The sequence below is a fragment of the Coregonus clupeaformis genome, chromosome 30 (genome assembly GCF_020615455.1).
Source record: "Coregonus clupeaformis isolate EN_2021a chromosome 30, ASM2061545v1, whole genome shotgun sequence".
Classification (NCBI taxonomy): domain Eukaryota; kingdom Metazoa; phylum Chordata; class Actinopteri; order Salmoniformes; family Salmonidae; genus Coregonus; species Coregonus clupeaformis.
Window position 1 is genome coordinate 5,759,730 of NC_059221.1, and position 144,179 is coordinate 5,903,908.

At 42.9% G+C, this 144,179-nt stretch overlaps 3 protein-coding genes across 5 annotated transcripts; 1 reads left to right on the forward strand and 2 right to left on the reverse strand.

The window, feature by feature from the left end:
• Nucleotides 1–36,071: 36,071 nt before the first annotated feature.
• On the reverse strand, nt 36,072–97,320 carry LOC121545951 (phosphatase and actin regulator 3-like). 2 transcript variants are annotated; one of them, XM_041856894.2, is made up of 12 exons: nt 97,021–97,320; nt 58,291–58,455; nt 56,432–56,596; nt 55,351–55,581; nt 53,769–53,988; nt 52,925–53,166; nt 52,416–52,569; nt 38,608–38,663; nt 37,872–37,933; nt 37,400–37,540; nt 36,956–37,032; nt 36,072–36,550 (listed from the first exon to the last, which is right to left on the reverse strand). In XM_041856894.2, the coding sequence occupies exons 1-12, from the start codon at nt 97,130–97,132 to the stop codon at nt 36,535–36,537; spliced, it is 1,641 nt and encodes a 546-aa protein (XP_041712828.1). In that variant the 5' UTR covers nt 97,133–97,320; the 3' UTR covers nt 36,072–36,534. The 2 variants fall into 2 exon arrangements, with proteins under 2 accessions (XP_041712828.1, XP_041712827.1); XM_041856893.2 differs by having other exon boundaries at nt 52,907–53,166.
• An 8,481-nt stretch (nt 97,321–105,801) lies between these two features.
• pigt (phosphatidylinositol glycan anchor biosynthesis, class T) lies at nt 105,802–132,983 on the forward strand. Of its 2 annotated transcripts, XM_041856897.2 has the most exons (13): nt 105,802–106,378; nt 106,987–107,164; nt 112,417–112,544; nt 113,167–113,267; nt 113,501–113,587; nt 117,048–117,135; nt 118,433–118,530; nt 118,803–118,962; nt 123,229–123,429; nt 130,776–130,941; nt 131,252–131,335; nt 131,655–131,946; nt 132,066–132,983. In XM_041856897.2, exons 1-12 carry the CDS (start codon nt 105,826–105,828, stop codon nt 131,902–131,904), a joined length of 2,094 nt encoding a protein of 697 aa, XP_041712831.2. In that variant the 5' UTR covers nt 105,802–105,825; the 3' UTR covers nt 131,905–131,946; nt 132,066–132,983. The 2 variants fall into 2 exon arrangements, with proteins under 2 accessions (XP_041712831.2, XP_041712830.2); XM_041856896.2 differs by having other exon boundaries at nt 131,655–132,983.
• Nucleotides 132,984–136,199: 3,216 nt separating this feature from the next.
• On the reverse strand, nt 136,200–138,062 carry LOC121546773 (whey acidic protein). The gene is made up of 4 exons (XM_041858012.2): nt 137,840–138,062; nt 137,271–137,417; nt 136,841–136,978; nt 136,200–136,522 (listed from the first exon to the last, which is right to left on the reverse strand). Exons 1-4 carry the CDS (start codon nt 137,940–137,942, stop codon nt 136,386–136,388), a joined length of 525 nt encoding a protein of 174 aa, XP_041713946.1. The 5' UTR covers nt 137,943–138,062; the 3' UTR covers nt 136,200–136,385.
• Nucleotides 138,063–144,179: the final 6,117 nt, after the last annotated feature.

The window sequence follows — 144,179 nt, forward strand, 5'->3', positions numbered from 1 at the left end:
GGACCTGGATGAATTGACTTAATAGAAGGAACCATGAATTCTGCTCTCTATCAGAGAATTCTACAGGATAATTATGTGAGCTGAAGCTGAAATGCAGCTAGGTCATGCAGCAAGACAATGATCCAAAACATACAATAAAGTCTACATGAAAATAGTTAAAAAGCAACAAATTTGAAGTTTAGGAATGGCCTGGTCAAAGTCCAGACCTAATCCCAGTTCATGCTTGAAAACCAACAAATGTTGCTGAGTTAAAGCAGTTCTGCCTGCAAGAGTGGGCCAGAATTCCTCCACAGCGATGTGAGAGACTGATCAACAACTACAGGTAGCATTTGGTTGCAATCATTGCAGCTAAAGGTGGCACAACCAGTTATTGAGTGTAAGTGGGCAATTACTTTTTCACACAGGCGAATTGGGTGTTGCATAATTTAGTTAATTAAATAAATAAAATAAGTATACATTTTTTTTGTTATTTGTAAACTCAGGTTCCCTTTATCAAAAATTTGGTTTTAGTTGAAGATCTGATAACATTCAGTATCAAAAACATGCACAAATAGAGAAAATCAGAAAGGGAGCATGTTAACATATAGACTAATATGTTATAAATTGTGTTCTTACACTGGTACAGTTATGCCCTATGAGAGATGTACAACTGCGCATGTGCGAAAATAAAGAAAGGGCATTTTCCCGCGTTCTGGTTGAAACACCAACGATGAACATGTGTGTTTATTCCTCCGTTAAGTAAGCCGGTATTCCTGTCCTGAAGATGACAGCACCAACAGGTTATGGGCCCAGGAGGGAATATGGAAGCCGATGGAATAGATTATGTTTCGACGGAGATGAAAAAAACTAAGAGTTATGGGAGACGAAGTTTTTGGGACACTTGCGTTTGCTAGGGCTAAAGGCCACCATATTGAGCGTGGATGAAGATGAAGAAGACGGAGAGATAAATGAAGAAGCCTACGCCGAATTGATACAGGTTTGGATGATAAAAGTCTTTCCCTGATAATGAGAGAAGCAGCAGATGATGGGAGAAAAGCGTTGAAGATATTGAGGGAATATTATGCAGGTAAAGGGAAGCCACGTGATGATTAGCCTCTACACTGAGCTAACTTCTCTTCAGAAAGCCAGTGACGAAAGTGTTACGGATTATATCATTCGTGCTGAGACGGCTATTACAGCACTGAGGAATGCTGAAGAGACTTTAAGTGACGGGCTGTTGATTGCAATGATTCTGAAAGGTTTGCCCGAATCATTTAAGCCGTTTGCCATCCACATAACGCAGAGTGACGAGCCGACAACTTATGGCAAGTTCAAAACCAAGTTGAGGAGCTATGAAAGCACCGAGAAGTTTAGCGCCATTTCCACTGACGACAACGTGATGAAGGCAAGTAACATTACAGTTAGCTGGCCAAGAGGAAGAGATAAAGGGACCGAGATAACCTGCTTCAACTGTGGCCAGAAAGGGCACAAGGCCCGGGAATGTACTGTTACTGGAGAGCACAGAGAACGGAGACAGTGGTGTAGTTTTGCAAGCGCTCCACTCATACTGACGCAAATTGCAGACGAAAAAGAAGAGACAATGTGAAACAAGCAACAGATGCTGAAGGCCACACATTTGCATTCAAAATAAGTGACTGTCAGGTTCGTGGACTGAAACATAAAGGGCTGATGGTTGATACGGGAGCAACGTCACATATAGTCACAGACATCGGGAAGTTTAAGGAGTTTGACGAGACTTTCAAACTGGAAAAACATTCCGTGGAGCTGGCTGACGGAACAAGAACGAATGGTGTCGCGGAGAGGAGAGGAGAGGTGCAGCGGAGGTTTACCTGAGAGACAACACGGGTCGTCGGGTGAAAACAACGCTGACGAAGGCGCTGTACGTGCCGTCGTTTCCACAGGACATTTTCTCTGTTAAAGCAGCGACAGCCAACGGAGCTTCAGTCAACTTCAGACAGGGGGTGTAACAAGCTCATCCACAAGAACGGTACCACTTTTGACATCGAGGAGTATGATAGACTTTACTATCTTAACACTGTAAGTGATGAAAATGATGATGGATGTCATGGGTGCTATGATATTCACACATGGCACAAAATTCTTGGCCACTGTAATTTTGAGGATGTGTCAAAGTTAGAAAATGTGACAGAGGGAATGAAAATCACAGGTAAGATTGACAAATCTACCCTCAACTGTGAAATCTGCACACAGGGAAAATTTGTTCAGAGCAGAAACAGAGAGCCTGATGAAAAGGCAAAAGCAGCTCTTGAGCTTGTGCACACTGATTTGGCTGGCCCTATTGAGCCAGAGGCGAAAGATGGGTTCAGATATACTCTAGCATTTACGGATGATTATTCAGGGGCAGTTTTTGTGTATTTCCTAAAAGCAAAAAGTGATACTGTAAAAGCTACTGAGAAGTTTATTGCTGATGTGGCCCCTTAAGGAAAAATAAAGTGTGTCAGGTCAGATAATGGCACAGAGTACACAGCCAAAGAGTTCCAGTCACTGCTCAGTAAGAATGCCATAAGACATGAAACTTCAGCCCCTTACTCACCCCATCAAAATGGGACCGCTGAGAGAAATTGGAGAACACTGTTTGAAATGGCAAGATGCATGCTACTTGAGAGCAACCTACCAAAGAAATTGTGGACATATGCTGTAATGACTGCTGCAGTAATTCGCAATTGGTGTTACAATAAGCGTGTAGGACAGACTCCACACTACATGTTTACTGGGAGAAAGCCTGATCTTTCAAAGATGAAAGAATTTGGATCTGTTTGCTATGCATACAGACAGAACAAGAAAAAGTTGGACTCAAGATGTGAAAAGGGTATTTTTGTCGGGTATGATAAAAATAGTCCAGCATACCTAGTCTACTACCCAGACACTGGAAAAGTTCTTAAAAAGAGATTAGTCAAGTTCGTTACAAAAGGTGTAGTCGAACGCCAAACTCAGACAGATTTGGAAATGAGTGATGATCTTCATGGGGAGAGATTTCAATCCCCCATGCCAAAAGCCAAGATGGCAGCTCAAAATTCGAAGAGACACAAGATGTGCAAATCGAGACTTCAGATAGTCAGAGTCCACGCTATCCAGACAGAGAGAGGAAGAAGCCCCAGTACTTAAAAGACTATGAGTGTAAAGTGAAGTGTGATGACCAGATACCACCTAGTGTTGACTACTGCTACAGAGTAATGTGCAATGCACCACAAACCTTCAAAGAAGCAATGATTTCACCAAAATCAGAGATTTGGGCTACTGCTATGAAGGAGGAGATGGATTCCCTTAGGGAAAATGATACATTCACATTGACCACACTGCCAGAGGGTAAAAATGCAGTGGGGGGGCAGGTGGGTCTATGCGGTCAAAAACAATTCAGATGAGACTGAGACATACAAGGCAAGATATGTTGCAAAGGGATATAGTCAAGTGGCAGGAATAGACTATAAGGAGACTTTTTCTCCAACTGCAAATATGACATCAGTATGTTGTTTGATGCAGCTAGCAGCTCAGTATGACTTAGAGTTACATCAGATGGATGTCAGAACAGCATATCTACATGCTCCTATTGACTGTGAAGTGTACATGGAGCAACCAGAGGGTTTTGAAGTCAGGTCAGATACAGGTGAGCAACTAGTCTGCAAACTGAACAAGTCACTGTACGGCCTGAAACAGTCAGGAAGGAACTGGAACAAAATGTTGCATGATCACCTTAGTGAAAATGGTTTTACACAGAACTCAGCTGATCACTGTGTTTACAACTAAACCTGTAACGAAGTTCAAAAATGAAAAATTATTGGGTTATATGTTTGGAATGTAAACTGACATTTGTGAGATGTATAACTGTAAGCTAAATGTGTTGATAGTTAGGTTGAATACGACTTGTACAGTATAAGAGCAAGTGGGGGTGTTAACATATAGACTAATATGTTATAAATTGTGTTCTTACACTGGTACAGTTATGCCCTATGAGAGATGTACAACTGCGCATGTGCGAAAATAAAGAAAGGGCATTTTCCCGCGTTCTGGTTGAAACACCAACGATGAACATGTGTGTTTATTCCTCCGTTAAGTAAGCCGGTATTCCTGTCCTGAAGATGATAGCACCAACAGAGCAAGTACTTTTTCATGGCACTGTACACCTTCAGGGTGGAGAATGAACGACCCTGCTCGAAAAGCCCCTGTAAGAACATTAAAATGTCCACCAGAGAGCTCTGAAAAGGAACAATTCCTTTATTTTGGCACCAAAGCTCAAACGCCCACCACTTATATCCATACTACCCTCTTGTGGAGGGTGCCCTTGCAGAATGTATAGTAGCAATAATGTTCAGAAGTAAACCCCTTGCCATCAGATTGGACCTTTCAGGGGCCAAGCCCACAGATTCCAAATCTCTGGCCACGGGTGCAGGACCGGCCCATGCGCCTGGAACAACAGATCCCTGCACAACGGGAGTTGCCACGGATACCTACCTAAAAGGCGAATGATCTCCGCGATTCAAGGTCGTTTGCTCCAACGGGGAGCCATCCTGAAGCACCCTCTCCAGTGTGGGCTGAATCAGGCCCGCCTAATGGAGGGTCTGAGACCACCGGTGCACGAGAGCATCCATTCCCAACTGAGCACTAAGGTCCCTTATCAAGAAAAACAGCTGACAATGCGCGTTTTCTCGCGATGAGTAAAACTCTACGTCAGCCCTGCTGAACATTTCCCATATCTGGGAGACCACCCAGGGGTGCAGCCTCCACCCCCACCGGATAGCAGATCCTCACCCGTGTTGAGGCGCCCGGGGAGATACGTCGCCTGAACATGGGAAACCAGCAGGCAGGTGTGTAACACCAGCCGATCGTGCAATATCCTGAGCCCCAGACACCGCATAGGTGCCAAACCCGCCTCCACAACTTTGGTGAAAGTGCGAGGTGAGGGAAAGCCCGAAAGGGATGACCAGAAACTCGTAGGCTACAGCCTCGAAATGGAACCTCCTAAACTTTCTGTGAGGGGGATATTTGGCCACATGAATGTACGCCACCTTTATCATTGTTTATCATTTTAATCAGCTCACATTCATGACTATTCACATGTACATATCCATTTTACATGCTATGGGACCCCCAAAAGGTCCCAGGAAAACAGTGAATTTCTCATTTGGGTCTCAGGCTGAGAAAGTTTAAGAACCCCTGCTGTAAACACGTCTTGCTTTCACAATATAACCTTTGCTAAACAATACCCCTGGTAGGTTACTGCGGCCTCTGCAACCTCACTCTACCTGTGATATCAAAGTCATTTTTTATAAGGTGCAAAAATGAAAGAAACGATTTGGTATAATTTTTATTGTGGAAGATTCAATAAGTGTGCTTCAAACTGTTTACTTGTAATGACTTGTAGCTATCATCTCTATCTGTGCATGAGAGTGCATCTGACTCATACTCATACCGTAAAGTGTTGTGTATTCGAGCACCCACATTCAGGAGGAGACTGAAGCGTGGATGTCTTGACTACTTTTTGCTTGACCACAGTGTGTGCTATACATTATCGTGGCGCCGCCACCTCCTGCTGCTAACGTTACTATCCACGCAGGCACTGCATCCCGCTACCTCAATTATTTGGGAAATCTATCAATTTAAATGTTTTTAAATAGATCAGTTCCCAGTTGTAAGGACCATCCCACCCGTGAATAATATATATAAATGATAATACAGCCGCGATGGAACAGATGTTGTTTACAAACGCATCAGACGTTTTTTGGGTTACATGGTTCACTTCCGCTCCTCCTCACAAAGCCGTTAAAAAGGTGTATAGGGATTTGGGGAAAGTTACTGGGATTTTGCAACCCTACCCCAGTGTTTGCTGAAGTGTTTGCAACCATAAGCAGTACATCTCTGTGAACTTAACTGTATCACTTACATTTTCGGCTGATATCACTGAGTATCATCACATTTTTTACATGAATGATGTTCTGTCTATAGAAAACTAACGGTTTCCAGTCAACGAGACTGACTTTGGGTGACAGTCCCTGCTGTTATGCTTTTTATTGCATAAATATTTAGCAGATTATTTAGTATGAAAGGCCTCACTTCCAAGCAATATTAAAGTACAGAACCTCAAATCATGTTAGCTATACTTATACCACAGAGTTTCTAAACCCAGAGGCACAACATTGCGAAACTTTCGGGAACGCTTGCGAAACAGACCAAGCAGACCAGGCCAGGGTTTGAAAAGTCAATGAGAGAAGTTTAAAATTATTCCTTTGTTGTTAATTATCTTGAAATCTAAAGGCACAACCTAGATTCGAGCCAATGTCTTAAGTAATTGAACATGTTAATACTCCAGCCTCGTGAAAGTAACAAACTGACACGTTTTCATTTTTGTCAAAAACTACTTTTTATCGAAGGAGTGCATTTGATTTGACAGCCTGCAAATGCTCAGTTCGGCGCGAGACGACCATTAGACCTCATGACGTGTTTCTACGCATGAGCTTAGCTAGACAACGTTGCCATGACATTGCCTACAAGTCTTTGCTTATAAGATTCCCCCTTGGCTGTATGGAGGATCAAACCTGCCATTATGATAAATAAATGAATGAATAAATAAATGCATACATAAATGCATACATAAATAGATAAATAAATAAATCCAGGCAAAAAATAAATGAGCAAAGCATATAAATGTATCTATTAGTTTATTTATTTCTGTATTTCTTTCTCCTATTGTGATAATGAGGGGGTGTCAATCAAACGTCTGTTGGTGGGATCTAACAGACCTTTCGTTGATCAATTTGCCTGGCTCTGATTGTACAAAAACTACAGACACTTGAGAGATTTACAACCGGTAGATAGCTACTGTAGCCCAGTTCTTATGGCAAGTAGCTAGTAAGGCTGCAATCAGGCGAGCAGTAGCCAGAGACTCGGAAGTGCTGGCTAACGCTGCTGTAAACGCTGCCTCTCCAGATTACCTGCTTTTCCGTGTGGAGGCATGCATCAAAAACGTGGGTCAGCTAGCTGCTACAATGGACCCAGAGGTGGACCCGTTAGTTCTCAACAATTTGGAGGAAGTTGCCCAACGACTTCACCAGAGTTCATGTGATAACAGAGATGGAGCAGAGGTTGGATGTCCCTCGCATCTAGTTCTCAGCAGCATGATTGAGGCTTACTTATTATCAGGTTTAACTGCTGTGGAAATAGCAAGGTTGTTTGGGTTTGGCGAGAGGACTATTCGTCGAAGGATGGCGCAGAATGGAATACGGTAGTCCTAGCTATTTACCTTGAATAATGTTTTCCATCCAAGCACAAAACCTAGATGTTAGACATTATTTGATAAGTCGATCATCCTTGGGAAATTATACATCTGTCTTCTAGCCATATGCGTATGAGATTGGCCATGCAGTGCTACTTATGACTGCTACTCAGTCTCACTCAGTCAGTGCTTTTAAGTGAAATTACTCTCTGGACCTTCCCTCACTGTAACTCAGCATCCACACCTCCTCACAATCCGCACTCACTCATCTTGATAGTCTAGATAGTCTAGATACTCTACCTAATGTTTTAAACCAAGCCTACTTTTTGTTCTTTCAGAGTTTCAGAGCATTTTTCACACATAGTTTTGAGCTATAGCTCGAATCAGAGTTCGACTATTTGTTACATTGTATTGTTTTCATTTGGTCCGGTTGGTTTCACATTGCCAAATGTCAAACAAACTAAAATTCCTAAACAAAACCACGTGAGTAGTTTATCTAGGATTTCTTCTGTCAAAAATGTTATGGGGTGTATGTCAGGCATAATAAAATATGTGGAATTTCCATGTGTTTTCTTCATCCACGTGGTTTCACCCATGGATGTTAACATCCGTTTGTATGGGACTGATTTGGGGGGATGTCAATTAGGGAGGGGTGTGTTCTCCTGTGGCTGTGGGCTTTAGTTTTGTTAATGAAGAATCTATGTCAAATCTGTGATTAAGGGCTTATTTCTATAGAAGGGTATGTGTACTTACAAGAAGATTATGTTAGACATATTAACATATATAACATTGAAATTATTATTAGACCAGATTTTGTAAGATCATTGAAGATCTCTTGCACATATGAACATAATTAGATGCACTGATGCTGCAGACAAATGTCTGATGTGCAATGACATACATCCTCAAAAGTACAATCTATTCACATTGTGGTCAGTGAAGATTATGTTAGCAATTTAGTCCTGCCTGTGATCAATTAACAGGTATTAATCCTACATGATTCCCTGTTACCAGCATGTGAATAGATAACTTTATCCCACAAATATCTAGCTTTGATTTGATGTCTTATTCATTTGATGACTTATTGATCTAATTGCCTATTATTTATTGAACCTTTTGAATGATTAATTATCTTTTGAACTTGGCCACCCCAACACAAGGAAACAAATACACCGTCAGCCCATACCGCCACTGCCAGCCCAGACCCCACCCCTTCCCCTCCCCTCCCCAACACAAGGCCTGACATGGGAGTCGTGATTTTTTATCACAGATGTCAAATCTATGATTAGGGGCTGATTTCTATAGAAGAGTATGTGTACTTACAGGAATATTATGTTACACATATTAACATACAGTGCATTCGGAAAGTATTCAGACCCCTTCCACATTTTGTTACGTTACGGCCTTACTCTAAAATCGATTAAATTACATTTTTGCCTCATCAATCTACTCACAACACCACATAATGACAAAGTGAAAACAGGTTTTTAGAATGTTTGCAAATTTATAAAAAGTAAGAAAACTGAAATACCTTAACATTAGTATTCAGACCCTTTTCTATGAGATTCTAAATGGAGCTCAGGTGCATATTGTTTCCATTGATCATCCTTCAGATGTTTCTACAACTTGATAGGAGTCCACCTGTGGAAAATGCAATTAATTGGACAACGATTTGGAAAGTACATACCTGTCTATATAATGTTCCACAGAGCAAAGACCAAGCCTTGAGGTCGAAGGAATTGTCCGTAGAGCTCTGAGACAGGATTGTGTTGAGGCACAGATCTGGGGAAGGGTACAACAAAATTCTGCAGCATTGAAGTTCCCCAAGAACACAGTGGCCTCCATCATTCTTAAATGGAAGAAGATTGGAACCACCAAGACTCTTCCTAGAGCTGGCCGCCCGGCCAAACTGAGCAATCAGGGAGAAGGGACTTGGTCAGGGAGGTGACCAAGAACCCGATGTTCACTCTGACAGAGCATCAGAGTTGGTTCTTCAGAACAAGTAATAATAGTTATGATTTAGTCAAACCAACTGCCATATTTATCTTAACTCATTGAGCAGGTTGAAGCTTGAAGAAGGATGCGCTTGCACATCCAGTACATGTGTGAGATGGGGTGCATTAAACACGTTAGTCTATGAGGAGCTCTCTGTCTTAAGATAGTTTAAGCCATGATGTTGCTGCCCCTGTATGTCCTTGTGACTGTGTGTGCTTTCATGACTGTGTCGTGACGTGACTTACATTAATTTGATGACTGTTATTTATCGAATCAACTAACGATGTTTAATTGTCACTCGATTAAATTAATCATGTAACAATTAACTCATTAGGAATTTGGGGCACCATGGAATAAGTTGTTTAACGAGTTATCATCTCCCGAATTAAACTCTTAGAAGATATATATGTTATATATCGATAACAGTCACTTATTAAATAATGACCTCTTATCAGTCTCATTCTGAATGTCGCATAATCCTTGAACCTGCAAGAATCCTAACCTTATCGATGAATCAGCAATACACAAATTGGCTTAATTATTTATATACTAACTAATTAAATAATGTGTGCTGCTCCCAGCCTGTTTTATATGTTGTGTGTGTTGTGGGGCTGGGTACTGTGACAGCAAAAATGACCAATAAATATTTTATTGTGTAGTATACAAGTACATGTCAAGCTCTCTCTGCTACAGATTGTGGGCATAAAATCTCTCTTACTCTCCTCAATATCTCACCCCTCCCCTTCCCCTCCTCCTCCCCCTGTCACTGTGTGTAGGTCTCAGAAGCTGGAGCAGGTCAAGGGCCTTCTGCTGAGTGAGATCAACAACTTGGAGGAGGACGACACCACTCTGAAGAACATGTAGAAGGAACTGACCATAGGGTTACTTACATTACATTGACATTGTAGTAATTTAGCACAGGGGTTCTCAAACTGTTTGGGTCTGGACACTTATTTTGTGATAGCAAATTCAGCAGGGACCCCCTCATAATCAGAACACAACTCGAGAGCGATAAAAATTGTCTACAAGGAGTTTTACTATGACGTCTACAGTGCATGGCTGGATGAACCAAGTCTCGGGCCCAGGAAAATCATATTTAAAAGACCCGCCTCTTGGCATCGGAGAGAACATTTGGTCATTTTCAAGCTAATTTCATGCAATTCTACACATTGTGTCATGGGGCAGAGATTATTTTTATGTTGCAGCTTTAAAACTAATATCCTGCAATTCTACACATTTTGCCATGAAGCAGAGAGAAAATTTTAAAGCTTAAATTACAGCGCATTTATGTAAAAATAAAATGTACAATTGGGGGAGTACTTTTAATACCAATATCAAATCAAATCAAATCAAATTGTATATGCCACATGCGCCGAATACAACAGGTGTAGACATTACAGTGAAATGCTTACTTACAAGCCCTTAACCAACAATGCAATTTTTAAATATATATATATTTTAAAGTGTTAGGTAAAAACAATAAAAGCAAACAACTAAAGAGCAGCAGTAAAATAAAATAACAGTAGGGAGGCTATATATAGGGGGGTACCGGTGCAGAGTCAATGTGTGGGGGCACCGGCTAGTCGAGGTAATTGAGGTAATATGTACATGTAGGTAGAGTTAAAGTGACTATGCATAAATAATAGACAGAGTAGCAGCAGCGTAAAAGAGGGGGGTGGGGGTCGGGGGGGCAGTGCAAATAGTCCGGGTAGCAATGATTAGCTGTTCAGGAGTTTTATGGCTTGGGGGTAGAAGCTGTTGAGAAGCCTTTTGGACCTAGACTTGGCGCTCCGGTACCGCTTGCCGTGCGGTAGCAGAGAGAACAGTCTAGGGTGGCTGGAGTCTGACAATTTTGAGGGCCTTCCTCTGACACCGCCTGGTATAGAGGTCCTGGATGGAAGGAAAGTTGGCCCCAGTGGGCCGTACGCACTACCCTCTGTAGTGCCTTTAGTCCCAAGATCCTTAGCTTAGTGCTGAGCTTTGAGGGCACTACGGTGTTGAACGCTGAACTGTAGTCAATGAACAGCATTCTCACGTAGGTGTTCCTCTTGTCCAGGTGGGAAAGGGCAGTGTGGAGTGCAATAGAGATTGCATCATCTGTGGATCTGTTGGGGCGGTATGCAAATTGGAGTGGGTCTAGGGTTTCTGGGATAATGGTGTTGATGTGAGCCATGACCAGCCTTTCAAAACACTTCATGGCTACAGACGTGAGTGCTACGGGTCGGTAGTCATTTAGGCAGGTTATCTTAGTGTCCTTGGGCACAGGGACTATGGTGGTTTGCTTGAAACATGTTGGTATTACAGACTCAGTCAGGGACATGTTGAAAATGTCAGTGAAGACACTTGCCAGTTGGTCAGCACATGCTCGGAGTACATGTCCTGGTAATCCGTCGGCTACGGAGCGCATGATCACATTGTCATCCGGAACTGCTGGTGCTCTCATGCATCAGTGTTGCTTGCCTCGAAGCGAGCATTGAAGTGATTTAGCTCGTCTGGTAGGCTTGTGTCACTGGGCAACTTGCGGCTGTGCTTCCTTTTGTAGTCTGTAATAGTTTTCAAGCCCCGTCTCATCCGACGAGTGTCAGAGCCGGTGTAGTAAGATTCAATCTTAGTCCGGTATTGACTCTTTGCCTGTTTGATGGTTCGTCGGAGGGCATAGCGGGATTTCTTATAAGCGTCCGGGTTAAAGTCCCGCTCCTTGAAAGCGGCAGCTCTACCCTTTAGCTCAGTGCGGATGTTGCCTGTAATCCATGGCTTCTGGTTGGGGTACGTACGGTCACTGTGGGGACGACGTCATCAATGCACTTATTGATGAATACTTGGCCAAAAGTTGTTTAATCTGTTAGTAATATTCATAAAAAGAAATGAAATGTAAATATATATACAGTACCAGTCAAACGTTTGGACACACCTACTTATTCCATGGTTTTTCTTTTTCATTTGTACTATTTTCTACATTGTAAAATAATAGTGAAGACATCAAAACTATGAAATAACACCTATGGAATCATGTAGTAACCAAAAAAGTGTTAAACAAATCAAAATATATTTTATATTTGAGATTCTTCAAATAGCCACTCTTTGGCTTGATGACAGCTTTGCACACTCTTGGCATTCTCACAACCAGCTTCAAATCAAATCAAATCAAATTTTATTGGTCACATGCGCCGAATACAACAAGTGCAGACATTACAGTGAAATGCTTACTTACAGCCCTTAACCAACAGTGCGTTTATTTTAAACAAAAAAAGTAAGAATAAAACAACAACAAAAAAAAAAAAAGTGTTGAGAAAAACAAAGAGCAGAAGTAAAATAAAGTGACAGTAGGGGAGGCTATATATACAGGGGGTAACGGTGCAGAGTCAATGTCGGGGGCACCCGCTAGTTGAGGTAGTTGAGGTAATATGTACATGTGGGTAGAGTTAAAGTGACTATGCATAAATACTTAACAGAGTAGCAGCAGCGTAAAAGGATGGGGTGGGGGGGGCAGTGCAAATAGTCCGGGTAGCCATGATTAGCTGTTCAGGAGTCTTATGGCTTGTGGGTAGAAGCTGTTGAGAAGTCTTTTGGACCTAGACTTGGCACTCCGGTACCGCTTGCCGTGCGGTAGCAGAGAGAACAGTCTATGACTAGGGTGGCTGGAGTCTTTGACAATTTTGAGGGCCTTCCTCTGACACCGCCTGGTATAGAGGTCTTGGATGGCAGGGAGCTTTGCCCCAGTGATGTACTGGGCCGTACGCACTACCCTCTGTAGTGCCTTGCGGTCAGAGGCCAAGCAGTTGCCATACCAGGCGGTGATGCAACCAGTCAGGATGCTCTCGATGGTGCAGCTGTAGAATTTTTTGAGGATCTGAGGACCCATGCCAAATCTTTTTAGTCTCCTGAGGGGAATAGGCTTTGTCGTGCCCTCTTCACGACTGTCTTGGTGTGCTTGGACCATGATAGTTCGTTGGTGATGTGGACACCAAGGAACTTGAAGCTCTCAACCTGTTCCACTACAGCCCGTCGATGAGAATGGGGGCATGCTCAGTCCTCTTTTTTTCCTGTAGTCCACAATCATCTCCTTTGTCTTGGTCACGTTGAGGGAGAGGTTGTTGTCCTGGCACCACACGGCCAGATCTCTGACCTCCTCCCTATAGGCTGTCTCATCGTTGTCGGTGATCAGGCCTACCACTGTTGTGTCAGTCGGCAAACTTAATGATGGTGTTGGAGTCGTGCCTGGCCATGCAGTCATGGGTGAACAGAGAGTACAGGAGGGGGACTGAGCACGCACCCCTGAGGGGCCCCCGTGTTGAGGATCAGTGTGGCAGATGTGTTGTTACCTACCCTTACCACCTGGGGGCGGCCCGTCAGGAAGTCCAGGATCCAGTTGCAGAGGGAGGTGTTTAGTCCCAGGATCCTTAGCTTAGTGATGAGCTTAGAGGGCACTATGGTGTTGAATGCTGAGCTGTAGTCAATGAATAGCATTCTCACGTAGGTGTTCCTCTTGTCCAGGTGGGAAAGGGCAGTGTGGAGTGCGATAGAGATTGCATCATCTGTGGATCTGTTGGGGCGGTATGCAAATTGGAGTGGGTCTAGGGTTTCTGGGATTATGCTGTTGATGTGAGCCATGACCAGTCTTTCAAAGCACTTCATGGCTACAGACGTCAGTGCCACGGGTCGGTAGTCATTTAGCTTCATGAGGTAGTCACCTGGAATGCATTTCAATTAACAGGTGTGCCTTCTTAAAAGTTAATTTGTGGAATTTCTTTCCTACTTAATGCATTTGAGCCAATCAGTTGTGTTGTGACAAGATGGGGGGGGGTATACAGAAGATAGCCCTATTTGGTAAAATACCAAGTCCATATTATGGCAAGAACAGCTCAAATAAGTAATGAGAAACGACAGTCCATCATTCCTTTAAGTCATGGACAGTCAATACGGACAATTTCAAGAACTTTGAACGTTTCTTCAAGTGCAGTCGCAAAAACCATCAAGCACTATGATGAAACTGGCTCTCATGAGGACCGCCACATGAATGGAAGACCCAGAGTTACCTCTGCTGCAGAGGATAAGTTCATTAGTGTTACCAGCCTCAGAAATTGCAGCCCAAATAAATGCTTCAAAGAGTTCAAGTAACAGACACATCTCAACATCAACTGTTCAGAGGAGACTGTGTGAATCAGGCCTTCATGGTCAAATTGCTGCAACGAAACCACTACTAAAGGACACCAATAAGAAGATGAGACCTGCTTGGGCAAAGAACCACAAGCAATGGACATTAGACCGGTGTAAATTTGTCCTTTGGTCTGGAGTCCAAATTGGAGATTTTTGGTTCCAACCGCCGTGTCTTTGTGACGCGGTGTGGGTGAACGGATGATCTCTGCATGTGTATTTCCCACCGTAAAGCATGGAGGAGGAGGTGTTATGGTGTGGGGGTGCTTTGCTGGTGACACTGTCTGTGATATATTTAGAATTCAAGGCACACTTAACCAGCATGGCTACCACAGAATTCTGCAGCGATACGCCATCCCATCTGGTTTGGGCTTAGTGGGACTATCATTTGTTTTCCAACAGGACAATGACCCAACACACCTCCAGGCTTGTGTGTTTGACCAAGAAGGAGAGTGATGGAGTGCTGCATCAGATGACCTGGCCTCCACAATCCCTCGACCTCAACCCAATTGAGATGGTTTGGGATGTGTCGGACTGCAGATTGAAGGAAAAGCAGCCAACAAGTGCTCAGCATATGTGGGAACTCCTTCAAAACTGTTGGAAAAGCATTCCAGGTGAAGCTGGTTGAGAGAATGCCAAGAGTGTGCAAATACATTTTGATTTGTTTAACACTTTCTTGGTTACTAAATGATTCCATATGTGTTATTCCATAGTTTTGATGTCTTCACTATTATTCTACAATGTAGAAAATAGTACAAAGAAAGATAAACCCTTGAATGAGTAGGTGTGTTCAAACTTTTGACTGGTACTGTATGTCCGGTTCTTTACCTGGATCTCCACTGATCTAACACGACTGTCGGTCCCAGGCATGGTCTTGGTGATATGGCCCATCTGCCAGGAGGCTCGAGGCAGTTGACGGTCCACTATCATTACTACTTGGCCAATGTCCAGGCTGGCCGTTTCTCTCCGCCATTTCCCTCTGTGCTGTAGGCTTGGTAGGTAATCCCGACTATATCGGGCCGAGAAATGGTTAGCCAAGATCTTGCTGTGCCGCCACCAGCTTCTGCCAATGAGGTTGGTATCAGCATACTAGGCTTAAGGAAGTGAGGCGCCTCGGCACCCCTTCAAGAGCAGATTCGGTGTGACCGGATCTGGGTCAGCGATATCCCAAGGGTTTGGAGTTCAGTATCCTTTCCACCTCTATCAGGATGGTCCGCAGTGATAGTTTGGTCACCCATGATGACTCGTAATGCCGTCTTCACCGATTTGATCTCTCGCTCCCATGTTCCTTCAAAATGAGGAGCTCCTGGAGGGATGAATTTGAAGGAGATTTGTTGGTCCATCGGTTGATACTGGAGGGTTGGTTCCATTGCTTGGAAGGCTTCCTCCAACCTGGCTTCTCCTGCCTTGAAGTTTGTGCCTCTGTCAGCTAGGATCTCGTAGGGTTTCCCCCGTCATGAGATAAACCGCCATAGGGCCATGAGGAAGGTTTCAGCATCCAGTAGGTCCAGGTGGACACATCTAGTTGTCAAGCACTTGAACAGAATGCCCCAGCGCTTCTCCACTAGACGACCTAGCTTGATCATAAAAGGCCCAAAGCAATCTACTCCTGTTGACCAGAAGGGGAGTTTGAGGAGGCGCAAGCGAGCAGGGGGTAAATCTGCCATTTTGATCACCGTTGCTCCGGCCCGCCATCTCTGACATTCCATGTAGGCGTATTGGTGCTTGCGAATGGCTCCTCGTCCTCCAAGTATCCAATACTTCTGCCTCATCTTCCCATAGACTCTCTCTGGCCCTGGGTGGAGAAGCTTCTCATCATAATTATTGATGAGGAGACTGGTGAGAGGGTGTCTGGAGTCGAGGATAATTGGATTGATAGCATCGGGATCCAAGACTTCTGCTTGATGCAGCCTCCCTCCGACTCTGATCATTCCGAGTATCTGGTCGTACTCTGGGGAAAGAGAAGATGGCTGTCCTTAGCCACTTCCTTACCGGCTTTTAGCTCCTCAGGGAAGCTGACTGCTTGTGCATGCTGTAGGAGGAGTGTCTCTGCAGTGAGAGAGGTGGGTATGGAAGCCACTCCATCTGAGGTCTGGTTGGTGGCGGCAATCAGATCCTGCAGTGTTTGGGATTGTCCTGTGTCAGGGAGAGCTGTTGTTGGCTCCGTAGAGATGTTGTAGCATTGGGCGGACTTCCTCAACTCATGAGCTTCAGTTGGTTGCAGAGGGGCTGCAGGCATGGGGGCTGTCGGCCACTTGTTCTCCGGTTGGGACAAGAATGGTGGTCCCAAGCTCCAGCAATGGGGTTGAGCCAGTTCCTGGAGAGTTTTACCACGAATGATTTCATCAGCAGGATTGTGCCATAGTTCACTGCTACTTGGCCTGGCTTGTGGCAGGAGGTTCTGGACAACCTCTGCTGTGTTGCTGGTTCACTGTCAGATCTCGATTTCTCCTTTGTACAGGAGATTCCGGACTTTGTCGAGGAGTGCTTTCGCTTCAGCAGTTGATGGAAGGCTCTGTAAGCAGTCATCCACATAGAAAGCAATGTCCACTGAATCCCAGACTTCTGGGTCACTGTCTGGGTGCTCCCGGGCGTGTCTCTGCAGAGCGTAAATGGCACAGCAAGGACTGCATGTGGTGCCAAATGGGAGTACTTGCCATTCATAGATTGTGGGCTCTGCGTCTCGTTCCATACAGTATCTCGCCATATGAACCGGAGCATTGCGGTGTCGGAAGGCAGCAGACGAATCTGATGAAACATGGCTTTGATGTCTCCACTGATGGCTGTGGAGTGCTGCCGGAGCCGGAGAAGGACACTGAGCAAGGAAGGACCTAAGATTGGTCCGGGGAGCAGACAGTCATTCAGGCTTTGACCAGCGGCTTGGAATGAACAGTTGAAGACAAGTCGATACTTCCCACTGTGTTGCTGGATAACATGGTGAGGGAGATACCAGGATTCGCTGAGTGGGTTTCCCTCTTCATGAGCTGTCACTTTGATGACATATCCTGCCTTCACAAGGTTAGAAATCTCCCGGTTGTGAACTTCAGCAAACTCAGGGTTCTTCACCAGTCGCCGCTACGTCCCACGTAGTGGGAATACAGCTTGTGTTGTGATTGACCAAGAAGGATGGTTGGGCACCCGTAGCAGTGGGGTTGCATACCTCTGAACGCCATCCATTTCAGTGGTGGTGGTGTGCTTTTCCAGGAGGTCATGTTTTGAGCCAGTGACCTCTTTTAGCTTCCGGTTGGGGAAGGTGTCCATCTTCCAGAGCATCTCCACATTGGTGGCTGGACAGGGAGATGGAGCTGGACTACTTCTGGTGAAGAGGACTTGGGTGGAGAGAAGTAGATGGGTTGGACCCTAAACAGCCCAACCCAGGGATGTATGGACAGCGACAGGCCCTCCTTCTGGTCCAGCTCGTATAGGCTCAGTCGGGGTGACAAGGTGTGGGTAGTTTGACCCGATCAGGATGAGTGGCGCAACCCTGGCCATGTTGGGAAGAGGCAGTCCTCTGAGATGAGGATATTGCTTCTGTAGAACACTCACCTGGCAGGAGTGCTCTGCGAGATTCAGGCCATCTGCCGTGAAGGCATTTGTGATGTTGTAGGCCACGTCCCTCTGTCCTGAAGGTGAAACGCAGAAGGTCACGACAGAGCCCTTCACTTGGATAACATCATGTCGCAACGTTCTGAGGTTAAGGATCTCGGGGGTCCCCTTCAGGTTAAGCTACCGGGTGGCAGCTGGGAGAATGATTATTTGTTCAGACCCATCATCTATAACTGCGAATGTATCAATGCCCCTCCCTTCGACTTGCAGAGTGACCTTTACCACCTTCAACGTACCCTTGGAGACCGGTTAGGCTGGTCGAGGTAGAGCTCCTTTGCGGCTCCTACCATGAGCATATTCTGCTCCTTCTGTGTTTGGGGAATTACATCATGCAACACTGTGAGATGAAATTTCCTTACAGCTGTTGCAGGGTTTTCTCAATGTGCAGGTCTCTGCTTTATGGCTACATGCACAGTTGTAGCATCGCTCACCTGAAGATATCCAGGCCTTCAGTTGGGGTCGAGTGAGCTTTTGTACCTTGGGACATGAGCCCAGGAAGTGCCCCTTACTATTCAATAGGGGAAGTAGGGCTGGAATTTGCTCTTGAGAGAAGCCTTCTTCCCAGGTTCCTCCCTTCCGGGTTCCTCCCCGGTTTCACTATTTAAGTACATGGTAGTGGGATTCAGTCCTTTTATGACCCTCCTTGCGTTCAAACTCCTTCCTTACCCAAGAGGCTGTGGCTCAGATTGAGGCCTGGTGAGCGATGCTCTTCCCTTCGCCTTCACCTGCAACCATGCTACCAGGTCTTTGAGGGCATAGGTGCATCTCAAGCCCTCTTTCAGGATGCCTTTGTTCAAACAATGTTCGATGAAACTGTCTGAGGTAGGCTGGAAGCTTGCCAAGGAGCCAGTCCACGTGGGAGCCACATTTCAGCTCGTTCCCGTCTTCTCCTTCAACGGATTGGAGCATTGAGGTCAGGGATTGGACAGCAAGGGAGAACTCTTGGAAGGCAGCATGGTCTCCTGTTTTGATTGGAGGCACGTTCAGGATGTTGTTCAGTTCATTCTGGACTAGCTGGCGTGGCTCACCATATCTCGCTTTCAGGGCCTGGAGAGCAGCAGTGTACAGTCGTAGTCAAAAGTTTTGAGAATGACACAAATACTAATTTTCACAAAGTCTGCTGCCTCAGTTTTGATGATGGCAATTTGCATATACTCCAGAATGTCATGAAGAGTGATCAGATTAATTGCAATTAATTGCAAAGTCCCTCTTTGCCATGACAATGAACTTAATCCCCCAAAAACATTTCCACTGCATTTCAGCCCTGCCACAAAAGGACCAGCTGACATAATGTCAGTGATTCTCTCATTAACACAGGTGAGAGTGTTGACGATGACAAGGATGGAGATCACTCTGTCATGCTGATTGAGTTAGAATAACAGACTGGAAGTTTTAAAAGGAGGGTGGTGCTTGAAATCATTGTTCTTTCTCTGTTAACCATGGTTACCTGCAAGGAAACACGTGCCATCATCATTGCTTTGCACAAAAAGGGCTTCACAGGCAAGGATATTGCTGCTAGTAAGATTGCACCTAAATCAACCATTTATCGGATCATCAAGAACTTCAAGGAGAGAGGTTCAATTGTTGTGAAGAAGGCGTCAGGGCGCCCAAGAAAGTCCAGCAAGTGTCAGGACCGTCTCCTAAAGTTGATTCAGCTGCGGGATCGGGGCACCACCAGTGCAGAGCTTGCTCAGGAATGGCAGCAGGCAGGTGTGAGTGCATCTGCACGCAGTGAGGCAAAGACTTTTGGAGGATGGCCTGGTATCAAGAAGGGCAGCAAAGAAGCCACTTCTCTCCAGGAAAAACATCAGGGACAGACTGATATTCTGCAAAAGGTACAGGGATTGGACTGCTGAGGACTGGGGTAAAGTCATTTTCTCTGATGAATCCCCTTTCCGATTGTTTGGGGCATCCGGAAAACACCTTGTCCAGAGAAGACAAGGTGAGCGCTACCATCAGTCCTGTGTCATGCCAACAGTAAAGCATCCTGAGACCATTCATGTGTGGGGTTGCTTCTCAGCCAAGGGAGTGGGCTCACTCACAATCTTGCCTAAGAACACAGCCATGAATAAAGAATGGTACCAACACATCCTCCGAGAGCAACTTCTCCCAACCATCCAAGAACAGTTTGGTGACGACCAATGCCTTTTCCAGCATGATGGAGCACCTTGCCATAAGGCAAAAGTGATAACTAAGTGGCTCGGGGAACAAAACATCGACATTTTGGGTCCATGGCCAGGAAACTCCCCAGACCTTAATCCCATTGAGAACTTGTGGTCGATCCTCAAGAGGCGGGTGGACAAACAAAACCCCACAAATTCTGACAAACTCCAAGCATTAATTATGCATGAATGGGCTGCCATCAATCAGGATGTGGCCCAGAAGTTAATTGACAGCATGCCAGGGCGGATTGCAGAGGTCTTGAAAAAGAAGGGTCAACACTGCAAATATTGACTCTTTGCATAAAATGAATGTAATTGTCAATAAAAGCCTTTGACACTTATGGAATGCTTGTAATTATACTTCAGTATACCATAGTAACATCTGATAAAAATATCTCATAACACTGAAGCAGCAAACTTTGTGAAGACCAATACTTGTGTCATTCTCAAAACTTTTGACCACGACTGTATGGTGTTGCGGAGTGCATATAGGATTTGGCCAGCATGTATGCACTGGGGAACCGCAAGTGATCCATCAGTACTTGATGTTTGTAGCATTGATGACTGTGAATACCCAGTAGGCTGTCCAATGCCATTTCCAAGAGGATGAAATCACTCTTCTTTCCGCTCTCAAAGTATGGCAGTTTGGGTCTGGGAATTCCATAGGCTGAAGCTACAAGCAGTTCCATGATGTTGGCTCCCTCTTCTGGTTGCGTGAAGGATAAAACTGGCACTGCTGATTTGCTCACTGTGGCCTCGTTGGGCTTATCCCCTACTTTCCCAGACCCTCCATTGGTGTCAGCCTGAAATGAGTGAGAGCTCTCCCACCTGATGGTTGATGACTGGCCTGGCCCAGGCCCTGCACGAAAGGAATGATTTGCTGTTGTTGGTAATTGGTGGAAATGTTAAGGAGAGGTGCTTTGGCTAGATGGGGGGGAATGCTAACTTGCATCGCTGGCATAGAGGGTGTTGGCGGAGCGGCATGTCCCCCGTGGTCCGTGCTGGCTGTTGACCTCGGCGCCTCCGAGGACTCTTTGCCATGCTGTACCAGAGGAGCAGATTGGGAAAGAGAGGCAGACAGGTGTCACGATCGTCTAATGAGGGAGACCAAGGCGCAGCGTTGCGAGCGAACATATTTACTTTAATAGTTAAAGCACAACACTCAAAATACAAAACAATAAACAACGAATGCGTGACGTCTATGGTACAACACGAAACCACACGAACAAAATCCCACAACCCGAAAGAAAAACCGACAGATTAAATATGGCTCCCAATCAGAGACAAACAGCCGACAGCTGACACTCGTTTGCCTCTGATTGGGAGTCACACCGGCAAACATAGAACATTGACAACCTAGAACACCCACCAAAGAAACAGAAAACATAGAATGAACACACCCTGGCTCAACATATTGAGTCCCCAAGCCAGGGTGTGACAGTACCCCCCCCTAAAGGCGCGGACTGCGACCGCGCCTAAATACGAGCAAAAACAGGGGAGGGCTGGGTGGGCATTCCTCGGCGGCGGCTCCGGCTCCGGGCTAGATCCCCACTTCCTCTCCAACCCCCCAAAGTACCCCTGGTCCTGTCTAGCCCCGCTGGCCGGAGCCGGACTGACGACACGCGCCCCTGGCCTGGTGCGTGGAACAGGAACGGACCGGACCGGGCTGACGATACACACCCCTGGCTTGGTGCGTGGAGCAGGAATGGACCGGAATGGGCTGGCGACGCGCACCACAGACTTGGTGCGGAGAGCAGGAACGAGCCAGACAGGGCTGACGACTCGCATCCCTGGCTTGGTGCGAGTAGCAGGAACGGGCTGGACCAGGCTGACGACTCGTACCCCTGGCTTGGTGCGAGTAGCAGTAACGGGTTGGACCAGGCTGGCGACTCGCACCCCTGGCTTGGTGCGAGTGGCAGGAACAGGCTGGACCAGGCTGGCGACTCGCACCCCTGGTTTGGTGCGAGTGGCAGGAACAGGCCGGGTCGGGCTGGCGACGCACACCGTAGGCTTTGTGCGTGGAGCAGGGACAGGCCGGGCTGGGCTGGCGACGCACACCGTAGGCTTTGTGCGTGGAGCAGGAACAGGCCGGGCTGGGCTGGCGACGCACACCGTAGGCTTTATGCGAGAAGCTTGGATGGGCCGGACTGGGCTGGCGACGCGCACCACAGACTCGGCGCGGAGCGCAGGAACGGGCCGGGCTGGGCTGTCGACGCACACTGTAGGTTTGGTGCGGGGAGCAGGAATAGACCGGACCGTACTGGGGACACATACCACTGGCTCTACACCGGGATCTGGAACGGGCCGGACCGGACTGGCAACACACGCCAGTACCTCTCGCCGTGCCTCTACACCTTCCATCCCCTCTTCTACCAGTGACCCCCGTAACCTGGCGGCCTCCTCTGCAACCCCGCTGGACCGCTCCATAGCGGCCTCCTGCTGCCCCGACGTCGTGAGCCCCCCCCTAAAAAATTTCTGGGGGTCTCTCCTCCCCGTGGACCAGGCCTCCAACATTCTCGCCCACCTCTCGCTCCTCTGTCTCCAACCCTCTTCACTCAGCTCCTCAATGGGCTTGACCCAGTCGAAGCTGCCACGGAGATCTATTAGCGATGGCTCCTGGACACGCTGCTTGGTCTGGTCTTGGTGGGATTTTCTGTCATGATCGTCTAATGAGGGAGACCAAGGCGCAGCGTTGCGAGCGAACATATTTACTTTAATAGTTAAAGCACAACACTCAAAATACAAAACAATAAACAACGAATGCGTGACGTCTATGGTACAACACGAAACCACACGAACAAAATCCCACAACCCGAAAGAAAAACCGACAGATTAAATATGGCTCCCAATCAGAGACAAACAGCCGACAGCTGACACTCGTTTGCCTCTGATTGGGAGTCACACCGGCAAACATAGAAAATTGACAACCTAGAACACCCACCAAAGAAACAGAAAACATAGAATGAACACACCCTGGCTCAACATATTGAGTCCCCGAGCCAGGGTGTGACAACAGGTCAGGTCCATGTGGAGTGGTGGTCAGGTCAACTCCCTGTCGTTCCTCTCCAGGAAGGATGAAACTATCCATGCCACCTCCAATTACCTTCTTGCTTGACGTCGCTGCCGCTGCTGTGCCATGACTTTGGCAATTCATTCCCGTTCCTGTAGAGCTCTACGGGCCTGCACGTCCAATAGGTGACATCGTTCATCAGCCTGTCGTTCCTCCTCAATCTGACGCTCAATTTCCTCCAACGCTAGTAGTTTCATCCTCTCTCGTAGGACAGCAGTCTGTGAATCACTGAGGGCTAGTGAATGGCGGCTGCCACGGCCACTTCCAAAGGGGTATCCATTGGTCGAACTCTCACTCCGTCTAGAGTCACTCTGTCCAGAGTGCCTCGACAATTTCCCATGACTTGAGGGGTGAGCGGAGCCCGCCTTGGAGAGCTGGTCGACCTGTGCTGTGGGAGTTACCTCTTTCATGGGTTCTTCCAGTAGACCACCCTCCTGTTCCAAAGCAGTTTCCGGTCCTTGGCTCGGACAGGATGGTTGATGGCTGATACGTACAGTTGATCCATCACTGCTTTGAGCCTTAGTGGGCTTGCCCTTTGGTGGGGGAAACTCCACTACATAATCCTTAAGATAACCAGGTGGTTGTCTGCTTGTTTGTTGTCTGGTTCTCCTGGTGCTGCTGGTGGTTGAGGATGAAGCCTTCTTCTGTGCTTTAGGCCTAACTCCTTTTATTCTTTCCAGGACTTTTCCCTCATCTTTAGCCTCAGCTGCTATTTCCTCATCTCTCCTTCCTTCCAGTGGAAATTCTTCCTTCTCCTCCTCCATTTCCTTTTCAACTGTCTTTGGTTCAGTCAACATCTGCCTCGAAGGACCATTGAAAGATTATTGGAATCTGTGTGTGTAGCCGGACAGGTAGGATGACTGACAATAGTGAAGGTGAACAGGAAACAGAATAACATGTATCAAATCAAATTCGTAATCACAAAAGTCTAATCATAACAACAATCGTTCTCATTATTAACATAATTAAGTAATTCAGCAATTCAGTTCAATATGAATTCAATATGAAGCATGATTGAGTCATTTAGGATCACAACTGTTCATCATAATCATGATAATGCAAATAAATCGATCAGTTATCAATTATTCAATCTATAATCTCAATCAGTTTTATCTCAGGATTATCAATTTAGCAAATAATAATTACGTTTCATATTTCCAGTTTTGTCTTCATATGTACATGTCATTTTGTTACATTTTAACCACATATAAATGGCATAGTTGTCCTGTGATGATCTGTAGGGCCGTGATCATTCTCCATTGATATAACACATTAGGTTTGAGGCGTGCGCTCCAAGCCGCACTCCGCAGTATTTACTATAAACAATAACTGATGGCCTGCTCTTCTGAGCACAACAGATAGTTCAGATGAAAGATAACCGATTCGGTGGATTTACGTTGATTCGTGGACGCACACAATGTCTGGATTAGACAGAGTTGGGGGAAAGAAAGCAGCGAGGTCGGGCGGTGGCGATTTCCTCCTTTTAATGAGTTGAGATCTGTCAGACATTTCCAGCTGACCTAATTAAAGCGCTCTGGCCCAGCTGCGCAAGTGGCCATGAATTAAAGGGCGATTCCACCAACTCCATTGGCCTTTTCCGCAAAAGGTCTTGGGCTGTTTTCATTGGTTCAGGCTAGGCACCTTAGTTCCAGAAGGGAAATCTTAACGCTACAGCATACGATGACATTCTAGACGATTCTGTGCTTCCAACTTTGTGGCAACAGTTTGGGGAAGGCCCTTTCCTGTTTCAGGCCCTTTCCTGTTTCAAGTCCCCGCAGCAATGTTCCAACATCTAGTGGAAAGCCTTCCCAGAAAAGTGTAGGCTGTTATAACATGACCAACTCCATATTAATGCCCATGATTTTGGAATGAGATGTTTGATCATCAGGTGTCTACATACTTTTGGTCATGTAGTGTATATAGATTGAGATATGGTCGCGGACCCCCTACAGTACCTCCGCAGACCCTGTGAACCCCACTTTGAGAACCCCTGCATTAGCAGACCCTCTCAACTGGTCGTATGTATGCACTGTAAACAATGACCAGGGCCCATATAATATGTATCTGCATTCCTTTTAAAAGGGTAAACCAACCTAGCCCAACAGATTCAACATAGTTGAACTCAAACATAAACTCTATTTAATAGTAAGATACCTCCCTGACAATGCAATATTCCAAATAACAAAACACTTTCAGGTTTGGTTTGTCTATGGGAAGTCCTCCCGGGCTTTAGTTGACTGTATGTTGATTGAATCACCGTTATCAATTCGCCTCTCTCTCCTTAGACATACTGGAGGAAGTAGTCTCGGGTTTTCACGCTCATACCAGCAGAAAGAGACCAGAAGGTGAGAGAGACTGTGTGCCTGTGCGTGTGTGTTTGTGCATTTTTCTGCCATATTCGGGGAGTGTGAAAAATCCCAGGTGGGAAAATGTTGTTCCACCCGCTCAAACGGTCACACTGCAAAGATTGCAATTTAGCCTCTAGTCATCCACGGCTCCATTTCAAAAGGACCACATAACACATTGCCCAATTTATAACTTGGAGGAAATTAACTGTGACCAAAAATATATGTATATATATCTGTTGTCAACTGATAGTTATTTGTTTCTTCAGGATGTGGTCATAGCATGCCTATTCACATGACTGTTTAGAACAAAAGGACAGTATCTCAAACTGTTCTCAAACTGGGGTCTAAGTTCTTAGAAAGTGTGCTTATTAAATCTATCAGTGTTGGGGTCTATTTGAATTGAGGTCAGTCAAATTGGAATTGAGTAATCCCCCCAAAAATAACATATTTTTAATGACTTATCATTCAACTGTAAAGGTGAAGCTATTATATTGATATATTTCTAATCAACCAAGTCTTGCAACCCTAGGCCTATATGTATTGTTTATCAGCCATGACAAAAATGTCATAACACATGGCCTCTTATGTATTATTGCTTGAATCCTGGGCTGAATTTCAACAATAGCTGTTGATGACTTCCCAAATGCTACAGTTGAAGTCAGAAGTTTACATACATTTAGGTTGGAGTCATTAAAACTTGTTTTTCAACCACTCCACACATTTCTTGTTAACAAACTATAGTTTTGGCAAGTCGGTTAGGTCATCTACTTTGTGCATGACACAAGTAATTTTTCCAACAATTGTTTACAGACAGATTATTTAACTTATAATTCACTGTATCACAATTCCAGTGGGTCAGAAGTTTACATACACTAAGTTGACTGTGCCTTTAAACAGCTTGGAAAATTCCACAAAATGATGTCATGGCTTTAGAAGCTTCTGATAGGCTAATTGACATAATTTGAGTCAATTGGAGGTGTACCTATGGATGCATTTCAAAGCCTACCTTCGAACTCAGTGCCTGTTTGCTTGACATCATGGGAAAATCAAAAGAAATCAGCCAAGACCTCAGAAAAACAATGGTAGACCTCCACAAGTCTGGTTCATCCTTGGGAGCAATTTCCAAGCACCTGAAGGTACCACGTTCATCTGTACAAACAATAGTACGTAAGTATAAACACCATGGGACCACGCAGCCGTCATACCGCTCAGGAAGGAGACGCGTTCTGTCTCCTAGAGATGAACGTACTTTGGTGCAAAAAGTGCAAATCAATCCCAGAACAACAGCAAAGGACCTTGTGAAGATGCTGGAGGAAACAGGTACAAAAGTATCTATATTCACAGTAAAACGAGTCCTATATCGACATAACCTGAAAGGCCGCTCAGCAAGGAAGAAGCCACTGCTCCAAAACCGCCATAAAAAAGCCAGACTACGGTTTGCAACTGCACATGGGGACAAAGATCGTACTTTTTGGAGAAATGTCCTCTGGTCTTATGAAACAAAAATAGAACTGTTTGGCCATAATGACCATCGTTATGTTTGGAGGAAAAAGGGGCTTCTTGCAAGACGAAGAACACCATCCCAACTGTGAAGCACGGGGTGGAAGCATCATGCTGTGGGGGTGCTTTGCTGCAGGAGGGACTGGTGCACTTCACAAAATAGATGGCATCATTAGGAAGGAAAATTCTGTGGATATATTGAAGCAACATCTCAAGGCATCAGTCAGGAAGTTAAAGCTTATCACGGTTTCGGCCGAGACTGCTCCTCCTCCTGGTTCGGGCAGGCTTCGGCTTTCGCCGTCCCCGGAGTACTAGCTGCCACCGTTGAATGTTTCGTGGTGTGATTGCTTTGGTCTGTCTTGTACACCTGTGTCTGTTTGTGTTCTGATTACGTGTCCTATAAGTTCCCTGTTTTGTATAGGTTAGATTGTGTGTTGTTGTCTGCCTGTATTTCGGAGCTGCGTGTTGACGCTCTGTTTGTTTGTTTAGTGTTTATGCATGGTTTACGTATTCACTCGCCTCTGTTTGTTTTCGAGGCCGTGTATTGTATTTTTGCACTTTTGACTAGTAAGTCTGTTGGACGAAGCCTCTGTGTCCTGCGCCTGACTCCTCCACCACATCCACATCGGTTCATCTGACAAAGCTTGGTCGCAAATGGGTCTTCCAAATGGACAATGACCCCAAGCATACTTCCAAAGTTGTGGCAAAATGCCTTAAGGACAACAAAGTAAAGGTATTGGAGTGGCCATCACAAAGCACTGACCTCAATCCTATAGAACATTTGTGGGCAGAACTGAAAAAGCGTGTGCGAGCAAGGAGGCCTACAAACCTGACTCAGTTACACCAGCTCTGTCAGGAGGAATGTGCCAAAATTCACCCAACTTATTGTGGGAAGCTTGTGGAAGGCTACCTGAAACGTTAGACCCAAGTTATACAATTTAAAGGCAATGCTACCAAATACTAATTGAGTGTATGTAAACTTCTGACCCACTGGGAATGTGATGAAATAAATAAAAGCTGAAATAAATAATTATCTCTACTATTATTCTGACATTTCACATTCTTAAAATAAAGTGGTGATCGTAACTGACCTAAAACAGGGAATTTTTACTAGGATTAAATGTCAGGAATTGTGAAAAACTGAGTTTAAACGTATTTGGCTAAGGTGTATGTAAACTTCCGACTTCAACTGTATATACTGTAGGCCTAAATAGCATCATTGATGATATATGATTGATATGGTTAATTTAAAAAAACTGCTGTTGATATCTTCCCAAATGCTGGAATGACTTCGATAGCGACAGTGTAGATTTTTGAACACTCCTTCTCACGATAGCGCATTGGTAATAGTCAGTGACAAAGGTTAAAGCCGTGGATGGGAGACCGAAGGGATAGCTGTAGATAGATCAACTCTCCAGTAGGAGGTGCTGCCCAGCCTATTGTTTTTTTTGTTATAGTGGATATTACATTTGAAGATCTGATGTTGTTTTAAAGGTACCAGTTCAACATATTTTACACAAGGTTTGTCTATGTTGAAAATGTGTTACCATGATGACATAATCCTGTGGTTGAAATTCTACCCTCAAAACAACAGTTGATTACTTTTTTCAAATCCAATACATTTTCCACGTAGATTCCACAACAGAATACATTAACAAATTACATTGAAACAACATTGATTTAACCAGTTTGTGCCCAGTGGGAACCTACAAAAACTACAGTACATGTCACCTTGTAATTTGACCTATGTGCATTCCTTATTTGTCTCGCAGGCTTACGCGTTACAATGAATAAAGCTTCTTTTTTTTCTACTTTTTTGTTGAAGACTGCTCATCTGAGCTCAGTTTTAAGCAATAGGATAGCAATCCCATGTTGTGCAGTATGGCATTGTGCTTATCGTCATTTTCTCTTGTCTACTCCGTGTGGCACTGTGAAGAGTTCAAACCTTTTATAAAGCGTTTTGTCACTCGCTGTTTTCAGATGTGCTTGATGAGGAAAGACATGTTCAGGACAGACTCTTCAAGGAGATTGTGAGTGGAAATGACAGTCGTGACTAGGTTAGAGACAAAAAACAATTTTCTCTTTCCACTCACGCGGCATTAAAGAGGTCCTTCTTTTGCAAGCCATACTCAAAGTGCTGACTATACAAGCTCAGACTGAGACTGCAAACCCTGAGGTGTTGCGAGTGTATTTGAGCGCTATGTTTTGTGTGTCTCTCCCTTTAGCAAGACGAGGACATACTGAGTGTGAGGAGAGGACTGCAGGCTCTTTTCCTGCCAGAGGGATCGAGGTTCTAAACCCAAATCAAGTACCTCTGCACATTTATAAGATATGTTTGTGTTCCATTAAGTTTGCTTGTCATTCTACGTTAATTGCGATCAATGAAATATATTGAGCATAACTTAAAGAAATATACATGCATTATTTAAAAAGTAGCAAATGTTAATTTATATGATATGAATATCAGTGGCGGCTGGCCGATAGAGGGCGCTAGGGCGCCGCCCCCTTAAATAAAATTATTTAAAAAAATAAAATAAAAAATAAATAAAAATAATAATAATAATAATAAAAACATCAGTATGTCAATATTTGTGTGTTTGAAATATGGAATGCACACAGTAATATGTGTAAGATATGATAGAAAATCATATTCGCAACCTTTCCTCTGCCTGTCAAACGCCTCGTCAGCTCTGGGCGATACAGAAAGTGCCCCGAGGAGGCGGGTCTACGTAGCAGTTAAGCCAATTGCTAATTTAAGATATGAATGTATGACATAAAATGTAGCTAATCAGCGATTTTAATTCGAATCCAAGGAGGGCGATTATTTTATCGCCCCAAGCTCGCCCCTGATAAAATAAGGACCGGGCTCCAGTGGCGCCATTTTTACTAGACGACAATGGCGAGCGCAAAGCGTTACTCCTCCAAGACCCAACCCTAACTCGGTGAAATCTCTCCTCCAAGATCCGTTTGAGAGGAGAACTTTGTCAGAGAAAGTTCGGGTGAAAGAGCTGGGCCCAGATCAACCTGACCTCTCAATCAGACAGCAGGCTAGCGAGAAAGGGAAGCAGTATATGCGCGGCTTCTCCCGTAGCTGGTACACCAGGAAGGCTTGGCTAGCTGGGTGCACTGATGCTAATGCTTTATTTTGCTTTCCGTGCTTGCTTTTTTAAAACGACGGGGTCAGATTCAGCATGGACAGGTACCGGAGTGAGGGATATGAAGCACCTGTCAGAGAAGGTAAAGAAACATGAGAACACCAGGGCACACATGGACAACTCTGTAAAGCTAGCTGTATTAGGAAGGGTGAACATTGCTACGCAGCTGGATGACGGCCACAGGATTGCGGTGAGGAAACACAATGAGGAGGTGGATAAAAACAGGCACATTCTATCCAAAATTATCGATTGTGTGAAGTTCTGTGGGGCTTTTGAGTTGGCCTTGCGTGGCACGAGGAGACTGACTCTCGGACAACCCCGGCATTTTCCGGGGCTTAGTGGATTTTGTTGCCTCCCTCGACAGTGTGCTGGAGGAGCACCTGAAGACAGCTACCGTTTTTAAGGGCACGTCAAAGACGATACAGAACGAGCTGTTGGACTGTATGCTGTCAGTGCTTAAGGATTACATCCTGGAGGAAGTAAAGAGTGCTGATTTTATCGCCATTCAAGCTGACGAGACGACTGACGTTTCCACCCACTGCCAGTTGGTGCCTGTGATACGCTACATCGATGCTAAAAGTAACGTCCCAAGAGCGTTTTTCGAGTTCATTTTGATCGAGAACGCAACCGCCGACACCATCGCTACAGCGCTGCTGGAGAGGCTCAGCACCATACTCTCACATGGACAAAAGGCCAAACTTATTGCCCAGGCTTACGACGGAGCAAGTGTGATGAGGGGAGCCACCGGCGGAGTGCAGCGTAAAATAGTGGATGTGTACGAAAATGCGCACTACGTCCACTGCTATGCACATCAGCTGAACCTCATCATGCAGCAGGCTACTTCACGCATCCCCAGGATCGGCACTTTCTTTTCCGACCTTGCAGGATTTTCTGCTTTCTTCTCCAGGTCTCCCCAAGCGAACCACCGTGCTTGACGAAGTGGTTGCGCATAGACTCCCAGAGCCTCTACAACACGGTGGAACTTCCACAGTCGCGCTGTAAACACTGTGTACGAGTACAGGGATGACCTCCTAACGTGTTTCCAGACCATCAGGGACTCTGGGAACTTTGATGCCCCGACTGTCAGAGAGGCGGGGGGGGCTTTGTGAGGATGCTCGAAGACGAGGCTTTCTGTTTTTCCTGGCACTGTTCCACAAGATCATGCCAAATGTGGACATGCTTTTCAGCCAGCTGCAGAAGAGGAACATCGACCCTGTCTTCATTAAAGCACTTGTCCAGAGGTTCACAGACAGCATGCTAACAATCAGGTAAATAACTATATTTACTATTGGCTGATAAAGATGTTGTTAGAAAGATGAATAGTTCACTTACAACAGTTTAAAAGCCTAAATGTGTCTGGTCATCAAAGTGAGTGATTATCATAGAGCCGTCACAATTATATTTGTTTTAGTATTTTTAAAAGGAAAGAGAAGACACAATCAGACATTGATAATAATGCAGGAAAGTACTACACAGTTTGTAATAATTATTCAGGTGTCCACCAGGTCAATTTCTAGAAGAGGCCTAGTTGTTATTGAAGATTAACTTTATTGCTAAGTGCACAGCAGAACAAAATGATGTTGCATCCCTCTCACAAATGTAATAGAAAAAGGCTTTAAAACGTAATAACATCAGTTAATTATGTACATCACAGGTTAAAAGCAGTTACTAGACATAGTTTGTGTGTATATACACACTATCTGTCTGTCTGTCTGTCTGTCTATATATATATATATATATATATATATATATATATATATAAGTCACTGGTTGTGTGTTGAGGGGGAATTACAGTGAGTTAAGAAGTCTGATTGCAAGTTATCAAATTAAACTTTATTTTTTGGACCCAGGGCCTCAATTCCCTCTTTGTGTGGGGACAGCGCATCTGACGAGCAGCAACAGCCCATCAAGCGACGGAGGATGCTGGGACCAGGAGAACAACAGAGGTTGGCTATAGAGGTAAGTTGTGATGTAATTGTCAGTGTTTCCCCCTATAACTTTTTTTCAGGCCTGGTAGTATGTAGCCAAAACCCTGAACAATCAGCACCTTGGTAATCATATACTTGAGTTGGACATAGGCATGTGTCAGTCAGGATCACTTGCATCAAAATAGCTTAATTGCAAATTAAAGCTGATGATGTATCTTTTACAGGTATGTGATACCATCCTGAGTCATGCCAAAGAGAGGTTCTCCTTCACCCAGCACCTCATCAGCGCAACACTATTGCACGGAGAGTTGTTCCCACAACACAGTGTGAAGTTCCCCGATACAGCGCTTGAAACAACCGTGGAGGCGTACCCCATGTTGAACAAGGCCAAGCTCAAAACCGAACTGTCCCTCATCTATGAGAACAGTGAGTTCAAGGCTTGTAGTGGTGCAGTGCCCCTGTACCAGTTCTTCATGGAGAACAACCTTCAGAGCACTTTCACAGAGACTGCCAGCCTCCTCAAGATCCTCATCACCACACCCATGACAACTGCTGAGTCAGAAAGGTGCTTCTCTACACTGAAAAGGATCAAGACCTTCCTGAGAAACAGCATGACACAGGATCGCCTGAACGCTCTGGCCATGCTCTCCATGGAGAAGAAACTTGTCAGGGACATTCCTGACTTTAATCAAAGGGTCATTGAGAGGTTTGCCACTCAGAAGGACAGACGGGCAAAATTCCTGTACAAATAAGATGACAGACACACACACACAGAGCAGCTCTGGCCGCATGTTTCTTTGTATATAGTTGACCTTAGCATAAAAAAATCCAGTTATATATGGTACTCTAGAAAGTCTTAATAGTGTCTTTGCTAATATTACTGTATATATGTTGTTTTGTATCAATTAATTGTTGCAGTTCTGGAGCACATTAACAATTAGTCACATTTAGTATGATCATAAAATACTGTATGCTATTCTTCCAGTCAAAGGTTTGAGTTCATCCACTTGATATCCATTTCTATATTATACATCCTTTTATACAGTGTAAGATTTCCTATAAACTTTATAATAATTTCATGTTATTGTCCACTTTCCACTCTGTTCTGACAGCATGCCTGTTGCGTTGCCTGTTTACTACCAATGGTGAAAAGTTCACTTTAAATGCAAATGAAAGGCTTGGGTTTGTGTAATATGTTTTTGTGTAAGAATGCCTCAACTTTTTAATATTGGCATTAAATAATTACTGAATGTTTCACTGAGCACTGCTGTCCTGCAGTTTGTGTTAAAATATATCGCGATGGTTACAGGAAAAAAAAAGTATGGCACAGCCCCACCGAGAATATTTTTCACCAGCCGCCACTGATGAATATATAATTGTTATATTTATGAATTAATTTATGTAAACTCAGCAAAAAAATAAACGTCCTCTCACTGTCAACTGCATTTATTTTCAGCAAACTTAACACGTGTAAATATTTGTATGAACATAACAAGATTCAACAACTGAGACATAAACTGAACAAGTTCCACAGACATGTGACTTAACAGAAATTGAATAATGTGTCCCTGAACAAAGGGGGGGTCAAAATCAAAAGTAACAGTCAGTATCTGGTGTGGCCACCAGCTGCATTAAGTACTGCAGTGCATCTCCTCCTCATGGACTGCACAAGATTTGCCAGTTCTTGCTGTGAGATGTTACCCCACTCTTCCACCAAGGCACCTGCAAGTTCCCGGACATTTCTGGGGGGAATGGCCCTAGCCCTTACCCTCCGATCCAACAGGTCCCAGACGTGCTCAATGGAATTGAGATCCGGGCTCTTCGCTGGCCATGGCAGAACACTGACATTCCTGTCTTGCAGGAAATCACACACAGAACGAGCAGTATGGCTGGTGGCATTGTCAAGCTGGAGGGTCATGTCAGGATGAGCCTGCAGGAAGGGTACCACATGAGGGAGGAGGATGTCTTCCCTGTAACGCACAGCGTTGAGATTGCCTGCAATGACAACAAGCTCAGTCCGATGAACGCGAATCCGACCATCACTCCTGGTGAGACAAAACCACGACTCGTCAGTGAAGGGCACTTTTTGCCATTCCTGTCTGGTCCAGCGACGGTGGGTTTGTGCCCATAGGCAACATTGTTGCCAGTGATGTCTGGTGAGGACCAGCCTTATAACAGGCCTACAAGCCCTCAGTCCAGCGTCTCTGAGCAGTTTGCGGACAGTCTGAGCACTGATGGAGGGATTGTGCGTTCCTAGTGTAACTCGGGCAGTTGTTGTTGCCATCCTGTACCTGTCCCGCAGGTGTGATGTTCGGATGTACCGATCCTGTGCAGGTGTTGTTACACGTGGTCTGCCACTGCGAGGACGATCAGCTGTCCGTCCTGTCTCCCTGTAGCGCTGTCTTAGGCATCTCACAGTATGAACATTGCAATTTATTGCCCTGGCCACATCTGCAGTCCTCATGCCTCCTTGCAGCATGCCTAAGGCACGTTCACGCAGATGAGCAGGGACCCTGGGCATTTTTCTTTTGGTGTTTTTCAGAGACAGTAGAAAGGCCTCTTTAGTGTCCTAAGTTTTCATAACTGTGACCTTAATTTCCTACCGTCTGTAAGTGTCTTGTTCATTGAACAAGCATGGGAAAGTGTTTAAACCCTTTACAATGAAGATCTGTTAAGTTATTTGGATTTTTACTAATTATCTTTGAAAGACAGGGTCCTGAAAAAGGGACGTTTCTTTTTTTGCTGAGTTGATTATTGCAGTGATGTTTGACACTGTTAATAGCTTTTTATGGTTTTAACCGTCTCTCACTACGAGTAGTATTTTCAAAATAAATAATGCATTTCTATGAAAATTGTTCGAATGGCATGTCTGCTGTTAAGGTTGCCTGAAGTTTATTTCACTTTTTAAATGTTTTATAAAGTGAATTCAGATAAACTAAACTACCTTACTTGGCAGGGAAATATGAAAGTAGTACTTCAACTTATTCACGTTATTCCAATGGACAAATATCCATTTGAGTATCAGTTTGAATGTCCTTTGCTGAGTAACTGTTATGCTTTATTTAATCTCAAATTGCCAGACTCATGAATCTCACATTCACTCTGCTTACCACTGTACCTGACTACTTTCTGAGCAACACAAAGGGGAAGGCTGGATTGAGGCTTTACTTTTACATATAGAGCTCGCCAGCTTGTAGTCCTAAAAAACTGAAATTAGTTTGCATTTTCTACCTCCAGTTAGTTGGCCATTCCTATGGGAGAAATTAATGGGGAAAGAATGGGGTTTTGGGATATACGCCGAGATTAAGGTCTGAGGTTAATACAGGCTTAGGATATCTTAGACGTTTTGTTCTATGAGATAATACAGTATCAGTCAGTTAACATTACTTTTATGAATTATGAAGCCTTTATGAGCTTGTTTTGATTACATAAACGCTTAAAAGTTCACAAAAAGTTATGTTAGCTGATGAAGATTATCTCATAGAAAAAAACGTATAAGATCTCCTAAACCTGTGTTTACCACAGACCTTATTTTCGGCGTTTATCCAAAAACCAAAAAAAACATTAATGTCCTCATAGGCTTTGGCCAACGAGCCATGGCGGCGTTAGCCTCTGTTAGTGCCTAAAAAAGACGCCATTACTTTTGCTCTCTGTTCAGCTGCCTAGCAATCCTTTTATTAATACTTGCTTTATTAAAAATATGCTGATTACCAAAAATAAGAGGAGGCAAAACAATTTTTTAAAGACCTTGTATTTTGAAGTCAAGTAGTGCTTATAAAGGTTTTCTATTTTCAGAAAAGACATTGACAGTCCGGTTCAGATTGACATATATACAGTTGGTATGAAATTTACCCCTGACCGACCACACAGTCGTCATCGTCGTCCCCCTCGCCATCCCCCCTCGCCATCCCCAATTCTCCCCCCATGTGACACGTTATTTTAAAAAATGTAAAAGGTGAAGCTGGTCACATGCACAACGTCATCTTCCCTGTACGGATTTGCCACCTTCTCAAAGAAGACTGTTAAAAAAACACACGCACACAGACCGAAGTAAATTGTTCTTCCCTCGGCTCCATCTTAACCGATGGGCAGACAGACCGACGGAGTCCCAGGTTCCGTCTTTAGTCTTCTGCCTCCAGGCAGCTCCCACAGTGGGAAGACAGCCTCTGGGATTCACTGCCACACGCCCAAACATCACCATCCGTCCACCCCTCCTATCGATGAAGGCCAGGGGCGTGCTGGAGGAATCGAGGACACCCTGCAGATAAAGGACCGGGCTCTGGAAGAATGGCTTACGTGCTCCGGCAGTTTTCTAACCGCCGCCGACGCAGCAACCGAAAATTCTAGGCTCAGCATTATTTCTTCACAGAAGTATCTCCCCTTCGTATTCATGGCCTGTGGAACCTACAGAAGGAAAGGGAGGGGGAAGAGTGAGGGGGAGGAAGAATCATGAGCGCAGAAGGTGCCTTTGTAATCACTCCAGTTATGATTACAGCTATTCATCAATCTTGTGAGGCTATTTTTAGCACGGCTATGTGTACTGGGGGAAGGGGGCTGCTGTCTCCCTAGGTCATTGGTACAAATCGACTGGAGGACATTCGTTTACCACACACACTTAATTGGGGACAGACAGCATTTGTCATTTCTCTTGTCAATATCAGGCCGCGGGGAAGGTTAGCAAGGACTCCCCTCCTTCTCATTTTACGCATCTATCTTTAGCTCTGTGGACCTTTTCTAGACATGTAAGGGGAGCTAAAAATAGAGTGAACCGCAGCCGAGAATAGAAGCAAACACACAACACACACTGACCTCGTAAGGTGCTTGCTTGAGGCGTGCACCTCCATCTCAGTGCTTTTGAACTCGTTCAGCTCTTTTCGGATAGCCGCCTGCAGAGGAAGAAAACGAGGGTTAGACTAGAGAGCATCCTTAAGCGGAGGCGGACCACGCACGCATCAACCCACGGTCTGCGAAACTCAGCACAGAAAGACGACAATGACAAGGTCTTGTGAGAGAAAAAGCTGAAGCTAGCTAGAAAACAGTGAGACATTCTGGCTCTATGGAGATGGCAGCCAGGGCAATAAATAGGCAATGTAACCCACATCACAAAATGCTCAAAAAATGGTATGTGCCAGTCACTTTGCAATTTGAGTGGGGAATCATGAATTTTGTGTGGAATGTGAAATATAAGAGATGCAGTCGAAGGATCCTTGTTTTTGACACGGTTGACATTCTCACACACACACACACACACACCTTGTCGGCTGCCGAAAGCCTGGTCCAGGGCTTGTCTGCTCTCCTGTCATAATCCTGAGCTTTGGCCACCTCAACATAGTCGCTGAAACGGATGAGAATCTTTCGGTCCCGTAGTTCGTCGACTGTGGGCCGCTGATTGAGCTGAAATACACAACGGACTGAATTTAGCTGAAATTCCTGTATTCATCTGTGGTTTTTGCATCATAATGCTTCTCTCATAAAAGTAACGATTTTGCCATAGTAGCCTTATACAAGGTGTCTTATTATGTTCTTATCCAGAGCACATCCCAAAAGAACGATACAACTAGTGTACAGCATGAAATAAAGTACAAAAACAGAACAAGTACTTCAGTCAGGAGAAATGGGATGTCTGCATAGTGTACTTTACGGTTAGTGTATTATTACATTGATAATAACAATAAAATAATAATAATACTTAGTAACTAAGTACTGTAATAATAGTGTAATATACCTTTCTGTTGAGCCGCTGTTTGATTTCCCTCCTCTCCTCTTGTTCTGTCTGGTCATTTCTCTCTTTAAACCAAGGAGAATAATACAATTAGTGATAGGACTACAACAAAGACACTGATAAGAACACTTGAGAGGTTGGCAAACACATTCCCCAATAATGATGTCATCATGTCACTTGTTTTCAACTGGTTTTCATCAGTTTTCCCCCTAATCCACATGTCAGTGATGTCACTGTTTGACCCTAAACCTTATCTACTGGTGAATGATTATGAAATCAATACCAGTGTCCCACTGAGTTTGACTGTAGAGACACAGATTAGGCTTCAGATATTACAAATCAAGTCTAATCCATGGGGATATATATGTATATTTGAACATTTTAAACATAATTCTTTACACAAGTGTAAATCTTGTCAGATCCAAATTCCCATTGAATCTCAAAATTAAAATGCTTATGTAAGAGAAACACAAGGCTGTAGCCTGCCCAAAATAATATGTGCTGTTGCTCAGTTTTCTAAACGAATTTCTCAACATCAAGTCTCAAGGTATGTTGGAAGACAATGTGCTCCTTTCCCTCTCCTGAATTTTGAACGAGTGAATGTGTGTATCATAATACATTTATGTATTGTCTACCTTGGTAGATTCATTTAGGACCTGCGCATGAATTTCACATTACTCAATGAAAAGAAACATAAAAAGGGCAGAAATTAAAATAAAAAGGCAGTTTTACAACTCACGTTTTAGGATATTCCGGCTTTCCAACTCCTCAACGTTCGGCCTCTGGCTGAGTCTCCTGCGAAAAAATACCAGAACCACGTTCTGAACCATTTTCGATTCAAGCTTGGTCAACATCAAATAAGTAGACTTTTAAACCAAGTTCGCCTATCAATTCTCCTCAATGTAGTGGTTCTATTGGGGAACCCCCTGTTTTTCCATCTCGCGTCTAAACCTCGACTATGATGCTTTACTAGAGGCGCTCCCCACATGTGGACTACACACAGGCGCGATTTTTTTTGTATTTCCCGTTTTACCGCTGTTGAGACCTCTGTCTGTCTTATCTTATTAACTCAAATCTTATAATAAAAGAGAGACGAAGAACAAACACTAGGTCTACAGTCGTCTGCTGTTGCATGTGCAGATGCTCGCTTCACTGTCATCCCTTGCAGTCTACCCTACACACACAGAAGGCAGCACCCTTTTTGAACTAAGTCGTGATGCGCTACTCAGGCGAGCCTCCCTCCTTTCCCGACTGCATGTATAATTTGTTGTCGAGAGGAGGTGCATACGAGATTCCCACTCAAGTTATCCCCGATCACTCAGACAACCAAATGTCTCAGTTTCACAATGTTGCTTCTATTGTTCAAATTTTATTTTTTCAAATGTTAAAATAGGTTACAATTAGCCTTCATTTACTATCTTGACTTACCTATCAAAATGTATGTACTCCTGATATGGGTAGCTAGCTACAACACATATATATCTCAAACTGATTATAAAACTGTGTATACTTTTTTTCTTAAAATATAATAAAAATGATTGGATACTAATAAGCAACTCAAAATAATGACTAATTCATGTTTGCTTATACCTCACCATCAAAGCTTCAAACAGTCCACAAAAACCAAATGCCCATGACTTTGGAGTCACCTGTGCATGTGAGCATTTCAAAGACTTTGATATCAATAATAGATAGGGCTCAGCCCCACACTGCATGCAGCAAACCCACCGCTCAAAAGATAAAGGTAACGAGACAGCATGCCTCGCCCCCGACCAACTTCAAACCTCAATTCCAGAGCTCTGAGCGAGGACCAAAGTCAGGTCACACACCTTGAAGTAACACGCGCTGAACTCGCCACTGACCTGCCACAGCTGGGTATTGTGGAAGCCCATTGCCCTCCCACACTGCTGCTCTTTCCCTCTGAAGAGGTGATCACAGTGCTGAAGCCCTAACAGTTATAGGCAACGTATATCAATACCAAATGCATACAATGAAATGCAAATACAGAACAATCATGCTTGTATTCAAGACAATGTATTTAATAGTATCATTACAAGATGACTAAATGTAATCAATTTGATTACATTTAGTAATCCTTGTACTGTTTGACTTAGGGTCTGATCATAAGAGATGGATGATGACATTGAACAGCATAAAAAAGTACAATGGCATCAATTGCTGAGAACAGAGACTTATAATACTTTTTTTTGGCAGACGCCTTTCAGGACACTCAAAGACAATGGTGGTACGGTAACTTGCAGATGCTTAATTTCAGCCCCTCCCAAATTTAAGGAGAGACCGGCCAATGCTGAAAAGAGTGAAATCAATCCCTAATCCTAACCCAGGGCTGGATTCAATCCGTAGTGCTGAAGTTCGGCGTTACAGGGTGATTGAAATATAAAGGCGATGTTCCCGCTTTAGCAGAGACTGCATTCGCGGTAAACGCTGCATATGTCGGCTCAATCTGAAATTTCAGCGATACAGATTGAACCAGTCTTTGTAAATTAAAAGCACCATCTGTAAGTTAAACAGCCTAACCTTGCCATTTTGTTTGATAAGCTGAGGGGTGAAGCTGGGGAACCACTCAAATACATAGGAGTCCATGAGATAAACATGACAGTTAACATATTTTGAAACTATACACTGTTGACTGAAATGACAACAAAAACAAGAAACAGAGTTGAGAGTTTGGCTTATGATATTTTAGACAACATTTATACATTTATAAGAATCATTGTCATCACAGACTTGCTACTAGCAATACTGTTGAATAATTCATTAACTTGTTATTTGTCTGGTCAATAAATTTTCCAAGGAACATTAATAATAGGCCAGGTTATTTGAGTATATATCGCTATTTTCAGAGATGCACAAATTACAGCATTTATTTTTCCTGAATGAATCGTGAATAATGATGCCTGAGAAAGTTAAGACACACACATACCATACTCCCCACCAAATGCTAACCTCCCCTGTTATTGTAATGGTGAGAAGTTAGCATGTCTTGGGGGTATGATATTTGTGTGTCTGTAACTTTCTCACTCATCACTATTCACGATTCATTATGGATTATCCCTAATCATGGTAGAATCCACATTCAGCTAGAAGTGTTTAGAAACATATTGTATACTTATTTAAAATAAAAAATGACTCCAAAATGACACTACATTATTTACCATTAATTTCCATTTGGCACAAAATAATCTTAAAACCAACCAAAACAAACAGCAAATGCATCCAATAAATGTGTAGAGTCACAAGCTCGATGTGTGCTATGAATATGGGACCAAATACTTAACTTTTTACTACTTGAATACACATATAAGTGAATCTGTCCCAATACTTTTGGTCCCCTAAAATGGGGGGACTATGTGCAAAAATTGCTGTAATTTCTAAACGGTTCACCCAATATGGATGAAAATACACTCAAATTAAAGCAGACAGTCTGCACTTTAACCTCATAGTCATTGTATAATTTCAAATCCAAAGTGCTGGAGTACAGAGCCAAAACAACAACAAAATTGTCACTGTCCCAATACTTTTGGAGCTCACTGTATATCCTGTATATCTGCCACTCCAGTGCGAGTGAGTGAGAAAGGCATTCCAACAGATGTGGTGGCATTACATTTTCAACAAATGAAATGGAGAGTCACTCTCAAAGCCCCAATGGATACTATACCACCATGACATTGACCTGGCTGCTGGGTGGCTTAGTGACAGTTTCTCGTGGAAATCTTTAAGACAATGGATTCTTCCCGGCGAATCCTTACTACAGTACACCTCAGCAACCCTCCAGTGGGGATTGTGTTATGGTGTAAGCTTAATAATAGCTGTGTGCAGAACATTGGCTATTCTTGGCTAAAAATAATATCTTAATTTAGGGGATTTGGAAACGGAAAGTCTAGAGAATAAGGGTTCATTAGATGTTTCCTACCCTATACATTTCATATTGACCCAAGGACAGCTGTCTAAAATACAGTACAGTTCAGAACATCTGATTTTCTTGAACATTCTGTAGAACATGAGATGATAATGCAGCGTATTGCAGGTGTATAGGTACCCACTGTCCTGAAATGGCTATTCAGCCGACAATAGGCCTTTTAAAGACGTTTCCCAAACATTCGCAGAGACATGGTAAAAGCATGTCGGCTCAAAAGTAAATTACCTTAAAAAGTCTGTTATAGTGTGATGCTTTATAACACCCCTTGGATTGCATCCTGGCCTATACCCAGCTAGCACATTTGGTTCATTGGAAGTTCTGGGAACGTAGATTTTTGGTTACCATTGGTACTGGGAACGAAGCAATATGTTTCCTAACCAGTAAAACTGACGTTTTTTTAAAAACGTTCTGAGAATGGGAATGAATTTTGTCTGTTCCGGGAACGTACAGGTTGCAGGGAAGTTCTGAGAACATTTTACTATGGTTCCCTGAAAGTTTTCCTGGGAGGTTGAATTAACTTTCGGAGAACGGAATGTGGTGAGTGATTTTGAAGGAGTCAGGCGCAGGAGAGTAAATCACAGAATAAAAGGTTTATTTCCGAAAACACAGCGGTACGCAGCAATGCGTCAAACACTCCAGTGAGGAAATCAGGCACACTGGAAACAACAAGGCACACGGGTGAAATATCCCGGCGATACAAAATACAAAGAGCTCTACCGAGCTAATCTAACCTTCACAATAAACAATCACACACAAAGACAAGCGGGCAGAGGGAACACTTATACAGGTACTGATGAGGGGATATGTACCAGGTGTGTGTAATAGACAAGACAAAACAAATGGAATGATGAGATGAGGAGCGGCAGTGGCTAGAAGGCCGGTGACGACGAACGCCGAAGCCTACCCAAACAAGGAGAGGAGTCAGCTTCGGAGGAAGTCTCACACGGAAATTATAGGTCATTTGAAGGTAATTAAATAACGTTCTGAGAACATGTTTCAATAAGACTTAACACTGCTAGCTTAGTTTGGGTTAACTGTTTTGAATGCCAAGCACAGATAGGACACATGGAAATGTATTTGCTTAGGCATTAATCATGCAAACAAATTAATTGTTTTATTGTGGCATGGCATCAGTGAGATTCGAAACTATGATTTTCTGTTCTCTAGCCATGTAATTAGTCCACTGCGTCACCAGGATGGAGCTAGTTTGACATGTTTTTTAAACTCAAACAAAGTTGTTAATTTTAAGCTATTCAAACAGACCCCATTTCAAAGGAAACAAGCACTCATTAAGATCAGGTGTGGCCAATTAGTGGGTGGCGGCCAACACACCTGAACACACTTAACAAGATAGAGGATAGAGAGAGTTTTGTTGACGCTGAGAACAGAATGTATATGTTTTTAAATAAAAAATCTAGAATGTTCTCTGAACGTTACTAAAGTTTTCTTGTGTTTTTTATGGAACATTTTCTTAATGTTCTCGGAACAATTTGAGAACATTACTTTCAATAGAACCATGAGGAAACCTGTGGGAAACGTTATGCTGAAGTACTAAACTTTGCACAGAAGAACATATGTTTCTTAACATTCTCTGAACTATTCGAGAACATTCCCAACCTCAAACCAGTTGGAGAGTGTTCCTAGAACATTTCCAAAGTGTAAATGAAATGTAACCACTTTTAGGAAACGTTCTGTTAAAGTAATGAAATACCAAGAAAATAATTAGTTCCTTAAATGTGCTGAGAATGTTCCAAAGCCAAGCAACTATCCTGCACCATTCCCAGAAAGTTGTGGGAAAGTTGTATGCAAAATAACCATAGGACAACCACGCTCTCACCAAGCTCTAAGAAACATGGTTCTCAGCATGTTATGTGCTAGCTGGGTATTTACTCAAATTGCCTAATACTAGGATAAATATGTAAAGCATTGCTAGCGCCTGGAGAGAAAAAAATAGACAACCTTGAGTGGGCGGTTGCAGTAGGCATTAGCTTCCTTTTCTCCTTCAGCCACAAATTGGCAGCCAAAAGAAGGTAGCCAGAATGCAGTGAGCAGTCACAATAAACCAGCTCTCCACAAAACACATCTCTTGCTGGCCCGGAGTCTTGTCGAGCAGGTAACGCTCTCGCCTCCGAAACCATACACTTCCCCTGCAGCGGGGATACCGGTTCTATCGAGGCATGAGCTCTACGCATTTCTGCTCCCCCTACTCTGTCTCCCATCTTCTGCTCCTGTCATTAAAAAAAAGATATACAAATATGAATGAGTTCGGAATTCCGCTCTCCTTTAAAATGGAAAAAACCCATCTCCTGCATTCTGGCCTACTGTAACTGTATCGCCCTCCCCCCACCATTTCTCCTCACATAACTCCTCAATAACACACATTTGCGGAGGAGTGGTGAGGCGGAGAGAGAGGAGTGCACCGGGATGTATTATTCAATAGTCTCCGAGCTAAGAATAGCACCGTGGAAGAGCCACCGCAGCAGAAGTGGCGGGCAGAGAGCAGAGCGCTATAGATAGAAAGGGCATCTCGCACCGTGACAATGGACAGGCAAGGTGTCATTATCCCAGTGATAAGCTAGGACAGCATCTTTTTTTCTGCTCCCACCGCAACATGGCTGGCGGTTTCTCCGATCTGGAGAGAGACTCAGAAAATGACGATTAAATCTAAGCTAGGAGCCATCTTGGGAGATCTGAACCAGGAGTGATGGACTGTTTTGTCATTCAGTAAGGGTACCCTGGGGAAATAGGCTTTACTCCTCCATTAATAGGCTTTACTCCGCCATCTTCAGGGCCAAATATAGTTGGGCTTTCCCCTCTCTGAAAAAGTGCAGTGTTAACAAAATATGGAGCATGCACGGCAAACTGGCATATATACAGGGCATTAGAAAGGTATTCAGAACCCTTCCCTTTTTCCACATTTTGTTAAGTTACAGACATTCTAAAATTGATTAAATATTTTTTTCCCCTCATCAATCTACACACAATATCCCATAATGACAAAGCAAAAACAGTTTTTTTGCAAATATAAAAAACAAACAAAACAGAAATACCTTATTTACATAATTATTCAGATCCTTTGCTATGAGACTCGAAATTGAGCTCAGGTGCATCCTGTTTCCATTGATCATCCTTGAGATGTTTCTACAACTTGATTGGAGTCCACCTGTGGTAAATTCAATTGATTGGATATGATTTGGAAAGGCACACACCTGTCTATATAAGGTCCCACAGTTGACAGTGCATGTCAGAGCAAAAACCAAGCCATGAGGTCGAAGCAATTGTCCGTAGAGCTCCGAGACAGGATTGTGTTGAGGTACAGATCTGGGGAAGGCCTCCATCATTCTTAAATGGAAGAAGTTTGGAACCACCAAGACTCTTCCTAGAGCTGGCCGCCCGGCCAAACTGAGCAATTGGGGGAGAAGGGCCTTGGTCAGGGAGGTGACCAAAAACCTGATGGCCACTCTGACAGAGCTCCAGAGTTCATCTCTGCAGCACTCCCCCAATCAGGCCTTTATGGTAGAGTGGCCAGACGGAAGCCACTCCTCAGTAAAAGGCACATGACAGTCCGCTTGGAGTTTGCCAAAAGGCACCTAATGGACTCTCAGACAATGAGAAACAAGATTCTCTGGTCTGTTGAAACCAAGCTTGAACTCTTTGGCCTGAATGCCAAGCGTCACGTCTGGAGGAAACCTGACACCATCCCTACGGTGAAGCATGGTGGTGGCAGCATCATGCTGTGGGGATGTTTTTCAGCAGCAGGGACTGGGAGACTAGTCAGGATCGAGGGAAAGATGAACGGAGCAAAGTACAGAGAGATCCTTTAAGAAAGCCTGCTCCAGAGCGTTCAGGACCTCAGACTGTGGCAAAGGTTCACCTTCCAACAGGACAACGACCCTAAGCACACAGCCAAGACAACGCAGGAGTGGCTTCGGGACAAGTCTCTGAATATCCTTTAGTGGCCCAGCCAGAGCCCGGACTTGAACCTGATCGAACATCTTTGGAAAGACCTGAAAATAGCTGTGCAGCGACGCTCCTCATCCAACCTGACAGAGCTTGAGAGGATCTGCAGAGAAGAATGGGAGAAACTCCCCAAATACAGATGTGCCAAACTTGTAGCGTCATACCCAAGAAGACTTGAGGCTGTAATCGCTGCAAAAGGTGCTTCAACAAAGTATTGAGTAAAGGGTCTGAATACTTACGTAAATGTGATATTTCAGTTTTTTATTTCTAATACATTTGCAAACATTTTGAAGGTTGATGAGGGGAAAAAACAATTTAATCCATTTTAGAATAAGGCTGTAACGTGACAAAATGTGGAAAAGGTAAAGGGGTCTGAATACTTTGCGAATACACTGTACGTACTAGTGGCACCACGTAAAGAAGGACTAAGCAGCTCATGACCTCAACAAAATGTCTACACTGGTGTGGGACTCTGAACTTTTACCATTTACAGTGGACCTTTTCATATGTGGTCTCTGTTTTGTCTGGAGGTAACCGTGGCTAGAGGATGGGAGCACAAATTGCAGTATAGTAGGATAATCCCAAACCGATCCCTACCTGCACCTTCCCCTTACCTTTAATGGTCTGGATAGGTAGGAGCAATGTAGTGGTGGAGCTTTCACCACATTGCTTCCACCATACAGATCTGCAAACCTCACAGGGGACCACTGGGGAAGATATAGCAAACTATTTGGGACCGGCTACTTGGGTTGTGCCTTATGCTCCTGTAAATTATCTTCCACAGTGCTCCCCCAGGACCTTTAAGTCTTGGTCCTGGAGGCCCACTGTGTGTGCAGGTTTTAGTTTCAACCAAACAATCCCATCATAACCAGGCTTAATTCAACGGTCAAAACTAAGACATTTAGGGGGAGAAATGTTCAGTGGTCCCCCTGAATTATGTTCAGCAGTTCATCTCAATCGCAAATGGCAGTGCACGTGACCATTGAGCAGTGAGCAAAATAACTATAATATTTCAAATAGACAGGAAGGCATATTATTCAAAGGCAGTTCCAAATACAACTTGCAATTGCATTGTGTGCATCGAATACATCCATTTAAATGAGCAATTATAACGTTTTATGGTAGTTTTTGCACAGATCGGTGGTCTTTTGTTTGACCAGCCTACAATGGCGCTCTCAATGTGACCTTCTCTCCAGACAGCTCCACATCTCACTCCCATGCTTGAGGAACCCCCTGTCTTGCCACTGCCTGGAGTCTGACTGTTAAATCGCTTTCTTGAAGATGTGTAGCACTCGACTGAGTTATGTAACATGATAGTGTACCCCTAGCTTCACAAATTGGTGATAAGAAACACAGCAGTTATAGTACTTAAATGCCTTCCTATTCTGTCCTTCTACCGAACTGCTAATAAGAAACCATACAGTACGAGAACATTCTCTAAATGCTTTTGTTTAGTGAAGCACGATGTTCTATTAATATTCTCGAAGTCTTGTGTCCACATCCATAGTGTCCCGCAGGCCTGTAGTGTTACTGGAAGTTCGAATTCTAATAACTCCCTGGGAGGGAACATCTTCTAATCTAATATGCAAAAAAAAATGTGTGTGTATGGGTGGTCCCGGGGATCGAACCCACTACCTTGGCGTTACAAGCGCCGTGCTCTACCAGCTGAGCTACAGAGTGGGTGGCACATAGAGTAAAGAAAAACAGTACACAAACAAAAAGGAGGCAATAGAAAACAGGAAATTAAGGATTCCTGATTTCTTATCTCTCCAGTAACATTCTTGAAATCAAAAATAATTTTTGCTCTTGAGAAGGAATCTGGGTATTTTACCACCATAGTGTACCACGTTCTAAGCGTATAACTCAGGTCCACAAATGAACAACATTTCGAGTTTGCAGGATCTTACTCCAATTGGTGATGAAACCACTCAGAGCAATTACTCATCTCTCTCCCTCAACTAGGGATTGGTTTGGTCAAGACCTTGATTAGTTCAATCAGCTGGTTTAGTACCGGGCCGCTGTAAAATCCCTCCAACACAATACAGCGACTGATCCAGGATCAGGATTGGCCGAGTCCAAGCATCGATTCCAAAGAATGTACAAAACAATGCCAGATTAACCGACGGACGCAAATCAAGGATATAATCCTCCGAGATCAGATTGTCTTTCTCACCTCCGCTCTAAACCCCCCACTGTTCAACATTACATAACCACTACCATTAAGCTTACAGTTTCATCCCCTCCTATCACTCACTGTTCACTGTTCAGACTCTCCTCTCATGGACATTCATAGGTGAAAAATCTATCGATGTGCCCTTGAGCAAGGCACCTAACCCTATTCAAATCAAATACTATTGGTCGCATACACATATTTAGCAGATGTTATTGCGGGTGTAGCGATATGTTTGTGTTCCTAGCTCCAACAGTGCAGTAATATCTAACAAGACACACAAATCTAAAAGTACAAGAATGGAATTAAGAAATACATAATATTAGGACGAGCAATGTTGGAGTCCGGAGTATAAATACAATCTATACAGTACCAGTCAAAAGTTTGGACACACCTACTCATTCAAGGGTTTTTCTTTATTTTTACTATGTTCTACATTGTAGAGTAATAGTGAAGACATCAAAACTATGAAATAACATATATGGAATCATGTAGTAAAGAAAAAAGTATTTTATATTTGAGATTCTTCAAAGTAGCCACCCTTTGCCTTGATGACAGCTTTGCACACTCTTGGCATTCTCTCAAACAGATTCATGAGGTAGTCACCTGGAATGCATTTCAATTAACAGGTGTGCCTTGTTAAAAGTTAATTTGTGGAATTTATTTTCTTCTTAATGTGTTTGAGCCAATCAGTTGTGTTGTGACAAGGTAGGGTGGGGTATACATAAGATAGCCCTATTTGGTAAAACACCAAGTCCATATTATGGCAAGAACAGCTCAAATAAGCAAAGAGAAACAGTCTATCATTACTTTAAGACATGAAGGTCAGTCTATACGGAACATTTCAAGAACTTCGAAAGTTTCTTCAAGTGCAGTCGCAAAAACCATCAAGCGCAATGATGAAACTGGCTCTCATGAGGACCGCGACAGGAATGGAAGACCCAGTTAACTCTGCTGCAGAGGATAAGTTCATTAGAGTTACCAGCCACAGAAATTGCAGCCCAAATAAATGCTTCACAAAGTTCAAGTAACAGACACATCTCAACATCAACTGTTCAGAGGGGACTGTGTGAATCAGGCCTTCATGGTTGAATTGCTGCAAAGAAACCACTACTAAAGGACACCAATAATAAGAAGAGACCTGCTTGACGCATTATCAAGTGCTACTCAAATTGTGAATGAGAGACTGACGAAGTGTGTACAGCCTGCGCAAAAAAACTAAGCAGAGCTCATGCCCTTCAAGCAACTTTTTTCAAATCATCATTAGAGTTGCATCATGCAGCCTTACAATGTATTAAAAATCAAAACATATAGCCCAACGTTTGTAGAACAACTAAAGTTACATTAATAACTCTAAATGAATCATATAGGAGTACCTATTTCTTTGTTAAATGCTCAACACAGAATAGCCGCATGTGCGCGCTACCTCAAATCGTTTGGAGAAAATATCCTTTCTATTTTATTCAGCTTTGTTCAATTGTATTCTTCATACTATAAATAATATAAAATAATGCCATGGAATTCTAAGCAAATCGTGTCTGCTAAATTAACTAGTGTAGCCCACAGCCATCTGGCATAGCCAGATCAGGACCTAACATAAGGATAACTCAGAGTATGCTATTCTGTTCTTCTGAAATAGACTACATTTTCTTCCTATCATGCTTCTTTAGACCTGTCTAAAATAAATAATGGGTTTATTGTGAAGGTGTAGGCTATATTACATGGATTTATTAGACTTTTTAAAATGTACAGTGGGGGAAAAAAGTATTTGATCCCCTGCTGATTTTGTACGTTTGCCCACTGACAAAGAAATGATCAGTCTATTATTTTAATGGTAGGTTTACTTGAACAGTGAGAGACAGAAAAAACGAAATCCAGAAAAACGCATGTAAAAAATGTTTTTTAATTGATTTGCATTTGAATGAGGGAAATAAGTATTTGACCCTCTCTCAATCAGAAAGATTTCTGGCTCCCAGGTGTCTTTTATACAAGTAACGAGCTGAGATTAGGAGCACTCCCTTTAAGAGTGCGCTCCTAATCTCAGCTTGTTACCTGTATAAAAAACACCTGTCCACAGAAGCAATCAATCAATCAGATTCCAAACTCTCCACCATGGCCAAGACCAAAGAGCTCTCCAAGGATGTCAGGGACAAGATTGTAGACCTACACAAGGCTGGAATGGGCTACAAGACCACTACCAAGCAGCTTGGTGAGAAGGTGACAACAGTTGGTGCGATTATTCGCAAATGGAAGAAACACAAAAGACCTGTTAATCTCCCTTGGCCTGGGGCTCCATGCAAGATCTCACCTTGTGGAGTTGCAATGATCATTAGAACGGTGAGGAATCAGCCCAGAACTACACAGGAGGATCTTGTCAATGATCTCAAGGCAGCTGGGACCATAATCACCAAGAAAACAATTGGTAACACACTACGCCGTGAAGGACAGGTCCCCCTGCTCAAGAAAGCACATATATAGGGCCGTCTGAAGTTTGCCAATGAACATCTGAATGATTCAGAGGAGAACTGGCCTCAAAACCTTAAAGATCTGCAAAGAGGAGTGGAACAAAATCCCTCCTGAGATGTGTGCAAACCTGGTGGCCAACTACAAGAAACGTCTGACCTCTGTGATTGCCAACAAGGGTTTTTCCACCAAGTACTAAGTCATGTTTTGCAGAGGGGTCAAATACTTATTTCTCTCATTAAAATGCAAATCAATTTATAACATTTTTGACATGCGTTTTTCTGGATTTTTTTGTTGTTATTCTTTCTCTCACTGTTCAAATAAACCTACCATTACAATTATAGACTGATCAGGTCTTTGTCAGTGGGCAAACGTACAAAATCAGCAGGGGATCAAATACTTTTTTCCCTCACTGTAGATGTTCGAAAGGTCAGCATTAGTGGCTTGTAGGATATGTGTGGAAGCCAGGAGATGCTAAATGTGTTTATGTTAATTAACGGTCAACTACCGTGAGACCAACAGTTATTTGCGTGACAATCACCGGCTGACGAAATTTCGTGACCGCCACAGCCCTTTGCAGCAGTCTCTAAGGTGCATGGTAGAATAACCGGGTGGTAGATGGCTAGTGACAGTGACTAAGTTCAGGGCAGGGTACTGGGTGGAGGCTGGCTAGTGATGGCTATTTAACAGTCTGATGTCCTTGAGATAGAAGTTGCTTTTCAGTCTCTCGGTCCCAGCTTTGATGCACCTGTATTGACCTCGCCTTCTAGATGATAGCGGGGTGAACAGGCAGTGGCTCGGGTGGTTGATGTCCTTGATGATCTTTTTGGCCTTCCTGTGACATTGGGTGCTGTAGATGTCTGGGCCGGCAGCCTTGCGACAGTTAACACGCTTAAATGTCTTACTCACGTCGGCCACGGAGAACGAGAGCACACAGTCCTCGGGAGCGGCACACATCGGTGGCACTGTGTTATCCTCAAAGCGGGCGAAGAAGGTGTTTAGCTTATCCGGGAGCAAGACATCGGTTTCTGCGACGTGGCTGGTTTTCCCTTTGTAATCCGTGATTGTCTGGAGTCCCTGCCACATATGTCTCGTGTCTGAGCCGCTGAATTGCGACTCCACTTTGTCTCTGTACTGACATTTTGCCTGTTTGATTGCCTTGCGGAGGGCATAACTGGACATTTTGCCTGTTTGATTGCCTTGCGGAGGGCATAACTGGACTGTTTGTATTCGACCATATTCCCAGTCACCTTGCCGTGGTTAAATGCGGTGGTTTGCGCTTTAAGTTTTGCACGAATACTACCATCTATTCACGGTTTTTGGTTTGGGAAGGTTTTAATCGTCACAGTGGGAACATCATCCCCTATACACTTCCTTATGAAGTCGGTCACCGTGTCAGTGTATACGTCAATGTTTTTCTCAGAGGCAACCCGGAACATGTCCCAGTCTGTGTAGGTCGCTTAGGATAAGAGTGTCTGCTAAATGACTCAAATGTAAATGTATTTACTGTATTTATATTGACATTCATAGGCAATCAATATCAATGGTGTAGTCTTATGTCCCGAAAGAGCCTTCAGGTTAATTTCTTCCTTCCAGACCTGGGTTCAAGTGCTATTTTAAATCATTTCAAATACTTTATTTGTGCTTACTAGTAGAATAGTTCCAGAACTGCAAACCCTTCCCATCTGGCAGGTATTTGAAAGATTTCAAATAGTATTTGAACCCAGCTATGCTTCCATACATTCTAGGGTATGAAAGATGTTGAAAAGGAAGAGGTGTCATTGCAGTAGGCCAACAGGATGTGATCTAGATGGGCTTTTTCTCAATTGGCCTTTTCGCCATTCCTTGCTCCTTGCTTCCTTCCCAACCATATTGGAGAAGAAGCTCCAAGGTCCCTTCCCTTGCACCTTCTTCTCCAATGCCTTTTGAGAAAAAGGGGTGACGAGACGATGCAAGGTATTATGTAAAGATTAAATGAGAAAGGAGTGGGTGAGGAGTGAAGATGACTACTTACTTGGCGAGTTTCATCTCGATCTGCTGGCGTATATCCTGACGCTCCTGTTCGGTCCGTGCCGGGAAGATATTCCGGTCTTCCAGCTCCTCCTTGCTGGGTCGATTCCGAAGCTTCACTGTCAACAGCTCCTTCCTTAGCCTGCTCGGTAGTGTACCTGCACACACACACACAAAGGACTTCAGCGATCACGTCGAAGGACAGAAACCTAACCTAAAATGTTCACATGCAAGTAAAACCTTCTTGTAAATCACGTGGACATCTCAAGTTTAGGAGAGTCCATAATGCCCCCCAAAAACAAAACAAGTTTTTTAAATGTGTCGTCTTAAAACTGCCCTGTCTGCCATTTGTGTCTGTCTGTTTTTCCCCCAAAGTTTAGCCCAAATGAAAGTCTATTCTTGAGTTGTTATATATCGCTTGGGAATTTGTTTAACAAGGGGGATATCATTAATCTATGTTGTTCGTTTGGTGGATTTCATTGTATGCAATCTTTCCTTTAAGAAAGGACACACCGGAGATGACAGAGTCGTTCCAGTCGTCCTGATCGTGGGGGAGGCCCGAGCTGTCGGAGAAGCACTGGTCCAGCCGCACGTTCTCCTTGTTCTCCTCTGCCTCCTTCTTCCTCTCTGCTTGGTGGAGCCAGTCGACAATGCCGCCACCCACCGCCGACTGATTCTCCGAGCTTGAGGAGCGAGAGATCCGCCCGTCAGAGCGCCGCCATGGGGGCGAACCCGGCTCAGCAGGCCCATGCACACTGAGGGGACACGGGAGGGAAGAGAGAGCATGGGGGTTAACAGGACAGGAGGGGGTTAATGGATGGGTGAGCAAGGCAGTGCAGGTTAGTATGGGAGGTAGCATTGGGTCAATTTGAAAGGGAACATAGAGGTAGGCGTTAACATGGATGGGTGAGCATGTGGTGAAGATACCATAGTGAAAATGCAACATGGCGGATATAAGCTGATCGACTGTAACATCACTGAAAGGGATCATGTTGAGGTTAGATGTGGGGTTGAACATTAAATAACACTTTACTCAACACCAGTAGGTATTGTAAGACATGAGAATGTCTGGCCGCATGTGTGACCGTGTTTATAATGTCTTATCATCGTCTCATAATGAGCCTGACTAAATACCAGCCATTTTGAGTCAGTGGAACTGTTGATACAGAGAGACCTAACATATTATAATACGATTTATTGTAAGACATTATAAAGGCTCATATATGCTTATAACATGTTATAAAGCATTCTACCCACAGGCCTTAAGTGTTAGCAAACATTAGAGACAACATGAACTCCTGATCACATCATTGGTGAGATTATATGGCTGTTTGCAGTGAATGGGTGTGCTGCTCACCTTTCCTGTCGGTTCGCCTTAGAGGCAAAGGCTCGTTGCAGTTCCTCCATGATACAGCTAGGGGGCATTGGAGGATGCATAATATTGGTGAGGTGAGGAGACCCTGCGGGGTTGGAGAGGGGCCCTCGCAGGGCCACCATGGGGACCAGGCTCTCGGGAGCCCTGGGAGGCTCCTTAGGCAGGAAAGAGTTGGCCAAGTGTGAGGACACAGGGGATGGGTCTGAGAGGCAGAGAAAGACAAAGGTCAGGTATCTACTTTACTTTGTTTTTGTTTATGCATACATGTGTATAGATGACCATACGCACAATATAGTAACTGATAACAATGATGTATAGATGATGTAATGTATTACAGTTGACTCCAAATGAAATATTGTACTTTGTTTGCCTATGACAGCATAGTGTCTCAAAACTATTTGAGTGGTCGACAATGGGTACGTTTACATGCACAGGAATAATTCGATATGGCAGTAGGCAGATTTTGCAATAGTCATGTAAACACCTTACTCGGCTTATCTTAATTGGCGTAAAGTCAGAAACGAAGTAAGCAATCTTTCAAATTGTTAGGACATGTAAACACCTTAATCGGCATTCCAGCGGTGTATTTGATCTGTGTATGTGCTAGCACCAGCCGAGCGAGCTTCCCTCCTTTAGCGCGAGTGAAGTGAGTTCGGAACAACTGAATATATGCATCTTAGAAGTCGTTTTCACATACAAACTTTATATGTCCGAATCAAAATATGGTCGCTGTTGTAGAACATTTCTTTTGATTAGTGATTTTCTGCATTTATCAGCGTGCCATCAGGTAGCCTGATTTCAGATGTATGCATGTAAACAGGATTATTAGGGAATTCGGTCTTCTTGCAAAGCATGTCAACGTTTTAATTGAACTATTATATTAATCTGACTATCCACAATAATCGCATTATTGTGTGCATGTAACAATGCTCAATGTGAATTTTAAAAACTCTAACTCTAGTGGTGTGGGTGGTCCACATCGCCATCCTCTTCATGCACAGATGTGTGATCCTTTGGTGTGTTGTGTACAGTATATGTAGCAGATGTCAGCTAGTTAGCTGTGTGTGCTAGTAGTACCCATCATGCCGTGACAAAGTAGTGTTACCCTTGGCCAAACAAAGCTATTGGTAAGGTAAATGTGCCCTTGAGCAAGGCACTTAACCCTAATTGCTCCTGTAAGTCGCTCTGGATAAGAGCGTCTGCTAAATGACTAAAATGTAAATGTAAATGTAATGGTAGGAAGGAAGCATGCTAGCTTTTGTTGTTTTGTGTCATTGTTGATCGAATCCTGGCCGGCCGTACAAGGATGGTCTCCGTCACATACTTGTACATGTGGGGTACACACTGCCCTTGTCTGAGAGTGCAGTGCAGTACATGATGGTCCCTTCCTATTAGTACACTCCACCAGGGTCAATTCCATTTCAATTCAATCGATTCCAATTATTCTCAATGCTTTTCAATGAGGAAAAATTGGAATCGGAATGTCAGTTTACAACCTGAATGGACTGAGTTCAATTCGAATTGACGCCTACCCTGGTACACTCCACTCCACTAGCCTACTCACCCTCGCCACTGCTCAGCTGTGGCATCACCGGTTTGGCCGCTACTGGAGGTGGCGTGGTTCCCCGAGGTATTTCCTCTTCTCGGGTCTCCTCCGTCTCCTCCGTCTCCTCTACGCCCTCCTGGACCTCCCCGGAGGCATTGGCACCAGGCTGCGCCTCCTCTTCTCCCTCCTCTTCTTCTGTGTTCTGACTGCTCTCCTCCTCTGGCTCACAATCCTCTGGAGGCTCAGCCGCTGAAAGACATTTGTTTAATTAATTAAGTTGAATCAAAGTTGAATCAGGTACCATCAGGACACCATTCACAGTGAGATAGTTGTTGTCAGTGAATGAACGATGCTATTATAAATACCATTCTGGTTGTTTTTACATTTTCTTCATTGCCCCCTAGTGGCTCATGTGAGTATCATGTGGCTAAACATAACCTCCTTTGAATAATATGTACAGTAGAAGTACATGAATATGAAAATGGTGATCTCTCCATATCATACATCATGTATCTTGAGTTTTGCCTATGGTAAATACTGTCAAAACATGATAAATAATTGTTCACAATTATAAACAAAAAATTAAATAGTGGTTAGAAGATATATATATATTCCCTTTGACATGCCTATTAACGATTATCAAAGATACACACTAAGGATTCAGTCGAATTCCATGGCTCTCTGTAAGTTTGATTACTCTGAAATGCGTCCACAACTGGCAAAAGCAATACGGTTGATGGTAGACTTCATCATATTGCTCTCGGCTATCCTATCCTGTGTCAAATAATGAATCTTCTTCGACAGGAGGACAAAGTAGAAAAGGTGAAATTCAGTACTTTCGGCTCATGTTCATAATTTGATCTCGAATCCAGAATGCTGGAGTATAGAGCCCCCCAAAAAATGTAGCTTCACTGTCCAAATACTGAGGACTGTAGCTCCACCTTGCCCTATGACAGGCTAGGACGTGGAAGTTTCATCATATACAGTATACCAATCAAATCCTCTCAGATCTCCATAAATGCATAATAAACGGTAGGATCTAGGCGCCGATTTGGGATTGGGCCTTAGCTTTCTTTGTAGGGTTGTTGGGCCGTCCTACCTGGCGGGGGGAGTTCCTCCTCTGGGCCCAGGTACTCCACACTGCTGACCGTGAGAGTGGCGCTGAGCGACCCCCCAAAACTCCCCAACATGCCTGTCCCGTCTGAGGAGCCCTGCAAGGGGGAGCCAGGCTCAGGAGAGATACACCCACTGGACAACGCCACATCTGCAGAGAGACAACATACAGGGTTTGTCTGCAGTATTCTACAAGTGTTACCCTCTATGTTACGCTCATGGTCTCCATAGCGTGACTACATTACATTATTTCCATATTGGGTCATTCCATTTGTTGTCATTCACCTTTTGACCGCACCCCTTTAGATTTGAACAACATTTTCCATACACATTTGCACGTGGTAGAAATTGTCAGAAAGTGACATTCTGGACCCGAATGCAAAAACATTCAGGAGATAGAGGTGCTCAAAGTTGACCCACCATACCATGATACATCCATGTCTTCATCAATTCATCTCAGAGCATTTTGTATTATTCTGTACATTCTGAGACACTCCATTTAGTATGATATGTTACGAATTACAATTCGTATTATATGTTCCGAATTAGCAAAACATACACTATGCTCCAAATTTGCCAAAATGATTTGTTACGAACGGCTAACATTAGCTAGGCTAGGGGTTAGGGTTACGTTTAGGAGTTAGGTTAAAGGGTTAGGGTTAGCTAAAAGGATTAAGGTTAGGGGAAGGGTTAGCTTAAATGGTTAATGTTAGGGAAGGGTTAGCTAACATGCTAAGTAGTTGCAAAGTAGCTAAAATGCTAAAGTTGTCCGTGATGAGATTCAAACTTGCAGCTTTTGGGTTGCTAGACGTTCGCGTTATATACCCACCCATTTTTGTTTCTGTATATGTTGTAGCTTAGACCCTAATTTACATCACCTGAGGTGTTTGTGTTGTGCCTGCAATCGGTTGAGACTTAGCATACTCTTGAATAGAGGGTTGGAGTCATGTTTTAGCTGATAAATGTGCTAAAATGGGAATACAATTAACATTACAACTTTCAAATTGTACCACAAAGATGGTTGGAAGTCCACACATCAGAGAATGTTGACTTGAATGGGAATATCATTTGTTTTAAATTATACTGTCAATCTTCCATAGGAAACCTATTGAAATCATAGAAATATAGATAATAGAATATACATTTGCATTTAAGTTGACATTTGACGGTGGGTAGCCATCTTTGTTGTAGTAATTGGTGGTTAAAATTTCAATTCGATTTCAATGTCAATGGTGTACCAGCTAAATTGTAGTGGCCTGAAGGGATAGGTCCATTCTATTAATTATATTTCTATGACTGAAATGACACGCACCCTGTATACATGGGAAAGCAGCTGTGTCTCAACCGATTACTGGCACAACACAAACACCTCAGGTGATGTAAATTAGTGTCCAAGCTACAACATATGCGAAAATGAAAAACATTGGATTTTACGCGTTAAGAAAATTGATGTTAAAAGAAATGATAAAATTGTTTCGCAAAATGGGTCAACTTTGAGCACCTCTATCTCCTGAATGTTTTGTCATTCGGGTCGAAAAAGTCACTTTCTGACCACTTTTACCATGGGGAAATATGTATGGCAAGTTTCGTTTAAATCAAAATGGGTGCGGTCAAAAAGTGACTTTCTGAAATGGCTTCCTTTCCTCGTGTCCTTTCTTTCATGACCCCTGATCTGACAAAATTGGAGAGTCCTATTTGGGGTCATGGTATGTTGAGATAGAGGAAGCCATTTTAAAGATTTGGGGCATTACTCAAGTCCTTTTACTCATAATCTGCTACGCCCGCTCTCTCTTTTCCCCCATCTCTGTCTCTCTCTCTCTCTCTCTCTCTCTCTCTCTCGCTCACCTGTGGAGCTCTGCTTCAGCTTCTCATTTTTCTTTTTCCTCCACTTCCAGGGTTTGAAGATGCGCCCCAGGCTGGCCAGCTTGCTGTTGCGGCGGATGGGCGGGGTGTGCACCCCCGACACCAGGCAGCCAGTATGCAGCACCCTCTGATGGTCCATCACCTCCACTGCAACCAGAGAGGTGTGTAGTAGACAGGGAGTATGGAGCGAGTGGGAGACAGGAAAGAGAGAGGGGGGAGGCAGAGTGGAAAATAGGGGGAGGTAGAAAAGAGAGAGGGGGAGAGAAAGGGAAACGGTGTAAGAAAGAGAGAGTGGAAGAGAAGGAAGGGGTAGAGAGGGAGGTGGAGGTAAGGGTGGAGAGAAGAAGAGAGATACATGTGCAGGGAGAGAGATATTAGTTAACAGTGAATTATGCAAATCATGTCATGGTGTCAATGTTCACCCTATTCATTATGCAAATTACCTCCTACTTTAAATAAATGGATTTGAATTAACATATGGTTTCCCTATATCTCTCCCCTTTAAGACTAGAGAAGAGAAACTCTACAGCAAGACTCTACAGCTACTAACGAAGGAGCACTGAATATAGAAGCCACAGCTCCCAAGAGCAAAACAGGTGCATCAATCCAAACAAGTTTCTCATGAAGGCATAACCAGAGTATTTACAGAAAAAATGCCTCTCCATCTATTTTCTCTGATCCTCTGTTATTAAGCCAGATGACAAGGGCATATTGTTGAGAGAGCGAGAGAGAGCGAGAGCGAGAGAGCGAGAGCGAGAGAGACAAAACGACATAGATAGATATGGCACAGACTGATTTGATTAGCTGACCACAGTGATTGATTTGACATCACTACATCAACAGCTCCTCAATATCAGAAGAGAACCAAGTTTCATTGAATTATTGCGTGAGTCACACGGCCACAGGCCCACACAACAGCTGCACTGATGTACATATAGTCTTGCTGATGTGTTGTGTTCACATTCAATCACAAACAAACAGGGTAGATACCTTTTCCACATTTTGTTATGTTACAACCTTATTCTAAAACGGATTAAATTGTTTTTTCTTCTTCATCAAACTACACACAATACCCCATAATGACAAAGCAAAAACAGGTTTTTAGAATGTTTGGCAAAAATTAAAAACACGGAAATATCAAATTTACGTAAGTATTCAGACCCTTTACTCAGTACTTTGTTGAAGCACCTTTGGCAACGATTACAGCCTAAGAGTCTTCTTGGGTATGACACTACAAGCTTGTGCACACCTGTTTTTGGGGAGTTTCTCCCATTGTTCTCTGCAGATCCTGAATGCCAAGCGTCACTTCTGGAGGAAACCTGGCACCATCCCTACGGTGAAGCACGGTGGTGGCAGCATCATGCTGTGGGGATGTTTTTCAGCAGCAGGGACTGGGAGACTAGTCAGGATCAAGGGAAAGATGAACAGAGCAAAGTACAGAAAGATCCTTGATGAAAACCTGCTCCAGAGTGCTCAGGACCTCAGACTGGGGCAAAGGTTCACCTTCCAACAGGACAACGACCCTAATCACACAGCCAAGACAACGCAGGAGTGGCTTTGGGACAAGTCTCTGAATGTCCTTGAGTGGCCCAGCCAGAGCCCGAACCCGATCGAACATCTCTGGAGAGACCTGAAAATAGCGACGCTCCCCATCCAACCTGACAGAGCTTGAGTGGATCTGCAGAGAAGAATGTGAGAAACTCCCCAAATACAGGTGTGTCAAGCTTGTAGCGTCATACCCAAGACTGCCAAAGGTGCTTCAACAAAGTACTGAGTAAAGGGTCTGAATACTTATGTAAATGTGATATTTCAGTTTTTTTATTTTTATACATTTGCAAAGATTTCTACAAACCTGTTTTCGCTTTGTCATTACGGAGTATTGTGTGTAGATTGATGACACATTTATTTTATTTAATCCATTTTAGAATAAGGCTGTAACGTACATTTTCTTGGAAAAAGTAAAGGGGTCTCAATACTTTCCGAATGCACTGTACATAGGAAATGTACAGTAAATAGACCAGAAAGAATCCAAGCGGCAAACATTAGCTTGACTAAACCCACTACAACAGGAACAGGCAGGAGGCAGACATTTTGGTTTCTCTATTCAGTACAGGCTACAGAGGTTTTCATCAAAACAGGGGGAAAATGACTGGAAAACCTCAGTTCACTGTGGAACTGGGTGTTGTTGGAGTACAGTGGAGGAGAGGGAGGGTGGATAGAGCCCCGATGCCGTGTGCAACATGCCTCTCTCGCTCTCTCTCTCTCTCTCTCCAAATGCATGGGATGGGATGGGATGTGGGGGAGAAGTGGGCTCTGGCGTTTGACATCCAAATAATGGAGAAACGAGTCAGTTGACCGGCGCGCACGTCCTCCCGACTAACCGTCAACCAGCACACAACGGAATCCAGGTCAAGCCTGAAGACGCGAGGCGGCGAGCATGAGCACAGCAAGATTAGAGAAGGGGGGAGGAGGGGATAGGAGGTAGAAAGGAAGGGTAGGGGGGGTATTTCTGTTACCATGGCGACAACATCCAGATGCTGCAGTCAGTCGGTGGAGAGGAGCCTCCTTGGAGGCAGAGCAGCCCAAGTGCATGCAGGGAAGGGAGTAAGCAGCATGGAGGAGGTCAGTGAGTAGAAAAGGGGAGGGGGGGGCTAGGTGGGAGGGAGGAGAGGAGAGTTGAGGGGGGATTCTAGGCTGTTGCCATACGGAAGGAGAATCTCCAGCAGCCAATCAGAGCCCAGCAATTCATAATGTATATCTAGTATTTCTACATTTTCCATAGAAGGAAACCTGTTTTAAAAAATGGAGTAACAGATAACATTGAATTTGGAGAAATCTCAGCCTTTTTTTTTCACCGGATGGGGATATATTAAAAAGTATGTAAAATGTCCATCATGAATGGGCTGTACCACATGTGGTGAACAATACGATGTCAATGAATATGCTAATGTGAAATTTGGATTAATTCAATCCATGTATTGTGTTTAGGCAGCGCCCCATTTCTTTGCAGTAATGTACATAGTCCAACAAACATGGTCTACAGTATGTTTTAGTCTTCCAGCTATTGCGAGTGTTTAGCCTACAAGTGCTAAAAGTCTGGAACCCTTACCTACCAATCAAATGTAGGCAAAATATATTTTGTGTGAAAGAAAGGGGGGATTTTATGATTGCATCATAAGAAGTGTTCAAAATAGATATTTTCATGCATGATTGACAGTGTTGTGAGGTTACTGCTGTACTGTCACAATAAAACAATGAAAAACAACCATACAACATAGTTTGCATCTTATATAGGCATTATTATGTTGTAATGCATACCCTGTTAGTGTGGAAGCGGTGGTAACCAAGGGTTCTTCAAATTGTGTGATTATCGTCACAACAATGTTGCCCTGCTGACTGGTCAAGATGAACTACCTCACTGTTCACACACTTGAAGACCAGAGTCATGTTCCTAAGGCACCAAATGGAAGAAAACATATTGAAACAGGGAGGGACTAGTTAGACTAGTGCAATAATAAATGCTGGTTTTCCAATGCAGATCATTTTAAAATGTGTTCTGCTGTGTGCCCTAATGAACACGATCCTGCTCCGTATTTGGTGCTACTTAGCTTGCCTTTCCCTGCCATATCTCAGTCAATCATTACACTGAGTGAGATACTGCCAGCTGTAACAAATCATTGCAATTAATTTACAGCTGTCTCTCTAATGACAAAAGTAAACTGACATAAAACATGACTGACAGCATGCATGACAGACACGGTTGTAACTAAAGGTCTGTTGTCCTAAGGTGGAGTTGAAAGGTGGGCTGTTCATAGGTGCAATGACATAAGGAGACTAAACATATGCCTTATGAGCGTATTTCAAGGGCATTGTTGATGGACACTTCATGGTGCAATGTCGCAGTCGATGGAGGTCACACTCACACCATATACAGCGGCTTGCGAAAGTATTCACCCCGCTTGGCATTTTTCCTATTTTGTTGCCTTACAACCTGGAATTGATTTTTTGGGGGGGGTTGTATCATTTGATTTACACAACATCCCTACCACTTTGAAGATGCAAAATATTGTTTTGTGTGAAACAAACAAGAAATAAGACAAAAAAACGGAAAACTTGAGCGTGCATAACTATTCCCCCCCCAAGTCAATACTTTGTAGAGCCACCTTTTGCAGCAATTACAGCTGCAAGTCTCTTGTGGTATGTCTCTATCTCTGTGGCTCATTTGGTAGAGCATGGCGCTTGTAACGCCAGGGTAGTGGGTTTGATCCCTGGGACCACCCATACGTAAAAATGTATACACACATGACTGTAAGTCGCTTTGGATAAAAGCGTCTGCTAAATGGCATATTATTATTATAAGCTTGGCACATCTAGCCACTGGGATTTTTGCCCATTCTTCAAGGCAAAACTGCTCCAGCTCCTTTAAGTTGGATGGGTTCTGCTGGTGTACAGCAATCTTTAAGTCGTACCACATATTCTCAATTGGATTGAGGTCTGGGCTTGACTAGGCCATTCCAACACATTTAAATGTTTCCCCTTAAACCACTCAAGTGTTGCTTTAGCAGTATGCTTAGGGTCATTGTCCTGCTGGAAGGTGAACCTCCGTCCCAGTCTCAAATCTCTGGAAGACTGAAACAAGTTTCCTCAAGAATTTCCCTGTATTTAGTGCCACCCATCATTCCTTCAATTCTGACCAGTTTCCCAGTCACTGCAGATGAAAAACATGATGTTCTCGGGGTGATGAGAGGTGTTGGGTTTGCGCCAGACATAGCGTTTTCCTTGATGGCCAAAAAGCTCAATTTTAGTCTCATCTGACCAGAGAACCTTCTTCCATATGTTTGGGGAGTCCCCCACATGCCTTTTGGCGAACACAAAACATGTTTGCTTATTTTTTTCTTCAAGCAATGGCTTTTTTCTGGCCACTCTTCCGTAAAGCCCAGCTCTGTGGAGTGTACGGCTTAAAGTGGTCCTATGGACAGATACTCCAATCTCCGCTGTGGAGCTTTGCAGCTCCTTCAGGGTTATCTTTGGTGTCTTTGTTGACTCTCTGATTAATGCCCTCTTTGCCTGGTCTGTGAGTTTTGGTGGGCGGCCCTCTCTTGGCAGGTTTGTTGTGGTGCCATATTCTTTCAATTTTTTAATAATGGATTTAATGGTGCTCCGTGGGATGTTCAAAGTTTCTGATATTTTTTTATAACCCAACCCTGATCTGTACTTCTCCACAAACTTTGTGCCTGACCTGTTTGGAGAGCTCCTTGGTCTTCATGGTGCTGCTTGCTTGGTGGTGCCCCTTGCTTAGTGGTGTTGCAGACTCTGGGGCCTTTCAGAACAGGTGTATATATACTGAGATCATGTGACAGATCATGTGACACTTAGATTGCACACAGGTGGACTTTATTTAACTAATTATGTGACTCCTGAAGGTAATTGGTTGCACCAGATCTTATTTAGGGGCTTCATAGCAAAGGGGGTGAATACATATGCACGCACCACTTTTCCTTTATTTATTTTTTAGAATTGTTTGAAACAAGTTATTTCTTTCACCAATTTGGACTATTTTGTGTATGTCCATTACATGAAATCCAAATAAAAATCCATTTAAATGACAGGTTGTAATGCAACAGGTTGTAATGCAAGGCACTGTACACATGGCTTGTAGAGTGACATGTCTCGAATCCCACACAATGAAAACGAATGGATCAACCAACCTCCAGAAATCAATTCTCAGTATATGGCTTTGTCTAGATATTTATATGTCAATGGCGCCATCATGCTGTCTGATAGGCCAGGAGGAATTGTCGCCATATCGCTTTCACCTATCCAATCGTCTCATATCTATCCAAGTGTATAGGGGGTAGGGGCTAGGGGTTGATTTGGGATTCAGTGTCAGTCCTGTTCAAATTCATTCCTCCCACCCCCCTCACTTGGAGGACTAACAATGTGCCCTTGAACAGGCCACCTCCTTACCCACTGCCATGCCATGCCAGCTAACCTCCTCACTTACCCCCCTGGCACTGCAACTGTGCTGCCATCTGTCCATTGCCTACGGGCCTGTCACAGTCTGAGCACACAGCTAACTACCAGAAGAGAGTGAGAGGTTGCTTGTGTCTATGCTTCCTAGTGAGCAGCCACACATTGATTTAAGACCCCTGTTCTGAGAGAGACTTGAGAGCACCTGCACCACCATTACACAAAGGGAGGTGCAGAGTTCATAGTGACCCAGTCTCTATGAAGAGTGGAGTGTCCATTCTAGCAACTGGTTAGTCATTGAATCCCTTATATATTAGTTATTGCTTAGCACTGCCTTGAATGATAACATTGTATAATGGCACTTTTTTAGATGCCAAAAATCGGAATTATCTGATATTCCACTAACAGGCCAAATAGGGTTGACCAAGAGCAGATTTGGGCTGTTGTTTTATATATATACAGTGCCTAGTGAAAGTCTACACACCCCTTGCATAGTATTCACATTTTGCTGCCTAAACATTTAATCTAAAAAGGTATTAAATTCAATTTTTTCCCTATAGATCTACACAACCTACTTCACATTTTCAGAGTGAAAGAAAGTCATAGAACATTTTCCTGATTAATTAGAAATTAAAAAAACAAATGTCTTGATGTCTTCACACCCCAGAGTTAATACTTGGTGGAAACACCTTTGGCAGCCATTAGAGCTGTGAATCATTTTGAATAATATTCTACCAACTTTGCATAACTCTTAAGGCAACATATGTCCATTGTTTTTGTCCAAATTGCTCAAGCTCAGTACATTTGGTTGGGAATCATTGATGGACATCAATATTCAAACCTTGTCTCAGTAAGTCAGGACTGACACTAGACCACTCAGGAACCCTCAACACCTTTTGGAAAGCCATTCTGGTTTGTCTTTGGCATACACACTTGTGTAATTGTCTTGCTGAAATATAAAACTCTATTCCAGGGTTTTCAGAAGACTGAGGCAGGTTTTGCTTTAACAATTTACATTGGCTTTGCTCTTTTCATATTTATTTTGATCCTGACAAACTCCCCAGTCCCTAATGATGACAAGCATACCCATAACATGATGCTACCACCACAATACTTGAAAATACAGAGGGTTTCACTCTGTGTTGTGTTGTATTGGATTTGACCCAAACTTGTAATTTTTTATTTAGGCCAAAAAGTTAATGTCTTTGCCATGTTGTCTTGCAGTATTACTTAACGGCCTTATTGCAAACAGAATTGATGATTTGGAGTGGATTTTTTAAAACACAGGCTTCCTTCTTTTCACTTTGTCATACAGGCCAGTAATGTAAAGTGAATGCAATGTTGTTGATCCCTTTGTATTTTCAAGTATTGTGGTGGCAGCATCATGTTATGGTTATTCTTGCCACTGGCAGGGACTGGGGAGTTTGTTAGGGAGTTTGTCAATCAATAATTCCCAACAAAATTTACTGAGCTTAAGTCATTTTGGCAAAAACAACGGATATATGTTGCCCTAAGAGTTGTGCAAAGTTGGTAGAATCTTATTCAAAATGATTCACAGCTGTAATGGCTGCCAAAGGTGTTTCCACCAAGTATATTCTGGGTTGTGAAGACATATGCAATCAATACATCCTCATTTTGTATTTCTAAGTAATTTGGAAAGTTTTCTATAATTTGTCTTTCACTTTGAAAATGTGGAGTAGGTTGTCTAGATCGATAGGAAAAAAAATCTAATTTTATCCCTTTTAAGATGTAATTTTAAGGCAGCAAAATGTGAAGACTGTGCAAGAGGTGTGTAGACTTTCATTAGGGACTGTATAGATATAATGAGACAATTACAGGGAATGAAAAGGTTATCTCCCTTAAACAAATGACTGTATAAACAGTTTTAAACAGCAGACCTGTCCATACAAAGCTATTTTTAGATGCATCCTTATGCAGAGTCAATGGGTGAGTGGCTGTTGTATGTGAGGTAGAGCTATATTACAAATATAACAAATATCACCTAGATTTATTCTACTCCTGGGCCCGTATTCATTAAGCGTCTCAGGGTAGAAGTGCGGATCTAGGATCAGGTCCCTCCTGTCCATGTAATCTTATTCATTATGAAAAGGCACTGATCTAAAGGCCCCCCTACTCTGAGACACTTTATGAATACGGGCCCTGGACTTAAAAGCATGTTCAATCGAGATTCTGCATTGAATATGCTTTTCAGCTTTCCCGTTCAGAAGTAAAGGTCATTCTTATAATATAATATGCCATTTAGCAGACACTTTTATCCAAAGCGACTTACAGTCATGCGTGCATACATTTTTTTTGGTGTATGGGTGGTCCCGGGGATCGAACCCACTACCTTGGCGTTATAAGCGCCGTGCTCTACCAGCTGAGCTACAGAGGACTGCTATAGACGACCAAGTGCTAACAGTCAGTATCTGGATAATATGTGTGAAATGCTTGATAATGTATGTGATATCAACAGAGAAGTATATTTTCTGGGTGATTGAAATATTGACTGGCTTTCATCAAGCTGCCAACTCAAGAAAAAACGTCAAAATGTAACCAGTGCCTGCAACCTGGTTCAGGTTGTCAGTCAACCTACCAGGGTAGTTACAAACAGCACAGGAATGAAATCATCAACATGTATTGATCACATCTTTACTAATGCTGCAGAAACTTGCTTTAAAGCAGTATCCAAATACATAGGATGTAGTGATCACAATAGAGTAGGCATATCTAGGAAAACCAAAGTTCCAAAGGCTGGGCCTAATATAAAGGTCATACAATACGTTTTGTAGTGATTCTTATGTTGATGATGTAAAGAATATTTGCTGGTCTGTGGTGTGTAATGAGGAGCAACCAGACGCTGCACTTGACACATTTATGAAATTGCTTATTCCAATTACTAAAAAGCATGCACCCATTAAGGAAATGACTGTAAAAACTGTTCAATCCCCTTGGATTGATGAGGAATTGAAAAATTGTATGGTTGAGAGGCAAATAAGTCTGGCAGCACAACCAATTGGCAAAGAAACTATACTATGAAGCAAAAAAAAAAAAAAAAAAAAAAGAGGGTGTTCTTTAATGGAAGCCTCTCCAACATAATCCAGGTAGAATCAGGAATTCCCCAGGGCAGCTGTTTAGACCCCTTACTTTTTTCAATATTTACTAACGACATGCCACTGGCCTTGAGTAAAGCCTGTGTGTCTATGCATGCGGATGACTCAACACTATACACGTCAGCTACTACAGCGACTGAAATGACTGCAAAACTTAACAAAGAGCTGCAGTTAGTTTCAGAATGGGTGGCAAGGAATAAGTTAGTCCTAAATATTTCCAAAACTAAAATCATTGTATTTGGGATAAAACATTTACTAAACCCTAAACCTCAACTAAATCTTGTAATGAATAATGTGGAAATTGAGCAAATTGAGGTGACTAAACTGCTTGGAGTAACCCTGGATTGTAAACTGTCATGGTCAAAACATACTGATACAACAGTAGCTAAGATGGGGAGAAGTCTGTCCATAATAAAGCGTTGCTCTGCCTTCTTAACAACACTATCAACAAGGCAGGTCCTACAGGCCCTAGTTTTGTTGCACCTGGACTACTGTTCAGTAGTGTGGACAGGTGCCACAAAGAGGGACTTAGGAAAATTACAATTGGCTTAGAACAGGGCAGCACAGCTGGCCCTTAAAAGTACACTGGGAGCTAATATTAATGATATGCATGTCAATCTCTCATGGCTCAAAGTGGAAGAGAGATTGACTTCACCACTACTTGTTTTTGTAAGAAGTGTGGACAAGCTGAATGTACCGAGCTGTCTGTTTAAACTACTAGCACACAGCTCGGACACCCATGCATACCCCACAAAACATGCCACCAGAGGTCTCTTCACAATCCCTAAGTCGAGAACATATGGGAGGCGCACAGTACTACATAGAGCCATGACTACATGGAACTCTATTCCACATCAGGTAACTAATGCAAGCAGTAGAATCAGATTTAAAAAACAGGTAAAAATACACCTTATGGAACAGCGGGGACTGTGAAGAGACACACACAAAGGTACAGACACACATACGCACACAAGCACTAGCACACACTCTACACACACATACATTGTAATATTGTTGTATGGTGGTATTATAAATGTTGTATTGTAGATATGTAGTGGTGTAATAATGTTATATGATGTACTGTTTTATCTTTTGTTTTATATGTAATGTAAGTGCCTTAATGTGTTTGGACCCCAGGAAGAGTAGCAGCTAATGAGGATCCCTAATAAATACAAAGTAGACTTACTCGGACTCTGAGAAACCGGTCTTATGTGTGGTATTCTCAAATGTGTGGGCTACTGGCTTTAAAGGAGAGAAGCGATGTCAGCAAGGAGAGCAGCCAATAAGAAGTGCCCGAGGGCCTTGTTTGCTACCATATGTTTCAGTTAAGATTGGGGACTGGTGGGGGAGTACTCAAATAGACTGACTCCTGCATGTAGCCTCACTACAAAATACTTGGGATCTGTCACAAGCCGGGCTAGAAACTCCGGTCTCAGATGTGGAGAGCTGGGGGTACTACCCCTTAGCCACAGAGGAGGTGTTGTAGGACCCAAATGAAACACCCAAGGCAATACTCCAGGCAAGTAGATTTAATGTTCCAAAACAGGAGGCAAAACAAAACAACTCCACGAGGGGAGAAAAACAAACTAAAGATAACTTTGAACAACTTACTAGGACAGACACGGTGGGACAAAGCAGGAGACACATAGTCAGGACGCAATAACCAAGTGAGAAACAAGGGGAAAACACACAGCTAAAATACACAAGGGGAAACAAGGCACAGGTGACCTGGATCAAGCTAATTAGGACACATGAGGAAGAACTAAGGCAGAGGGGAACACAGATGACCTCTAGAGGCCCGGAGACAAACAGGAGGCAGGAAGCTGACACACACGAGGAAGAACTAAGGCAGAGGGGAACACAGATGACCTCTAGAGGCCCGGAGACAAACAGGAGGCAGGAAGCTGACAGGACCCCCTCCTCTAGGGAACGACTCCTGACGTTCCTTCCAGAACACCCTGGCCCCAGGGTGCGAAAATCTCGGATCAAACCTGGGTCCAGGATGTCCCTGGCTGGAACCCAGGAGCGCTCCTCCCGGCCCGTAGCCCTCCCAGTCCACCAGATACTGCAGAGAGTTCTGGACCCTCCGGGAGTCCAGTATCCGGCGGACTGTGTAGGCTGGCTGGCCGTCAATGATCCTGGGAGGTGGCGGGGGGTCTGCGTGGGGGGCAAAGGGAGAAGACAAGACAGGTTTAAGGAGTGAAACATGGAAAGTGGGGTTAACTCTAAGGGAGCGAGGGAGAACCAAACGATACGACACAGGGTTAACCTTTCTAGCAATGCGGAAAGGCCCGATGTATCTCTGGGAAAGCTTCCTGGATTCGACCCGGAGGGGCAGGTTCTTAGTGGCCAACCAAACTCTCTGACCAGCTCGGAAACTAGGGGCCGTCCGGCGGTGGCGATTAGCCTGACTTTGGTATCTCTGGGAGGTCCGAAAGAGGGCACGCCTGGCCTTCTTCCAGGTCCGCCTACAGCGTTGGACAAAGCGCTGGGCCGAGGGAACACCAACTTGCGCCTCCTCCTCTGGAAACAATGGAGGGTTGTAACCGAACTGGCATTCGAAGGGGGACAATCCGGTGGCTGAGGACTGGAGGGTGTTGTGGGCATATTCAGCCCAAATGATATAGGTGGCCCAAGACGTGGGATTACTGGCCGCCATACACCGCAGGGTGGTCTCCAGATCCTGATTAATCCGTTCCGTTTGGCCATTAGACTCTGGATGGAACCCCGACGATAGGCTGGCTGTGGCCCCAACAAGCCTGCAGAAGGCCCCCCAAAACCGGGACGAGAATTGGGGACCTCGGTCAGAGACCACGTCCAGGGGAATACCAAATATCCGGAAGACATGGTTCATGAGGAGCTCAGCAGTCTCCTTAGCCGAGGGCAGCTTGGGCAGGGGAATAAACCGGGCAGCCTTAGAGAACCGGTCTACCACCACTAGGATGACGGTGTTGCCCTGGGATAGAGGAAGTCCCATAACAAAGTCCAGAGAAAGGTGTGACCATGGCCTTCGAGGAACAGGTAAGGGATGGAGCAGTCCCTGGGGTCGCTGGCGTGTCGACTTTCCCTGGTTGCACACAGGGCAGGCCTCAACATAGACCTGCACGTCCTTCTTGATGGACGGCCACCAAAACCGCCGTCGGAGGAACTCCAGTGTCGCGAGCACTGCCTGGATGGCATGTCAAGGGCGACTCATGACCCCACTGCAAGACGCGGCCCCGAACAGAGAGAGGAACGTACAGGCGACCGGCAGGACCACCGCCTGGATCGGGCTCCTGGACAAGAGCTTCTCGTACCCCTCTTTCTAGTTCCCACTGAAGAGGTGCGACGATCCTAGACCTCGGGATAATCGATGCCAAGGGCTTCTCTTGTAACTCGGGAGAATAGACTCGAGACAGAGCATCCGGCTTGACGTTCTTGGTGCCAGGTCGGTAAGTCAGGAGGAACTGGAATCGATTAAAGAAAAGGGACCATCGTGCTTGCCGAGGGTTCATCCGCTTAGCCTGTTGGAGATATTCCAGGTTCTTGTGGTCTGTGAGAACCTGGAAAGGGTGCTGAGCCCCCTCAAGCCAATGGCGCCACTCTTCCAATGCCAGTTTTACCGCAAGCAACTCTAGATCCCCCACGTGGTAGTTGCGCTCGGCCTCAGACAGGCGGCGAGACATGAAGGCACAAGGGTGTAATCTCCCATCCGCACCCCTCTGTGACAGGACGGCTCCCACCCCCACCTCTGAGGCGTCCACCTCCACCACGAAAGGTCTCTCTGGGTCAGGGGTCACCAGAATCGGAGCAGACGTGAAGCGGCGCTGAGATCCTCGAAGGCCCCTGCTGCTTCCGGACCCCAGTGAATCTTGGTCCCTCCTCCCTTGGTAAGCGTCGTCAAGGGGGCTACCACCGAGCTGAAATTCTTAATGAACTTCCGATAGAAGTTAGAAAAGCCAATGAACCGTTGAACCTCCTTGACCGTGGCAGGTGTGGGCCAATCGTGGACCGCCTTGACCTTCTTGGGATCCATCTCTAGGTGCCCGGGAGTGACAATAAACCCGAGAAACTGAGTCTGAGAAACATGAAATTCACACTTCTCAGGCTTAACGTAGAGGTGATTGTCAAGGAGCCTCTGGAGAACCCTGCTAACATGCCCCTCATGCTCCTTCAGTGACCTCGAGAAGATGAGGATATCGTCCAGGTACACGAAGACGAACAGATTAAGCATATCCCGGAGAACATCATTAATCAGGGCTTGGAATACTGCGGGGGCATTGGTGAGCCCGAACGGCATCACCCGATATTCATAGTGCCCCGTGGGCGTGTTGAACGCCGTCTTCCATTCGTCTCCTTGCCGGATCCGCACGAGATGGTAAGCATTGCGGAGATCCAGCTTAGTAAAAATGGAAGCCCCTTGAAGCAGCTCAAAAGCAGTGGCCATGAGAGGAAGGGGGTATCGATTCCGAACCGTGATCTTGTTGAGTCCCCCGGTAATCAATACAAGGCCTAAGACCCCCGTCTTTCTTTTCAACAAAAGAAGCCCGCCCCAGCCGGGGAAGTAGAGGCATAGATGAGGCCGGCTGCCAAGGACTCCTTAATGTAGGTGTCCATAGCTGCGTGCTCGGGGGAGGACAAGGAAAAGATCCGACCTCTAGGAGGGCAGCACCCAGGGAGTAGATCAATGGCACAGTCATACGTGCGATGAGGCGGTAAGGAAGTAGCCCGGGCCTTGCTGAACACTGCCTTGAACCGATGGTAAACACTGGGGACTCGGGAGACGTCAACAGACTCTTGAAACTGGGTACTAGGGGCTGAGGGACTCTGAAGCATGCAGGTGAGTTGGCAGGCGGGACCCCAGCTAAGAATGGTGCCCGTAGGCCAGTCGATCTGGGGATTATGTCTGCATAGCCAAGGGTGACCCAGGATAATAGGATACTCGGGAGAGTCAATGAGATAGAAGGTCTCCTCCTGCTGGTGTTGAGAGATGGTAAGTCGCAGGGACTGAGTCGCCTCGGTAACCTTTCCTGGTTCCAGAGGTCTGCCATCTAAGGCTGTAACTGCCTGGGGTTGAGGAAGTAGTTGGGTAGGGATCTTAAGTTCCTTAGCCAAGGTTACATCCAGGAAATCACCTGCGGCACCGGAATCGATCATAGCCTGGACCCGATGCTGGTGGCCCCCCAGGACAGAGTGGCTGGAATAGCCAGGACAGCGTTAGTAGGAGGCGCTCTAACTCTCCCCATCACAGCCCTCCTGTAGCTGGGCGGGGACAGGCGTTTCCCGAAGCTCGGGGCAAGTGGAGCGGAAGTGGCCGGCAACCCCGCAGTAGAGGCACCGACGTTCCCTCATGCGACGTTCCCTTTCGTTGGGAGAAAGCCTGGAACGGCCTAACTGCATGCTCTCCGGGGAATCCTGGAGCAGTTCAGGAGCCGGGGAAGCTCTGAATGACGGAGTCCAAACAGGAGAAACAGAGCTGCTCAGAGGAACTTGGGAATGAGACACCTGACGGCGAGCCGTTCTCCGCTCTCTTAGACGATTGTCCAGGCGGATGGCCAAGGCTATGAGGGACTCGAGATCACCAGCTGGTTCTCGGGTGGCTAACTCATCTTGAAGGGGCTCAGATAACCCTCCCTGAAAGCAGACCCTCAGCGCTTCATCATTCCATCCGCTCCTTGCTGCTATGGTCCGGAAATCAATGGCAAAATCTGCCGTGCTTCGGTGCCCCTGACGGAGAGACAGTAGGCGCTTGGAAGCCTCCCGCCCACTGACAGGATGATCGAACACCCGCTTGAACTCTTCTACAAATGCAGCGTGGGAGTCACAACAGGCCTCCTGGGACTGCCACACCGCAGAAGCCCAGGCGAGCGCCTTGTCTGAAAGAAGGGTAATGATGTAGGCAATCTTGGAACGGTCTGTGGGAAAACTTGAGGGTTGGAGCTCGAAGGTGAGGGAGCATTGGGTGAGGAAACCCTGGCAAGAGCTTGGATCCCCAGAAAAGGGCTTGGGAGGTGGTAGTCGGGGCTCCGCCAACCGAGACGACCTGTCGTCACTGGGGGTGACCTGGGGGAAGGGAGAGGACCAGGGAGGCGTTCAAAGAGCTGGCGGAGGGAACTCATCATTTCGGCCAGGAGTTGAGAATGACTAGCCATCAGCTCCTCTTGTCGGCCGAGAACGGCTTCATGGCGCTGGAAAGAAGCCTCATGTCGAGTGATCACCGCCAACAGGTCCGGGAAACTGAGTGTTTCTGGGTCCATGATTGACTTGGTTATTCTGTCACAAGCCGGGCTAGAAACTCCGGTCTCAGATGTGGAGAGCTGGGGGTACTACCCCTTAGCCACAGAGGAGGTGTTGTAGGACCCAAATGAAACACCCAAGGCAATACTCCAGGCAAGTAGATTTAATGTTCCAAAACAGGAGGCAAAACAAAACAACTCCACGAGGGGAGAAAAACAAACTAAAGATAACTTTGAACAACTTACTAGGACAGACACGGTGGGACAAAGCAGGAGACACATAGTCAGGACGCAATAACCAAGTGAGAAACAAGGGGAAAACACACAGCTAAAATACACAAGGGGGAAACAAGCCACAGGTGACCTGGATCAAGCTAATTAGGACACATGAGGAAGAACTAAGGCAGAGGGGAACACAGATGACCTCTAGAGGCCCGGAGACAAACAGGAGGCAGGAAGCTGACACACACGAGGAAGAACTAAGGCAGAGGGGAACACAGATGACCTCTAGAGGCCCGGAGACAAACAGGAGGCAGGAAGCTGACAGGATCAAGTCTTGTTTTACATCTTTTCAAGGAGGTCTATTTCGGCCCTTTGGTTAGTATCTTGGTTTGTATGCTGCTTAGGTTAAGAGCTAAGTTGGTTTTGATTTTGACACACACAAGTACACTACACACACACGTATACACAAACACGCATGTATACACGCACATATACACACACATACACACACACAAACACACACCTTTGTCACAAGGCCTGAATCTGGCATACTGCTTTGAGTGTAATACCTGAAACATACTGTGGGGTACCCACTGACCACTGACCAGGACAGTGTATGTTCCATTCACACACAGTGACCACAGACCCTGTCAGCCATAACACAGGCCCACATTCATATTTGTAGTGTGTGTTTGTTACACTCTTTCCCACACACACACGCATGCAAGCACACACACACACACACACACACACACTGACCATACCACCCTAAGGATCCAGCATCTCCCTGAAAGCCATAGCCAACAGATCCACCCAGTGGGATGTAGCCAGTCCTGCTAAAAGTGTCTCTCTAGCCCAACTCCTGCCACCCACACAATAGGCTCAGGCACTAAGAATAGACGTGTCATTTTAGCCAGAGAAAGAGAGAGCACCCACGGGTCTTTGGTTTCCAACAGTTATCAGAGTAGACAGAGGCGGCCTCCCGAGTGGCGCAGCGGTCTAAGACACTGCAGTGCTTGAGGCGTCACTACAGACCTGGCCACGACCGGGAGACACATGAGTCGACGCACAATTGGCCCAGCATCGTCCGGGTTAGGGGAGGGTTTGGCCGGCCGGAATGTCCTTGTCCCATCGCACTCTAGTGACTCCTGTGGCGGTCGCCAGTTGTATGGTGTTTCTTCCGACACATTGGTGCGGCTGGCTTCCGTATTAAGCTTGCAGTGTGTCAATAAGCAGTGCGGCTTGGCAGGGTAGTGTTTCGGAGGATGCATGTCCCTCGACCTTCGCCTCTCCCGAGTCCGTATGGGAGTTGAAGAGATGGGCAAAGACTGTAACTACCAATTGGGGAGGAAAAAGGGGTAAAAAAAAGTTGACAGACATTTTGGTATTTGGTATTTTATTAGGATTCTCACATTTAGCCTACATATCAATACATACACACAAACTATCTAGGTCAAATAGGGGAGAGGCGTTGTGCCGTGAGGTGTTGCTTTATCTGTTTTTGAATTCAGGTTTGCAGTTGATTTTAGCAATATGATTGCTCTATATCAGGGGTGTCAAACGTCCGGCCCGCGGGCCGGATCAGGCCCGCAAACGGGTTTAATCCGGCCCGCGAGATGATTTTGTAAAGTATAAAAATGAGCTGCAATTTTTCAATAAAAGAAACTGCTGTTCCAATTGTGTCCACTGGATGGCGCAATAGCAATTGTGTTAAGCAAGCAAACTGTTTATACCGGGGCAGAGCAAATAGGTCAAGCAAGTGCAGCCAGTCCGGATGAGCTACTTTGTTTTGCCCGCGATATTTATTACGGCTTCTACTTTTAACATTATGTGCTTTGGCACCCTCATTGCCCCAATATGTCTCTGTCAAAAAAGAGAAAAGTGGACGCAGAGTGCAGAGTGTTCCAAGAAAAATTGTCATCCTTCTATTTATTCACAGAATTTAATGGGAAAGCTGTATGTTTGGTGTGTTCACAGCATGTTGCAGTGCTGAAAGAATATAACCTTCGTCGCCACTATGTGAGTCTTCATGCCGACAAATATGACAACTTTCAAGGACAGCGGAGAAGAGAGAAGGTGAATGAACTGTTGGTGGGTCTGAAGAAACAGCAGTCTGTGTTTACTCACAGCCGAGACATCAGTGACGCTGCAGTGAAAGCTAGCTACCTCATTGCTAATGAAATCGCAGTGGCTTCAAAACCATTTAGTGAGGGTGAATTTGTAAAAACATGCATGATGAAGGCAGCAGAGATTGTGTGCCCTGAAAAGCACCAGGCTTTTGCAAATATCAGCCTGACAAGAAACACAGTTGCAGACAGGATTTCCGATCTTTCAGTGGATTTGGACAGCAAGTCGAAGCAAAAAGTAAAGTCATTTATTGCATTTTCGGTTGCAATTGATGAAAGCACGGACATTACAGATGTTGCACAACTGGCCATTTTCATCCGCGGAGTTGATGACACATTGACCGTCACCGAGGAGTTCGTGGAGTTGGTGCCGATGACAGATACAACGACAGCAGCTGATATTTTCACTGCACTCGTCGCCGGCGCTGGACAGGGTCGGAGTGGACTGGTCCCGCGCTGTCAGCCTGGCTACAGATGGTGCGCCCTCAATTATCGGGAAAAAAGCAGGCGTTGTGACAAAGTTCAGAGAGAAAGTGCAATCTGCAAATGGAGGACGTGATTTTTGGACTTTTCACTGTATTTTGCACCAGGAGGCTTTGTGTTGCAAGTCATTAAAGATGGATAACGTCATGAAGGTGGTCATCCAAACTGTTAATTTCATCCGATCCAGAAGCCTGAATCACCGTCAGTTTGACAGCCTTCTCAGAGAGAAAGACCACATCTATGGCCTGCCATACCACACTGAGGTAAGATGGTTAAGCCGAGGTGCTGTGCTGAGGCGTTTCTTTGATTTACGAGAAGAAATTGAACAGTTCATGGAAGAAAAGGGCAAACCAGTGTTAGAATTTAATTCCGCAGAATGGATGCAGGACCTTGCATTTATGGTGGATGTTACAGAGCACCTGAATAACTTGAACAAACAGCTGCAAGGGCGCAACAAAGTTGCCACGCAGTATTATGACAGTATTATGACAGCATTATGACAGCATACTCCTGAGTGGCGCAGTGGTCTCAAGGCACTGCATCGCAGTGCTAACTGTGCCACTAGAGATCCTGGTTCGAATCCAGGCTCTGTCGCAGCCGGCCGCGACCGGGAGACTCATGGGCGGCGCACAATTGGTCCAGCGTCGTCCAGGGTAGGGGAGGGAATGGCTGGCAGGGATGTAGCTCAGTTGGTAGAGCATGGCGTTTGCAACGCCAGGGTTGTGGGTTTGATTCACACGGGGGGCCAGTATAAAAAAATATATATATGTATTCACTAACTTTTAAGTCGCTCTGGATAAGAGCGTCTGCTAAATGACTAAAATGTAAATGTAAAATACGTTCTTTCAAGTTGAAGCTGTCATTGTGGGAGACGCAACTCGCCGGTGGTGATGCAGCTCACTTCCCCTGTCTGAAAAATGTGTGCGCGACCCAACATGTGGCAGACATGAAGCGGTTCAAAGATAAAATAATGGGACTGTTAAGGGAGTTTGAGCAACGCTTTCAGATTTTTGGTGAACTGGAGAAAGACTTCAAAGTTTTTTGTTCGCCATTCACCATGAATCCCTCTGATCTGCCCGTCAGCATCCAACTTGAAATAATAGACTTGCAGTGTGACTCGGATTTGAAGGGCAAATTTGCCGCAGCTGGCTTGGACACATTTTATCAGAATCTCTTGCCAGGTTACCCCAACTTGACAGCCCTCGCTGCAAAACGGTTGTGCATGTTTGGAACCACATATCTTTGTGAGCAAGTTCTCTGTAATGAGCATAAATAAAACAAAGCTGCGCTCAAGGCTCACGCACAAGCACTTGAATCACATCCTGAAGTTGGCTGCCACTCAGAATGTGACGCCTGATATTGATGCGCTGGTGAAAGCTAAAAGATGCCAGGTATCAGGAGTCAAATAAACTATGCAACCCCACTTAAAGTGCTGCATGAGACACCCTGATATAGTTCTGTGATCTGTGATATACTTCTGTGAATCACTGAGGCATTGTGTGTTTGTGTGTTGTTTGTCCTCAGAATTTCAAATAACTTGAGGTGTTTTATGATTAATAGTGATGTTGTGCTTTTGGACACACTGTCCTCAGGCTGCAGCTTTATGTTTATATGTTTTTATGTTGATGTGCTATTGTTTTTAATTGATTTTATTTTATTTGTATATTTAACCTATTCTTGACTCTGTGGTTCTTGCACTTGTTTGGGGAACAGGATTTCATTATTTGTATCTACATTTCTGCCTGAGAAATGACACCCTGATATAGTTCTGTGATCTGTGAAACAGTTATGTGAATCACTGAGGCATTGTGTGTTTTTTCTTTAGAATTTTCAAATAAACTTGAGGTGTTTTATGATTAATAGTGATGTTGTGCTTGTACTATTTTGGACACACTGTCCTCAGGCTCCAGCTTTATGTTTTATGTTGATAGTATTAAAACAAAGAAAACAATCTGAAGTTGTTGTTTTTAAGTTATATATACCATGATTTTACCGGTCCGGCCCACTTGGGAATAGATTTTCCTCCATGTGGCCCCTGAGCTAAAATGAGTTTGACACCCCTGCTCTATATAATACTGTATGCTTTCTTGAATTTGTTCTGGATTTGGGGACTGTGAAACGACCCCTGGTGGCATGTCTGGTGGGGTAAGTGTGTGTGTCAGAGCTGTGTGTAAGTTGACTATGCAAACAATTTGGGGTTTTCAACACATTGTGATGCAGTCAGTCTCTCCTCAACTCTTAGCCAAGAGAGACTGGCATGCATATTATTTATATCAGCCCTCTGATTACAATGAAGAGCAAGACGTGCCGCTCTGTTTTGGGCCAGCTGCAGACTGCAACTCTGGGTTTCGGTGACTTCATTAGCTGTGGTTGCTGATGCGTATATGGTTGAATCATCAGCATACATGGACACACATGCTTTGTTTAATGCCAGTGGCAGGTCATTAGTAAAAATAGAAAAGAGTAGAGGGCCTAGAGAGCTGCCCTGTGGTACACCACACTTTAAATGTTTGACATTAGAGAAGCTTCCATTAAAGAAAACTTGTTGCGTTCTATTAGATAGATAGCTCTGAATCCACGATATGGCAGAGGTTGAAAAGCCATAACACATACGTTTTTTCAACAACAGGTTATGGTCAATAATATCAAAGGCTGCACTGAAATTTAACAGTACAGCTCCCACAATCTTCTTATTATCAATTTCTTTCAACCAATCATCCATCATTTGTGTCAGTGCAGTACATGTTGAGTGCCCTTCCCTATAAGCATGTTGAAATTATGTTGTTAATTTGTTTACAGAGAAATAGCATTGTATTTGGTCAAACACCATTTTTTCCAACAGTTTGCTAAGAGCTGGCAGCAAGCTTATAGGTCTACTGTTAGAACCAGTAAAGGCCGCTTTACCATTCTTGGGTAGCGGAATTACTTTGACTTCCCTCCAGGCCTGAGGACAAAGACTTTCCTCTAGGCTCAGATTAAAGATATGACAGATAGGAGTGGCTATAGAGTCAGCTACCATCCTCAGTAGCTTTCCATCTAAGTTGTCAATGCCAGGAGGTTTGTCATTATTGATCGATAACAATAATTTTCCCACCTCTCCCACACTACCTTTACAAAATTCAATCTTGCAATGCTTTTCTTTCATTATTTGTTTTTTTATGCATGAATACAATGGCTCACTGTTCATTGTTGGCATTTCCTGCCTAAGTTTGCACACTTTGCCAATGAAGTAATCCTTAAAATAATTGGAAACATCAAATGGTTTTGTGATGAATAAGCCAACTGATTCGATGAAAGATGGAGTTGAATTTGTCTTTCTACCAATAATTTCATTTAGAGTACTCCAAAGTTTTTTTTTCCATCATTCTTTATATCATTGATCTTGACTTCATAATACAGTTTCTTCTTCTTTTTGTTGTTTAGTCACATAATTTCTCAATTTGCAGTAAGTCAACCAGTCAGATGTGCAGACAGACTTATTAGCCCCTCCTTTTTGCCCCATCTTTTTCAACCATATCGTTTTTCAATTCTTCATCAATCCATGGAGCATTAACAGTTCTAACAGTCAGTTTCCTAACAGGTGCATGTTTATCAATAATTGGAAGAAGCAATTTCATAAATTCATCAAGTGCAGCATCTGGATGGTCCTTATTAATCACATCAGATCAACAAATATTTTATACATCATCCACACCTGAGTCACAGCAAAATATTTTGTATGATCTCTTATACACTATTTTAGGCCCAGCTGTTGGAACTTTGGCTTTCCTGGATATAGCCACTATATTGTGATCACTGCATCAAAACTAAGTTCTACAGTATTAGTAAAAATGTGATCGATACATGTGGATGATCTTGTTCCTGTAGTGTTTGTAAACACCATGGTAGGTTGATTAATAACCTGAACCAGATTACAGGCACTGGTTACAGTAAGAAGCTTCCTCTTGAGCGGACAGCTTGATGAAAACCAGTCAATATTCAGGTCCCCAAGAAGGTAGACCTCTCTGTTTACATCACATACACTATCAAGCATTTCACACATATTATTTAAATACTAACTGTTCGCACTTGGTGGCCTATAGCAACACCCCAAAAGTGAATCTGCAACTACAACACTTCAATAACACTTGACATAAGATCTTCTCTAAGCATTACAGGGATATGGCTCTGAATATATACAGCAACACCTCCCCCATAAGCATTTCTGTCCCTTCTATAGATGTTATATTATTGTATTGCTACTGCTGTATCATCAAATGAATTATCTAAGTGAGTCTCAGAAATGGCTAATATATGAATGTTATCTGATGTTAGCAAGTTATTGATTTCATGAACCTTATTTCTAAGGCTACACATGTTAATATGGGCTATTTTCAGCCCTTTCCTGGGTAGCTTATCAGAGATAGACATAATACTGGAAAGAGCAAGCAATGCAAGAGAAAGAAATATACAGTCAGCAGTCCATTAATCAATTGGTGTGTGTGTGTGTGTGTGCTGCGGGGTTGAAGCTACGAACCCATAGGCTTGGCTCTCTCATCCCATCCAGGCTTCTGGGAGGGAGGGCGGACAATGAGCCTGTCATAGCGGATGTAAGCAATGTCCCCACGCGCTCTGGCAGCTTTCATGGCTGGGATAAGTTATTTCCTCTTCTGGCGCACAGCTTCAGGATATTCCTTGTTGAGAAAGATATACGTTCCTCTCAAGTTCTTGGCTCTTTCCAGAACAGCTACCTTGACTTGAACCTCAGGAACTTGACCACTATCGGCCTGGGTCTGTCACCTGGGCCGGTGGCACAAGGGCACGTGCCCCCTCAGATTTGTACTGTTTTTAAATTTGTCAGATGTTCAATTAATTACTAAACATTTCAAGCGTTTTAAGCCCACGTTTTTCCAGCGGTATTTTGCAGAGGGGCCACATTAACTGGACCAGGCAAATAGTACCACCCCCCTTATTCTTCCTAGTAAGTGGTTCCTTCCAAGGTGCACCACGGAGCAAAGATATGCTAGGCAGGATGTTAGATTCTATAGTGCGTGCAAACAGTATCGTTAGTGGAGGGGGGAAAGAGTGTAGAGGGATACACACAGTGTTTGATTTGATTTTAGCTGCCGGTGATGGGCAGGATTCGCAGGAGGTATGTTTTTTAATTAATTTGATCAAGCTATGTAGCCTATTGATTCCTTCTTGTAGAATAAATAAAACTAAAATATTTTGTTGTTTCTCTGTAATACTAGCCACCTAGCAATTTTATGAAGTTGGCTTTAGCCAGCTAGACAGGGTCCAAATCAACTTCATAACTAGCTACCAAACCATTTCAGGCTATCAATCAAGTTATAGTAGCTTGTCTGACTATCTTAGCTGGCATGCCTGCTGGCAAGGTTGCTAGACTTTAGAAAATACTACTTGGTAGTTGTAGAGACTAGCAGGATCAGGTGGGTATGTGCTTGTTTATTGCAGTTATTCCGCTGATTTAGGGCAATGCCTGAAAGATTTATATAAACCATGTGTGCGTGTGTGTGCGTGCATATGTGTGTGTATGTGTGCGGAAGTGTGTGAGTGTATGTGCAGGCGTTAGGAGTTTGCGAATTTCTCTGTGTAGACCCTTGAAACCTACTTGTCTGTGTGCATGTGTGCACAGTGCACGTGCATGTGTGTAGGTGTGTGTGGTGTGCACATACCAGTGCGTGTGTATGAGTATGTGTGTGAATGGCTCCCTTCCATTGGGCCCCCTGCAGGCAATACTCTACTGGGAGTCTACACTACAGCATCATTGTCGCTAGGCAGGAAAGACAAAGAGAGGGGCACAGAACACGGAAAATCACTACCATTTACATGATACCTACATACGTGGAATGGTTTTACTCTGATTCATACTGGTTTTATAGTCATGTATATCCACGAATAAGGAATAGATTCAGAAATAAGTTGAGCATTATATTGATAAACTAAGTCAGTCTACTATTGCAAGTACTATAACCTTGTTATGGGCTACAGTATGTCTGGGAATGATGTATCCTGAATAATAATGTGTAAAAAGATATTCTGATGCTGGATCCCAATACTCTGACTCTACAAATACACAAACAAAGAAACACATGGCGAATTCAGTTGGACACTGAATCCAGCAGGCAGTAGTAAAGCGTTAGTGAGCTAATGGTTAGCTTTCACAGACAGCAAGTGTACATAACTGTGTCAATGGCAATTGTGTGTTTGTGTGTGTGTGTGGTTTGGTTTTACTATCCTTGTGGGGACCAGAAGTCCTCACAAGGACAGTAAAACAAGGAAAATCTGGACAAGTGGGGACATTTCGCCGGTCCCCAAAAGGAAAGGGCTATTTTAGGCTTAGGGGTTAGGTTTAGGGTTAGGGTTACAATTAGGGTTAGTGTGTGTGTGTGTGTGTGTGTGTATAAGTAGCTATGATCCATTGTGTGTGTGCATATAGAGAGGTAACCCAGGTAACACTGTAATTGATACCTCTCTCCCCGTCTCTCTCTCATAAGTTCCACTGCAATGCAAGCTTTTCGCTCTCCATGGTGCTGAAATCCCCAATGCTGCCATGTAAACATACAGAATGCCCACCATCCATACAATACAGTTATACATCTCTCTCTTCTCTCTCTCCCTCTCTCTCTCTCACACACACACACACACAATTTTTAGCGCACTAACTGGTGTGCAGACACACATACACGACTGCCCTGCATCCTCCCACGCACCCCAAACAGTCCGGCGAGACAATGAATAGATCAATTAATTTCCCTTACAACCAAATTCCTTCTATTACTGTCATCTGATACGGCGATGTATTTCATTTACCATCTCTAGAGAGGGCCTGTGAGGATTGTTGTGTTCAATACTGCTCTACTGTAAGTGCTTATCAAGCTAACAGTTACTCTGAAAGGGCTTCCTCTACTCTCACTCGGTAATGATTCGATGATGGCATCCATTGAGTGGCTGGGAAGACTGTCTACCTCTTCTACCTCGTCCGCCTTGGGCTCATTGTTCTTTTTCAGTCCTCCCCTCCCCCTCTCCTTCTTTCTATTCCCTTGTGTTCCCAGCCCAGACAGTGTTTATTTGAATTTGAATTCCCACTCCCTTGATCATCTATCTCTGACAGAATCGCCCACATCGCCAGGGTGGGAAACCCAGACTATACATGGTTGGGTGAATCCTAACTTCCACTTAAGTCGAATTTTCACTAAGTCATGCATCAATTTCAATGGTGAACATTTGACTAAAGTGGGAGTTAGGATTGGCTGTAACACCAGCCAAAACGAAGGGTGTGTGGGGCCCTTTAGTCTACAATGATTCTGTTCTTTGCTCCCCTCGTCCTCATTGATTGAAAGGACTAGATAGTTGAAAGCTTCCTCCTACCCAGCTGGATAGTGGGCTTTAATTGTACCATATGGCTTTCACCAAACCAAGGTTTTTGTTTCTGATTGGAAAATGACTAACAAAAGGATAGAAGGAAAACACAATAGAAGGATACCAGAGCATGGTATTGGTATGTAGCCCCAAAAAAGGTGAGAAGTTGATGATTGATGTTGATGAATATGGAAACTATCCAATAGATCTCAGGTAACTTTTACTACAAGTATCTATTTACAGAAAATTCACACAGTCTATCCCTGTAATGTTGGCCAGATAGCAGGCAGGCCCAGGAGGGCAATTCTGCAGTATATCTCTGGCTTTTCACACAGGCAGAGGCTGTCTCGTTCTCTGTTGTACAAGGGCCAAAACTAGAGCTGTCCTCTTATCTCTCTGCTCTAGTGTAGCATGGCCTCCTGAATTCCTGTCTATAGTTCCATTACTTTCTCCCTTAACACTGAGGCATATGACAAGTGTTTTGCTTTGCTCTGGTCCTAGTTCCACCACGGTCTCAAAGGGCTGTCTGCTGTCTGCTTTCCCACTCAGTCTGATTCCATCTGTGATTTTTCGGTGTTGTACAAGCTCAGGCAGGCGTGCCCTTTCCCCAACACATCAACACACACACACATGCTCGTAAGTACATGTATGCATATAGACACATGCACGCATCCACGTGCGCATGTACACACCACACACACACACACAGTTCACACATTGTAAAATGCCTAATTTGCTTCCACTACCTCAGGGAATAAGCATAACCATGAGGCTTGTTGTTGCTGTGTTCCATTTTCATTCGTGGGGAAATACAGCGATCCCACAGTGAGCTGTGCTCGACAAGGCATACACTAACAGTTTGTCCCATTCACTTCACTTGCAGTTCTTGTATTTACAATATCACAGTACAACATGCAGTGATGTTACAGTACAGGTTGAATGGTAAGAACATAGCGAGTTGGTGTCAGTGGGGACAGTATAACAGTAGTGGTGATACTTGTGTGACCGATGCTGGGTCGTACAGCTGGCCAGTGCATTCACTCTGATTTACCAAGTGTAGAGCTATGTAGAGCTGTACCACTGGCCTTGTGACAAGCTGAGAAGAGACACAATCACTCACTTTGAAAGTAGTAGCTACATTTACAACCAACTGATTAAATGTATGTTCATGGATCAAGTGTACAAGTCGTGGCCCACATCTCTCAAGAATAGTTTTTTAACCTGCATGGGATTACTTGGATAAATAAACAATATATAAAGGAACTAATATTTGTATACATTTTGTTGGTATTTCTTAGGAGTTCCTCTGTGATAATTCTCAAGCTAAAAGTGCTTCTGCTGTCCTCTATGGAGAACATGAGTGGCTAAGAGGAAAATGAACAGAGCTCTTGCCGCAACAAACAGGTGGCCTTAACTGGCATCCCGATCTTGGCAGGCTGAGATGAATGAGTCGTGAGCTGACAGCGTTGTGAATTATAGCTCTAGTTCCATAATATAAATGGGTTTAAAGGGCTAGTTCACCCAAAGTCCATCATTGATGACCCAACAGCCATTATACAGTATCTAAATAAGGTGGGAAGAGAAGCTCGGAGAAGGGCCTCCCTCCCACCCTGTAGTGGCCGTGCTCTTTTTAGCAGCCAGTTAGCAACACAAGTGATGAGTCATATCCTGCCAGCCTGGTCTCATAGACTTGATATAACATAGTAAACGTAAATCTGGAACACTCAAATTAGTATATGTTACATTTGGTATGGTTACATAAGACAGAAGGTTACTTAAGGCAAAAACTAAAGTAGGGTGTTTGGTCGGGGTGGATGGTTAGGCATATAACGCGAACGTCTAGCAACCCAAAGGTTGCGTGTTCGAATCTCATTATGGACAACTAGCATTTTAGCTAATTAGCAACTTTGCAACTACTTACTACTTTTTAGCTACTTTGCAACTACTTAGCATGTTAGCTAACACTTCCCGTAACCTTAACCCCTGAACCCTAACCTTAACCTTGACCCCTAACCCCTAGCCTAGCTAATGTTAGCGTTAGCCACCTAGTTAAGGTTAGCCACAACAAATTGGAATTCGTAACATATCATATGTTTTGCAAATTTGTAACATATTGTACAAATTGCAATTTGTAACATATTGTACAACTTGCAATTCGTAACATGTTGTCCAAATTGCAATTCGTAACATATTGTACAAATTGCAATACGTAACATATTGTACAAATTGCAATTCGTAACATATGATACGAATTGTAATTCGTAAAATATCATACGAAATGGATGATGGACATCCACAAATTAATACATACCATATGAAACGTAGCATATCATACTAATTGCAGTGTCACGGATTTACATTTACTATGTTACGTCTACCCGAGTCCAGGTTGATTCTGCTTCTGACTTGTCAATTACCCTGACTTGGCATGCAGCGAGAGAGTGGGACACCCAACAGAGCTACACTACCAGTCAAAAGTTTGGACACACCTACTCATTCAAGGGTTTTTCTTTATTTTTACTATTATTTACATTGTAGAATAATAGTGAAGACTTCAAAACTATGAAATAACACATATGGAATCATGTATCAAAGTATTAAACAAATCAAAATATATTTTATATTTGGGGACAACACTGCCATCACCTCATGTTTCAGCATGATAATGCATGGCCCCTTTTCGCAAGGATCTATACACAATTCCTGAAAATGTCCCAGTTCTTCAATGGCCTGCATACTCACTAGACACGTCACCCATTGAGCATGTTTGGGATGCTCTGGATTGACGTGCACGACAGCGTGTTCCAGTTCCCGCAACTTCTCACAGTCATTGAAGAGGAATGGGACAACATTCCACAGGCCACAATCAACAGCCTGATCAACTCTATACGAAGGAGATGTGTCGCACTGCATGAGACAAATGGTGGTCACACCAGATACTGACTGGTTTTCTGATCCAAGCCACTACCTTTGTTTAAGGTATCTGTGACCAACAGATGCATATCTGTATTTCCAGTCATGTGAAATACATAGATTAGGGCCTAATTTTTTTTTTTTCTATTTTTGTTCAGTATTTCAACAAGCATGTGCCCACATACTTTTGGTCATGTAGTATACAGTGCATTTGGGAAAGTATTCAGACCCCTTGACTTTTCCACATTTTGTTACGTTACAGCCTTATTCTAAAATTGATTAAATAGATTTTTTTTCCTCATCAATCTACACATAATACCCCATAATGACAAAGCAAAAACTGGTTTTTAGAAATGGTATTAATGTATTAATGAAAATGTATTAAATGTATTATTTAAAAAAACGTACATGTCATTTTTACATAAGTATTCAGACCCTTTACTCAGTACTTTGTTGAAGTACCTTTTGCAGCAATTACAGCCTCAAGTCTTCTAGGGTATGACGCTACAAGCTTGGCACACCTGTATTTGGGGAATTTCTCCCATTCTTCTCTACATATCCTCTCAAGTTCTGCCAGGTTGGATGGGGAGTGTCGCTGCACAGCTATTTTCAGGTCTCTCCAGAGATGTTCGATCGGGTTCAAGTCCGGGCTCTGGCTGAGCCACTCAAGGACATTCAGAGACTTGTCCCGAAGCCACTCCTGCATTGTCTTGGCTGTGTGCTTAGGGTCGTTGTCCTGTTGGAAGGTAAACCTTCGCCCCAGTCTGAGATCCTCAGCACTCTGGAGCAGGTTTTCATCAAGGATCTCTCTGTACTTTGTTCCGTTCATCTTTCCCTCGATCCTGACTAGTCTCCAAGTCCCTGACACTGAAAAACATCCCCACAGCATGATGCTGCCACCACCATGCTTCACCGTAGGGATGATGCCAGGTTTCCTCCAGACCAGAGAATCTTGTTTCTCATCGTCTGAGAGACCTTTAGGTGCCTTTTGGCAAACTCCAAGCAAGCTGTCATGTGCCTTTTACTGAGGAGTGGCTTCTGTCTGGCCACTCTACCATAAAGGCCTGATTGGTGGAGTGCTGCAGAGATGGTTGTCCTTCTGGAAGGTTCTCCAATCTCCACAGAGGAACTCTAGATCTCTGTCAGAGTGACCATTGGCTTCTTGGTAACCTCCCTTTCCCAGATCTGTGCCTCGACACAATCCTGTCTTGGAGCTCTAGGGACAATTCCTTCGACCTTATGGCTTGGTTTTTGCTCTGACATGCACTGTCAATAGGGCTGTGGTGGTCATGAAATTTCGTCAGCCGGTGATTGTCAAGCAAATAACTGTTGGTCTCACGGTAATTGATCATTAATTAACATAAACACATTTAGCATCTCCTGGCTTCCACACATAGTCTACAAGCCACTGATGCAGACCTTTGGAACATCTAATAAATCCATGAAAAATAGCCTACACCTTCACAATAAATCCATTATTTATTTTAGACAGGTCTAAAGAAGCATGATAGGAAGCATGATAGGAAGAAAATGTAGTGTATTTCAGAAGAACAAAATAGCATACTCTGAGTTGTCCTTATGATAGGTTCTGATCTGGCTATGCCATATGGCTGTGGGCTACACTAGTTCATTTACCAGACAAGATTTGCTTATAATTCCATGGAATTATTTTATATTATTTCAAAGTATGAAGAATAGAATTGAACAAAGCTGATTTTAAAATAAATATTCTCTCCAAACGATTTGAGGGAGTGTGCACATGGCTATTCTGTGTTGAGCAGTTAACAAAGAAATAGGTACTCCTATATGCTTAATTTTTTGTTATTAATGTAACTTTAGTTGTTCTACAAACGTTGGGCTATATGTTTGTATTTTTAATACATTGCAAGGCTGAATGATGAGACTCTAATGATGATTTGAAAAAAGTCGCTTGAAAGGCATGAGCTCTGCTTTGTTTTTTGCGCAGGCTGTACACACTTCATTAGTCTCTCATTCACAATTTGACAAGCACTTGAAAATGACTAGAATTTCACGGCGGCATCCCCTTTGTGGCCGTAATGCACCCTAAAAACATCCATGCCTTTTGCGGCCAGTGGCCGTTGTGCCTTTCTACCTGAGTGCTGCACCTCTCACTCACATGGCTCTCCATCACGGGATCAGGTCTTTCTCACAGGCTACAAGTGAAGACAGACACATCGGGGATGCAACTGCGCGTGTCCTTATCCAATTCCGAAGTGCATATTGAAGATATTGGAAGAACTGTCCACATTTACTTTTCATCAGCCAACAAGATGAGTAGGCCTAACGAACAGCAAAAGCACTAGCCTATGTCAAACTACTATCCCCCATAGTACAAAAGTCGACAAATAAATATTCCAAACATAGTCTGGGACAGTTGTGGGATGCGATAGATCCCAAATTAATACAACTACTAGCATCAAAATACCTTTTTTATGCAATGTGGCTGACGCAACAGATCAGAACATTTAGATTAAAATGTTGAATAACTATTAGGCTATTTCTTCACATTATAAGCGCAGCGATGCGTACATGGCAGTAGGCTTTAAGCACAAATGTTCCATTAGTGGGAAAACATCATTATCCAAAGTGACCGCCAATGCAATTATGCATGTGTTGCTTTTATTTGAAAGATGCAGTTTTATGGTGAAAATGATCTTCCCCAAACTTGAAACTCATGCGCTGCTTATGTATGCCAGTTAGACTCTCTACACCCCTTGTAAAGAGGATTAATGTGCTTAATTTTAATAAGTTATTTGGCCACTTAAATTGTGATACAAACCTTATCAAAACATATGTGCGACTATGATTAGAAAAGTTGCAAAAAAAAATGTGTTTCTTATACTGGGCATCATTCACAAGTGATAATATATCATTAACACGTGATAGGCTAATATTGTCACCCATCAGACTATTCTTGATTCAATCTTGTCTTTACATATACTAAATCATATATGTGTGAAATTTGTTTTGATTTAGAATGGACCATTATCATGCACCTATCTCGAAACAGGGGCAGCGGGAAAAAAGACATGTCATCTATGCAATTAAATAGCAAATGGAGGACGCTTTTCCCATGGTTCATTTTCATGCCAGCCAGGTAGGCTCTGCTCCTGTTGTAAAGATAAACATTGTGCTTAATATTAGGATTATTGAGAAATAAATATAGTATGCCTAGCCTTTAGAAAGCTGATGGGATCTTCCTCTTTTTAGTTGAGGCCATCACTCTGTTTTCTCATGCAATTGCAAAGCCTATAGAAATGTTGCGCAACATGAGCTCATGGGCTCTCATGAAGTGTTTGATTAGTTTTTTGAATACATTTGCATTGATGTCAGAGTGATTAGAGGGGCAATAGAGTGCTGAGTACCAGGAAGTTAGCAAGTTTGGTAGCCTACTAATGACCATCAGCAGCATCAGAACTTGGAGAAGCCTAATTACCGTGACTAAATGGTCACGTGGAATTTGACTGCCTTCATGACTCGTGACTGCCAGTGTGGCGGTAATACAGTCACCGCAACAGCCCTAACTGTCAACTGTGGGACCTTATATAGTCAGGTGTGTGCCTTTCCAAATCATGTCCAATCAATTGAATTTACCACAGGTGGACTCCAATCAAGTTGTAGAAACATTCCAAGGATGGTCAATGGAAACAGGATGCACCTGAGCTCAATTTCAAGTCTCATAGCAAAGGGTCTGCATACTTATGTAAATAAGGTATTTCTGTTTTTTTATATATATTTGCAAACATTTCTAAAAACCTGTTTTCGCTTTGACATTATAGGGTATTGTGTGTAGATTGATGAGGAAAAAAAGGTATTTAATCAACTTTAGAATAAGGCAGTTATGTAACAAAATATGGAAAAAGTCAAGGGGTCTGAATACATTACAAATGCACTGTATATGACAAGAATGAGCACAAAGCTCAAACGTGAGACTTTATAATATAGGCCAGGCTTCAATCTGATCGCACTTTGACCGCAATGCACGTTTTAAAGTAACTTTCAATCATATTATTATTGAGGTGTAGGAAGTCTCTTTCACAAACATGTCAAATGAGAGGATAGCTAAGTAAACTGTTTGGTTTCATTCAACTCACGTTAATAATAGGCCTACCACATTCCAACCATATTTTGAACAAAAAATATGCTCAGCATATGGTGGAAACGTGAACATGGCCTGAATTAAGCTAAAATCCGACAGTATTTCAAGTGCCACAGTTAACTGGGGTTATCGACAAATGCCTATAAGTCTCAAGCCGGTTACTCAGAACGATAGTACTTGAAAGCACCTTCAAGCGCAGTTCAAGAGGCAGAAGTGCTAGGCTACTAGCGCTGCTGTAACTTCCTGTCCATTTTCTGCATGACTTGACTGACAGCACTGAGCACAACATGAATAAAGGTGAAATAAAAAATAAAATAAATAAAAAAGACTAGTTCTAGTTCACTGCTCCTGACTACAGGTCCAGGCTGGTGTCAAGATTCCTTTCAAACTGTAAGACATTTTCTCACTGCTGCTGTCCCATCTTGTCCAGTGAGGTCCCGTGTAGCTCAGTTGGTAGAGCATGGCGTTTGCAACGCCAGGGTTGTGGGTTTGTTTCCCACGGGGGACCAGTATGAAAAGAAAATGTATACACTCACTAACTGTAAGTCGCTCTGGATAAGAGCGTCTGCTAAATGACGTAAATGTAAATGTCTTCACCATGGGCCTCAAATCTGAGGTATTTTCCTAATGCCACTTCCTACTGACACCAGCTTTTCTGCTAAAAGAGCTTGGGCCGTATCAAGCATCTCAAAGTAGGAGTGCTGATTTAGGATCGGTTTTGCCTTTTAGATCAAAATAATAGGATTACATGGACAGGGGGACCTGACCTTGGATCAGCACTCCTACTCGAAGACTCTTGATACATACGGCCCCTTGTCTCCTTTATTTGGTGCCCTGGTGCTCAGGAGCAGGAGGCAGAGAAGAGGTGCATGAAGTGTGAACTCAGTCAGGTGGGGGAAGAGGAGGCACATAGGCAGCTCTATGAACAGTATACAGTATTTGGGTTGTATTCATTAGGGCACACTGTACCAAAACGTTGTGCAACGGAAACCGGAAAAAAATAGTGTTTCTTATTGGACAACTTCAGATAGTACCTCACTGTTTCGGACAATTTTCGGACGTTTATTAAATACGACCCTATTCTGTCCATCTCATGGAATAAAGCCTGAGAGCCTTAGAGCCTTCTAAGATGAAGTAAATCTCTGCTTGTGTTATTTTGAGGGCTTCAACACCTTTTTATCATGAAGAAGTCCACTACTGGAAGTTTTTGCTGCATGGGTAGGCCTTTTTTGGATTCCCATCTTTGTTGTTGAGCATCCCCCTCCTACTGTCATTTCTTGGCTGAAGTGCTGAGGTCTACCTTAACTTGCTGCTCAATGAGCATTTGAGCAGATTTGTAGGGTGTGTGTGGGGTGGTGTGTGTGTGCGTGTGTGCGTGTGTGCATGCATGTGTTTGAGTAAAAGGTTTTATGGTATCACTTTATTTGGATAGTCCACAGTAGATGTTTTATAGATAGTTTGTAGATGTTTATCTAACTGTACTAGTCTGAAGAGTCTTGCATACTGTCAAATGAATTTCTCATAGTGTGGGGACATTATTTTAGGCTTCTGATAAACTTCCCTTGTCTACATTCAGAGTGAAGGGGAGGGTTATGATGCTTGAGCGTGACTCAAACCTTTTACATCAGCAATCAAATTGTTGTTCTTCATAATAAAGCACGCTTGGCTAATTGAGCATGTACACAAAATAATCTGAGTCACAACAGTTTAAAATATCATGATGGCGGAAGACTATAAGAGAGCTTGAAAAAATCCTTGAAAGTCCTTGAATTTGACTTGCCAATGTCTGTATGAACCCTGTATAGGCTACTTGCTCAGCCCGCAACTGAAAGATAAAATCATCTGCTATTGAAATTATGCACGCTTCATTCAATTTCCTGTCAGTAGTCTTTTAATTCGGGCCTGTAGCTTTCAGTTGACACTGGCCCGGTCTGCTGGCAAATTTACCTGAATGTCGAGCCCTGTGTGTGCAGTGTGCGTAGCCATTAGCAATGTTAATGATAGCCTAACCATCTGCGGGTAGACGGAAAGGCAATTAAAAGGTAACTACAAAGTAGCCTATGCCTACCTGCCAATCATGATTATTTGCATCAATCCAGTGGTCATTTGTTTTGAAAACTCCCATCAGAACTGCGCAACAAAAACATTGCTAGCCAAACACAACTGTCTGGCTGGTGCTCACCTGAGTTAAAGGCCAACTACACAAAAAAATCTAAATTTCTCCAATTTTTCCCAGACCCCAAAAATGGTCCCTTGATGTGGTTTAAGCATTGTTATGGACTTAGAACATACAATGTTGCCTATTTAAAATATGGCTAGTCATTATTAGCCTGGTTCTGTACGGAATGAAGTCATATTAAAAGATAAATATTAATAATAATATTATGGGACACAGGCCGTGTCATTATAAATTATTTAAAAAATTGGTGCGACCAAATCATGTGCTAGTGCCACTAACTGAAAAAGTTGGAAAATGTTAGTGTAGAACCCTGCATTACCGTGTCAAAAATAGGTTTGTTCACAACAATGGCTGGTATTACGTATACATTCTAACTGGAGTATAAGACCCTGCAGTGTTTTCTCTAAACTTCTTTAAGCGGGGTGCAAACCCCCCCAAAGTAACATCCTGGCCTGGCAACAACATCTCAGACTAGTATTTGTTTTTCAAACCTTTCATACAATCCATAGTACTTTAAATACAAATTAGCCCTTGCAGTAATACAAACTACAAACTTAGTGGTACAGTGCATTGCCCCAGCAAGGATGGAGGGTAAAATTGCCTTGAATGTTCTATAGCTAATGCTGTGCCTTTGTCCTCTTGTTTTGTCTTCTCTCTCTCCCTCTCTCTGCCTCTCTCTCTCTGCCTCTCTCTCTCTGCCTCTCTCTCTCTGCCTCTCTCTCTCTGCCTCTCTCTCTCTGCCTCTCTCTCTCTCTCTCTCTCTCTCTCTCTCTCTCTCTCTCTCTCTCTCTCTCTCTCTCTCATTAACTAAGTGGATGAATACAGTGTCAGTCTCTGCAGCTGCAAAGGCCACTGTGTAAAAGGCTTAGTAATCCTTTGGCAAAGACTGTGGACCGCGACACTCACACAGTGATGATACACTGAGGACGGACAATGTGTACTTTGGGTCACCAGACACTACTATTGCTCTCTTGAATGACACAGAACTGTATTTACGGTATACTCCATTAGCAGTGCCCTGTGAATGGGTGAAGGCTACATGTGTAGGCACATTCAAGTAAAAGACATGGTTATCATAGTCACTGCTTCAATGCTTCAATCATTGTTTTACAGTGCCTTCAGAAAGTATTCAAACCCCTTGACTTTTTCCAAATGTTGTTGTGTTACAGCCTGAATTTAAAATGGATTAAATTGAGATGTTTTGTCACTGGCCTACACACAATACCCCATAATGTTAATTAAAAATGAAAAGCTGAAATGTCTTGAGTCAATAAGTATTCAACCCCTTTGTTATGGCAAGCCTGATTAAGATCAGGAGTACAAATTTGCTTAACAAGTCACATAATAAGTTGCATGGACTCACTCTGTGTGCAATAATAGTGTTTAAGATGATTTTTGAATGACTACCTCATCTCTGTACCCCAAACATACAATTATCTGTAAGGTCCCTCAGCCGAGCAGTGAATTTCAAACACAAAGACCAGGGACGGTTTCCAATGACTCGCAAAGAAGGGCACCTATTGGTATATGGGAAAAAAAGAAAAAAATGCAGACATTGAATATCCCTTTGAGCATGGTGAAGTTATTAATTACACTTTGGATGGTGTATCAATACACCCAGTCACTACAAAGATACAGGCGTCCTTCCTAACTCAGTTGCCGGAAAGGAAGGAAACTGCTCAGGGATTTCACCATGAGGGAAATGGTGAGTTTAAAACAGTTACAGAGTTTAATGGCTGTGATAGGAGAAAACTGAGGATGGATCAACAACATTGTAGTTACTCCACAATAATAACCTAATTGACAGAGTGAAAAGAAGGAAACCTGTACAGAATTAAAATATTCCAAAACATGCATCCTGTTTGCAACAAGGCACTAAAGTAATAGGCAAAAAATGTGGCAAAGAAATACACTTTTTGTCCTGAATACCAAGTGTTATGTTTGGGGCAAATCCAATACAACACATTACTGAGTACCACTCTCCATATTTTCAAGCATAGTGGTGGCTGTATCATGTTATGAGTATGCTTGTAATCGTTAAGGCCTGGGGTGTTTTCAGGATAAAAAATAAACGGAATGGAGCTAAGCACAGGCAAAATCCTAGAGAAAAACCTGGTTCAGTCTGCTTTCCACCAGACACTGGGAGATGAATTCACCTTTCAGCAAGACAATAACCTAAAACACAAGGGCCAAATCTACACTGGAGTTGCTTACCAAGAAGACAGTGAATGTTCCTGAGTGGCCGAGTTACAGTTTTGACTTAAATCTACTTGAAAATCTATGGCAAGACCTGAAAATGGTTATCTAGCAATGATCAACATCCAATTTGACAGAGCTTGAAGAATTGTGAGAAAAAAATAGGGGCAAATGTTGCACAATCCAACTGTGGAAATCTCTTAGAGACTTACCCAGAAAGACTCACAGCTGTAATCGCTGCCAAAGGTGCTTCTACAAAGTATTGACTCAGGGGTGTGAATACTTATGTAAATTAAATATTTATGTTATTCATTTTCAATACATTTTCTAAAATTTCTAAAAACATGTTTTCACTTTGTCATTATGGGATATTGTGTGTAGATGGATGGTAAACATAATAAATGTAACCCATTTTGAATTCAGGCTGTAACACAACTAAATGTGGAATAAGTCTAGGAGTATGAATACTTTCTGAAGGCACTGTAGCTGTTAACGTGTGTGTGTGTGTGTGTGTGTGTGTGTGTGTGTGTGTGTGTGTGTGTGTGTGTGTGTGTGTGTGTGTGTGTGTGTGTGTGTACTGTGTACTGTGTACTGTGTGTGTGTGTTAGAAAGGGAGAGGGAGAGGGAACAGTAAAAGGTCAAGAACCCGCTCAATTTAACCATAAATATGCCATAAACATACTGTCTTCTTAAACAGATACGGCCTGGCACCAATATGTAATAGCTGTCCAATAAAATAATTTAGGCAACTGTTTTTTAAAATATCACAACAAAATGCCATTAGGCCTGCAGACTATGCCTAAAAGTACTTGAGAATAACAATGCTTGGTTGGTAAATAACATGCTTCTAGGGATGGAGAGTCTGTTTATTTATCAAGGGAAAGAGATGTATCACCCATATAGGTGAAAACAGCTGAGAGGTAGGCTAAGAGGTAGGTTAACGTAAAGGGGAATAGCCTATGATTGCTCTAGGTGCTCCGTGCATACCTGCATGGGCCACACTATAGGGAATTGATGTTCTTCTATATGTAGGGAAGCACAGACGTCGAAGTCATACATACATCACGTGGAACGCAGGGTCATTGATCATAGGACTGTTTGATCAGCTCAACCTCAGCATAGGATCCAATTTATGCTGCCAAGCGCAGTGGCCGAGTCGGGGATAGGCAAAGGTCCATTGAATGAGCCTCCAATATAAGCTACCACCCGAAACCCAGGCCTATGCTGAACGAAATTGCTAAAATAATCATTATAAATGTGTCCGCTCAATGTCAGTGTCTGTGCGCTCAATGTAACATTGAATCACAATATAACCCAGCGACGCAAAAATGTGTCTAGACATAGACTTACCACACCATGCGCTTTCTTCACTGTAGCCTATGTCATCTTTGCGTCCAATCTGATTGGGCCTATACATAAATGTAGCAAAATGGATGCAATGATGTCCGAAATATTATGGGTTTGTGTAAAATAGGCTTTGCATTATAGGCTAAAGTTAATTTATAATCTGCACATTTACTGCAAAACCATATAAGACATCATGCACAAACAGCTTATTTTGGGAGAGCATCCATTCATTTAAATAGAACTGGAGGAAAATATTTTCCTACCAATTGTCTGCGAATCTCGGTTTTATTGTATTTGCTGTCAAATGGAAGCATGGAGTGCTTATTATTCTGATGTGGTCCTCAAATCCCATTTAGCAATTGGGGATGGCTTTAGGAGACCACTGTAGCCTATCGCCAAAACGATGATAATAAAACGCCAATACCATAGCCTATAGAATATCCAGACAATAAAACATGTCCCTTACCTGTGTTGTGCACTAGATCGATGCCTGACTCGGTGAGTAGGTTTGGGTCACTTTGAGATCTGCCTCTATGCAGAAGACAGCCGTCTACTCCATTTCCATCGGATGTAGCCATTGGGAATAGAGCACATGAATTCTGAATAAAATATTCAAAACCCTACCAGAGGCAGGCAAGGTCAGAAGTAAGCAGCAGTAGGGCAGATATAATTCGTTCTGACAACAGCCGCTTTGAGCATCTAATGGGGAGCCATGGGTGCTGAGCAAAAATTCCTAGTATGTTGGAGCCACTGAAGTATAATAAGAATGGTTGAAGCGCGTGTGTGTGTGTCTGTGCGCGCTCGTGTGGACGTGGGAGGGGTGATACGGATGTGCCGGTCTATATGTCACTGCTGCCGGATTGTGCCTCGCAACATTGTAGCCAGCAACACACATTTAGGCTAGGCCGCCTACTTACACAATCTGTATGTATTAATGTACATTTACATTTTAGTCATTTAGCAGACGCTCTTATCCAGAGCGACTTACAATTATTGAGTGCATACATTTTTCATACTGCCCCCCCGAGTAGCCTATTGATTTCTGATGCTAGTTTGGCCTATATGAGCATGGATGGTGATGAGGTTGTATAGAGCAGAACGTCAACACGTGGTTAAATTGGTTCATTGAAGAAATCTCAGGACTAACGTAACAATGATTTTGAATAGTTTTTTTAAAATAGTGCAATTTATCCCAATATTTCAATTTAATGTAATTATGAATGGCATTGAAGGGATTCAGAGACAACAGCTGGATAGGCCTAGTGTTATTGGCTGAAGGGAGATCAGTAGGCCTATGGATATTCTAAGTAGAGAGTCTAATAGACAGAAACGAACATAAATGTTGTCTAATATTGGCTTTAAGACCATGAGAAACAACAATATAGCCAAAGCCTCCTGTTCAACGACTATATAGGCTATGAAAAACACATATAAAGTATTATATTATATTCCAAATGTAAATACGCTATGTTCAATTGATCAAACAATTAATAATATTTCAATATTTCTGGTAACAAGCAAAGCCATTTTAGACCTTATGCGCATATTGTGCGCCTTGAGGATTGTCCATAATAAACAAAGTTATTTCATCCTATTGGTCAACCCTGCTATGACGCACTGATGAGGAAGTAGTCGCCGTTGCAAAGATGTTGGATATACTGACAAGATACATGTCTCTCCGCCCTAACAAATGGGAGTCGTTGTCCACAAAGTGGCACGGAGGGCTGTCTAGCTCCCGCCTATCCTTTCTTTGGATTGGTGGATACATCTCATTATTGTAATCTCTTTTTGAATATTCGATTAAGTTTGTTGACGTGAACCGCCTGTATTCAATGAATGGCGAGAGAGAGACGCTACGTCACTAGCCTCAATCATGAATATGCATAGCCATCTCGATACAACTCCGATATAAAGTGTTTTTTCTCAAAGTTGCCGGGATGTCACGTGCCCTACTTATATCAGTACACTCTTAACAACAAGCATTACAACACTTCTATTCAATCAAATACACCTCACGTAGCAAATAAGTCATTCGTTGTTTTTGTTGACCAAATTCGAAACTCTCTTGACCTCCATATAAAATCACCTTGATTGGTGTACGAAAATACGCCTCCTGCTGGAGGGCAACAGATTTTCCGTCGAGTTGGGTCTCTCTCGTCCTCTGCCTCTCTGGTATTAGCGCATACTGTACTGTCTTCCGTATTAGCGTCACTGCCGTCACGGCAGCTACATTCGCGATCCGGCAGCAGCATTAAGACTTCTGGTTTTCTGATATTACCTTCAAAATAAAAGGCTGCGGTAAAACGCTATGCGTATGATACGAAATCAATACTAGTGCATAATGTTATTATTTTGTGCCCAATAGAAATAAATGGTAAATAATGTATTGTGTCATTTTTAAGTCACTTTAATTGTAAATAAGAATAGAATATGTTTCTAAACACTTCTACATAAGTGTGCTACCATGATTATGGATAGTCCTGAATGAATAGTTAATAATTAGTTACAGACGCACAAATATCATACCCCCAAAAAAAAAACTCAATACGGTCTGTAGAAACCCCCTTCAAATTACCCAATGCTGTCCACGGTCTAGAAGTCAATGCTTATATACACACTAAACTATCAACACTCAAAAACAAACAGATAAGGCAAACTTTTTAGTCAAAACAAAAAATCTTATTTATTTAAAATGTAAACGTAATGAATATCAACCAGGCTATAGGTACACAGTCACTACAGTCAACTATTTTATCAAATGTGTCAGTTGAAATGTATGGTCACACTCTAGGATACATTCATTCATTCATTTCAGTCCCCCATTTCATAAAATGTTTTGGCTAAAAATGTATGGTCTAACACACTTTATGATACATTCATTCGTTTCAATCCCTCATTGAATAAATCCATTAAATTAGTGATGGGAACCGATATGGAAAATCTATATCAATATCAGTTGCATTTTTTGATTCGATTTTGACATCATATCGGTTCGTAGAAAATACATTGCAACTGTGTGAATGTTCACTTTTCTGTGAAGTCCAGACACCTGGGCCAGGTGTGTTCTGGTGGTATAAACCTACCAAACTAGTGTTAATACAATGGAAAGCCCATCCACAATTGATGGCCCATCATCAGGCAATTAAGTATACTAAACAGCCTGTTTTTGTTTTAATATTTTTAAGTATGCTAAGCAGCCTGTGAGAAGGTCTGTGAGAGGGCTTTGTGCATACAGGAATAGTCATTTATGCTTTTTTACAGAATAGTGTAAGTTAACAGTAAGAATAAATCAATATCACGATATGCCTTGCTCATAACGATATAAAACAGTATCGATATCATATCAAATTATCGATTTTGGTGCCCACCACTACATGAAATGAATAACAAATGTATATTTAAACATAATTTCGTTATTAAGCATATACAGTGGAGGAAAAAAGTATTTAGTCAGCCACCAATTGTGCAAGTTCTCCCACTTAAAAAGATGAGAGAGGCCTGTAATTTTCATCATAGGTACACGTCAACTATGACAGACAAATTGAGGGAAAAAAATCCAGAAAATCACATAGTAGGATTTTTAATGAATTTATTTGCAAATTATGGTGGAAAATAAGTATTTGGTCACCTACAAACAAGCAAGATTTCTGGCTCTCACAGACCTGTAACTTCTTCTTTAAGAAGCTCCTCTGTCCTCCACTCGTTACCTGTATTAATGGCACCTGTTTGAACTTGTTATCAGTATAAAAGACACCTGTCCACAACCTCAAACAGTCACACTCCAAACTCCACTATGGCCAAGACCAAAGAGCTGTCAAAGGACACCAGAAACAAAATTGTAGACCTGCACCAGGCTGGGAAGACTGAATCTGCAATAGGTAGGCAGCTTGGTTTGAAGAAATCAACTGTGGGAGCAATTATTAGGAAATGGAAGACATACAAGACCACTGATAATCTCCCTCGATCTGGGGCTCCACGCAAGATCTCACCCCGTGGGGTCAAAATGATCACAAGAACGGTGAGCAAAAATCCCAGAACCACACGGGGGACCTAGTGAATGACCTGCAGAGAGCTGGGACCAAAGTAACAAAGCCTACCATCAGTAACACACTACGCCGCCAGGGACTCAAATCCTGCAGTGCCAGACGTGTCCCCCTGCTTAAGCCAGTACATGTCCAGGCCCATCTGAAGTTTGCTAGAGTGCATTTGGATGATCCAGAAGAGGATTGGGAGAATGTCATATGGTCAGATGAAACCAAAATAGAACTTTTTGGTAAAAACTCAACTCGTCGTGTTTGGAGGACAAAGAATGCTGAGTTGCATCCAAAGAACACCATACCTACTGTGAAGCATGGGGGTGGAAACATCATGCTTTGGGGCTGTTTTTCTGCAAAGGGACCAGGACGACTGATCCGTGTAAAGGAAAGAATGAATGGGGCCATGTATCGTGAGATTTTGAGTGAAAACCTCCTTCCATCAGCAAGGGCATTGAAGATTAAACGTGGCTGGGTCTTTCAGCATGACAATGATCCCAAACACACCGCCCGGGCAACGAAGGAGTGGCTCGTAAGAAGCATTTCAAGGTCCTGGAGTGGCCTAGCCAGTCTCCAGATCTCAACCCCATAGAAAATCTTTGGAGGGAGTTGAAAGTCCGTGTTGCCCAGCGACAGCCCCAAAACATCACTGCTCTAGAGGAGATCTGCATGGAGGAATGGGCCAAAATACCAGCAACAGTGTGTGAAAACCTTGTGAAGACTTACAGAAAACGTTTGACCTGTGTCATTGCCAACAAAGGGTATATAACAAATTATTGAGAAACTTTTGTTATTGACCAAATACTTATTTTCCACCATAATTTGCAAATAAATTCATAAAAAATCCTACAATGTGATTTTCTGGATTTTTTTTCCCTCATTTTGTCTGTCATAGTTGACGTGTACCTATGATGACAATTACAGGCCTCTCTCATATTTTTAAGTGGGAAAACTTGCACAATTGGTGGCTGACTACATACTTTTTTCCCCCACTGTAGCCTCATTTCATCAGTCTGCTGTATCATTCAAGCTTAAAACCTTAACTTCTTTCAACTAAGTAATTTACTCTCCGATAACTCAAGTAAAATATAGTATTGCATGCCATTGTGAAATGTTTAATTCACGTTGCCCTGTCATAAGACTGCTTAAGAGAACAAGCACACATAAACACCACAACCGCTAATGTTTAAAAAAAAAAGCAGAGGCTGCGGATTCAACTTTTCTGTACCCCGTTTCTCAGAGGTGCAAATAGGCCTACCCATGAGAAATGTTTAAATACTTACCACTTCTTTCTGAATGGACCCTGTCCCATTTGTCACGAGTCAAGGTAAACACACTATTATTTGTAGTGGTAAGCCTGAACCCTCCAATATTTGCCTCATCTGACAAAACACATTTCAGTGTATCCTCGCTTATTTCGATTTCAACGTCTCCAGTTACATGCTGCTCATCTGATTCCGTTGTCATAGAGCTTACGATTTCCTCATCTGATAGACCTCTACCACAGCTTTCTGTCTCTAAGTGGTAGTGTTCATTCCCAATATGAACTCTTGGCTACATCAGGATGAGGATCAGAAGCAGGTCTTTATCCTCAAAAGTGTGTATATTTAGCATATTAAGTTGGCAGTCTGAGGGTCTTCTCTGAGCAGTTGACATTCCCTCATTTAAACTCTCTAGAGGCAATAGGTTTAGTACCTGATCCTCATTTACCTTCTCTGTTTGTACCATTTTGTTTAATTTAACCTTGTTGTCACAAGTAATAGAATGTATAAATGTGTCACAGTCCCCTTAGAGACTAAATCCATTTCTCCTCTCCACTGTCAGTTTGATTCGTGTTTTTGTATCAATTACTTTGTCTTTGACTGTGTTGTACTAACTTAAGTTTGTGCTGTCACCCTCATCTCCTATCTCATTACATATGGGTGACGGGCTCAAAGGCTTGGTCAACTCAACCTGTTCCTCAATCTTATTAACAAGACTGAATGTAACCTCTATTCTTGTCCCACATATTTCAAAGATTTTTGAAACTACGTTTAGTGACAATAGGTTTTCCAATTGGCCATTGCAAAGTTTTGGCTACTTCCTCCTAAAATTGGAAATCACATTTTTCATTATGCTGCATAACGGAATGTATTGCCATTGAAATAGCATGATAATCCAAACATTTATTTAATTTCTTCCACATTTTTTGTGATTCTTAACTTTCTGATCTTCCCCAACATCCCTGCCACTCTCATACAATTTATGTTTCAGATTTGGTGGTTCAACAGCATTATTTTAATTTATCATCTGTTGTGTCAAATTATTCTGATCTATGCATTTATCAGTACGGCCAACTCCACAGTTAACTCTATCACCACAGACAACAGCGTCACTATCAGTACAGTCAACTCCTACTATAGCACTAGGTCCAACCTCTACCAGTCCCTCCACAGATACATCAGATTTTTTTTTATAAATGAAAAATGTTTTTCGGAAGAAGCCTTTGACTCGCCTCCTGGAGTGTCACCGTACACAGCACAGACATTGGTTAGGCAGCACAAAAAAGTTTACATCAGCAAGAGCAGGGCAGGCCAGGGCTTATGATTGGGATATCCATCCAGTGTATAATGAAGTACAGCCTAGTTTTATTTACATCATCCCAGCAGTGCAAAACTTGGGAAGGAAGTTCATTTTCTTAGAAATATACCTTTTCCCTGTGCTTCTCCGAGCATGCACTTCACATAGCCTAGGCCTATTGCCTAGTATAGGCTATGGATCATTTGATTGAGACCACACTAAAAATAGGCGCACTTGATATTGCGCACCCAGCAGAGAATCAGGGATAAGGGGCAGCACATACATCGGCATACATACATTTGACTTCGGCACCTAGATGAGTTTTCTCTGTAAGCCAATATGTAATTTATAGGCCTATTTGTATTGCATTGGGACCAATGGAGTGGGTGGAGTAGAACGTGTTGCTGGGCATATAGACCTCAGTCCACCATGGAATAACACCATACAGTGCATTCGGAAAGTATTCAGACCCCTTCCCCTTTTCCACATTTTGTTACGTTACAGCCTTATTCTAAAATTGATTAAATATTTTTTCCCCTCAATCTACACACAATACCCCATAATGACAATGTGAAAATAGGTTTTTAGAAACTTTTGCAAATTTACAAAAAATAAAAAACAGAAATACCTTATTTACATAAGTATTCAGACCCTTTGCTATGAGACTCGAAATTGAGCTCAGGTTCATCCTGTTTCCATTGATCATCCTTGAGATGTTTCTACAACTTGATTGGAGTCCACCTGTGGTGAATTCAATTGATTGGACATGATTTGGAAAGGAACACACCTGTCTATATAAGGTCCCACAGTTGACAGTGCATGTCAGAGCAAAAACCAAGCCATGAGGTCGAAGGAATTGTCCATAGAGCTCTGAGACAGGATTTTGTCGAGGCACAGATCTGGGGAAGGGGACCAAAACATTTCTGCAGCATTGAAGGATCCAATAACACAGTGGCCTCCACCATTTTTAAATGGAAGAAGTTTGGAACCACCAAGACTCTTCCTAGAGCTGGCTGCCTGGCCAAACTGAGCAATCGGGGTAGAAGGGCCTTGGTCAGGGAGGTGACCAAGAACCCGATGGTCACTCTGACAGAGCTCCAGAGTTCCTCTGTGGAGATGGGAGAACTTCCCAGAAGGACAACCATCTCTGCAGCACTCCACCAATCAGTGGCCAGACGGAAGCAACTCCTCAGTAAAAGGCACATCAATCAATCAATCAAATGTATTTATAAAGCTATTTTTACATCAGCAGATGTCACAAAGTGTTATACAGAAACCCAGCCTAAAACCCCAAACAGCAAGCAATGCAGATGTAGAAGCACATGACAGCCCATTTGCAAAAGAGGCACCTAAAGGACTCTCAGACCATGAGAAACAAGATTCTCTGGCCTGATTGAACCAAGATTGAACTCTTTGGCCTGAATGCCAAGCGTCACTTCTGGAGGAAACCTGGCACCATCCCTACGGTGAAGCACAGTGGTGGCAGCATCATGCTGTGGGGATGTTTTTCAGCGGCAGGGACTGGGAGACTAGTCAGGATCAAGGGAAAGATGAACGGAGCAAAGTATAGAAAGATCCTTGATGAAAACCTGCTCCAGAGTGCTCAGGACCTCAGACTGAGGCGAAGGTTCACCTTCCAACAGGACAACGACCCTAAGCACACAGCCAAGACAATGCAGGAGTGGCTTCGGGACAAGTCTCTGAATGTCCTTGAGTGGCCCAGCCAGAGCCCAGACTTGAACCCGATTAAACATCTCTGGAGAGACCTGAAATAGCTGTGCAGTGACACTCCCCATCCACCCTGACAGAGTTTGAGTGGATTTGCAGAGAAGAATGGGAGAAACTCCCCAAATACAGGGGTGCCAAGCTTGTAGCGTCATACCCAAGACTCAAGACTGCCAAAGGTGCTTCAACAAAGTACTGAGCAAATGGTCTGAATACTTATGTAAATGTGATATTTCCGTTTTTTATTTTTAATACATTTGCAAACATTTCTAAAATCTGTTTTTGCTGTGTCATTATGGAGTATTGTGTGTAGATTGATGAGGGGAAAAAACAATGTAATCCATTTTAGAATAAGGCTGTAAGGTAACAAAATGTGGAAAAGGTGAAGGGGTCTGAATACTTTGCGAATGCAGGCCCTACTGAGTACTCCCTACCCCACTTTTATATCGGCACAAATCATCGTTTTTCCTGTACAGTTCTATATTTGTACCATACAGTGTCCATGCACCCCATTTTAAGCTGTTTGACCACAGTAAAAGGCCAGCAACACGCCGTATTATTCAGAGCCCCATGAAATGACACCATACATACATTCTACAGACCCTACTAAGTATTCCCTAAAATACTTTTACTGCTGCACCCAGAATAGTTTTTGCTCTTTAACCCAATATGTATTCAATGTACAGTGATTCGCATTGTGGGCATTTATTTGACCTTGGAACATGTTTTAAAACCCAAATGTAATGCAAATGTCACTTACATATGAACAAATATGCATCATTGTTAATGTTTAGACAATTATTTTTTATATATCATGAATAAATACAGGTTATTGACACTTTTCTACTATTACGTGGGGAGTTTTATTTTGAAACATCTCGACATTTCGTGAGCCGGAAGTACATTTTTAGTGTTGCTGATGAGACGCTGATAGCCGTTCAGCAATTGGAAAAATGGCAGCGCACAGGTGCAATATTGTTGTGCTGGCGTTCGTTCTTTGTGGATTAACATATGTGTTTGTTACAGCAGACATACAAGACACAAATAATGTGAAAGATGATGAAAGCGGCGCCGTTGATAGTGCACCGAAGACGAATATAGGCGCGTCACTGCAATCAACTAAAACCGAGGACCAAACCCAGGCTACGGAAGAGGAGAGGCAATGGGAGGCTACCAAGGCCGAAACGAATCCAGCAGATGCTCCAAGCGACAACAAAGCTGACCATGTCCATGATACCATCCAAAACCCTGACAGTACTCCAACACCGCCTGCAAAAGACCAAACCCAAGAGGCAGCAGAAGAAGAGAGGCAATGGGAGGCTACCGAGGTCAAAGAAGCTGACCATGTCCCTGTCACCATGCAAACCCCAGACGTCCCTCCACCAACGCCCGCAAAAGACCAGTTTCAGGAAGAGTTGGTGATCAGACCATTGCATTCTGGGGATATCTATGCCAGCTTCCAGTTCCGCACCCTGTGGGATACAGACTTCTTGCGTGGAAGTAAAGGTAAGAGTTTGATTTAATATGTTGTTTGGGTCACATCATCTTCTATCCTCTATCTAGTAGTCACACAGGGACACCACCAGTCGTAAGTGCATATCCAGCACAGGAGGTTGGTGGCATCTTAATTGGGGAGGACGGGCTCGTGGTAAGGTCAGGAGCAGAGTAAGTGGAATGGTATCAAATACATGGTTTCCATGTGTTTGATGCCATTCCATTTGCTCCGTTCCAGCAATTATTATGAGCCGTCCTCCCCTCAGCAGCCTCCACTGATCGTCATGGTCCTGTAGACCCACAGAGCAGGCTTTTGTTCCAGCCCAGCACTAAACATTTTATTCAACCAATCAAGGGCTTGATGAGTTTAATATTTGAACCAGGTGTGTTATTGCTGCTGGGCTATGTTGACTGTAGCAGTGCATTCATTGTCATCAGTACATGGGACCTAGGCCTAATTTGAATGAGTTATGTCCAGTGCACACTTTTGGGAGATTATAGGCCTAGATCTGGTACGTGCACACACCTAAACCCAAGGACGGATTTTACGAACTATGAATCAAGTCAACATATTAGTGTTCTATGAAACTCACTGTTTCCCCCAAAAATTTCATTTTCAGTCTCCCACTACCGACTCTTCCCAAAATCGCTGGGCCAGGTGATTTCAAAGTTCTCTGTGCGGGAGCTCCACATCTCCTTCACTCAGGGCTACTGGAGGACCATGCAGTGGGGCCAGCCCTTCCTACCATCGCCCCCTGGTGCTGAACTGTGGGTATGGTTCCAGGACACTGTCACTGAGTGAGTATATAATATACTGTATATTTATCCATACAAGTTCACTTTCCTTATTGTTGAAGATAATGGAGTAGCTTTAGATCTGTCGAATCATGCTTAGTCGGTTTTGGTCTCAACAAGAGCTGTATATATGAATACATATGTGTGGCTCTAGGGTTGTTCCATATGATTTTAATCACTTTTTGGCTCCACCCCTTTTGATTTGAACGAAATCGCCATACATGTTTGCCCATGGTAGAAGTTATCATAAAGTGACTTCAAATGGATATCAAACTCAACCATTTATATTTTTCAGTGACGAAGGCACGGTGGCTGTATCATGGTGGGGTATGCAAAATGGGTCAACTTTGAGCACCTCTATCTCCTTACTGTTTTGGCATTCAAATCCAGAAAGTCCCTTTCTGACTACTTCTACCATGGGTAAATGTGTATGGAAGGTTTCGTTCAAATCAAAAGGGCTGCAGTCAGAAAGTAATTGAAATCATATGGAACGACCCTGTAGTCTCACCCATTTTGTAAACTATGACCGCAGGTACCGCTATCATCTGGTCCATTGAGTCTTAGACCATGAAGGTATCACAACATTTGACAGGCATGTCTTTCTTGTGACTGGTGGCAGATACTGCCATTTTACCCATTGTAATTTCTCCCAAACTATATCGGCATTAAAGTGATATAGTTGTCTATTAAAGTGAATGTCCACTGAAGTGAATGATCCAGTGCCTTCAAAAAGTTTATATAGTATATATTATATAAGTGTTAAATCACCTTTGGCAGCGATTACAGCTGTGATTCTTTCTGGTAAGTCTAAGAGCTTTGCACACTTGGATTGTACAATATTTGCCTATTTTATTATTTTAAAAATGTGTCAAGCTCTGTCAAGTTGGTTGTAGATCATTGCTAGACAATTCTTGCCATATACACTGCTCAAAAAAATCAAAGGAACACTTAAACAACACATCTGAATGAATGAAATAATCTTATTAAATACTTTTTTCTTTACATAGTTGAATGTGCTGACAACAAAATCAAAAAATTATCAATGGAAATCAAATGTATCAACCCATGGAGGTCTGGATTTGGAGTCACCCTCAAAATTAAATTGGAAAACCACACTACAGGCTGATCCAACTTTGATGTAATGTCCTTAAAACAAGTCAAAATGAGGCTCAGTAGTGTGTGTGGCCTCCACGTGCCTGTATGACCTCCCTACAACGCCTGGGCATGCTCCTGATGAGGTGGCGGATGGTCTCCTGAGGGATCTCCTCCCAGACCTGGACTAAAGCATCCGCCAACTCCTGGACAGTCTGTGGTGCAACGTGGTGTTGGTGGATGGAGCGAGACATGATGTCTCAGATGTGCTCAATTGGATTCAGGTCTGGGGAACGGGCGGGCCAGTCCATAGCATCAATGCCTTCCTCTTGCAGGAACTGCTGACACACTCCAGCCACATGAGGTCTAGCATTGTCTTGCATTAGGAGGAACCCAGGGCCAACCGCACCAGCATATGGTCTCACAAGGGGTCTGAGGATCTCATCTCGGTACCTAATGGCAGTCAGGCTACCTCTGGCGAGCACATGGAGGGCTGTGCGGCCCCCCAAAGAAATGCCACCCCACACCATGACTGACCCACCGCCAAACTGGTCATGCTGGAGGATGTTGCAGGCAGCAGAACGTTCTCCATGGCGTCTCCAGACTCTGTCACGTCTGTCACATGTGCTCAGTGTGAACTTGCTTTCATCTGTGAAGAGCACAGAGCGCCAGTGGCGAATTTGCCAATCTTGGTGTTCTCTGGCAAATGCCAAACGTCCTGCACGGTGTTGGGCTGTAAGCACAACCCCCACCTGTGGACATCGGGCCCTCATACCACCCTCATGGAGTCTGTTTCTGACCATTTGAGCAGACACATGCACATTTGTGGCCTGCTGGAGGTCATTTTGCAGGGCTCTGGCAGTGCTCCTCCTGCTCCTCCTTGCACAAAGGCGGAGGTAGCGGTCCTGCTGCTGGGTTGTTGCCCTCCAACGGCCTCCTCCACGTCTCCTGATGTACTGGCCTGTCTCCTGGTAGCGCCTCCATGCTCTGGACACTACGCTGTCGGACACAGCAAACCTTCTTGCCACAGCTCGCATTGATGTGCCATCCTGGATGAGCTGCACTACCTGAGCCACTTGTGTGGGTTGTAGACTCCGTCTCATGCTACCACTAGAGTGAAAGCACCGCCAGCATTCAAAAGTGACCAAAACATCAGCCAGGAAGCATAGGAACTGAGAAGTGGTCTGTGGTCACCACCTGCAAAAGCAGTCCTTTATTGGGGGTGTCTTGCTAATTGCCTATAATTTCCACCTGTTGTCTATTCCATTTGCACAACAGCATGTGACATTTATTGTCAATCAGTGTTGCTTCCTAAGTGGACAGTTTGATTTCACAGAAGTGTGATTGACTTGGAGTTACATTGTGTTGTTTAAGTGTTCCCTTTATTTTTTTGAGCAGTGTATTTTCAAGCTGTTTTTAAGTCAAAACTGTAACTCAGGAACATTCAATGTCAACTTGTTAAGCAACTCCAGTGTATATTTGGCCTTGTGTTTTAGGTTATTGCCCTGCTGAAAGGTGAATTTGTCTCCCCAGTGTCTGTTGTAAAGCAGACTGAACCAGGTTTTCCTCTAGGATTTTGCCTGTACTTAGCTCTATTCTGTTTCTTTTTATCCTAAAAAAACTGTCATGTGCTGTTGGATTTGCCCCAAACATACAGTTGAAGTCGGAAGTTTACATACACCTTAGCCAAATACATTTAAACTCAGTTTTTCACAATTCCTGACATTTAATCCTAGTAAAAATTCCCTGTCTTAGGTCAGTTAGGATCACCACTTTTATTTTAAGAATGTGAAATGTCAGAATAAGAGTAGAGTGATTTATTTAAGCTTTTATTTCTTTCATCACATTCCCAGTGGGTCAGAAGTTTACATACACTCAATTAGTATTTGGTAGCATTGCCTTTAAATTGTTTAACTTGGGTCAAACGTTTCGGGTAGCCTTCCACAAGCTTCCCACAATAAGTTGGGTGAATTTTGTCCCATTCCTCCTGACAGAGCTGGTTTAACTGAGTCAGGTTTGTAGGCCTCCTTGCTCGCACACGCCTTTTCAGTTCTGCCCACACATTTTCTATAGGATTGAGGTCAGGGCTTTGTGATGGCCACTCTAATACCTTGACTTTGTTGTGCTTAAGCCATTTTGCCACAACTTTGGAAGTATGCTTGGGGTCGTTGTCCATTTGGAAGACCCATTTGTGACCAAGCTTTAACTTCCTGACTGATGTCTTGAGATGTTGCTTCAATATATCGACATAATTTTCCTTCCACATGATTCCATCTATTTTATGAAGTGCACCAGTCCCTCCTGCAGCAAAGCACCCCCCCAGCATGATGCTGCCACCCCCGTGCTTCACGGTTGGGATGGTGTTCTTCGGCTTGCAAGCTCACCTTTTTCCTCCAAACATAACGATGATCATTATGGCCAAACAGTTCTATTTTTGTTTCATCAGACCAGAGGACATTTCTCCAAAAAGTACGATCTTTGTCCCCATGTGCAGTTGCAAACCGTAGTCTGTCTTTTTTATGGCGGTTTTGGAGCAGTGGCTTCTTCCTTGCTGAGCGGCCTTTCAGGTTATGTCAATATAGGACTAGTTTTACTGTGGATATAGATACTTTTGTACCTGTTTCTTCCAGCATCTTCACAAGGTTCTTTGCTGTTGTTCTGGGATTGATTTGCACTTTTCGCACCAAAGTATGTTCATCTCTAGGAGACAGAACGCGTCTCCTTCCTGAGCGGTATGACGGCTGCGTGGTCCCATGGTGTTTATACTTGCGTACTATTGTTTGTACAGAGGATTGTGGTACCTTCAGGCATTTGGAAATTGCTCCCAAGGATGAACCAGACTTGTGGAGGTCTACAATTTTTTTTTCTGAGGTCTTGGCTGATTTCTTTTGATTTTCCTATGATGTCAAGCAAAGAGGCACTGAGTTTGAAGGTAGGCCTTGAAATACATCCACAGGTACATCTCCAATTGACTCAAATTATGTCAATTAGCCTATCAGAAGCTTCTGAAGCCATGACATAATTTTCTGGAATTTTCCAAGCTGTTTAAAGGCACAGTCAATTTAGTGTATGTAAACTTCTGACCCACTGGAATTGTGATACAGTGAATTATAAGTGAAATAATCTGTCTGTAAACAATTGTTGGAAAAATGACTTGTGTCATGCACAAAGTAGATGTCCTAACTGACTTGCCAAAACTATAGTTTGTTAACAAGAAATTTGTGGAGTGTATACACTTTGTATCCTGGATACACTTTGTATCCAGGACATAAAGTTAATTTCTTTGTCACATTTTTTGCAGTTTTACTTTAGTGCCTTATTGCAAACAGGATGCATGTTTTGGAATATTATTTCTATACGAACTTCCTTCTTTTCACTCTGTCATTTATGTTAGTATTGTGGACTAGGCCTAACTACAATGTTGTTGATCCATCCTCAGTTATCTCCTGCCACAGCCATTAAACTCTGTAACTGTTTTAAAATCACCATTGGCGTCATGGTGAAATCCCTGAGCGGTTTCCTTCCTTTCCGGCAACTGAGTTAGGAAGGGCGCCTGTATCTTTTGTAGTGACGGGGTGTATTGATACACCATTCAAAGTGTAATGAATAACTTCTCCATGCTCAAAGTATAATTCAATGTCTGCTTTTTATTTTATTTTTACCCATCTACCAATAGGTGCCCTTCTTTGCGAACCATAGGAAAACCTCCCTGGTCTTTGTGGTTGAATCTGTGCTTCAAATTCACTGTTCAAGTTGGGGACCTTACATATAATTGTATGTGTGGGGTACACAGATAGGATAGTGATTTTAAAAAATCATGTTAAACACTATTATTGCACACAGATTGAGTCCATGCAACTTATTACGTGAGATGTTAAGCACATTTATAGTCCTGAACTTTAGGCTTGCCATAACAAAAGGGTTGAGTACTTATTGGCTCAAGACATTTCAGCTTTTCATTTGTAATTAATTTGTAAACATTTCTAAAAACACAATTCCACTTTGACATTATGGGGTATTGTATGTAGATCGGTGACACAATCTCAATTTAATCAATTTTAAATTCAGGCTGTAACACAACAAAATGTGGAAAAAGTCAAGAGGTGTGAATACTTTCTAAAGGCACTGTAACTGTACCCATCGTTTGGTCCTTTGTCTTGTAGTGTGGACGGTGCCTGGAAGGAGCTGACCAACGTTCTCTCTGGGATCTTCTGTGCCTCCCTGAATTTCATTGACTCCACCAACACGGTGCAGCCCAGTGCCTCATTCAAGCCTCTAGGCTTGGGCAACGGTAAGGCTCCTCACACTCAGCAGAATCTACAGTAGCTAGCCTACCTCTGAACTGAGAGCAGGGTCGTGTTCATACAGCACCGGAGTGAAACAGAGAGGTACCATCTGTAATTGTCCAATAATAAACACTTTTCTACTGTGTGACATAATGAATATGACCCAGTGCCAACTAATGCTTTGTTGTTATGTCAAACTGAAAAGACAATGCCATGAGTCTTTACAGCAGGGGTGTGCAATCCTATGGCTGGTATGGGGGGAGCTTTTGCTCGAGCCAAGCGGTAAAACACCTTATTCAACTACCTAACTAATCATATTCTTCAATGAAGTCTTTGAGTAGTAGGATCAGGTGTGCATCTTGGCTAGAATATAAGCCTGCAATCTTAACAGTCCTGGTGGGGTAAGATTCCCACTCCTGAACAGAGAGCAGTGCTTTAGAACAGCCACATTTCTGTCATATGTACTCAAAAGGAATCCCAAAGAAGTTGGATAGTTAACGATGTGAAACACTACGGTACTGATGTGTGATTCTCCATAATACTATGTTTTATGTCTGGTTGTTCGGTTGTGATGTCTCGTCTGTTGATGTTGTCGTCTCATGTACCTTGTATGTGTCCTCTAATCAGTGACAGACCAGCGCTTCCTCCGCTATGCTGTGTTGCCGCGGGAGATCGTCTGTACTGAGAACCTGACTCCGTGGAAGAAACTCCTTCCCTGCGGCTCCAAGGTACCTGTCTGTCTTACGTTTGATGCTCTTGTCACATCTAGCAAAAGCTTTAGACTTTAGTGCAATAAATCTGAAATCTGCCACTACAACTACGTGTTCCATAGGCTTCTTTCTTCTTCTTCTTCTTCTTGGCTTTGGGTGGTTATTTTTGTCCTTTTATTGTAGTTGACTTGTGAGTGTGTCATGTGACATGATTAACCATGTCGTGCATGTTGCCCGTCTCCTTCCACTAGGCTGGTCTGGCAGTCCTGATGAAGTCTGAGAAACTCTTCCACAGCAGCTTCCACTCCCAGGCTTTACACTTCAGACCTGTGTGTCAGGTAATACAGTCTGTAGTGTACCTATATCTATTAAATGTATTACTATACTAAACTATTATAGCTACATAGGTATGAGGAATACTACCACCTGCTGTTCAAATGGGGTCAGCCATATCAAAGCTATTTTGCGGGTTTGGGATTTTAGAGTAATGATATTTAGCCCAAGTTGTGCAGTTCTGCCACTTGAATTGTGCTTATTTGAAAATGACATCATTATTGCTTTCTGCTTATATACTGAACAAAAATATAATCGCAACATGCAACAATTTCAAGGATTTTACTCATATAAGGAAATCAGTCAATTTAAATAAATTGACACTTGAAACCCCACCTCTTTAAGGAATACCTGGGATAGGATAAAGTAATCCTTCTACCCCACCCACCCCCCCCCAAAAAAAAACATATTGTAAAGTGGTTATCCCACTGGCTATAAGGTAAATGCACCAATTTGTAAGTCGCTCTGGATAAGAGCGTCTGCTAAATGACGTAAATGTAATTAGCCTCTAATCTATGGATTCCACATGACTGGGAATACAGATATGCATCTGTTGGTCACAGATACCTTTAAAAAAAGGTAGGGACGTGGATCAGAAAACCAGTCAATATCTGGTCTGACCACCATTTGCCTCATGCAGCGCGACACATCTCCTTCGCATAGACTTGATCAGACTGTTGATTGTGGCCTGTGGAATGTTGTCCCACTCATCTTCAATGGTTGTGTGAAGTTGCTGGAAATTGGCGGGAACTGGAACACGCTGTCGTACACGTTCATCCAGAGCATCCAAAACATGCTCAATGGGTGACATGTCTGGTGAGTATGCAGGCCATGGAAGAACTGGGACATTTTCAGCTTCCAGGAATTGTGTACAGATCCTTGCGACATGGGGCCGTGCATTATCATCCTGAAACATGAGGTGATTGTGGCGGATGAATGGCACGACAATGGGCCTCAAGATCTCGTCATGGTATCTCTGTGCATTCAAATTGCCATCAATAAAATGCGCACTAACAGTGCAAATGCGCACTATATATACACAATGTATTTTGAAAGTATTCAGACCCCTTGACTTTTTCCACATTTTGTTACGTTACAGCCTTATTCTAAAATGTATTAAATTGTTTTTTCCCCTCATCAGTCTACACACAATACCCCATAATGACAAAGCGAAAACAGGTTTTTAGACATTTTTGCAAAGGCACACACCTGTCTATATAAGGTCCCACAGTTGACAGTGCATGTCATAGCAAAAACCAAGCCATGAGGTTGAAGGAATTGTCCGTAAAGCTCTGAGACAGGATTGTGTCGAGGCACAGATCTGCTTAAGGGTACCAAAAAAATTCTGCAGCATTGAAGGTCCCCAAGAACACAGTGCCTCCATCATTCTTAAATGGAAGAAGTTTGGAACCACCAAGACTCTTCCTAGAGCTGGCCGCTTGGCCAAACTGAGTAATCGGGGGAGAAGGGCCTTGGTCAGGGAGGTGACCAAGAACCTCCAGAGTTCCTCTGTGGAGATGGGAGAACCTTCCAGAAGGACAATCATCTCTGCAGCAGTCCACCAATCAGGCCTTTATGGTAGAGTGGCCAGACGGAAGCCACTCCTCAGTAAAAAGGCACATGACAGCCCGCTTGGAGTTCGCCAAACGGCACCTAAAGGACTCCCAGTCCATGAGAAACAAGATTCTCTGGTCTGATGAAACCAAGATTGAACTCTTTGGCCTGAATGCCAAGTGTCACGTCTGGAGGAAACCTGGCACCATCCCAACGGTGACGCATAGTGGTGGCAGCATCAAGCTTTGTGGATGTTTTTCAGCAGAAGGGACTGGGAGAATAGTCAGGATCAAGGGAAAGATGAACGGAGCAAAGTACAGAGATCCTTTAAGAAAACCTGCTCAAGACCTCAGACTGGGACGAAGGTTCACCTTCCAACAGGACAACGACCCTAAGTACCCAGCCAAGACAACGCAGGAGTGGCTTCGGGTCAAGTCTCTGAATGTCCTTGAGTGGCCCAGCCATAGCCCGGACTTGAACCCAATCGAACATCTCTGGAGAGACCTGAAAATAGCTGAGCAGCGACGCTCCCCACCCAACCTGACAGAGCTTGAGAGGATCTGCAGAGAAGAATGAGAGAAACTCCCCAAATACAGGTTTGCCAAGCTTGTAGCGTCATACCCAAGAAGACACAAGGCTGTAATCACTGTCAAAGGTGCTTCAACAAAGTACTGAGTAAAGGGTCTGAATACTTATGTAAATGTGATATTTCCGTTTTTTATTTTTAGTACATTTGCAAACATTTCTAAAAACCTGTTTTTGCTTTGTTATAATGGGGTATTGTGTGTAGATTGTTGAGGGAGAAAAAACTATTTTAATCAATTTTAGAATAAGGCTGTAATGTAATAAAATGTGGAAAAAGTAAAGGGGTCCGAATACATTCCGAATGCACTGTATTTATAACATTATTGGTTGCAAGAATTTTGTATAATTTGAATAGAAAAACGTTGAATCCAGTGTCGTTTTGTGTATCAGTTCATAAACGATGTGCCATTGAATCAGTACATCAAAAATCTCTTCCCATCTATTTTGAAATATATATGGCACAGCTGTCAATTTTTTGGTCCTTAAATGAAACTGATATACTTTTTTATTTATCACACATTTCTTTAACCAATTTTGGTCTTTAATTCAGTGCCGACAGATAAGGTCCTTACTTTCTCCCCCTTCCACTTGCCTCCACCAGTCCTATTTATGATATCATTTACAAAGATTATACCGTTTTTAAACATTGTTTTCCAAAAATATTGTTTAAAAAAAATCAATTAGTACATTTGAGTTTAACCATTTTATATTTGTTGTAATATATGTTCTGTCTGTTCTGGTGGATTAAACTGAAATTGCAACCAACTTTCTATGGCTTGTTTTAAAAATAGTGATATTTTGGAGATGATTTTAATTTTCAAATAACCGAAAGTGAGATGTTGTAATCTGAGGTGAGACATTCTTACTAATCTGCTAGAGAACCAGTTCTGATTTAAGGATCACTGTTGTGTGACTGAAGCCTTTAGTGAGAGGTCTAATGCTTTTAATATTGATTCATTATATAAATAGGCCCGTTTAATTTTGTCTGGTAATTGTAGTGAGATCATTTCTTTCTTTTGGGTTATGAAATAAGCTTTTGTGCGTATGGAAAATGTCTGGGATCTTTATTTCAGCTCATGAAACATTGGACCAACACATGTTGCGTTTATATTTTTGTTCAGTGTAGTTGGTCGTAGTCATTTTTTAATGTAAGAGTGTAGGAATAGAGAATCTTTGTTCATTGTCTCACTGTCTTCATTGTCTCAAAAACTAAATCACTGGTTTCTCCTTCTGTCCTACATCATTCCATCCTATCCGAATCCCATTTGAAAGCCTGTCACTGTTGATGAGCCCCAGCCTTGATATGACACTCTACTGTTGTTTCAGGACTGGAAGTGCAAATCCACAGTGTGGGAGCTGAGACAGACACTGAACGTGGTGTTCGACCTTCACACCTCTGGCCAGGGCAAACGAGGTGAAACACCTCTCCACATTCAGTATGGTACCCCTTTCACACACCTAAGCTGAGCCGATCTGTATTGCACTGGCCTGTTTATGCATCCACCATATAGTTGCTGGAAACATAAAGAAAAATAACAGAGCCAGCACAATACGGTTCAGGTCGGCATGATAGTGTGAAAAGGGTGTAAGTAATTTCGCCTCACTATTGCTAAAACACTAGGCTTGAACGGTATACCATATATACTGTATACTGGGGTATTTGGAAAAAAACACAGGATGGTTTTTCAATACTGTCAACTATTTATTTGAAGTTTTTCAATAAATGTGAATATTTGTAACTACTTTTTAAGTAAATACCTGCAGTCGACTTGTGCAATAAATTAGGAGATAAAGCAGATTGCGTTCTTAATTTCACCTGTCACATTATTTCACATTATGAAGCTTACCGGTAGCTCGTGAGTCCAGCTGTGTATTTGGTTTAACTTGCTAGTGGCTGAATTAATAATGAGATTGGGCATCATATAGTGTTAGCTTTCTGCCGTGTTTGAGAAGTCAAAGCGCTTTGGATGAGTTATCTGTACTGCTGCTACTGCTGTTATCTTGATTTCCTTGTGTTGATTGCCCCCTCTTCTCTGAGCAGAGCAGGCAGGCCCGTAGCTCCAGAGCCAGTACTATTCTTCCTTTAGACAAGCATGCGTCAAAACTTTGTTATTTTGCACAATGTCTCTCGTTCACATTTGCTTGTAAATGTCCAAACTCACCAAACATGACATTCGGTAGCTCCTACCTACACTTGTATAAACGTTCTGAGCTGGATTGCCTGTCTTTGCAATTTAGTTTATTTTCAAATGTTGTTAGCATTCTGGTAATGGTCGCCCCCTGTGGCCTTTTTAAAAAATGTTGCGCCCCTTGTGTACTAAGACGGTAATACCGTAAATCCCGGGATAAGAGAAGGACAGTATGATGATATAAAAATCTGGATACCGCCCAACCCTAGTAGGTGTATTTGCCTGCTAGCTGGTTGTTACAAAGCAAAAAAGGCATGTTTTTCAAATAAAATAAAACTTAATTTAAAGTGCATTTAAAGTTGCAACACACATTACAGTAAAACAATCAAATGAACGAGATAAAGAACAAACAACTTTTCATATAAAAGTTGTTTATGTCTAATGCGGTGTACAGACATTGACCTTTCTGTGCTCCTTAAAAAGACGGTTCACTACCTTTTAAACACAAAAGGGGCCAAGATCAATGCGATGCTATGTATATGATGTTATGATGGTGATGTTGGTTATTGGGTGTTTCGTCAGAGTGGTCCCTGTTCAAGATGTTCTCTCGCACCCTGACTGAAGCCTGCCCGCTGGCCTCCTCCAGTAAAGTATACGTGGACGTCACAGACAACCCTCAGGTCAGCAACTTTACATTACTGACTTTACATGACTGCTAACTTTACCCAACTCCACATTCTATTTAGTTAGCAGACAATCTTACTCTTGAGTGCAAACACATTATTGTTCATTCATTGATTTGTGAATCAATGTTTGTCTGTATTTGTATATGCATGCTTGCGCGCATGTGTGTGATTTTGTTAACTGTAAAACATCAGACAACACTATGGAGAAGTGTCATTCTATGGTAATTACGCAGGCAAGTGTTGTTGTTATTGTGTTTCCCCTACAGGGAGAGCTGTTTGAGCTTAGCCCAACCACTCCCCTGCTCAGCCAGGCTGTGGTGCTTGGGGACCGGAGGACCTACTCGGTCTACGACCTCACTAACCAGGCCACGTTCGGACAGACGCGCTCCCTCAACATGCTGCTGCGCTGGAGAGCAGCCGAGAGTGGTGAGTGACATGTAAAGAACACAACACGTGGGCTGCATTTAATTCCAGAAAATATGTTTGTTCCGTCGACTGTCTGTTCACTTCCCTTCACAGATTGGTTGTTGCTGTTACACAAGTGGAATAAGGAACAATCCCTATTCGTCTTGTATAATTACAAACACTGCTCAACCCCATTACTATGCAATTATTATGCAGTTACTAAAGTACTAAGAAACGGCATGTTAATACAATGTTACTAGTGTCATTTGCAGTTACTGCTAGGGTTGTTGCGGTGACCGTATTACCACCACACCGGCGGTCACGAGTCATGAAGGCAGTCAAATTCCACGTGACTGTTTAGTCACGGTAATTAGGCTTCTCCAAGCTCTGCTGCTGCTGATGGTCATTAGTAGCCTACCAAACTTGCTAACTGCCTGGTACTCAGCACTCTATTGTCCCTCTAATCACTCTGACATCAATGCAAATGTTTTCGAAAATATAATCAAACACTTAATGAGAGCCCATGAGCTCATGTTGCGCAACATTTCTATAGGCTATGCAATTGCACGAGAAAACAGAGTGATGGCCTCTACTAAAAAGAGGAGGATCCCATCAGCTTTCTATAGGCTAGGCCTACTATATTTATTTCTCAACTTTCCTAATATTAAGCACATTGCTGGCATGAAAATGAACCACGGGAAAAGCGTCCTCCATTCACTATTTTAAGTGCCCCTGTTTTGAGACAGGTGCATGATAATGGTCCATTCTAAATCAAAAGAAATGTCACACATACAGTGGGGAGAACAAGTATTTGATACACTGCCGATTTTGCAGGTTTTTCTACTTACAAAGCATGTAGAGGTCTGTCATTTTGGTCATAGGTACACTTCAACTGTGTGAGACGGAATCTAAAACAAAAATTCAGAAAATCACATTGTATGATTTTTAAGTAATTAATTTGCATTTTATTGCATGACATAAGTATTTGATCACCTACCAACCAGTAAGAATTCCTGCTCTCACAGACCTGTTAGTTTTTCTTTAAGAAGCCCTCCTGTTCTCCACTCATTACCTGTATTAACTGCACCTGTTTGAACTCGTTACCTGTATAAAAGACACCTGTCCACACACTCAATCAAACAGACTCCAACCTCTCCACAATGGCCAAGACCAGAGAGCTGTGTAAGGACATCAGGGATAAAATGGTAGACCTGCACAAGGCTGGGATGGGCTACAGGACAATAGGCAAGCAGCTTGGTGAGAAGGCAACAACTGTTGGCGCAATTATTAGAAAATGGAAGAAGTTCAAGATGACGGTCAATCACCCTCGGTCTGGGGCTCCATGCAAGATCTCACCTCGTGGGGCATCAATGATCATGAGGAAGGTGAGGGATCAGCCCAGAACTACACGGCAGGACCTGGTCAATGACCTGAAGAGAGCTGGGACCACAGTCTCAAAGAAAACCATTAGTAACACACTACGCCGTCATGGATTAAAATCCTGCAGTGCACACAAGGTCCCCCCTGCTCAAGCCAGCGCATGTCCAGGCCCGTCTGAAGTTTGCCAATGACCATCTGGATGATCCAGAGGAGGAATGGGAGAAGGTCATGTGGTCTGATGAGACAAAAATAGAGCTTTTTGGTCTAAACTCCACTCGCCATGTTTGGAGGAAGAAGAAGGATGAGTACAACCCCAAGAACACCATCCCAACCGTGAAGCATGGAGGTGGGAAACATCGTTCTTTGGGGATGCTTTTCTGCAAAGGGGACAGGACGACTGCACCGTATTGAGGGGAGGATGGATGGGGCCATGTATCGCGAGATCTTGGCCAACAACCTCCTTCCCTCAGTAAGAGCATTGAAGATGGGTCGTGGCTGGGTCTTCCAGCATGACAACGACCCGAAACACACAGCCAGGGCAACTAAGGAGTGGCTCCGTAAGAAGCATCTCAAGGTCCTGGAGTGGCCTAGCCAGTCTCCAGACCTGAACCCAATAGAACATCTTTGGAGGGAGCTGAAAGTCCGTATTGCCCAGCGACAGCCTCGAAACCTGAAGGATCTGGAGAAGGTCTGTATGGAGGAGTGGGCCAAAATCCCTGCTGCAGTGTGTGCAAACCTGGTCAAGACCTACAGGAAACGTATGATCTCTGTAATTGCAAACAAAGGTTTCTGTACCAAATATTAAGTTTTGCTTTTCTGATGTATCAAATACTTATGTCATGCAATAAAATGCAAATGACTTAAAAATCATACAATGTGATTTTCTGGATATTTGTTTTAGATTCCGTCTCTCACAGTTGAAGTGTACCTATGATAAAAATTACAGACCTCTACATGCTTTGTAAGTAGGAAAACCTGCAAAATCGGCACTGTATCAAATACTTGTTCTCCCCACTGTATATTATTTAGTATATGTAAAGACAAGATTGAATCAAGAATAGTCTGATGGGTGACAATATTAGCCTATCACTTGGGAATGATATATTATCACTTGTGAATGATGCCCAGCATAAGAAACAATGCCTTTTTTTTGTGCATTTTTCAAATCATAGTCGCAAACCTCATGTAGCCTAGCCCTAGGCCTATATGTTTTCATAAGGTTTGTATCACAACTAAAGTGGCCAAATAACTTCTTAAAATTAAGCACATTAATCCGCTTTACAAGGGGTGTAGAGCCTAACTGGCATACATAAGTGGCGCGTGAGTTTCAAGTTTGAAGATAATTTTCACCATAAAAATGCACCTTTATAATAAAAGCATTACATGCATAATCGCATTTGTGGTCACATTTGATAATGGTGTTTTCCGCTAATGGAAAATGTTCGCTTAAAGCCTTCTGCTGTGTGCATTGCTGCGCTTATAATGTGAAGAAATAGCCTTATAGTTTATCAACATTTTAAGTCTCATTACTTAAAAACGTTTTTTATGCTTGTGGTTGTATTCATTTGGGATCTATCGCATCCCACAACTGTCCCAGACTATGATTGGAATATTTATTTCTCTCAGAATAGAATAGGTCAACTTTTGTACTATGGGGGATAGTAGATTGACATAGGCTAGTGCTTTTGCTGTTCGTTAGGCCTACTCTTCTGGTTGGCTGACGAAAAGTAAATGTGGACTGTTCTTCCAATATCTTCAATATGCACCGCGGAATTTGATAATTATGCACGCAGTTGTGTCCCCGATGTGTCTGTCTTCACTTGTAGCCTGTGAGAAAGACCCGATCACCTGATGAGAGCGGTGTGAGCGAGATGAGAGATGCTTCGGAGTGGGCAGCATTTAGGAAGAAGGGCTGCAAAAGGCTTGGATTTTTTTAGGGTGCATTATGGCCACACAAAGGGGATACCACTGGGAAATTGGAGGCATTATCAAGTGCTTCTCAAATTGTGATTGAGAGACTGACAAAGTGTGTACAGCCAGCGCAAAAAACTAAGCAGAGCTCATGCCTTTCAAGCGACTTTTTTCAAATCATCATTGGAGTTGCATCATGCAGCCTTGCAATGTATTAAAAATCAAAACATATAGCCCAACGTTTGTAGAACAACTAAAGTTACATTAACTCTAAATTAAGCATATAAGAGTACCTATTTCTTTGTTAACAGCTCAACACAGAATAGCCGCATGTGCGCGCTCCCACAAATCGTTTGGAGAAAATATCCTTTCTATTATATTCAGCTTTGTTCAATTGTATTCTTCATACTATAAATAATATAAAATAATGCCACAGAATTCTAAAAAAATCTTGTCTGCTAAATTAACTAGTGTAGCCCACAGCCATGAGGCATAGCCAGATCAGGACCTAACTCAGAGTATGCTATTCTGTTCTTCTGAAATAGACTACATTTTCTTCCTATCATGCTTCTTTAGACCTGTCTAAAATAATATTGTGAAGGTGTAGGCTATATTACATGGATTTATTTGACTTTTTGAAATGTAGATGTTCCAAAGGTCAGCATCAGTGGCTTGTAGGCTATGTGTGGAAGCCAGGAGATGCTAAATGTGTTTATGTTAAGTAAAGGTAAATTACCTTGAGACCGACCAGTTATTTGCTTGACAATCACCGGCTGATGAAATTTCGTGACCGCAACAGCCCTAGTTACTGCACAGTAAGATCAGGTAATGTAAGTGTTACCGAAAAAGGGAAAACATTTGTGATATGAATGAATTTCCATGTAGGGCATATAAAATGGTGTCTGTGTAAAATTGACCATAGAAATTATATTTCTATTCTAGTTATTCTAATTCTATGATTGACCATATGAATGCTCCCTCCTTCCCCGTCCCCAGGAGACATGCTGCGTCCCCTACTGCATGGAGAGCGCTACGTGGCCGGCTACGGGCTGCAGACGGGAGAGATCCACACCCTGATGTACAACAACCATCCGTACCGGGCCTTCCCTGTCCTCCTACTAGAGACTGTGCCCTGGTACCTGCGCCTCTACATCCACACGCTCACCGTCACCAGCAAGGGGCGTGACAACAAACCCAGTGAGTTGTTCAGTGCTGCTGCTCACCTGCTGATACTGTTCCACCTAGGCCTGATATGAATGTCAGCTACCTATTGATAGCTGTTGAGGGAAAGGTCATTTCTTCCCACATGGGGGAGCACATGCTTCTGTATCATAAAGCCTCATGCAGCCACTGAATGTGCCTGACGTAAAATGTCATATTGTGAAGAGAACTTGAAAGAGGCTTCATACAGTGCCTTCCGAAAGTATTCATAACCCTTGACTTATTCCACATGTTGTTATGTTACAGCCTTATTCTAAAATGGATTAAATAAATAAAAATCCTCAGCAATCTACACACAATACTGCATAATGACAAAGCGAAAACAGATTTTTAGAAATTTAGCTAATTTATCAAATAAAAAAATCTGACCCTTTGCTATGAGACTCGAAATTGAGCTCAGGTGCATCCTGTTTCCATTGATCATCCTTGAGATGTTTCTACAACTTGATTGGAGTCCACCTGTGGTAAATTAAATTGATTGGACATGATTTGGAAAGGCACACACCTGTCTATATAAGGTCCCACAGTTGACAGTGCATGTCAGAGCAAAAACCAAGCCATGAGGTCGAAGTAATTGTCCGTAGAGCTCCAAAAAGGATTGTGTCGAGGCACAGATGTAGGGAAGGGTACCATAAAATGTCTACAGCATTGAAGGTCCCCAAGAACACAGTGGCCTCCATCATTCTTATATGGAAGAAGTTTGGAACCACCAAGACTCTTCCTAGAGCTGGCCACCCGGGGCAAACTGAGCAATCGGGGGAGAAGGGCCTTGGTCAGGAAGGTGACCAACAACCCAATTGTCACTCTGACAGAGCTCTAGAGTTGCTCTGTGGAGATGGGAGAACCTTCCAGAAGGACAACCATCTCTGCAGCACTCGACCAATCAGGCCTTTATTGTAGCGTGGCCAGACGGAGGCCACTCCTCAGTAAAAGGCACATGACAGCCCGCTTGGAGTTTGCCAAAAGGCACCTAAAGATTATCTGGTCTGATGAGACCAAGCTTCACGTCTAGAGGAAACCTGGCACCATCCCTACGGTGAAGCATGGTGGTGGCAGCATCATGCTGTGGGGATGTTTTTCAGCGGCAGGGATTGGGAGACTAGTCAGGATCGTGGGAAAGATGAACGGAGCAAAGTACAGAGAGATCCTTGATCAAAACCTGCTCCAGAGCACTCAAGACCTCAGACTGGTGTGAATGTTCACCTTCCAACATGACAATGACCCTAAGCACACAGCTAAGACAACGCAAGAGTGGCTTTGTGACAACTCTCTGAATGTCCTTGAGTGGCCCAGCCAGAGCCCGGACTTGAACCTGATCGAACATGTCTGGAGAGACCTGAAAATATCTGTGCAGCGACGCTCCCAATCCAACCTGACAGAGCTTGAGAATCTGCAGAGAAGAATGGGGAAAAACTCCCCAAATACAGGTGTGCCAAGCTTGTAGCGTCATACCCAAGAAGATTTGAGGCTGTAATCGCTGCCAAAGGTGATTCAACAAAGAACTGAGTAAAGGGTCTGAATACTTATGTAAATGTGATATATTTTTGTATTTTTTGAATATGTACAAATTCCAAAAACCTGTTTTCGCTTTGTCATTATGAGGTATTTTGTGTAGATTGATGACGAAATTTTTTTTATGTCATGAATTTTTAGAATAAGGTTGTAACGTAACACAATGTGGAAAAAGTCAAGCGGTCTGAATACTTTCCGAATGCACTGTAGTTTCATTCAATCAATGAATAAATCAAAGTTCAATGTTGGTGTTGTTTTCCCCTTCATGGTATGAGGAGTGATAGCTCATAAACTGAAGAGAACTTCTATGAGAAGATTGATTGGCTTCTTTCTCTCGTTGATATGTTTCACACCTTTCCAATTCAGACTCAAAATGGGGACTTCGTTATCATAATGTGGGATGTGATGGGTATATGGTCTTCTCTATACGCAAAAGAAAATTGTAAAAAAAAATCTCAACCTACAGCGGTCAAATGATTTGGCTAAATAGAAGCAAGCACCAAAAGCTTGTGAAAGCTTAATTACAATATTATTGGGAATATGTCCATGATGATAAAAACAAAGAGAATGGAATGTAATTGGATAAATTACAGAAAAGTTAGTTGAGAATGATGCAGCGTGTGGATCGCTATTTCTAAAATCAATATGGACAGCGCCCGGTGCTTGAAGTTGAATAGGCAAATTTACTAACAAGGGGGCTTTGTTGGAGCACTATTTAAGAAAGAAGAGGTAGGCTTACCGATTTGACAGACGCTATTATGTTACCCATATATTTGTCGGTAGTCCTATAGCTATTTCCTCCTTTCTGCGTCGACTCGGACCTCATGTCTGGGGTGGAAAATCTACTTCTGAAAGTACCATGCTTATATTCATAATGACATCTCAGATTGAATTCTTTGCAAACAGTGACAGTTTAGTTCCAAACAAGACACACTAGTTTGTCATTGGAGAAACACTGTACAATTAATATATTTTAATAGAGTAGGTAGGCCTATTAACATAAATATTGGTGATTTTACCACTGTAATCAGATCGACATTTTTATATTGTCATTGAATTGATTAGTCCACTAACTACGTGTTAAAAATGTGTAGTGTAACCTATTGTGTAGGGCTATGAATTGGGCAGCTAGTAGGCTATTTGCTAATAGGCTAATTATGTTCAGCCCACTGACTAGTTACAAGCTCAGGAACAAATTGGCTGGAGGCCAAACCTAGTTGCCAACCCCTGTATATTGTAAATTCAATCACCACCATCATCAACATCATCATTCAGATCATTCAAACGTGTGGATATAGGCCTAGTACTTGAAGACTTGAAGAACTCGTGGTTGTCTCTGTGAAATTATGTCGTTGCTCACCAGTGCGTTCTGAAGAGGAAACTAGGATACAATGTAGCCTAACAATATCGCTCGCAAACGGCACAGATGTACGATTTTTATTGCTATATAGCACTGGTCCTCTTACATTTTAATTCCAGGTTGCATATCACAGTATTTAAGCGCATATCGGATGGTCTGCTCTGCCCATAAGTTACATCAAGCATAGGGTCCCTATAAGTTAGAAATTTTAAAAAATGGTCCTATTGAAAAAACGGACATAGCTCTCCAATTCCGTCTGATGTATATATATAATGTATTACATGAATTTAAATAATGTTTTAATGCCATCTTTTCACCCTGCTCCGTGTAGTCAATGTATTCCATTTAAAATGTGGCTCCCAGTGCGGCTAGTTCCGGGGCTATTATGACGCATCTGACAGTTCCTTCTCTGTATGTTCCTAGGGCAAGTGCAGGGGTGTTGCCTAGCAACAAGGTCTGCATATTCCCATGATTTGTGAATCTATTCAAATCAAATCAAATTTTATTGGCCACATGCGCCGAATACAACAGGTGCAGACATTACAGTGAAATGCTTAATTACAGCCCTTAACCAACAGTGCATTTATTTTATTAAAAATAAAACAACAACAAAAAAAGTGTTGAGAACAGCTAGCGCGACAGCTAAATTGGCTTTGAAAAAATATGATTTCAGCTAATAGGGAGAAGTAGCTAACAAAATAACTACAGTGGCTTGCGAAAGTATTCACCCCCTTGGCATTTTTCTTATTTTGTTGCCTTACAACCTGAAATTAAAATAGATTTTTTGAGGGTTTGTATCTTTTGATTTACACAACATGCCTACCACTTTGAAGATGCAAAATATTTTGTCTTGTGAAACAAACAAGAAATAAGACAAAAAAAACAGAACACTTCAGCATGCATAACTATTCACCCCCCCAAAGCCAATACTTTGTAGAGCCACCTTTTGCAGAAATTACAGCTGCAAGTCTCTTGGGGTATGTCTCTATAAGCTTGGCACATCTAGCCACAGGGATTTTTGCCCATTCTTCAAGGCAAAAACTGCTCCAGATCCTTCAAGTTGGATGGGTTCCGCCGGTGTACAGCAATCTTTAAGTCATACATTTACATTTTAGTCGTTTAGCAGACGCTCTTATCCAGAGCGACTTACAGTTAGTGAGTGCATACATTTTCATACTGTAATTCTCAATTGGATTGAGGTCTGGGCTTTGACTAGGCCATTCCAAGACATTTAAATGTTTCCCCTTAAACCACTTGAGTGTTGCTTTAGCAGTATGCTTACGGTCATTGTCCTGCTGGAAGACAGAAACCGGTTTCCCTCAAGAATTTCCCTATATTTAGCGCCATTCATCATTCCTTCAATTCTGACCAGTTTCCCAGTCCCTGCCGATGAAAAACATCCCCACAGCATGATGCTGCCACCACCATGCTTCACTGTGGGGATGGTGTTCTCGGGGTGATGAGACGTGTTGGGTTTGCGCCAGACATAAACTCAGCAAAAAAAGAAACGTCCTCTCACTGTCAACTGCATTTATTTCAGCAAACTTAACATGTGTAAATATATGTATAAACATAACAAGATTCAACAACTGAGACATAAACTAACCAAGTTCCACAGACATGTGACTAACAGAACTTGAATAATGAGTACCTGAACAAAGGGGGGGTCAAAATCAAAAGTAACAGTCAGTATCTGGTGTGGCCACCAGCTGCATTAAGTACTGCAGTGCATCTCCTCCTCATGGACTGCACCAGATTTGCCAGTTCTTGCTGTGAGATGTTACCCCACTCTTCCACCAAGGCACCTGCAAGTTCCCGGACATTTCTGGGAGGAATGGCCCTAGCCCTCACCCTCCGATCCAACAGGTCCCAAACGTGCTCAATGGGTTTGAGATATGGGCTCTTCGCTGGCCATGGCAGAACACTGACATTCCTGTCTTGCAGGAAATCATGCACCGAACGAGCAGTATGGCTGGTGGCATTGTCATGCTGGAGGGTCATGTCAGAATGAGCCTGCAGGAAGGGTAGCACATGAGGGAGGAGGATGTCTTCCCTGTAACGCACAGCGTTGAAATTGCCTGCAATGACAACAAGCTCAGTCCGATGATGCTGTGACACACCGCTCCCAGACCATGACGGACCCTCCACCTCCAAATCGATCCCGCTCCAGAGTACAGGCCTCGGTGCAACGCTCATTCCTTCGACGATAAACGTGAATCCGGCCCTCACCCCTGGTGAGACAAAACCGCGACTCGTCAGTGAAGAGCACTTTTTGCCAGTCCTGTCTGGTCCAGTGACGGTGGGTTTGTGCCCATAGGCGACGTTGTTGCCGGTGATGTCTGGTGAGGACCTGCCTTACAACAGGCCTACAAGCCCTCAGTCCAGCCTCTCTCAGCCTATTGCGGACAGTCTGAGCACTGATGGAGGGATTGTGTGTTCCTGGTGTAACTCGGGCAGTTGTTGTTGCCATCCTGTACCTGTCCCGCAGGTGTGATGTTCTGATGTACCTATGCTGTGCAGGTGTTGTTACACGTGGTTTGCCACTGCGAGGACGATCAGCTGTCCGTCCTGTCTCCCTGTAGCGCTGTCTTAGGCATCTCACAGTACAGACATTGCAATTTATTGCCCTGGCCACATCTGCAATCCTCATCTGCAAGCTGTTAGTGTCTTAACGACCGTTCCACAGGTGCATGTTCATTAATTGTTTATGGTTCATTGAACAAGCATGGGAAACAGTGTTTAAACCCTTTACAATGAAGATCTGTGAAGTTATTTGGATTTTTACGAATTATCTTTGAAAGACAGGGTCCTGAAAAAGGGATGTTTCTTTTTTGCTGAGTTTAGCATTTTCCTTGATGGCCAAAAAGCTCAATTTTAGTCTCATCTGACCAGAGTACCTTCTTCCATATGTTTGGGGAGTCTCCCACATGCCATTTTGCGAACACCAAACGTGTTTGCTTATTTTTTTCTTTAAGCAATGGCTTTTTTTCTGGCCACTCTTCCGTAAAGCCCAGCTCTGTGGAGTGTACGGCTTGAAGTGGTCCTATGAACAGATACTCCAATCTCCGCTGTGGAGCTTTGCAGCTCCTTCAGGGTTATCTTTGGTCTCTTTGTTGCCTCTCTGATTAATGCCCTCCTTGCCTGGTCTGTGAGTTTTGGTGGGCGGCCCTCTCTTGGCAGGTTTGTTGTGGTGCCATATTCTTTCAATTTTTTAATAATGGATATAATGGTGCTCTGTGGGATGTTCAAAGTTTCTGATATTTTTTTATAACCCAACCCTGATCTGTACTTCTCCATAACTTTGTCCCTGACCTGTTTGTAGAGGTCCTTGGTCTTCATGGTGCTGCTTGCTTGGTGTTGCCCCTTACTTAGTGGTGTTGCAGACTCTGGGGCCTTTCAGAACAGGTGTATATATACTGAGGTCATGTGACACTTAGATTGTGCACAGGTGGACTTTCTTTAACTAATTATGTGACTTCTGAAGGTAATCGGTTGCACCAGATCTTATTTAGGGGCTTCATAGCAAAGGGGGTGAATACATATGCACGCACCTCTTTTCCGTTATTTGTTTTTTATAATTTTTTTAAACAAGTTATTTTTTTCATTTCACTTCACCAATTTGGACTATTTTGTGTATGTCCATTACATGAAATCCAAATAAAAATCCATTTAAATTACAGGTTGTAATGCAACAAAATAGGACAAATGCCAAGGGGGATGAATTCGTTAGCAAGGCACTGTACATTATGGCATTCACTAATCATCTCTATTTACTTAAAATAAATGTGGGTACAATTGTGGACAAAATTCTTACTTACCTAACGTTTAAGTTGATAATTTTATGGGAGAAGTTTTTGTATAAGCCATTGGGTTTCTCACCTTTCCTGCACTTATGTATTATTTTACTTTCACCATTAGGGCTGTGACGGTTTTTGTATAACCGTGTAATCAATGATTATGGATGAAGACAGTGATTGTTGTTTTAAAATCAACTTCATATTCAAGTCGGCAAACTTTACCCTAAAGAAGCAAATCAAAAGGAACCCTGGTTTATATCTAACAGCTGATATAAGGAGAGAAACCCGGCCATAAGGAAAAACCCGGCCATAAAAAAAGATGACACGTGCGGTTGAGTCCGTTTCCACGTTAACATGGACTCTTTACAACGTCATGAAACTTTGCTGCTCAGCAAGGTGTTGTAACAAACACATCTTCGGTTGCCTAGGTTACGCAGGAGCGTAGCAGAGTAGGAGAGGAAAAAAATAGTAAAAATAAATATATTGTAATTGCTATTCGACCAATTTTATAATGGTGACTGCGGTCATTTGGCTGATAAATAACCATCATCCAAAATTCCATGACCTTCACAGCCCTAGTCATCGTTTTACTTGTCTTTCATTGTTGTGCAAATATATAAATACAATTTCTCTCTCCCCTCTTCTCTACCTAGGCTACATTCACTACCAGCCGTCCAAGGACCGCCTTCGGCCCCACCTGCTGGAGATGCTGGTCCAGATGCCCCCTAACTCTGTGACCGAGGTGACCGTGCAGTTTGAGAGGGCACTCCTCAAGTGGACCGAGTACACCCCCGACCCCAACCACGGCTTCTACGTCGGGTACAACTTGACTTTGACTTTATTGAGTCATGTTAACTTTTTACAGAAACTGAAAAAGGGCAATGCTATGGGTCAAGTTCTGTACTCTATCCATCTGTGTCTAATGAAATGCAAACTGACCGAAATGTTGCATATAAATACATTTTTCATGTTTGCCTAGTGCTGTCAAAGCTTTTATAAGTGCCCTTTGCTCTTCAATTCTGAATGAAGATAGGGCCATGGCTGAAATTGAGATACTACTTGCTTGTGGTCTCTAGATGTCCAGGTTTGCAGTAGAAGATGTTTGATTAAATGTTGTCCCTCGCTTCAGGTCTTCTGTTATCAGCGCTCTCGTGCCCAGTGTCGTTGCCATGGATACCAACAGCACTCGGGAATGCCCACTTTTCAGCAGCTTGTGAGTAATGAGGCAGTTTTTTTTAAAGGAGTGGTTGAGCACTTACATAGTAGTTGTCTACTATGTAAGTGAGGTAATGCAATTTGAATGCATCCCAAGTAAAATCCTCTTTTAAAAGTGGTGTACCATTCCTCAATTCCATGGAATTGACCCCAAACTCTCATAGGTAATAATAATAATAATACATTTCATTTGAATACCACTTTTCTTTACAGAGGAATATCACTAGCTCTACATTGGCAAAAATAAAGACATTCAATTTTAAATATGAAACTACATTTTTTACATTAAACATACCTCATCTCGTCTGTCTTCCCAGTTTCCCCTGTAAAGAGGAGTCCAGTTACTTCATGCGGGTCTACACGGAGCCCTTGCTGGTGAACCTGCCCACCCCTGATTTCAGCATGCCCTACAACGTCATCTGCCTCACCTGCACCGTGGTGGCCGTGGGTTACGGCTCCCTCTACAACCTCCTGACCCGCAACTTCCAGGTGGAGGAGCCCAGCCCGGGCCTGGCCAAACGGCTAGCCAACATAATCCGCAGGCTACGGGGTGTGCCACTGCTGTGATGAGCCAGAATGCTAACTTAAACAACAACAACAACAGCAGAGGTCAGTGGCTACACCACTTGGGAACTGTGACCATAAGTTTCAGGAAGATACCGCTTTAAGCGCTGGAAACTTCGAAAAAAATTAATAAAAAAATAACTCTACGTTTCTGTTTCGTGAAGGATAAAGGAGTTGATGAACAATGAAGTCTCTAATGAAGTGTCATGGATTCGATGGACGTTGAAGGCTTTTTCTTGCCCGTGAGAAGCAAAAAAGGGTGGCCTTTCTTTAGTGCACTACTGCTGTTCTAATTAAACAGGGAATCACGCATTTAAGGCAGGAAACAAAGTGTTTGCGCCTGGGTTTCATTGGAGACAGTTGGCTGCAAGAATCACAGCAAGCTCATTGTTGGTTACTGGAAAAAGTAATTGTCTGTTATAGATCACAAGGAAGCCATTGCTCTGAGATCTCAGAGTCTCAGAGTATGAGTGCTGATCTAGGATCATGTTCCATATAATCTTATTCATTGTGTTCTAGAAAACAAAACTGGTCCTAAATCAGCACGTTTGGTAAATGCAGCTCCAGATTCATCTGTTAAATGTTAACTGAGATAAATAAGGTTTGTATTTTTAGTTGATGTTGAAATGTTAAATGCACTGACTAACAGAACTTTCATAGCCAGTTGCCTTTTATTGTTTTGATATGTTGGATTCACATTTGTTTATTTATCATAGAACCAGTCAAAACGTTTGCACCCAAAAATCTCTACTGGAAACGACTGTTGATTTAAAGAAACTTGTCTTAGCCAGCCTTTGTCCAAATTTCTCTTTGAAGTTGTAGTGTTCTCTAATTGGCAGTACCTTTGGTAAGCCTTTGTAGCACAAATACCCAACAAACAACATTAAAAAGAGGAGTTTGCCATGCATTCTTATTAGGAACTAGACTAACTAAGGCTAAGTACACCCTCCATGCATTTACTTTTTAAGACTGCTTGTTCTTTGTATATTAAACTGCTCTCAATACTTACATTTTACTGAACAACATTAGAATGTGTGAAGATATATTGGGTAACCATGGGTATATATATAAAAAAAAAAATCTATAAACTGGCCAACTGACCAAACATTGATCATTTTTGTTTTAATCCAATGGCTTTAAGGCAAGGCACCATCCCCTAATAAGGTAATTTTCCCCCTTATTCATATCACAATAAACTTTTACCAGTTGAATGTAGACATAAATATAATACTTTTTGTATTACAACTTTCCTGAAATATTGTATTAAAATATGCAAATTAGTCTCATAAAATATACCACAAATCCAATTTTCTGGACACTGGATGAAGTCAGCCTAAATTATTTTGTGTCATTTTGTTAAGACACTCCAGGACCGGGCGTGTATAGAGCTGATTGTGGATAAATATTGTTTTAATCTTTCTATCTGTGAAATACTAAAGTCACATATGTAAAATGCATTTTAGGTGAATAAAAAAGAAAAAGAAAATGTAAACTAGAATAAAACATGTATAACATATCAACAATTCCCTCTATATAAGTCTGGAGAATATATCTAAGGATAACCACACAACATTTGGTGAATGCAGATGCTTCTGAGGCAGAGAAGAAAATAGTTTTTCATGATGGAAGTGTCTGACTTTTGGGAAATGGCAGTTAAAGCGAAGTACAAGGAATTTAGCCTACCAATTGCAAAACACCTATTTAGACCCAATCACAATCTCTTCAAAGTTAGTTACTACATATAGTCCAGTTTGTAACATTCTCTACGAAATGGGCTTTTAATTACCTGAAGACTCAAACTGAGTTCTTCCGCTGCTCTATCGTTCGCTACATACTTCAATCTGAGACTGCAATCATTGAAGTCCTTTGTGGTGACGTCAAAATGAGGGGTGTTGTACAAAGCAAAGTCAGCAGCGATTGGATCGTCTCTAACCAATCACAGTATCAATGCCAATGATGCATTTTCAAATGCCGCTTTACCCACGTGTGTTCTGGCTCTGGCCCAACCCATCGTTTTTTGGGACCAATCAGATGGTCTAGAATGGATTTCCATTCTAGAAATCGTCGGGGAGGTACTCAGATCCAGACTCATTGCGGAGAAGAAACTAAAGTCCGTAGGCGTGGTGTAACGTTTTGCCGGAGCAAGGAGTTTGGGTAGCCAGGCAAGGCTTTTGAATTATAATAATATAATAATAATATGCCATTTAGCAGACGTGGTCCCGGGGATCGAACCCACTACCCTGGCGTTACAAGCGCCATGCTCTACCAATTGAGCTACAGGGGACCAATTATGTATTATTAAATGTAGTGAGCTTTGAAATTATGGATTTATGGCCATTTGAATGTGGTTAAAAGTCATGAAATTCTGATGACGGTAGTATGATGAACTAAATAATATATACATTTACATCAAGTTTTTACATTTTTATGTTTACTTTGTGAAATAACTAATGTTAAGGGACAAAAATACCCCCAAAAATCGAAATTGATAAGTAGATGCAAAAATGTCATTTAAGCCTGTGGTGCCTCGCCTTAAAAGAAGAAATACATGGAGGCTTGTAGAGGTTCAGGTCCCTGCTGTCCATATAATATTGTCCATTATGATCTAAGTCAAAACTCATTCTAGATCAGCACTCTCGCTTGATACATACAGCCCTAGATCACTGAAAAGGGGATTGTGTCCTTGATGAACGCTGTGAATCCCTGCTTTCCAGTCCAAAACATTATTTTCGGACAGCTATGAGAACTCTTGAGGATTCCTGAGAATAAATGATGAGGAACCACTTGGCTGCAGCTGAGCGTGGATCAACTGTATCATAATCCAGCAAAAGTCTTCACGACATACAGGGGCATCATTTCCCAAAAAACCTGAGGGGGCACAAAGTATGTAAGGATGGCTGGGGGGTGGCTCAGGAAGTTGGACAATTTTCTTTTTTTTAAATACCTGAAATAGCTTTTTCCTGCAATCTAGAGCCATAATCATTATGCTTAATTCTTTGTAAATAAAAATGACTTTTCTGCATATCTCTTAAGCTGTCTTTATCCTCCTTACTGGTGGTTCTTTTTAAAAATTAACTAAATATGCTTCCCTACATCTCGTCTACAATCTTGGTAAAATATTTAAAGGAATTAGTCTTCCTCATTACATTTAATTATTGCTTGCTTTTCTAAAGTCTACCAACCTTGCCAGCAGGCATGCCAGCTAAGATAGTTAGACAAGAAAGCTACTCTAACTTGATTGATAGCCTGAAATGGCTTCTTGGTAGCTAGTTATGAGGTTGGGAGATTGGGAACCTACAGTATCTGGGCTAGCAAAAGCCAACTTCAGAAAATTGCTAGGTGGGTTTTAAGCTGGGTTTCTTTGTGACATCTGCTGATATAAAAAAAGGGATTTATAAATACATTGGATTGGTAGTATTACATGTATTTTAAATACAAATGAAAAAAGCATTTATTTTAAACTGGACAAATCTGAGGGGGCACAGACACCTCTGACGACATAACGTCATAAGCATTCAAAACAGCTGATGTAATTTTATGACAAGCCATACAGAATGGATCTATTCAGTAGGATGTAACATTACATATCTACTTGAATGTTTTGTATCATGAAGAATAGATATTGTCTACTCTATCGTATAGAATAGTGAAATTGTGTAATCTCTATTAATTATATTTCTATCTGTTATGTTCAGAACGTTTCACATCACTGAATACACCCGGAGTTCACTTTCTGTATTCCATCTCATTTGCCTCAGCTGTGGAAGTGCGTGTATGTGGAGGGTAGGGGAAGGAGCGGCTGATTCTTTTCTCTATAAACAAACTTGGCCTCATTCCTGCCAAGCTCCAATAGAACATAGACAGACACAGAGGTCTCTTTCTTTGCCAGCCAGCAATTTTCTCTCTTGCATGTGTTTGGCACTCTAGAGTGGAACAAAAAAGCCCTCTGCATTCCTAATCAATGATGGTCATGTCCGGTTTAATAGCTCTGCTTAACTCAGTCCATTTAGGCAGGGAAGTGAGTATAACTTGGCAGGGAACATAGACGCTTTGTGCAGAGTTGAAGGTTGGGGGAGGTGTAGTAGCACACTAGAAGGTTTTCTAGAGGTTTTCTTTAGACAGCATCACTGGTCAAATAAAATAATATGTACTGACTCTGCTGGACAGCCAGAAAACGTGTACATACTTGAGCAATTTCCATTCTTGGAGTGTTCCATAACTTGTTATTGTAGCGCTCAGTGCCGCCATAAAAAGCCCATAAAAGGCATCTCAGAAACTCAAGACTTCCACCAAGGTCATAAATGCACAGGAATGTATTTAAAGGCTACACAGACCATTTTATTGATTGGAATACAAACAAGAAAAGAAAAAAAAACCTGAAGCATTCCTGTTCTTGGAAGAGAACTCTTATTTTTTTGTAGAAATGAAGGATTTGAGGAGTCTATTAGCGTTGTCACTAATTTCCCGACCCAAACCTTGCTGTCCTATGAGCATGGCTCGCTACAGGCGTGGCCGCAGGTTGTCCGGCAACACTTCTGTTCCTCTGGGCACTGACCGTCATGGTAACAGTACTCAGCACACATGGGGGTCCCCTTGGGCAGGGCACATCGACCGGGCTTCACTATGGTAACAGAAAAAAAGGTGTTCAGTTATACTGTCGCAACATAGGTCTATAGTAGCAACTTGTCAGTCTACACTGACTCTTCCCATTTGAAGTCTTACTATTAAAATGCTCGAGACTCTATATAGACTCTATAAGCAGACATGGCTCTGGGAATTATTCTGAAGTGTCTCAGCTCTAAAAAGAGTGTATGTGAAATATATCTTCCCATGTGCATGACATGTACATAACAAGCCCAGCTTTCTTGTTTCCGGAGTAATGCAGCAATAATGAATGCAATGGATAGGTCGTGTCTGTCACTTTGGGACCATATCCTACCTGTGTAAGGTGCAATGCACTCATGCCCACATCCGTTGTGGCAGCATTTTTCATCATTGGCGCAGTCACTGTCGTTGGAACAGAACTCAGCACACATCCCTGAGCCCCATAGTCTGCGAGGGCACACTCCTGGCTTTGCTTTTGGTACACAATTTGCAGAGCAGACATGTCAGGGAACCCAACTTACTGCAAAGGGACATGAACATATGGATACAATTGGACTGAACCATTTTCTGAAAATCTGTCATATTTGTGTGGAGATGGTTAGCATTTGCATTTGTGGGAAGACTGCAGACTATACCCCAAGTATTTTTGTGTCTAAATAAGTATAGGAGTCATTTGGCTTCCATCATCAATGTTTTCCCCACATCACCCATGAAAATGGATGACAGCATTCTGAACACTGTAAATCAACCAGTCAGGTTCTTACTGAAGGCAGGTGGGACACACACGGCACCACAGTCAAAGACACAGCACTTGTCATCTCCAGGACAGTCCTCATCGCAGACGCATCCCTTGTGTGACGGCACGACGTTCAGAAGCCGCGGGCAGTGACCTGCCTTCTGGAGGATCGGTACTGTGAGAGAGCAGGAGGAATTGTTGGAGTGAACTGTGGAGACCTCAAATCAAGTTAATTATGGTGTAATTACGCAGTACCATAGCAACCTTGCAGCAATATTACAAAACAATTTGACCTCATGTTTTTTCTCAACTGAAGCTTTATAGTTCACATGCACACTCAGTGTATGCTTAAAATGTACGTAAAATGTCTAAGTAGGCTGGATTCTTTCAACTAGCAAATTAAAGTCATGATGGCTGGCTTGTATTTTTTGTAAGAAACAACAAAATAGGTTGCAAAGGTGCCTATGCACAACTATAGGCTAGTGTGTCTCACACCACATAGGTAGGCCTACAACAAAGCAGTCAAATGTAGTAGGCGCTACTTCAAAAAAGTATCTGTTTCATGACAAATAATGCAAAGTAATTAGAACAACTCACCTGTAGATTTGCCTCCAGTTTCAGCAGCAGAGACTATTTTCAAATCTACAAATGCCAACAGAACAATAGCCAAAGCACAAAGCGCTGAGGAATTCATCTCCATGCTGACTTCAAGACTGGAAACTACTTGTTGGAGCAAATACTCCAAATCGATTACATAAAAGGGGGAGAGCCCAAAAGGGAGACGAATGCACAGGGAAGAATGTGGCTGTAGGGTCCTTATGCCCTTCAATTTCCATTCCGAGTTCGGATCAGAACACGCGCTTAGGTCACATGTAATAACAATCATTTAAAAATGGAAAAAGGGGTCCCCAAAATGGATAGAAATTCATAATTGGACAGAAAGGCACTCACCTCCCCAAACCCATGAGCAAAAGCAAATATTGTTAACATAAAAATAAGGATTTGTGTGGTTTCATTAGATACGAAATTGATTAATATTACAGTGTCTTCAGAAAGTATTCATACCCCTTGACTTATTCCACATTTTGTTGTATTACAGCCTGCATTAAAAATTTATAAAATATATTCTCACCCATCGACACACAATACCCCATAATGACAAAGTGAAAACGTGTTTTTAGATATGTATTGAAAATGAAATATAGAAATAGATAATTTACATAAGTATTCACACCCCTAAGTCAATACTTTGTAGAAGCACCTTTGGCGGCGCTTACAGCTGTGATTATTTTTGGGTAAGTCTAAGAGCTTTGCACACCTGGATTGTACAATATTTGCCTATTATTCTTTTTTAATTCTTCATGCTCTGTCAAGTTGATTGTTGATCATTGCTAGACAGACATTTTCAAGTCTTGCCGTAGATTTAAGTCAAAACTGTAACTAGGCCCATTCAGGAACATTCAATGTCGTCTTGGTCAGAAACTCCAGCGTAGATTTGGCCTTGTGTTTTTAGGTTATTGTCCTGCTGAAAGGTGAAATTGTCTCCCAGTGTCTGTTGGAAAGCAGACTGAACCAGGTTTTCCTCTAGGATTCTGCCTGTGCTTATAGCTCTATTCCATTTATTTTTATCCTAAAGAACTCCCTAGTCCATGCCGATGACTAGCCTACCCATAACAGAATGCAGCCACCACCATGCTTGAAAATATAGAGTGGTACTCAGTAGCTAGGTTTCCATTCAATTAGCAACACATTTTAATGTGAATATTCAAAAATCAGAGCAAGGTTATTTTTATTTGTCAAGCGGCAGCCAAGCATCGATGATCATGTCACCAGAATAAGACTCTCGATAGTTATTGGAAAGGAGCATCAAAGCTCATCTTGCATTTTCACCACCCTGTGAAGTTCATCATAACTTATTTAATCTGTTGCCTAATAAACTGCATGTTTTCCCGACGAGTCGTAGTGGGAGGACCACACGTCATTGTGTAACTCCAAGTTTACTTCGATATGATGGTTATTATATCAATATTTGGGCATAAAAGCGTTTCCACTGACATTTCTCGCATAATTAATATTATAGACACAAAAAGATCCCACCTTGTCCTGCGAATTTTGTTTTGTCGACATTTGGAAACCTGGTTAGTGATGAGTTGTGTTGGATTTGCCCCAAACATAAGGCTTCGTATTCAGGACAAAAAGTTCATTTCTTTGCCACATTTCTTTGCAGTATTACTTAAAGTGCCTTGTCGCAAACAGGATATGTGTTTTGAAATATTTTTATTTGGTACAGGCTTTTTTTCCCACACTGTCATTTAGGTTAGTATTGTGGAGTAAGTACAAAGTTGATCCATCCTCAGTTTTGTCATATCACAACCATTAAACTCTGTTTTAAAATTACCATTGGCTTCATGTTAAAGTCCATGAGCAGTTTCTTTCCTCTCCGGCAACTGAGTTAGGAAGCACGCCTGCATCTTTGTAGTGACTGGATGTATTGATACACCATTCAAAGCCTAATTAATAACTTCAGCATGCTCAAATGGATATTCAGCATCTCCTTTTTTTTTTTTTTGTACACATCTACCAATCATTCAAAAACCTCCCTGGTCTTTGTGGTTGAGTCTGTGCTTGAAATTCACTACTTGATTGAGGGACCTTACAGATACAGTGGGGGAAAAAAGTATTTAGTCAGCCACCAATTGTGCAAGTTCTCCCACTTAAAAAGATGTGAGAGGCCTGTAATTTTCATCATATGTACACGTCAACTGTGACAGACAAATTGAGAAATTTTTTCTCCAGAAAATCACATTGTAGGATTTTTTATGAATTTATTTGCAAATTATGGTGGAAAATAAGTATTTGGTCACCTACAAACAAGCAAGATTTCTGGCTCTCACAGACCTGTAACTTCTTCTTTAAGAGGCTCCTCTGTCCTCCACTCGTTACCTGTATTAATGGCACCTGTTTGAACTTGTTATCAGTATAAAAGACACCTGTCCACAACCTCAAACAGTCACACTCCAAACTCTACTATGGCCAAGACCAAAGAGCTGACAAAGGACACCAGAAACAAAATTGTAGACCTGCACCAGGCTGGGAAGACTGAATCTGCAATAGGTAAGCAGCTTGGTTTGAAGAAATCAACTGTGGGAGCAATTATTAGGAAATGGAAGACATATAAGACCACTGATAATCTCCCTCGATCTGGGGCTCCACGTAAGATCTCACCCCGTGGGGTCAAAATGATCACAAGAACGGTGAGCAAAAATCCCAGAACCACACGGGGGGACCTAGTGAATGACCTGCAGAGAGCTGGGACCAAAGTAACAAAGCCTACCATCAGTAACACACTACGCCGCCAGGGACTCAAATCCTGCAGTGCCAGACGTGTCCCCCTGCTTAAGCCAGTACATGTCCAGGCCCGTCTGAAGTTTGCTAGAGTGCATTTGGATGATCCAGAAGAGGATTGGGAGAATGTCATATGGTCAGATGAAACCAAAATATAACTTTTTGGTGAAAACTCAACTCGTCGTGTTTGGAGGACAAAGAATGCTGAGTTGCATCCAAAGAACACCATACCTACTGTGAAGCATGGGGGTGGAAACATCATGCTTTGGGGCTGTTTTTCTGCAAAGGGACCAGGACGACTGATCCGTGTAAAGGAAAGAATGAATGGGGCCATGTATCGTGAGATTTTGAGTGAAAACCTCCTTCCATCAGCAAGGGCATTGAAGATTAAACGTGGCTGGGTCTTTCAGCATGACAATGATCCCAAACACACCGCCCGGGCAACGAAGGAGTGGCTTCGTAAGAAGCATTTCAAGGTCCTGGAGTGGCCTAGCCAGTCTCCAGATCTCAACCCAATAGAAAATCTTTGGAGGGGAGTTGAAAGTCCGTGTTGCCCAGCGACAGCCCCAAAACATCACTGCTCTAGAGGAGATCTGCATGGAGGAATGGGCCAAAATACCTGCAACAGTGTGTGAAAACCTTGTGAAGACTTACAGAAAACGTTTGACCTGTGTCATTGCCAACAAAGGGTATATAACAAAGTATTGAGAAACTTTTGTTATTGACCAAATACTTATTTTCCACCATAATTTGCAAATAAATTCATAAAAATCCTACAATGTGATTTTCTGGAGAAAACAAATTACAGGCCTCTCTCATCTTTTTAAGTGGGAGAACTTGCACAATTAGTGGCTGACTAAATACTTTTTATCCCCACTGTATGTGTGGGGTACATAGATGGGGTAGTTTTTCAAAAATCATGTTAACCATTATTATTGAACACGGAATGAGTCCATGCAACTTATGCAATTTGTTAAGCACATTTTTACTTCTGAACTTATTTAGGCTTGCCATAATAAAGAGGTTGAATACTTATTGACTCAAGACATTTCAGCTTTTATTGTTTAATTAATTTCAAAAAAATTCTACAAACAAAGTTCCACTTTGACATTATTGGGTATTGTGTGTAGATCAATGACACAAAGTTTCAATTTAATACATTTACAATTTAGGCTGTAACACAACGAAATGGAAAAAGTAAAGGGGTGTCAATACTTTCTGAAGACACTATACCATACCCTCAACATTCAAGCCAAAATTTGATGCAACCGATTAGCAACTAAACGTCCATAGTCTGTTTTCAACTGAGTTGGTAGGTCATTGACCACGTTTACAGTATTCTGGATAGTAGCTCATATCCAGCTTAAGGTCTTATTTGGAATAAGATGTTTACATGCACCTTTGACCCTCTCACGAGTAACCATGTATCCGTGAATAAATATAATTCATATGGGTTAAGAATAGTAACTGAAATCTGGACACTCACTGTAGGCCTATAACCTCTCACATGTAGCCTAATATAATATTAACTCCTGCAGAATTATGCATTTCTTGCAGTAAAGCAATACACCATATTTTTATTTTGTCTCTGGAACAGGAGTGGAGAAAAATGATTTATTTATTTCAGCATCTCTTGAGAAAATGTGCATGTAATGTGTTATCTTTGACACTGTTATGCAAGCAGTTGGTATTTCAACCAAATAAATGATGCACCCAAGGCAAACTGAAGTATTATCAGAAACGTGTTTCATCATTTTCTCAGCTTTTCATTTCCTTAAACCGGTCAAACTGATGACACAATCTTTCCACTGTTTTGGAGTTATTGTGTTTTTCTACCAGTGGCCTGGACCCTAAACATCCTTGAGTGTAGTGCCTATCAATTTATGACATTATTCTGGTGAGCACTGCTTTATTTAGTCTTCTAGGGAAACAAGTTATGAAACAAGTTATGACAGAAGAGAAGCTGTATGTAGGCCTATAGTTGACAAACCAAATGTCCGAAATTATAATACGGCGTACCAAATGTTGGAAATTATAAGCAGAAATGGATCTAAATTAGGGGTGAAAGTAGCCTAAACCAGTCGGTCCAGTACAGAGTATCAGCTAAATAAATTATTATGGAATTATAGTGATTTGTTTAACAATCCGATGAAAACATCATCACACAACACCCATGAAATGCGAAACTGAGCCTGTGCAGACCGCAAAAAATAACAGTAAATGGGATAAGATGTTTACATGCCACAGTATCCCATCTAAGATTAGCATATCCCAGGTGTTTTATACGAGGTTCTCATAACCGGGATACAAGCTTTTTCGGGATATTGTAAACGGGATATGATATATTATTGTGTAAACTCAAAAACACAATAATTGAGTATCCCGAATAAAAATGGGATATTAGTGTGCATGTAAACGTGGTCACTGACTGAAATGATTTCTGTTGAACTGCAGGTGAAAATCCCTAATGCAAAACGATTTATGAACTAAATGTGTCAAAATCGGTTGAGAGATATATAGTGCCCTGTGATTGGTTGGAGTCCATTGCCTCTATAGTGTAGTGATATGATTTTTTGAAAACGTATAATTCATCTTTACATATAGGCCTACACATGAATAGGCCTATATACACTACCAGTCAAAAGTTTTGGACACACCTACACATTCAAGGGGTTTTCTTTATTTTTACTATTTTTTACATTGTCGAATAATAGTGAAGACATCAAAACCATGAACTAACACATATGGAATCATGTAGTAACCAAAAAAGTGTTAAACATATCAAAATATATGTTATATTTGAGATTCTTCAAATAGCCACCTTTTGCCTTGATGACAGCTTTGCACAATCTTGGCATTCTCTCAACCAGCTTCACCTGGAATGCTTTTCCAACAGTCTTGAAGGAGTTCCACATATGCTGAGCACTTGTTGGCTGCTTTTCCTTCACACTGTGGTCCGACTCATCCCAAATCATCTCAATTTGGTTGAGGTCGGGGGATTGTGGAGGCCAGGTCATCTGATGCAGCACTCCATCACTCTCCTTCTTGGTAAAATAGCCCTTACACAGCCTGGAGGTGTGTTGGGTCATTGTCCTGTTGAAAAACAAATGATAGTCCCACTAAGCCCAAACCAGATGGGATGGCATATCACTGTAGAATGCTTTGGCAGCCATGCTGGTTAAGTGTGCCTTGAATTCTAAATAAATCATAGACAGTGTCACCAGCAAAGCACCCCCACACCATAACACCTCCTCCTCCATGCTTTACGGTGGGAACTACACATGCGGAGATCATCCGTTCACCCACACCTCGTCTCACAAAGACACAGCGGTTGGAACCAAAAATCTCCAATTTGGACTCCAGACCAAAGGACAAATTTCCACCGGTCTAATGTCGATTGTTCGTGTTTCTTGGCCCAAGCAGGTCTCTTCTTCTTATTGGTGTCCTTTAGTAGTGGTTTCTTTGCAGCAATTCGACCATGAAGGCCTGATTCACACAGTCCCTTCTGAACAGTTGCTGTTGAGATGTGTCTGTTACTTGAACTCTGTGAAGCATTTATTTGGGCTGCAATTTCTGAGGCTGGTAACTCTAA

What these genes read in the sequence shown, in the direction of transcription:
- LOC121545951 (XM_041856893.2), bottom strand. Translation starts at nt 97,132, where the DNA reads ATGGCTACATCCGATGGAAATGGAGTAGACGGCTGTCTTCTGCATAGA. An exon ending in CGATCTAGTGCACAACACAG is followed by an intron (nt 58,456 to 97,020) that starts GTAAGGGACATG and finishes CTCTGGTTGCAG; the next exon opens with TGGAGGTGATGGACCATCAG. An exon ending in CGGTGTGTCCTTTCTTAAAG is followed by an intron (nt 52,570 to 52,906) that starts GAAAGATTGCAT and finishes GTGTGTGTGCAG; the next exon opens with GTACACTACCGAGCAGGCTA.
- LOC121546773 (XM_041858012.2), bottom strand. Translation starts at nt 137,942, where the DNA reads ATGGAGATGAATTCCTCAGCGCTTTGTGCTTTGGCTATTGTTCTGTTG. An exon ending in AACTGGAGGCAAATCTACAG is followed by an intron (nt 137,418 to 137,839) that starts GTGAGTTGTTCT and finishes GCTCTCTCACAG; the next exon opens with TACCGATCCTCCAGAAGGCA. An exon ending in GTGCATTGCACCTTACACAG is followed by an intron (nt 136,523 to 136,840) that starts GTAGGATATGGT and finishes CTGTTACCATAG; the next exon opens with TGAAGCCCGGTCGATGTGCC.
- pigt (XM_041856896.2), top strand. Translation starts at nt 105,826, where the DNA reads ATGGCAGCGCACAGGTGCAATATTGTTGTGCTGGCGTTCGTTCTTTGT. An exon ending in TTCCAGGACACTGTCACTGA is followed by an intron (nt 107,165 to 112,416) that starts GTGAGTATATAA and finishes TTTGTCTTGTAG; the next exon opens with TGTGGACGGTGCCTGGAAGG. An exon ending in ACTTCAGACCTGTGTGTCAG is followed by an intron (nt 113,588 to 117,047) that starts GTAATACAGTCT and finishes CTGTTGTTTCAG; the next exon opens with GACTGGAAGTGCAAATCCAC.